Source organism: Mugil cephalus, chromosome 15 (genome assembly GCF_022458985.1).
Source record: "Mugil cephalus isolate CIBA_MC_2020 chromosome 15, CIBA_Mcephalus_1.1, whole genome shotgun sequence".
Lineage (NCBI taxonomy): Eukaryota > Metazoa > Chordata > Actinopteri > Mugiliformes > Mugilidae > Mugil > Mugil cephalus.
The window spans coordinates 14,272,781-14,378,748 of NC_061784.1; the positions used below are offsets into that span (position 1 = coordinate 14,272,781).

General features: G+C 41.9%; 14 protein-coding genes and 1 non-coding gene across 19 annotated transcripts; 5 read left to right on the top strand and 10 right to left on the bottom strand.

The window, feature by feature from the left end:
- Positions 1–3,901: 3,901 nt before the first annotated feature.
- On the bottom strand, positions 3,902–12,007 carry LOC125021720 (prenylcysteine oxidase-like). Its single transcript, XM_047607874.1, has 7 exons — positions 11,713–12,007; positions 9,714–9,920; positions 9,339–9,513; positions 8,476–8,687; positions 8,008–8,148; positions 6,184–6,595; positions 3,902–6,076 (listed from the first exon to the last, which is right to left on the bottom strand). The coding sequence occupies exons 1-7, from the start codon at positions 11,819–11,821 to the stop codon at positions 5,827–5,829; spliced, it is 1,506 nt and encodes a 501-aa protein (XP_047463830.1). The 5' UTR covers positions 11,822–12,007; the 3' UTR covers positions 3,902–5,826.
- Positions 12,008–13,537: 1,530 nt separating this feature from the next.
- tcerg1b (transcription elongation regulator 1b (CA150)) lies at positions 13,538–27,778 on the bottom strand. Of its 4 annotated transcripts, XM_047606464.1 has the most exons (22): positions 27,646–27,778; positions 26,298–26,541; positions 25,281–25,433; positions 24,849–25,131; positions 24,646–24,747; positions 24,505–24,615; positions 23,419–23,478; positions 22,227–22,427; positions 20,171–20,277; positions 19,990–20,075; positions 19,739–19,899; positions 19,547–19,628; positions 19,314–19,449; positions 17,832–17,921; positions 17,596–17,714; positions 17,321–17,471; positions 16,201–16,365; positions 15,528–15,710; positions 15,217–15,396; positions 15,036–15,119; positions 14,589–14,689; positions 13,538–14,328 (listed from the first exon to the last, which is right to left on the bottom strand). In XM_047606464.1, the coding sequence occupies exons 1-22, from the start codon at positions 27,690–27,692 to the stop codon at positions 14,127–14,129; spliced, it is 3,048 nt and encodes a 1,015-aa protein (XP_047462420.1). In that variant the 5' UTR covers positions 27,693–27,778; the 3' UTR covers positions 13,538–14,126. The 4 variants fall into 4 exon arrangements, with proteins under 4 accessions (XP_047462420.1, XP_047462422.1, XP_047462419.1 ...); XM_047606466.1 differs by lacking the exon at positions 23,419–23,478; XM_047606463.1 differs by having other exon boundaries at positions 24,505–24,747.
- A 456-nt stretch (positions 27,779–28,234) lies between these two features.
- On the bottom strand, positions 28,235–31,827 carry LOC125020881 (transcription factor Sox-14-like). Of its 2 annotated transcripts, none has more exons than XM_047606468.1 (5): positions 31,524–31,827; positions 31,237–31,344; positions 30,088–30,327; positions 28,931–29,192; positions 28,235–28,641 (listed from the first exon to the last, which is right to left on the bottom strand). In XM_047606468.1, the coding sequence occupies exons 1-5, from the start codon at positions 31,705–31,707 to the stop codon at positions 28,371–28,373; spliced, it is 1,065 nt and encodes a 354-aa protein (XP_047462424.1). In that variant the 5' UTR covers positions 31,708–31,827; the 3' UTR covers positions 28,235–28,370. The 2 variants fall into 2 exon arrangements, with proteins under 2 accessions (XP_047462424.1, XP_047462425.1); XM_047606469.1 differs by having other exon boundaries at positions 28,278–28,655.
- A 423-nt stretch (positions 31,828–32,250) lies between these two features.
- LOC125020880 (clathrin interactor 1-like) lies at positions 32,251–41,936 on the bottom strand. The gene is made up of 12 exons (XM_047606467.1): positions 41,772–41,936; positions 37,839–37,943; positions 37,598–37,694; positions 37,137–37,245; positions 36,781–36,957; positions 36,151–36,319; positions 35,720–35,936; positions 35,558–35,639; positions 35,388–35,465; positions 34,711–35,033; positions 34,389–34,566; positions 32,251–34,120 (listed from the first exon to the last, which is right to left on the bottom strand). Exons 1-12 carry the CDS (start codon positions 41,810–41,812, stop codon positions 33,720–33,722), a joined length of 1,977 nt encoding a protein of 658 aa, XP_047462423.1. The 5' UTR covers positions 41,813–41,936; the 3' UTR covers positions 32,251–33,719.
- Positions 41,937–43,071: 1,135 nt separating this feature from the next.
- On the top strand, positions 43,072–45,640 carry LOC125021346 (vicilin-like seed storage protein At2g18540). Its single transcript, XM_047607372.1, has 3 exons — positions 43,072–43,397; positions 44,411–45,250; positions 45,364–45,640. Exons 1-3 carry the CDS (start codon positions 43,371–43,373, stop codon positions 45,502–45,504), a joined length of 1,008 nt encoding a protein of 335 aa, XP_047463328.1. The 5' UTR covers positions 43,072–43,370; the 3' UTR covers positions 45,505–45,640.
- A 386-nt stretch (positions 45,641–46,026) lies between these two features.
- On the top strand, positions 46,027–51,253 carry LOC125021398 (pinopsin-like). The gene is made up of 5 exons (XM_047607459.1): positions 46,027–47,133; positions 47,865–48,033; positions 48,941–49,112; positions 49,207–49,440; positions 50,605–51,253. The coding sequence occupies exons 1-5, from the start codon at positions 46,635–46,637 to the stop codon at positions 50,806–50,808; spliced, it is 1,278 nt and encodes a 425-aa protein (XP_047463415.1). The 5' UTR covers positions 46,027–46,634; the 3' UTR covers positions 50,809–51,253.
- An 870-nt stretch (positions 51,254–52,123) lies between these two features.
- On the bottom strand, positions 52,124–61,829 carry LOC125021397 (protein-tyrosine sulfotransferase 1-like). Its single transcript, XM_047607458.1, has 6 exons — positions 61,607–61,829; positions 58,375–59,039; positions 57,138–57,296; positions 56,792–57,045; positions 54,119–54,320; positions 52,124–52,717 (listed from the first exon to the last, which is right to left on the bottom strand). Exons 2-6 carry the CDS (start codon positions 58,780–58,782, stop codon positions 52,682–52,684), a joined length of 1,059 nt encoding a protein of 352 aa, XP_047463414.1. The 5' UTR covers positions 58,783–59,039; positions 61,607–61,829; the 3' UTR covers positions 52,124–52,681.
- Positions 61,830–64,774: 2,945 nt separating this feature from the next.
- LOC125020716 (calcitonin gene-related peptide-receptor component protein) lies at positions 64,775–68,144 on the bottom strand. Its single transcript, XM_047606177.1, has 6 exons — positions 68,071–68,144; positions 67,422–67,458; positions 67,232–67,330; positions 67,040–67,134; positions 66,377–66,434; positions 64,775–66,000 (listed from the first exon to the last, which is right to left on the bottom strand). Exons 1-6 carry the CDS (start codon positions 68,076–68,078, stop codon positions 65,854–65,856), a joined length of 444 nt encoding a protein of 147 aa, XP_047462133.1. The 5' UTR covers positions 68,079–68,144; the 3' UTR covers positions 64,775–65,853.
- A 517-nt stretch (positions 68,145–68,661) lies between these two features.
- On the bottom strand, positions 68,662–73,049 carry LOC125021437 (serine protease FAM111A-like). Its single transcript, XM_047607509.1, is given in 5 exon segments — positions 68,662–69,548; positions 69,551–71,249; positions 71,431–71,493; positions 71,727–71,804; positions 72,798–73,049. Coding segments are annotated over 4 exon segments (1,947 nt in total). The 5' UTR covers positions 71,772–71,804; positions 72,798–73,049; the 3' UTR covers positions 68,662–69,408.
- A 651-nt stretch (positions 73,050–73,700) lies between these two features.
- On the top strand, positions 73,701–78,955 carry asl (argininosuccinate lyase). Its single transcript, XM_047607510.1, has 16 exons — positions 73,701–73,861; positions 74,047–74,241; positions 75,160–75,243; positions 75,439–75,495; positions 75,599–75,696; positions 75,772–75,849; positions 75,925–76,002; positions 76,081–76,133; positions 76,229–76,291; positions 76,396–76,510; positions 76,740–76,824; positions 77,379–77,438; positions 77,546–77,629; positions 77,878–77,958; positions 78,272–78,378; positions 78,515–78,955. Exons 1-16 carry the CDS (start codon positions 73,847–73,849, stop codon positions 78,657–78,659), a joined length of 1,398 nt encoding a protein of 465 aa, XP_047463466.1. The 5' UTR covers positions 73,701–73,846; the 3' UTR covers positions 78,660–78,955.
- A 305-nt stretch (positions 78,956–79,260) lies between these two features.
- ca4c (carbonic anhydrase IV c) lies at positions 79,261–85,718 on the bottom strand. The gene is made up of 8 exons (XM_047607512.1): positions 85,597–85,718; positions 83,921–83,968; positions 82,573–82,737; positions 82,295–82,440; positions 81,978–82,070; positions 81,811–81,877; positions 81,538–81,701; positions 79,261–80,813 (listed from the first exon to the last, which is right to left on the bottom strand). Exons 1-8 carry the CDS (start codon positions 85,649–85,651, stop codon positions 80,625–80,627), a joined length of 927 nt encoding a protein of 308 aa, XP_047463468.1. The 5' UTR covers positions 85,652–85,718; the 3' UTR covers positions 79,261–80,624.
- A 967-nt stretch (positions 85,719–86,685) lies between these two features.
- Positions 86,686–95,051, bottom strand: LOC125021607 (aldehyde dehydrogenase family 3 member A2-like). The gene is made up of 11 exons (XM_047607727.1): positions 94,885–95,051; positions 93,479–93,648; positions 93,018–93,249; positions 91,439–91,524; positions 89,203–89,411; positions 88,979–89,096; positions 88,708–88,849; positions 88,447–88,613; positions 88,262–88,361; positions 87,730–87,968; positions 86,686–87,354 (listed from the first exon to the last, which is right to left on the bottom strand). The coding sequence occupies exons 2-11, from the start codon at positions 93,638–93,640 to the stop codon at positions 87,322–87,324; spliced, it is 1,488 nt and encodes a 495-aa protein (XP_047463683.1). The 5' UTR covers positions 93,641–93,648; positions 94,885–95,051; the 3' UTR covers positions 86,686–87,321.
- Positions 95,052–99,499: 4,448 nt separating this feature from the next.
- On the top strand, positions 99,500–100,983 carry LOC125021428 (homeobox protein OTX2-like). The gene is made up of 3 exons (XM_047607499.1): positions 99,500–99,753; positions 100,019–100,197; positions 100,293–100,983. Exons 1-3 carry the CDS (start codon positions 99,624–99,626, stop codon positions 100,911–100,913), a joined length of 930 nt encoding a protein of 309 aa, XP_047463455.1. The 5' UTR covers positions 99,500–99,623; the 3' UTR covers positions 100,914–100,983.
- Positions 100,984–101,108: 125 nt separating this feature from the next.
- On the top strand, positions 101,109–101,182 carry trnat-agu. The gene has a single exon. It is a non-coding gene; the product is annotated as a tRNA-Thr (tRNA).
- Positions 101,183–101,617: 435 nt separating this feature from the next.
- On the bottom strand, positions 101,618–105,484 carry vtnb (vitronectin b). Its single transcript, XM_047607880.1, has 8 exons — positions 105,305–105,484; positions 104,522–104,638; positions 104,196–104,432; positions 103,737–103,876; positions 103,449–103,605; positions 102,668–102,826; positions 102,242–102,577; positions 101,618–102,135 (listed from the first exon to the last, which is right to left on the bottom strand). Exons 1-8 carry the CDS (start codon positions 105,366–105,368, stop codon positions 101,996–101,998), a joined length of 1,350 nt encoding a protein of 449 aa, XP_047463836.1. The 5' UTR covers positions 105,369–105,484; the 3' UTR covers positions 101,618–101,995.
- Positions 105,485–105,968: the final 484 nt, after the last annotated feature.

Consider the following 105,968-nt stretch of genomic DNA (forward strand, 5'->3'; position numbering starts at 1 on the left):
ATTTTGAATAGTGATGAAGATCACCACTGGCTGATGGATGATCACCAGCTGTAGTGTGTACACAGATGTTCCTAAGGAGACCATCACTGACATACATCACTGGGGTTAACTTAAATCACACACACACACAGGGGCTTAGTACTGGCCTCATGGAAGCCTGTGAAAAGAAGCTAAAAGCAGTGACTAACATAATGAAGGTCTCCATTGAGCTTTGTCCAAAAAGAAATTCTGTAGGGAGGCGTAGAACCAGTTGTTCCGGGCAGCCCCCGCCCCCTTTTCACTGGAAATAGAAACTGACTCCAGGACAACTATTAGAGACAAAGCCTAAATACAAGTACCTAAACAAAACTTAATTAACAATGTATTTGATAAAGAAGGAGAAACTCGAATGAAACCAGATAAAAATCGTCTTTATCTGTGACGTATATATATGTGTATATGTGCAAACACAAGGAATCTGTTTATATTTAGAGCAGTGGGCAAACACGCAGGCCACCAAGGGAGCAATTAAGGGCTTCCTTAGATACTTGCTCAAGTCTCTTCAGCCATGGACATGAAAGAGACTGTGCCAGTGACCTCATGGCCACAAAAGCTGCCTGTCTATCCCGAAATTTCTTTCACTTTCAGTATTACTGAGGAGAAACACATGAATGTTATCACAGCAATGTGTTTGAAGCCTGCTGAGGAACAGATCACACACATCAGACAGCTGACCAGCGCTGGAGAGGAAGGGTGAGAATCAGATGAAATATGGAGTGTGTGTGTGTTCGCGCGGTGAGATTTCTGTGCGACTTGTGGGTTTCTGCTGAAAGGGGACGTTGCAGGAATTCACTGGAACCCCGAGGCTTTTCCATTCAGCAGTGCTGTCTTCAATTAAAGGTCTTTTGTTGTGACTTTCACGCGCACATTTCTCACTTGGAAAAAAACTACTCCAAATTGGGCCGTAAATTTTTTTTCCGTGACAATCATTCAAAAATATCATGGTCGTGTGGCTTTTTTATAAAAACAATGAAACGGTAACAGAGTGGATTAGATGCTACATTGGTTTTCAACTTGATTCATGTCTTTTTTCTTTTCTTTCTGCAGATTTTGCTGTAAGTCTTCTATTGAAGATGAGCAGTTTGCTTGAAGTAATTTCAGATATCACGTTTAAGCTCCACATTGGCACTTTCTCTTGTTTTCATTTTAATAGAGCTGTTTTAGTTAATTACAGATGCTCAGAGCTCTCGCTGATGACTAGACAGACTATAGATTTAGCTTAGCTTGCATCTCAAGATGGGAATATAATGACATCTGAAAAGGGGAATTCCAGTGATTTAGTCCTGGTTTTCTATAAAGGAGGAGGTTTAGTATTATCATCTTTACCAGAGCGTGCAGATTATAGTTTGGAATCGTCAAGTCTGAGGAAATAGTTTCAAAGTTCAAAGATCTTCTTCGACAGACAGTGAGATATGTCTGAAAGCTCTAAAAAGCTTTGATGTTCTTCCTCTTTATAATCAGCGTCATTTTCTCAGGGACCTTTTTCTCCGCCGCCACACGGACGACTTTCACGCTGAGATTCTTTTGTGGGAGAAAACATAAATGTGAGGAGAACCACTTTAAAATGCTTCTCAGGTTCCTTCAGATCTCACTAATGGGAGTCTGAAACATATGAAGACAGAAGGTGTTTTTCCGTCCTGAAGAACTAGCTAGACTGAATTTTCCCAAAGTCAGACATTTTATGAAACACGCTATAGATCTCTGTGGTCTTACAGAGTCTTAGAAATACATCACGTAGCACCTTGTGTATGATTTATTGAAAGAAGAGTCCCATGTTTGAGGATCAGGGGACTGGTAGACGTTCTCTTTCCAGCTTTGATTGTTTTCCTGCTGCTAAGAACCCGGCGGAGGAGAAGATACAAGGCCCATTGTACATTACATTGTTGTAGGAATGCAGTGGGTTTGAGTTATTTGATTGTTAATAGAGTGCACTCAATCAGTCATCACAATAATCCTGGAGCGTAATTACAGGAGATCACCTGAGAAAGACAGAATACATTTCACAAACAAACAAAAAGAACTTTCTCCATAGTGTGATGCTGACTTTTTTTTTTGTTTGTTTGTTATAAATCATAGAAAGTGGACGTTCACAGATGACATAGCTTGCGATCCAGAGATGTATTAAAGTATAGGTCTTCAACAGGGAGACGGCGGAGGCTCTGTGAGAGGGGCGGAAAACCTTTGGTTGATTAGACATTTTTTATATATATATATATTTTAATTTCTTTAAATATACATTAACATGAATGCAAAATATTTTCGTAAAGGGTTAACGTATAGCGTTATATTAAATGCAAAATGATGACAATAATAATGTGTCTTTATAAATAGCACTAGGCTGAGTTTAATATAGAAGGTGGGGGGTCCCTACTTAATCTCTCCATCAGTTTGGGGTCCTTGGCCTGAAAAAGGTTGAAAAGCCCCGTAGTAAAGAATCGCAAGTGATATTGGTTATATTGTTTGGTTGTGACAGAAAAAAAAATAATAATTCAGTGTATTCTGTTGTAACAGAGATGGGCTACGTTGATAAAAAGGAAAAGGTGTGGTGCTGTTAAACTGTTCTGAATAAACATCTGTGTGTTTCTAAAGTGAGGTTGTCAAAAAAAACAGAAGCGTGTCACAAATCGCAGCCTTAAAGATGAAAGCACAGCTGAATCCTCGGTTGATCTCTGTTGTTTCAAACATGATAAACTCCACGAAGCCGAGACTCAGCGCAGGACTGTAGTGTACCTAATGAACTGGCAAATGAGTTTAAGTATTCACTGTCAAGGAGATTAAGATGACGCACAGAAACAAAACTCGGTACAATACAATCATTTTATTTTATCACCACTCAGGATATTTCTGCCTCATCATTATTATTATTGTTATTATGGGCATCAGGCAGATTAAATACATTACGCTGGTACGTGCCGTCATTAGCAGAAATCTGTATTTACGAGAGAGGCGCATAGTTCATGACTTGAAATGTCCATCAGGACACAGAGATAGATGTCATGGAAACCTCTGGTAAAGCTGTATTTGTCAAGCTACTATTTCTAAGGTCAGTCTAATAATAGCATCATTGGTGGGGTTGAAGTAGCATAACAGAGCATTATGGATTACTGCTGCGTGCCACTTCACACGCCTACTTTTCAGGGCCTCATATGACATCTAGAAATATTTTACGTGACAATTGTTCAAAATTCATCCAATTTCCAAAGATTAATCCAGACTGTTCCCAAAAAAAGAGAGAAAAAACTAAGTTATAGTTCAGCTTTCTTGTTGTTACACAGAAGTCCGACTTGTTTTACACGGCAACACACTAAAATCTTTCACGCGTTTTTGTTTAAATAACTGTTTGAGATAAAAAAAAAAAAGACACAATTTTCTAGAATAAAATGAAAAGTTTTCATTCATTTTCCTCTCAAGACCCCTGAGATTTGTCTCATGACCCTGAAGAGGGCCCTGACCCAAAGGTTGGGAATAATTTTTTTCAGATGCAACAACAAAATCAAGACACGTAAATTTACTTGTATTAAGGCGTACAGTAAAAAGACAAGAACAGTTCAGTACATTTTTGCTGAACGCTTTTTAGGATTTTAAAAGCAGGGCATCTTCTCGCACCTCATCCACCGCTAATCAAAAAACACGAAGGAACGTTTATTTTTGTGTTTGTCCTGTGCTTGTGGTCACTATGTAAAAACAACCCAAAGATGAAGTGAAGGCTCATTATGATCTTGGACGTAGTATTTTGATTAAATAGTCCCAAGTCAAGTTTATTTGTGCAGGATTCCTGTGTTACTTACGGCTCTTTTTAGGAACTTTAAACCCGTTTTTAGAGCTTTTAATACAATAAAGTGAGTTTAAAGACACTCAAAAGTCAGCAAGCTGGCATTTATTTGGGAATCTTCATGTGCGTTTGAACGGTGCATTGTTTTTTTAACAGGTTTTTAATCACACAGGCCCGACCTTTTCACATATTTACACCAAACAGAAGCTTCTGTCGACCAAAAAGGCCTTGAATTACAAAAGAAGGCGGCCGTTCAGAACTCGATGAGTCTTCATTTCAGCCATTTTCCATCATCTTTTTCTGACGCCACAGCGCCGTTTTAAAGCTGTGTTATCAGATTAAAGGGATGTGGCGTTGCCCGTCACAGGACACAATCACATTATTATAACCGAAGCCTTTTGAAGACGTTTCAGTTCGAGAGCTTGCGAATCCAGACGTCCCGTGGCCTCGGCCTGAGCTTCGCTGATATAAATTAGAAATAACAATAAAAAAAAAAGTCTTATGAGAATAATAAACTGCTGGTAGTTTATTATTCGTCACACCATGTTTTTAGTTGGCTTTTGTAGGAGCTTCTCATGTGTTGCTACAAGATTACAGTCCTTATGGGACAGAAACAGGATCTCTACAATGCTTTAAGGCTCTAGAGAAAAGGAAAAAATGTCATCACCACCAGCAGCAGCAGCAGCAGCGGCGGCAGCAGCAGATCTGCCCTCTGCTTTTATTCAGTCCAGTGTGAAAGCTGGTTGGCTCCGATCCTAAAAAAAATTCTTTCCGCTGGATTACGCAACAAAAGCAGCAGGAAGGCGGAGATAATGAAATAGTCTGATGAAAGGGGCAGTGGAGCATAGCACCAGCGGCCGCCGCCATGAGACACTGAATGATTATTAATTTACACACACACAAAAAAAAAAAACACAAATCCTGCGGAGATTACTTCAACGAGATCTCACTGGTGCCAACAGCAAGTGCATTAGCATTCCTTACATTTACGGACAGTGACAGCCGCGCCGCAGCTCTGGTTAGATGCAACTTAAGTAGAAGCCGAACACATTTCTGTCACATCTTAAAAATGCATTTCCGTGTCCACCCACGCGGTTGTCTCCTCGTCTCTAGGTCAAGATGTGTCGGGATCATCTTAAAGGAATTTCCTTCATATTTGCAGCTGAGCGCAAACATCCCTCTGGACTCGAGGATGACGTGATCGGATTTCGGTGTTCAAATGTCAAGATCACCGTGACCTCACAGAGAGAGCGGTTCGGCCCCGTCGCTCTATTTCCACATCTCTCCTGCCTTCCCTCGCTTGAAATAACACATTACTTCTCAATATTTACATCACCACTCTTGTCGAATCCTTCTCCAATCAAGTCCTTTGTCACTCTGCCTTCAACCCTCCTCCCCCAGGTGGTCTCTCCTCCATCCACATGCTACTTATCTATGTTGTCCAACCAGTGCCCGGACTCCTGGGGGGTCCTGTCCCTATCTCTCTTTATCGTCTGGGATTCAGCTCTACAATATGCCGTCATTCCTTTTGGATTTATTTACACAGAGCAGTATCTGTGACCTAAGATCAGCGCCGACATTATACAAGCAACTCATAAAAAAAATTAAAAAAACACGTCATACCGAGATGCACCGTATATCAGCTGGTGTTTTCTTGGCAAAGAAAACCTCAATGCAGATTAACTTTTGGATGAAAACCACCAACTGGCACCGGCTGTAAATCCCCCAGACAAAAACTGCGGCATTTCTCGCTTTTAGAAAGAATGAAACAATCTGCAAAGTCAAAAAGGCGTCTTTAAAGGCGTATTCTCATTCTTCTTTAACTCACATTCTAAGACGAACGTCGCAAAAGCAGCTCGAATTTTAACAAAACACGATCATTGGTCGAACTTCTCTCCAGCTTCGGATTTTTTGCAAAATACCCACGACTCAACAGAAAACCCTTTCTCTGACTCCACCCGCTTTCATTTTGTATCTTTGTGCGACGGTGCCATGGCCTTTGGGCGAGGACGAGGTCATAGCTCCGTCTTGATCCGGTGCATCAGGTCCTTCTGGTCCACCATGTCCGTCTGCCTGTTCCAGCGGTGGTAGGCCAGCAGGGCGATGTTCTTGGCGGCCACGGCGCTCATCTCCATGGCGCTGCCGGCCCACTCGATGCCGTTGAGGTAGTAGAGGTTGGGATGGAGCTCCACAGGTGGGAGGCCCTGGCTGCTGCCGTAGCGAGGGTAGGCCTGCCACTCCGTCACCTGCACCGAGTAGTACGACCTACAGTAAAGGAAGGAGAACCTGCTTTACGAAAGATACCCAACGTTCATTGGTTCTAGCTTTCTGAATGTGAATGTGTTGTGGTAAACCTAATAATAGCGGCTGACCTGAACAGTGTTTTGAGTTGGGACTTGTCCAGAGGCTGCGGTGAGAACACTTTGTAGACTCCAGCCTCCTGCGGCTGCTTACGCCGGAAACCCGCCGAGATGTTGACGGGGCACACGCTAGCCACGCTGTTGAAGAACAGGTCCGGGGTCTCGGTGGTCAAGACGCTGGCGAACGGGAACAGGCGCGGGTCCGGGAAACCGAAGAAAGTGGTGTTGAGGTAGCCGTGGACGATGGTCGCTACGGTGCTGTGGTAGCGGCCGGGCAGCTGGTCGAAAGGAGGCGTGAAACCCTGGAACTGGACCTCGGACTTGACACTGGCCTGGAGCGGCGTCGCCAACACCACGATGTCATACAGCTCCGAACCCGACCCCGCTGCTGTGGTGTAGCTCAGCTGATACTGGAGCGACTCCCCTGTAGTAGAAACACACAAAGACAGTGTCAACATTATGCATCACAGTCCACTGCAGGAGTTCATCTGGAAGCATCTGCTATAGAAAATATTCCCTAATGATAAGAGAGGATCCATTTTATTTATAAGGGCCTTTCAATTACATATGTGAAGCTTCGGTTCACCAATGCAAATTCCATATTTTATTCAAATTTATTTCGGTTCTTAAATTAAGCCTTTAGGACCTAAACTGGCTGAACACTGGGAAGTTGCGCTTTCTGGGAGGAAAAAAAAAAAAAGCTGCCGTTACGGTAATTATGATGCAATGCTGCTGTTGGCTGCAGGTTGTGGGGTGATGCAAGACCGGTGAGACCCAGGAAGAGAGAGTCGTTTGGAGGAATTCGCTGGTGAAAGCGAGGTCGGTTATACCCTTCAGACGTCACAAAGGTCTTCCAGACACGAGCGCAGCTTCCCAGTGTTCAGCCACACTTTGAATTTTGTCACTGGCACAAACTACAGAGTTACGGTAATTCTAAGGTTCTAGAGGGTTAATTTAATTATTGTGACGTTTATGCAGAAACCCACTGCTGCAGATATTATTGCATTCCTGAAAACTCTCTGTAAGAATGAAGTTGCCAGGAAACGTTGGTGTGATTGTCCAACTGCAACTATTGTTTGGGGTTTGTCATTCCACATGAAACTGCAGTGACAGCTTTGACTTTGCTGGAATCAGCCTGAGCTATTTTAAGATGACAGTGATTAAATAATCAAGTTATCTGTGCAGCGCGACTGGCACATATATAGGCTAGATACAGATGACAGCTTTAAGTTATAATTTTAAACATAGCTAAATGTAGTAGGGACAGTGGATCACCATTAAGGCCTCGGATGGAAGCGAGCTGCACTGTTGGCTTCTCTTCTGCTAATATCGCAGCGTGCTCTGGGATTTCACCTGGGGACTGACTAGGCTCTCGGCCAATTGCGTACAGGAGGCTTAGACTGACAGGTTTTGGCTGGGCAGCTCCTGTATCGCTGAGTGAGGGAAGTGTTGACTGAAAGATAACGTCATCTGCCTCCATTTATACCTTTACTGAAATACGTTGGATTCATGTTAATGTGTATTTAAATGTGTGTGGGGAGATTTTTGAGAAATTGAAAGCAAACATATAAAAAAAATATCTAATCAACCAAAGATTTTAGCACCTCCCCCCTGCAGTATCTCTGCTGATCCCCTAGGGGTCCCGGACCCCCTGTTGCAGACCTATGCTCCTATGCTGGTTTTAATAACACGTAACAGGTAATTTTGTCGTGCTGCTCTCTGTCCCCTTGTTTCATGCGGTGCAGAAGGGCAAACATTCATCTCAGGAGCGGCCTAAATCCTAATGAAGCTGAACGGATCGGCAGCAACAGTCAGGAAACATCAGGGTGGGGGTACCTGAGTGGACGGGGGAGATGGAGGTGACTTGCGCCTGTAGCAGGTTAGCATTGGCCATCTTCAGCAGGCCAGAACACACCAGCTTGTTGCCTCCTTCCACCGCCCACAGGTTGTTCTGGGCACCAGCTAAAGACACAGCGCCTAAAACACACACACACACACACACACACACAAACACACAGTCATATGAGACCGTGCCAAGTGCTATAAACCAATTATCAGCTGCCTACATGCCTTCCTGTCTTCTCGCTCCCACAGGCCACCCTCTCCTCTCACCTTGCTTTCCTTTCTTCTATTCTCGACTCCCCTCTCCTCCCGTACCTCCCTTAATCTTTTCCTTCCTCAGCCTTTCCTCCCTCCTGACCTACATCAGCAGGGAACGGACGCCCTCAACCACGTAACTAGTCCTAAATTCGCTTCCCTTCTCGCCGGGCCCCTCACTCCTCGTTTCCTTTCCTCTCAGCTGACCTACAAAAGCGGGGATGCTGACGTTCTGTCCGTAGTTGATCCTCATGACGGGCGCGATGACCTCGTCGATGAAGCGCTGCGACACACCCAGCTCCAGCAGCGAGTCTGAGAGCGGCCTGCGGGTCATGTTGATGAAGCCGCTGCCCCCGAGGGAGTCCAGCAGCTCCTCCACGGAGCTGAAGGCGTAGCCGTGGGCCTGGTACTTGTAGATCCTTTGGCGTACATGCACACACAAAAAACAAAAGTTTTTACCGCTAAATATATTAAGTAGATGGATTTCTTTAAAAAATAAAAAAAATAAAAAAAGAAATGAATAATTTGCTAAGGGAGGAAACAGACGTCAGCGAGTGACGACAGAGGAGGAGGAATAACGCTGAGGAAATTGAATTATGGAAGCAAGTGATTTGATATGTTCTGGCAGTTTTTGTCTAATATTCGAAATGACTGCATTTGTTAGGATTTTTTGCCACATCATTTGCGCAAACTTCAGGCTCGGAAAGTCACACGATGTTTCAAAGTTTTGCAGCGATTACGGCTGCAGAGGCCTCAGGCATGGGAGAGAGCAGACAGCTCAAAATAGGGTCCAGACGCTGACTAACGACACTAGAAGGCAGTGTTGTGCGTTCATCCTCTGCCTTGGGTGATTGTTTTTACAAAGCTTCTCTTCGTGTTACCTTCACTATCAAATAATGTCACCGACACCAGAAACAGGCAGGAATCAACTCTAGCAGAGCGCACCACAGACAGATGACACGGGGGGCATCAAGCAGGCTTTAGTTCAGCCATGTCAGCTATTACCCAGAATGCCAAGCAACAGCTGCAGAGACTAAGCAACAATCGGGGCATTAATATCTCCGGCTTACCTCATGAATTTCTCCATAATCTCCTCCACCCACATCTGCAGGCGAATGAAGCTGATGCCGTAGCGCCACCAGAGCCGGAACAGGTCCAACAGGTACCAGTCCGTCTCCTCCAGAATCATCTCGTCTCCGTTAAAAACCGCCGTCTTCCCCGCCACATTGCGACGGTACTTCAAACCTTGAGGGGTGAGCACGGGGCGACAGAAGGACAAGATACACACAGTTGTGTTGTGTTAATTTGAGTAATTAAACATTCTTGATTTAACTTGCTTTTTACCATTCACTGTTAAACAAACTGCAATGTCCTATAAATAGAACCAAAAAAAGGACCCCTTGGTCTTTATTCCTTGTGCGTTACAGGACTGTGTGTCCACTCACCCAGCTGCTTGACGAACTCCTGCATGTGGAGGTTCAGCGAATGAATGATGGATCCTCCAGACTCGTAGTCATTGTGATTGACGGTCACGGTGGCGAGACGGCCTCCGACCTCTGACCTCTCAAAAACGTCCACCTGAACCTCGGGCCCGAAGTGCTGCCGCAGGAAATGGGCGGTGGAGCTGCCTCCTATTCCCGCTCCGACCACCGCTGGAGATGCACAGATGATCAGAGAGGAAGTGTGAAATGAGAGTATGATCAATCATACAGAATTGATTGAAATAACTGTTTCTTATTATTCCACAGTTTAGTGATCAGCCATATCTACAGTACATCTACTACTTCTACAGATAGCTGAGGATGTGTTGCCTTCAACATTTATTGGGACAAGGCCCCCCAAACTATGGGGGTACTATGTGTCTGTTCTATAGCTATCAAATTTTTTTTTTTTTCAAACATGTAACAGTATTATACACATACATATGAAATTAAAAGATGAAGTTGGGAGTGAGCTACACTGTTAGCTTCTTTTCTGCTAACATTGCAGAGTGCTTCTGGATTTATCCCTTTAATAAAATATATCAGATTTATGTTAATATGTATTTAAAGAAATTTTAATGTGTAGGAAAATTATATAAAAAAATATATATAAAAAATGTCTAATCAACCAAGGATTTTGTGACCCCCCTGCAGTACATCCATGGACTCCCCAGGGGTCGCAGACCCCCTGCTGAAGACTTTCAGGATAGTGGGAACTGTAGTGTTTATATGATTCAGGTCTGATCATGGGAGCCTCTTTCATTACGCTAACTTTACTAACTCCTTTATTACGCTAACTTCTTGCAGTGCCTGCGTTTAGGTTGTGACCACTGTTTTGATCACCATTATGGTACCAACTAGATTTTTATTTTATTTTTTTTTTCATCATCTTTCATTGATACTATTGGTTTTGCAGTGCTGGTTGGAGACCCTATTGCATAATCTGTCTTAAATACTATTAACATGTTTGATTTGTAACCCTGCTATTCAAAATACTGTTAATACCACCATATCCATTTTAGGCAGATTTGACGGTGAGCATCAGTGTGAACACCCTGACTGTCTGAAGCTACACAGCCCCACACAAAACAATGTGTGAGGCTCATATTTCTATCAGAAAAAGCATCAACATCTTCTGCAACTTGAGTTACAGCAGCTCGAATGTCAGCGATCCTGTCATTGTCGGTTCATTTCTTTTCCTTCCTTGGTGATCTGTAGATAGGTACCAATCACAGAGGACTAGAGACAACCCTAAAAGAGCTGCAGTTTAGGACATACTCTGATTCAGAGACATATCCATCACAACCTGGCCCTTGTCAAAGCCCCTAAAATCTGTCCACTTGAATATTCTTCCCAGACAGGTCTACTTTTACAACTAATTGTTTATTTACTGCCTAAAATACTCCACCCAGTACAGGAGCCAGTGATCAGACATATTCATTTATTGTTATGACAGCATATTGGCCTCTTTAGGACGTGACTTTGAGTTCCTACACCAATGATCTTGTGGTTTTGCCAACATGATTGTTCACTTAAAGAAATGTTTTGGGTTGTTGCAATAAATGTTAATTATAAGTCATGTGACACTGTGACATGGGGATATGTGTGTCTGTGATGGGGGCCACATCACAGAGTCCACCTGAACCCTGACCCACGTGATTTTATTCTCATCATTGTAGACTTACATCTACTTCGGGCAAATGACCTGGGGAGACACAGCTAGCATCACAACAATGGAGGCTACCTACAGTGGCCTACCTGAGGAAGTGTTTATACCAGCTCACATCAAAACATGTAGGCCTACAATTAATATACATGTATATATAATTCATTCATATAAATAATATAAATATACGTATATGAATGCATCTCTAGAAGTGGTTAATTAACTCTAAACATGAAGAGTAGCTGACAGCAGGCTAACAGACACAGCTAGGCTACGTTAGCACGCTGCTTTCCTTGCCTATTTTTGAAGGTGGAGCTCCGTCCACATGAGCGGGTCCCTCCGGGTCTCCCACAGCCGAGCAGGCTGCCAGCATCACGGCGAACAGCTGGAGCAGAGAGCCGTCCATAGCGGACAACAGCGAGCGACCTTTATAAAACACAACGAGTCGACTCCTCTGGCTCTACGGTGCGCTCAGGATAATTATATATTCACATGCTATATTATCTAAACGAAGCAGTTTAAAGTGTGGATGGGTTCAGGATTCTGCACAAAGGATGTCCTGACAATGGTGATGGTGCAGATCAATCCACTAATGAACAACCGGTCACTAGTGATGTGTTGTGAGCAAAAGAGCCGATTCTTGGTAGTGACTCAGAAGAGCCGGTTCTTCGTACTGAATCAGAAGAGCCGATTCCCATCGAGTGAGAGCCGGTTCTCCACTGTTTAGTAAATGGTCCCTTTTTCTATATATAGCGCTTTTCTACCTATTGGTACTTTACAGTCACAGACACAAGCGAGGTCTGTTTTGATGGCCACGCCATGTGGTCGGTCACATGTGAGGACCATTATGTGAGGACCATTACCCCTAGAAATCTTGGTGCCGTAACCTACACACTTAGACTACACAACTGCAAACAATTTATACTTGGGCCTCATCAATCTGACTTGTTCTGTAAAACGCCATCCCCAACGCTAGTCATCGTTACTAGATTTGTTTTGTTTGTTTGTTTCTACTTCCCGCTTCGCTTTCAACAATAGTGTTGAGTCATATAGATGTTTTTATCTGATCCGAATCTCCTCAGTTAATCTCTCCCTGATGTGTTCCAACTTTATTCATCCAAAACAGTTAAGAAAACAAAGACAAAAAAGCATGTTACTATTAAGTGGACCAACCGACTCTTGTGGTCTGCGTTGCTGTAGGAAGTAGGTCCAGACAGTCAATGAGAAAAGAAATCACATCAGCCCATCAAAACTGAGGCATCTGATTTCTTTTTTTCTCGATGCCAATATGCACTGTTTGTTTACTGAGTTTGGTTGGGATTTGATTGCAGTATTTTGCTCATTTGTTTGTTCAATTTAAGTTTTATTGAAATATTGAACAAAAGTTATAATGCTTTTGTGACATAATAACTGCAATCATCAGGCTTCTCATAAAAATATTGAAAGCCAAAGGGCTTATGAACAATCAAACCGTATGTATTTGATGTATTGGGCTAAATTATCAGGGCTATAAACAATACTAAATGAAGAGCATTTGAAAAGAGACGATTCTCAGGAAAGAGCCGAACTTCCCATCGCTACAACCGGTCACGTGGTCACACCCGCGTTCGATGACCCGCCCCCCGGAAATGGCACCGTGGACGCGCGTTCATTCACAGCAAAGCTCGTCCACGTGGGAGACGACAGAGAGCGTGGATAATGCTACTTTAAAAAGGCTTTTCTTTCTTTAGTCTGAAGTTATTACATAATTATTGTTCATTTGACATTCATGTTATTAAAATGCAATTAAAATGAAGTGTAGCAAAATGTATTTACAAACCATATTCAGTTGAAGTGCAGGAGTTAACTGTTATTGGCCTTTTATGACTCCATAGATCATTTACTTTAGTGTGGTTGTTGGCTGCAGTCTGCAACAGTAACAGTGACCTCAATCTGGACCCAGGTGCGATGGTAGTAAAACTATTGTCCTTAACGAACGTCCCACTCAAGCCATTATGATACGTTTCTACTATTTGTGCTATTGTGCAACAAACAAGGACCATGTCTGGGTTATTTTACCGTTGAGCTTCCTCCAGTAAAAAGTACATTAAATGGTTCAAACACACAACCACACGGCGCAGCATTTTGAAAAACAGTGGAAGTTGCCTTTATTTCATTTAACAGAGAAACTGCTGCAACATCGGAGTAAACCACTGAGCAGAAACTAACATTCACACTGAGCCGCTGAAACAATGACTGGCACAGTGGAGCAGTAAGGCTGAAGGACGCCTCAAACACATGCACACATACTCACATATGCACACACACACGCACGCACACACACACACTCAGACACTCATCTTCATTTACATCGGCTATCTTACACCTGTGTGGCTGCTCAGGCAGCAGCCTCCTCATCACTATCCCTCTCCCTCTAATGTGGTCAGTCAGAGGTGAGAGGTCAAGGGTCACCTCGAGATCAGGTAACCTCTGTTCCCTGCTGTCGCCTTAAATACAGGACTATTTCAGGGTTAAGAGGCGACATAACACAGAGACCTTAACCGTTCATCTCTATGGTACATCTCTAAGTGACGTGACCCCCAGCATTAACACTGCAAGGCCGGCCGCGGGCCTGGAAGGCGGGGTTCAGGGGACGCTGAGGGGAGGTCATGCTCTGGCCAAAGGGAGGGCAAAGAGGAGTAGGACGCTGGCCGAGGTGGAGACGAGATTGGTCACTTGGTGGAGCGTCGGGTGGGCTCAGATGCGGTGGGGGGAGGCGGCGGGCCGCGGCGGTCCAGGTCTTCGATGTAGTACATGATGAGCTTCCTGCGCTCCTCGGGGACACACTCCAGGACGAGGTACCGCTTGTCGTTCTGAAGAATCTTCTCCACGTCCTTAAAATGCTGCTCTGACTCCTGGATCAGCTTTCTGGACCTGGGGGAGGAGAGACGGGCAGAAGGCGCTCAGAAACAGGAGGACGATACTATAAACAGCAGCTTCCCTGTGAATTAAACGTCTGCTACTCAGAGTTTGGTTCACATTTCTTCTTTAAACACCACATTCACTATATTTCAAATATTCTAACTCCCCAAGGGTTAAAGGACATTTGAGACATCTCAGGTTATGTGCATTGCTGTGTAACTACTTGGTACAAAGGTGTTTTGATTATTGCATATGTATGTGAATGTACACACCTGTATGTGATGAACTTGGTCTCCTTTAGCAGAGTTCTGAAGTCAGCCTTGGCTGTGATGTACTTGTCTTTGATGTAGTCTTCAAACTCCCGCTGTCTCTTCTAAAAAAAAAGACACATGAACACATCAGACATTAAAAACTCACTATAATATTTAAGGGACACAACAATATCAGTGAAATCCTCTTCAGGCTGAAGTTGTTTTATTGGAGTAACATGATGAGCTGCTCCCTAAGATGATGGAACTGAGTACAGATGTTTTTAAAGTGAAACAAGGAATTAAAAGAGAACAGGGACTGTACTGAGCTTAAAATTAATTTGAACAGAACAAGGAAATGTTGAGGACTGACGTCGATTTGACAAACCTGTTTCAAATCACAGAACTAACTGACAACTTGAGACACCAGGTAGACAAACCAGGGTTTTTGTCACCAAACAAAATACTCACTCTGTCACTGGAGGAGAATTTAATACAGCGAGGATCCTCCTTGATGACCTTCTTCACCTCCTTCCATGTCGTTGTCAGTGTGATCTACAGATAATGACAAAAAAAATTACATGCAACCTCCGTATAACCAGCTATTTTCTCTTGACACCTGTAATTTTAGCTTCACTTTGTTATGTCTCACCATGCTGGTCTCATCCAGCAGCTGCCTGAAATGTTCCTTCTTCTTCTTGGCCAGAGCTTCTACGTGTTCATTAAACAGCTTCTCCTTCTCCTCCCTCTCCAGGAGCGACGCCGACTCCCAGCGATGGTCCTTCCGCAGGTTGCGACGTGTGTCTGACCACGTTGCATCCGAAGAACGTACCTGAGCAGCGACGAATAAAAGAAAGACGTGTAAATATAATTTAATGCTAAACAACCACAAAAGTAAAATCCATCAAATATTCAGCATGATAACGTTTCATCACATTACAGCTCGTCTAAAAAGCCCCTCACCATATCGGACATGAGAGCTTTGAAATGCTGGATGGCCTCCTCCCTCTTGTGCTGCTCCCTCTCTCGGTCGATCTCTTTGGTCTGCTCAGACCGGGCCTTCTGCACCTCCCGCTCCCGCTCTCTGAGACTGGCCTCGATACGAGCCTGCCGCTCCATCTCTCGCTCCTTTTCGATGTCCACGTTCTGCAGGAGATCACGGACACGGTGAGTTTAAACTGCTACGTGATTTCAGGCGACACTTTTCATTCATAAAGAATATCAGGTGTTATTACAACATCTTTTATTGGGGCCAGTGCTGCATTTCTGAATGTGTCGTTGTTGTTATAGGAACAGATTTACTGAATAAAACGATCAAGCAGAGAGAAAAAGATTCACCGGGCAGACGCCAAATTCATTTAAAACTAACGTATCAATGTTTAGATCAACTCTGAACAATGACTCTACAGCTGATTGTAGGCAGGTCAGAGAGGACGAGCACATAAACCAATCAGCCACAACATTATGTGTCTAAATAACATCCACATGAATCAATGCCAGGTCCAAAAGATTCCCAGCAGAACCGTGAATTGTCAGAAGATGATTTAAATGTTATTTACTTCTCCCGTCAGTGGCTGATCGGTGTAAAATCTGAAGCTTATACTTAATCTTCTTCCGTCCAAACAGCTGCTCCTACCTTGGCTTGTTTTTCCATGAACTGTTTGTAAAGTTCTTCTCGGAGTGCGGAGCTGTCCACGGCCTTGTACCGCGGATCCGTCTCTAGCCTCTCCTTCACTTTACTCCACCGCTGACCTCCCTCGATGTGCTGGTCACTCAGGAGGTCGAAAAAGTCTTGCTTCACCTGGGAGCAAACACACATCAAACATAATTCAAAAATCTACCCACGAACGTAGTCGGCAGCAGAGCGGCAAACCTGCAGGTGGAAGTAACCTGGAAGTAGAGGTGGGAGATATGACGATATTAAATCGTGAACGATTACAACGTGAAGACGATCTGTCAAACTGTAGAGATCGTGGGATCGTCGAGGGCACATTCTATAAATTTATAAAACAGTTCTATGCTGATGCACCGACGCACCAGACGTATTACGTCGTCAACCCGACCAACCAATCATAGCGAATTAGGGGCTGTGATGCGCTTTCTTACCTGCCTCCTTGTTTATGTGTGTAGCGGTAGCCACATGGAGTCATGGCTGAAAGCCAAACGGAGTTGGTCACTAAAAAAATTTCACATCCATTGTATGGAATTGGTTTGGATTTTCCTCAACCGATGAAGTGCAGGCAAATGTTCTGTGCACAGAACAGGTTCGCACGTCGAACCTGTTCGATCATTTGAAGAGGAAGCATCCCAAACAATACACAGGCCCGGCGGCACCGGCACCGCAGGCGGAGGCAGCAGCTATCTTAAGACCAAAACAGTCAACATTAACACAGGCGTTTAACAAGTATGACAAGTCACGTAAGTGATGGAAAGAGGTAAAAGAAGCAGTTACCTACTTTTGCAAGAGTGCACTTTATCAGAATGTTGTTGCTGTTGTTTACCTTAAACTTGATTGTTTGCACATGCAGGCAAAACTGCGACTACTTAAAATAAAATCTATTAAGAAAGGTTCTTTGGACTAAATTGTCTGTTTTTCATTTTTCAATTTAAGATCGTGATAAAATCGAAATCGTGATTTTATTTTTTAAAAATCGTGATATGATATTTTTGCCATATCGCTCACCCCTAGATGGTAGTAAAAGCTACAGTTTTCCAGGAACAGAGCACATTGTTATTGAAGTGTGTGTGAGTGGTACCTTCTCTCCTCTGGATTTGGAGTCCTCTTTCTCCCTCTTCCTCATGGCAGTGATGAATTCGATGAAAATAGCCTCCCTGTCCTTCATCTTCTCGATCGTCTTAAACCGCGGATCTCGGCCGTGCTTCACGGCAAATTCACTAAATGTTGTTCTGCAGAGATTAAAACAAAACAACCACAATTAAAGCTTTTACAATTTACAGTATTAATACAACATGTATTAATAACAACCATCATCATGAAACTAACAGTAGAAAATGTGGCGTGTCCCTTTACCTGGGCGTGAGCTTCGCCTCCTCCATCATCCTCCTGAACTCGTCTTTGGCCTGCATCAGCTTGTTCTTCTTCTCCTTCCTTTCCTCCTCCGCTCGCGTCTTCACATACTGATCAAACACCTGAAGAGGACATGAACACGTGACTAACGCCGAATGATTTAAAATAAATGCATCAATAAATAAATGCGGCAACACAGTGAGGGAGAGTAAGACCGAGGAGAATGAGAGACACTGGACCTGTTTCCGTTCTTTTGGGTTGAGGAGAAGGTAACGTGGGTCAAACACAATCTTATGAAGCTCCTTGTCCCACGTTGAGAACGCAGACACCTGTAAGTAGGACAGACACACCGTTAACATATATCATAAAGTATTATCTGGTTTATTCTGACCTGGCAAAACATCAAATCAAACAACTCAATATGAGAAGTAGCAGGCGATCAGACAGCGTCCTCTGACAAGGCGAGACATTACAGGTGAACAGGGTAAAATCTTTCACTAGATATCTAAATATCACTGTGAAACTTCTCCAGTTGATTACTTACATAAATACAATATTGTTTTGTATTTACAATTTTTTTGTGAATTCATGTTTAAAATGCAAATGAGGAGTTTTCTACTTAAATATGCGCTAATTTGCACGTATGTGTCCAGAACGGTTCAAAATTTAATTAAAGTTTAATTTTGTTAACATATTAGATTTCCAGGTATTTACAGAGAGGATTTTATTTATCATATCTCTTTTTAAAAACAATCCATAAATCACAAATTACTGTCAACAGTCAAAATTTTTTTGTCATGTTTTTAGGAGTAAAATGTTCTATAAATCAGGCTCTGAATGATTATATAAAAATTCCCTCAGTAAATACCTGCAGAATGTAGAAAGGAATAAATCTGGAAAGTTTGCTGTGTGTAAGTGCTACTGAAGCGGAGATTTGTAGTTCAGAGTAAACAACCTTTACCTTTTTTTTTATCATGTATAATTTTACTGAAAAACATTATGTACCAAAACAAAATTGCTTAAAAACATACCATATAGTCATTTCAACATATATAATATCAAAATATCAGATTACATTTTCAATAAGTTCATTCATACAAGAATGATGAATGAATGATGAACCATTACTGATCATCTCCACCTTTGTCTCCTTTTACCAGATGAGTCTGACTTCCCTCTCTTCTCCTTCACGTGTCTTTTCTTTGACTTTTCTTGCTAATTTGAGCTGTAACTCTCTTCTTGAAAAAGACAGCATTTTTAAATGTCTCTGACAGACCGGCAGAATATTGACCATCACATGACACGTTGTCACAAATTGACACAAATCAATGAAAGTTCAAGTTTAGCTGCAGATTGACCTTTGTACTTTCATGACCGTTTGCCTGTACGAAGGATGTGACCATATTTGGACCTGACAGACTTCTGCAGGAGAAAAAGAGCTTCACAACTGTACCTCATACGCCGGAGTACAGACGAGACTCACAGAGCTACGAGCATGTTTATAAAGCTGACTTTTAGTGAATTTAGGAGTGAACTAGAGGCGCAACACTAGTAAAATAATCACCTAAATGTGCATTTTGACTGTTTTTTAAAACTAGTTTGGTAGAAGACATGTTAATGAAGCACAAAATCTCAAACTTGATCAGTGGGTGAAAAACCTGACGTGTCTCCTGTTAAAGAAACAGTATTAAAATAATGTAACAGTGTATATTTTGTGTTACCCCTCTCTCCAGCAGCATTTCTCTGAACTGCGTCATCCTGGCCTCCAGAGGCACTATCGCTCTTTCTCTGGCAGCTCTGAGCTCTGCCTCCATCGCTGCCTCCTTCTCCGTGTCGGCCTCTTTGATTTCCTCCTTCCTGTGAGGGCGAGAAAATGATGAAGACCAAGAGGAGGTGAGAGGAATTACAAATAAACCAGACAACAAGAAAAAGACGAGAGGAAGGGGAGACTTACTTCCTCTTTTTGGCTTTGCTTGGCTCCTCGTCCAGACTCTCTTCAGTAGCGATTGATAGTTCTGGCTCCTCCTTATTGATGCCTGAACGCAACAAAACAACATTACAATCACTGAAGAACAGAACAGCTGATGATTACACTTCCCAGCTTAAACCTCACGATTCAGAGCAATCAAAATCAATCTGTCCACACCTGTCTTCTTGCCGTCCTCCAGACCTCTCTTGTGCGGCGGCTCCTGAATGTGCTTGTCGACGTCAGATCGACCGACCAGCTCCTCGGGCCGGTCCCACATGGAAAGCCGCGTCGTTGGGTTGTAGAAGAACACGCGATCGTCACCCGTCCAAACCACACACCTAAAAGCAATTAGAAGAATTAGAAGAGGACATAGAAGACGTCCAGGGCGACACAGAGTGAGTGAGTGTGTGGTGATGTGAGGTGCGTACCATGGTGTGCCGGGGATGGGGTTTGTGGCTATGGGCCGGGCTTTCTGAGCTGCCTTTTCCTCCTCCGTCATCTCTTCTTCCTTAGTCTCCTCGACAAAGAGAGTTCTCACCATTACTACCATAAAGCCCAATGTTTAATTCAGTTTTCAGGATTTGTACACATCTAATATTTTCATCGCACCTCCTTGTCGTTATTAGCGGCTTCTGCTTTGTTTTCTTCATCCTCCATCTCCATCGCCTCAGCTTCGGCCTGGGCGAGGCGCTCCTTGGCCTTTTCTGCTTCTTTTTCTGTAGGGAGGAAATGGACGCACACAAACAAACCGTGAGGCAATTAAAAAGTACTCCATGTAATCACTAATGGGAACGTCCTCTGAACCTTTTGGTCTCCCTAATGTGAAGTGTGTGTAGTCCTGACTAGCGCCACTCACAATCTGATTTAAACTTTCCTCCCAAACAGATATGACATCATTCACAGTCAGTCGATTACTCATGATTACATCAACTAACTAAGTAAGCTTTGCTTTTCTCTCTGAACTACTTCTGTACCTGTTGCCTTGTACAGGATTGTGCTTTGTACATTGTTCTGTGTGTCGAGGACAGAAAGACTGAAAAGGAATGTGCAAAGCACAATCTTCAAGGCAGAACTCGTCTTTCATGGCAGCACGACGCTGATGCACAATCGCTAATTAGCTGCTAACATTAATGACAACCTATAGCTGTAAATTAGCTTAAGGCTAATCATGATGATTTCACTGGCCTTAGTACATATAAGTTGTACACGTAAGTGTTTGATGTAATGTTACAGTGAGGTCATGGCTTCATTTTAATTTAAATATATCAGAAATGCTGGTACAAGCAGCAAAGTTAATTAAACATTGCATGCACCATCACCTTAATTGTTTCTATTTTTAGTTTGCACACACCTTAAACCATTGTTCTAAGGTGTTACAGAGAAGCCAACAGTGCAGCTCACTCTCATCAGTCTAACTACCGAGGCCAAAATGGTTTGATGATCCCTCCTACATTTAAAGTTAAAACTTAAACCTGTTAATTATTTTCTTATCTGTCAATTATATATCACCTATATATGCACCAGTTAGGTGTGTTTATGCCACACTATGCTGCACATGTTTGAAACATAAAAAACAAACATTTAACCTGAGTATTATCTGAAAAGCTTAATATTGAATTAAATGATAATAATAATGTATATTTATAATTATACCATGGTCCGGGTGAATCCTCGATTCTGATTGGCTGTGGGGTGCACATTAAAAAGGGGTAATGGACAACCATAAAGATTATTTATTACCTGATGACAGTTCTCAATCAATGCGCTGGCTAAAACGCTTTGGTAACCGTGGCAACAGAAACACAGACGCTGTCCAGTCGACCAAGGAAGGAGGAGAATGCAGTTTTGCTAGTTTTAGGAGTCTGAGAGCCGGCGTTAATCGACACTTAAGAGACGTAAACATCATTAGCGACACGGTATTCAAGACAAGTAACGCTGTTTTCAAGGCGACGCCGAAGCGCTACAGGAAGAGTGGGACAGACACCAGCTTCCATCACCCTCGTATCCCTGAATAGGGAACTTCATCTTCCTTGCAAATAAAACGATTTAGGAAACGATCTGTGGACTCTATCCCATGACCCTCTGGACACACACGCGGTAATAAGCCTTCAGAAATGATAGTTTGTATCACGTAATGTAACGTTAAATGGTCTGCTCAGCTGCTTTTTGTGAAAACTTATGATTTAAACGGTTAAAAACAACATTAACGTATTAATAATTGACCTAATATTTATTTATTTCGGAAGTGACCACGGCATAAGTGGGTTAATGCCCTTCGAGGTGTCCATTATCTGAAATTTATTTATGCTTCGCGGAAGCAACCGTCCTCCGCTTCGCGTCAGATGGTTCACGCCTCTGTGTCGTCCATTAACTTCACATAATGGACCATTAACCCTGACATAGCACTGGGCTGAGTTTAATATACGACACCTACGGTAGGTAGGGGGTCCCTACTTAATCTCTCCATCAGTTTGGGGTCCTTGACCTGAAAAACTTGTGCCTTAAACACTTGATGGTTATATAAGAGCAGCTGCACGCTGGTGAGATAAGCTACAATTTACGTTTGATCCGATTAGTCGACTAATCAGAAAAATAATCGGTGACTAGACGATTATCACAATAATGTTGTTTGTTGGTTGTGTTAGCCCCAGTCAGCCGCGCATACCTTTCTCCAGAACAGCCTGCGGTTTCTCCCAGGTGGACTCCAGCGTCCGGTTGTTGTAGTAGTACGTTTTCCCATCGGCTGTTTTGTACTCGGACCACTCGGGGAGCTGCAGAGATCCAGCCATGGAGGCAGGAGCTGCAGACAGCGCCAGCTGAGGGTGCATCATGGAAACTAAAGGCGGGCCCATACCAGGAAGCATGCCTGTCGTTACAAAGCAAAGAGACACAACACGGTCAGAAGAGTGTGGTCTTTTCCACCCAACATCAGCATTCACCAGAATACACCGGCGTTAATTTATACAGCAGTGTATGTGATGTCATTTCCCAGGTACGACACTTAAAACGTGAATTAACAAAATCAAAAAGGTGAGGGAGAGAATAAAAGTGATTCGCTGCAACTTAAAAAAAAAGATTCTCGCTATTCACCGGGTCGTCAAGTAAAACAGATTATTAAATGTGACTAATGCTGAGGATGAAACTGTTCACACTATCTCAACTGTCTGACGACAAACACAGGCCACATACACAAACAAAGCAGTGACTACACACACACACACACACACACACACAACCATGCCACAAAGAAAGACAACTACATGATCACAACATGTAGCCCTAACAGCTACACTACGCAAGCACACTAGACAACAGCAGCTAGCGTTAATGGCTCCTAAAAAGAGACATTTTTTCCTGTCAACTTGTCGACAAACGAGTTAGAAATAACTGATCCTGACAACCAACGTGAGTCTAATCTGAAGTAAAATAATGAGTCTGACTGTTCCTGGGGACAACGCGCAAACAAAGTGCATTTATCATTTAGTGAAAGCTAAATAATGATCGATCCAAGAATAACTTTTGTTGTTTGTGTGATTCAAACAGGGGAAATTGTGGGAAAACGTCTCCAGTAAAACATCTGGAAAGTGTTTAAGACGTTAATGAAGAACTTATGTCCGGAGTGAATAAAGCAAATATTAAATATCTGTCGGTAAAACCACACTCAAAACTGAATGTTGAGCGTCTGTCTGTCGTGAAGGAGGAAGTTTCGCCACTTTACACTGAATGGATCATATTCACAGCATTCGATACCATGCCACTGTCTGAGGGTCTCCATATACACCATGTGACGCATGTAGACATCATTCACTACCATGCCATCTACTGTGGGTCTGAGAGGCGAGCGGCTGGGTGTTTACCGTTGGCGCTGGGGCCTGCCTTTACACAGGGTGCACCTACTATCTGCATCATTGCTACACCTGCAAGAACAACGGACAAGCAAGCATCTGGTTGAACACAGCAGGACACTAGACATCAGCTACCATGGTGTGTCGGAGTTGGTGTGCGTGGCCCCCACTCAGACAAACAACACCCAGATGTTGGATTGTGCGTGATTGTTTTTATCGCAGCGGTTACTCTGTTTCTGTACCTGTGAGGTTGTTTGAAGATGTAGAGAATATGCACAGTGTATGCTCCAATTTACTAGATTTATTCTAGGAAGAAAAGGGTTCTGAGTGAATGCATAACAACACCATGGATCTCAGTCACCATGACTTCCAGCCTGGAAAATACATTTGCACTAATCAAGACAACCTGTGTGAGCCTCTTAAAATGACATCAAAATGGAGGGGAATTGATTTTCTGATTCAAACGAGTCTATATTTGATGAATCTGATCGCGTATCGATTCATAAATCACTTTTTCTTTCTTCGCTGCGGTCTTCCAAGACTGGTTTCACAAGACTAGTCTAGCAAGACCGTGCAACAAGATTAGTGCAAACCATGACAGAAGCTCCGACTCTGAGAGCAACGTCGGGCCTGAAAGCTGAGAGCGTTTAGGATTAAAAAAGTGTGATGACAGAGAAGAGCTGTTAAAGAGCAAAGCCTTAAGCGAGATGTGACAGCCAGAGATGAAATATTGTGGTAAAACTACACATCTCAGACACCAAAGACTATCCGTATAATTTGTTGTTAGCAAAAAAAAAAAGGACAATAATAAAACTTCTCCACAGAGATTATAAACTGTCACAAAATGTTAATTTTAAGCAGCAAATGCGACAAAACTCTGCTGCTGTTGCTCTTTGCAAACCTGAACAGAATTGAGTTTCACTATAACTAGTACACGAGAAATACAGAACGAAATACACAACAGTAGACTGTTGCAAAAGCGAGCTACACAGCAAGACTAGCAAGCTGAAATTAGCCAACCAATAGCTCTACAATGTCACTTACTGCAGTATTTATTGTAGAACAGGACTAAAACTCATGTTATTGTGTTATTCTTACCTGGTAGAGGGATGTGCATGCCTGGCAAAGGCACCCTGAAAGGTGGCACCATGACAGGGGGGAAGGCAGGTATGGCTGCGGTCGGCTGGGCCACACTGTGAGGCAGGGCTGCCGGCAACAGTGGCACGGTCTGCACTGCTGTGACAGGCGATGGCACCGTGGAAACAGTCACCACGGTGACCGGGGACACAGGAACAGTTGAGGTCACTGTGGCAACAGGGGTGAGGTCTGCTACAACTGTGGCTTTTTTTTTTTTTATAGAACAAATAACATAACATTAGTTCTGTTTCTGCGTATGTGTGTGTGAATGTGTGTAAACGTTTTTGATTTGAGAGTGCGCTTACCTGCCATGGTCACATTCTGGGATGGGGAGTGGGTTGTTATGGAGTCTGCACTGGAGGCGAGTGTACTGGAGGGGGTAGTGGACGGGGCCTGAGTGGGCGAGGCTGCTGTGCTGGCTGTAGTGTTGACGCTGCTTGAGCTGGCAGCTACAGTCACCCCAGCACTAGCACCCGAACCTCCACCGCCCCCTACAAGAAGAGGGTTGAGCTCAGACTGCTGGATGATCTTCACACCATCTGGTTTACTCCATGAGGACTCTCTGGTCCTGGCGTTGTAGTAATATGCCTGCAGAGAGGAGACAAGAGAAGGTGATCAAGCCAAGCAACAATTAAACATCTACATCTGATGTCAAAACACAGAATATTGTAAATATTGTGACAGTTGTTGGTGCCTCAAGGAGCCTGCTGTTTGCTTTCAAAGGACGTCCGCTCTACCTTTCCCTCCGACGTCTTGTTCTCCACCCAGATCTCTTCTGTAGGGTTGAGTGCTGGGTTTCCAGATGCAGGAACGGGAGGCATTCCAGGAGGAAACAGCATCCCCGGAGGAGGCGGCATGTTACCAATGGGAGGAGGAAGGAACGGAGGTCTCTGCAGAAAAAAAACAGATATGCCCAGCATTAGGCTCTCATGCTGTAGTGTAAGGAGAATGGATGTGGCTCTAAATGACCCCATTAGAGCGCTGCGTCCTCCGAGCAAATGTGAATATGTATGTGTGTGGTGCAGAAAGTGCCTAGTCAGATATGCAGTGCACTGTTTGGCAAACCGCTGATGTTTATTGGACCCTCTGAATTCAAATTAGGAGGTCTGTGCATCAATAATGTATCATTCAAAAGAGAATGACTCTGCATCAAAGAATCAATTACGGCGGAGGCCAAAGAGAACATCAACCCCAGAGACCTGTGTCTCTTTCGAAGGGCCGATATTGATTTATGCAGTAACACCGGAAAGAACTAAAGCTTTGTTTTTGGTCAGTTTCTTTGTAAACTTTGCATCGCTGATTAATAAGAAGTAGCTGTGTCACACAGGACATGCATGAATGACACTTCTCTCCAACACATATGTTGGCCACAATCAAAACAAGATGAGATCCAAGTGTTAAATACGCCCATATACTCAGGGATACCCAAGGGATAGCTATTGTAGGAGTAAAGCTCAAGACAAATCACATGTCCAGCTCCTCATGCATAAACAGAAACACAATGAATAGTTACTGCTACAACCCTCTGACAGGTTTAAACCAGGTTAGTAGTGCATCTCCTTTGAACACTGAAATTCCATGTCATATAATAATAAAAATAGCTTCCTCCATTTTAATTGTTGTGTATTTTCTTTGAGACTCAGCAAAAGAAAAATGTCCATAACAAAGAGCTTTAGACAACTCATTGTGCCTTAGTCACACGGAGAACACCATCCATACTGCATGTAAAAGGGAAACAAAACGGAAACTGTCACCTGTAGGTGAGGAGGTCCCATCGGCGGTGGCATGCCTCCGGGTGGTGGCATGGGCGGCATGTTGTGGTCGAAGGGTGGACGTGCAAACGGGGGACGTGGCGGGGGGCCCCTCATCATCCCAAAAGGAGGCGGCGGTGGCCTAAGGAGTGGCGGCGGGCCACGCAACACTGGGGTCTGGGTGGGTGCGGGTGCTGGCGCAGGCGCAGGAGCAGGACCGCGGAACCGCACTGCCTGCTGCGCCATTCTGGTACAACGAAACACAACAAGAGTGTTCAGTGGCATTGAGATGCTTTCCCAAAAACTTGGTGACATTATAGCTTCGCGTTAGTAATCAGGGACAATATCAAACCGTCTTGAAGCTTAAACCTTAAAAGTGAGGATTTGTACATCATAATGATATTCACTATGGTCAAGCTGTCAAGTCATAACATCACCCGGTGATGGTGCTTTCAGTTGTTTTTGTCCAGCTATTTGTGAATCATAATGGGATAAATGTAGCCCAATTATTGATTTTACATGAACAGTTACAAAAGTAAAATTGTGCTCATGCCACAAAAAACAAAACAAAACAAACCCACTAAAGGAAAGCAGGGCCATCTTTAAACTGGAGGTGATACAAAGTAGTTCTCAATGCTCATCCTAAGACTATTTAAGACAATTTATACTGAAGGCAAGGTTTATAATTGAGGAAGTTGTAATATAAACTATGTATGACTTTACAGTTGTGTGTACGACATCCTTTGGCATGTGTAATGTAAATAAGAAGCCTACCCTAAAAATGCAATCACACTGGCAATAATGCTGTTTCCTAGGGAGTGAGTGTATGTTATGTAGCTTTGCGGGTTTTTTTTATTTTGTTCTATCGCACATGATGAACTCTTTATGGTTTATTCTCAGAAAATGAACCTCGTTCATTCAAAACACCCGACGGTCAGTTCTGTGGCGCTGCGTGCCAATGACTGTAGCATAGCTCAGCAAGCTTGCTAAGAAACGTTAAGATATGCGCAAAATGTGGACACATTATCCTTGCGGCTGCAGCGGTCTGACTCATTGCGTCTCGTAAGTTGAATAGTCCGATAAGAAAATAAAATATCTGTCTGTGTTTAACCTAACTGCCCGTGTTTACCGCGTGCCACGAGCTAATATCACAGGCGAGCCGCTTGGTAACACAGGCTAGTTAGCTACAAGCTAGTTAGCTGGCGTGGCTACATTCACAAGTAAATCCACTGTCTACCACAACCCCTCGGCTAAAAAAAATCGCCCAACAACTGCATATGAACTATCCACGAGTGCTTAATATTACACTCTTCTCGTATTCATTGAAAGTCTTTATTTGTTGTTATCTGACCTGTTGTCGCTGAACCCGATAGACTCGCTCTCCGCCTGGTCCGCCATTACAGGAAAATGTAACTGCTCTCTTCCTGGAAACGCCTCTACGTGGTTTCTCGCTTTCCTATTGGCTACGCATTGACGTCGATCAGACCGCAGTCAGCGCTGTGTGACCTCTGATTGGATGATGGTTTTCTCGCGAGTGTTCAGCCGAGCGTTAATTGGTCAGTTTGGGTCGCATTTATTTATGATGTCTTTGTTCAATCTCTGTGCAGCAGGGTGTTGCTGGTGATAAGGTGATAGAAGTTTGACTGAAATCATGACCAGTCTCTTGACCACACTTGTGTTTATTATAGTGGGGAAAGGTATTTTATAACCTGTGAGTATTTTGTGTGCCAAGCTGCTTTGGAGAGGGAGCTGAAGTCATCAAGTAGTTGTGTATCACAATGGTAAACTACTTTTAATTAGCTAATAAATCGTTTTTTTGCTTTTTTTTTTCCAGCTAAACATATTATATTGATCATGTGAACCACTTTCTACTGAATGTATGTGTTTGTGTGTATTCTTAATTACATCTGCAAAGAAAACACAATACTATGAAGTAGAATAGTATGAATACAACTTTTATTTTCTCTGTAATGTCATCAAAATTGAAAGGATATGCATGGTAACATGAAACCATGTACAGGTATAAGAGGGAAATTGACCCCAAATACCTGCCTGTTTTGCTTCGCTTGTGTTCTGCTAGAACAGACCAACAACATCAATATCATCCTCACATTTACACACCACCTCACTGTTCAGAGGCAGCGGTTGTGTGGTGTCAGTATCAGGCTGTTCAAGTTGCTGCAAATCTGTAGCAGAGCCAGTAACGACTTCTCGACTAACGCTGGCTGGATGTTGCACATGCTGCATGGTTTCCAGGTTGAGCGCAGCCAGAGCGATTGAGTCCGTCTGCATGTGAGCGTAGTTATGACTCCAGCATTCTTCCATGGAGCTGCTGACATTTGAGTATCTGTGGGAAAAGGCCTGATGAAAGTTAGAAATCTAATGTGAAATATCTGTAAATCCAAACCCTATTAAAGGATCACATAACAGCAAGTGTATATATAAAAGAAACGTAAGAAGCTACTTGAACTGACAACACTTGTATCCTAAACCCAGATCATTCTCTGCGTCCTGCTGCTGAGAGGAACTGGATGTGACTGTAATTTATCAGGGTTCACAATCATTGCATTAAGTGTAATATGGAAACGGGATCACAGAAAGTAAACTGCTGAAACTTTTCCCTGACAATGCCTAACCTTGAGTGATGCTGTAGAGCATAGTAGAGGCCCACCGGCTGATACAGGTAAAAAGATGGGTAGGGATAGTAGCCGACTGTGTAGGGCATCATGGTGGGACATGCATACATGCAAGGATCAAGCAGTGCGGACTGAGCTGAAGGCCTGGCTTCTGAGTGACAAAAGGAAACGGCATAATCCTGGTACTGCCCTGCTTTCTGTCCACTTTGCTGTCTTGAGAAATATTTTCCGCATTTCTTCTTCTTGGGGCGATAAACGTAATCTAGCACAATATAACAAAGAACAGGTTAAAAGTGATGCGAATATGTCTGCAGTACACAGTGCAGCTTAAACGTATTTGCGGCCCACTGAATTTTTCAGGTTTCTGTACAGAAAAATAATCAAAACATCAACGTAAGTCCTAAAAGTAGACAGAGAGAACCCAATCAGACAGATGACACAGAAATATAAGTTACCTTTTGGTCCTTCAATGGGGCAATCTTTTGTGCAGCATATAGTACAAATCACACACAATCGCACACATAGTAAAGATGTTGCCTACATTGCAGACATGGTAAAAAACAATTACAGTAAACAGAGGGGTGGTGCATTTATTTATTCAAGATAATTAATAATTCGTACACATCTGTGAGTTGTAAAAGTTTGTGAACTATTGTTTTCAGCATCTGATGTGACAGACGTCCTGACCTTGTCTTACAGAATTTGCTGGTGTAATTCAAAATTCATCGGCCCATGCTGACCAGAACAACAACTCTTATTCTGTTATCAGAAAGCTCCTTTGTTCTGCCATCGTACACTTCCACAAACGCGCTGGGAAGATCAGACTGTGATTGCGCCCTGATTTTTTAAAACAAAACTGGGCACTTAACAACTTCAGAGTCTCATAACATTGATTAGAAACACTTATGAACAGACAAACTCTAATTTGGCCTTGAAATGAACTTGTAATCCTAAAGGCAAATTTACTTCTGCGACTCAGACATGTAATTTTGTCTCATTTTTCTGAATAATTAAACAGACAAGTACAATATTTCCTTTTCATTTGTCTGATTGGGTTCTCTTTTTTCTCTCTGTCCTCTGATGAACAGTAGGTTTGACGTAAATGTTCATTAACCTCTAGTCACAGCTGCTGCCATTTAACTGTATAACATTCTCACCAGGGAACTGACGCTCATGCATTGCTTTCAGTTTCTGAGCCACTTCATAGTACGGCCTCTTCTGTTCATCAGTGAGCTTAGACCACTCAAAGCCCAGCTGAGCACTGATGTCTATTTTGCTGACTGTGGGGCAGGCTTTCTGCAGGGCATCTCGGTGGATGCGAGCCCAGATCAGAAAGGCATTCATGGGCCGTTTAATGCGTCCATCCTTGTGTTGCACAGTCTGTATTTGCTTCAGATCTGAGGGAGATATTTGGACATTTGGAAACATTCATACAGGAGGACATGCTGACCTACAGAAGGACTGTCTTTTTACAACAATACTAATACAATATATCATACAGAATCTTTCTGCTGCTTTTTACCGTCTTTTGAATGTTTACAAACTCTACCTCAAACAGAAAAACCCTTTGTGAACTCTATTTTCTATTGTGATTCTATTTGCAAATGTCTTCATCTGCTGTGCACTTTAGTCACCGTTTACTTTAGTGTTAGGATAATGTCTGTCTTTATCTATTGTGCCTGTGCACTTTACTTCTTCAACGGGGGATAGTAAGAAATGTTTTTTTTCATGTTCTTTGTATGTCTAGTTCATGTGAAGAAATTGATAATAAACCTGACTTTGACTTTGACATTGCAGATATCTGGAAATAATTTTTTATCAGTAAAAAACTATAAGACAAAGACAGAATAAAATCAGGCTCGTAAATTTGATTTAAACTAATCTTTGTATTATATGCAAATAAATTATATTGTTATGTAAAAAAAAAATTTAAAAAAAGAAACTTTTTATCTTTATATAAAAGGACTATTTATGTTTTTATTTTCTTTGTATTAAGGGGCGATTTATCCATGTGTTATCTGTTTCACTCACAGTAATATGTTTTACTACTTTTACACACAAGACAATACAGGACGTGCACTTTGCTCTATTTTTTTGTGATATTATTAGTTATGTTAATTTCATGTTTTTTATAACAATGTGAGATCTCAACATTATGAAGGTAGTAGCTTCAAAAGGGCCCATTTAGGGGTTCTGCCTCACTTTACACTAAATACTATGGTTTTATCTTTGCCTTTTGTTATCTTTAAATACTGCAAAATAAAAGGAATCTCATCCGCACACATCCTCCACACACGGGAGGATACCTTGGTCTGTTGGCGGGATGGTGAAACAGATAATTGGACGCCGATCTCCCAGTCTGGGTGAGGTCTGTGTCTGTGTGAGGGCTTGTCCACCTCCTGCTTCCTGTTGACCTGGAACCGGACATGTTTGTTTCACCTTTCTGACCAGACTGCTGTTACTATGGATACAGCCAATGGTCACTATGAGCGCTGGTGTCCACTGTCACACTTCGTAACGTTTTGTTTTTTTTGTTTATAAAGTTGTACATATATGACATGGTGTCAGCCCTTCTATGAAACGATTATCTTACTTGCTCTAAATGAGTAGTTTTTCTTATCCCACGTCTTGAACTCATTTCCAGTCCCGTCCCGTCGCAGTTGAACCTGGCCTCCATCTCCGGCCTGAGTGATCCGAGCCAAGGCCTTCGCTGGATCCTCCTGACCCGGTTCTACCCGAACCGTTCCTCGTCTCGTATTTTGGAGTGGTGTCTTCATTGGGGTTGTGGTTAGTTTTTTTTGTTAATTTCCCCGTTATAATGATGTTTAATCTGGACTGTGTGTGCGAAACAAGAACCGTTAGTTTCCCCGACAACGCAAGTCTTCGTACCACGTGATCTGAGCTTTGCAGCGGTTTACGTGAAACAGGGTTTCCCGCCAGAAAAGAAGGGTTTCAAAACTTTATAAAACATAAGCATTGAAATGTTTATATTCACCCAGTTTTCTGTCATTAATCCCAAAATCTACATTTATAGAAAATGAAAAACTGTGAGATTTCTTTCCTCTTTTATTCAAATTTCAATTAAAATTTGCTACACAGAAAAAAAGCAGAATGGGTCCCATCTCCATAACATTACCAAACACTAAACATTTTATTTTTAAAATACCAATAAGGATAATTTCTGTCTTAAACTTCCCATGTACTGACATGAATCTAACGCAGAGAGAGAGGATGTTTGTTACAATAAAAATGGATTCAGTTTTATTTCCAAAAATTGTATAATTAAATGTAATGAAACTATAAGAAAGACATACTGAGCATTTAATGTTATAATTTAATTTAATGTCGAATGAAGTACAGAAAATATAGAGTACAATCAAATCAAATGATCTGTACTCGGAAATAAAACAAAACAACAAAACTAAAATCCTGATTCAAGTCAACTAAATTACGTTAGCAGTAGCTCTCCCGTATGAACGTAACCTTACGAGTAAACTAATAAAATATTTAACTAAACTATGGAATTATCCTTCTGAGAGTAACAAAATAAAGATTTGGTCATTTGTCGTGCAGTGCCCCAGAAAATGACAAGAGGCTCTGCTTAGCTGTGTTTGCACATCAAACAGAGAAAACTATACATAAAGTCACGCATTCACTCACGCATTTCTCACACCAACTTCACTCAAATCCACCCAAAACCCTCTGAACTGGTCTCAGCTAGCCATAGCACTCGTGTGCGAAATGATTCAGCTAATGAAATGCATCCACGGGGAGGTTATTTTCTAAAACATGGTACATGCGGTGCAGGTATGCAAGTCTTGTACCTAATCGCTGCCAAGTGAGCTACAGGGTGAAAAATGTTTGCTGGCAAAAATACATATTATTAACGAGACACTGCTAGGTTGTGCTAAAAATTCTGCTTTGTCGCTGCTGTAAACATGTACCTAATTTACCAGAGTGTGTTTGCAAGAGTTAGGCCTGGGTGGGTGGGTCAGCAGTCAGAAAACATCAATGAACAAACAGTTCTCTGGATAATACACTGACTGACCCTTTAATCAGACTGGCAAAGGCATCTAACACGTAGAGTAGTGAGCATGTATAACTTTTAGGTGCATTTATTCACATTGCCTTTTACACATGGACAAAATAATGTACTGTCCATCTGTTGTGAACTACTGCAAGCCTGATACAATGCAGAGAAGCCAAACTCAGAAGAAAAAGAAAATCAGTAGTCCACTCTTATATGGCTCAGGAATAAGAAGACAAGCCAGTGTTGTCTCAACACGTATGCTCATTCTGCCCTCTAGTGGAGGACTATAGTATGGAGAAAGTAATAGTCACTGGCAATGGTGGAATGGCTATTTTATTTGAGACCACTATACTGTTGAATTATCTGTAGTGATTGTATAATGAAGGGCAATATACTGTAGTTCATATATAAAACATGTAAAGATGAGGGATTTTCCCCATATGGAAGTAATGACTAGAGGCTGTGTGTTGACACCCTCCCTGCCCCTCAGGTGTCCTCAGTGTGGTACACTTTCACACATACAACTACCGTTGGAGAAGGGGCATCAGTGAGCACGTTCGCCCACCTCCGAGATCCTGTCATTAGATTACGAAGGTGAACGATCACCGGTGCTACCTCACCAACGAGAGCAGATGCAGAGAGAGAAACATGCAAGGTTGTCTTCAAGTACACCAGTTCTTCTGTGGGTCATACTCCCATAATATCAGACATGCACTCGCGCTCTCTAGCACACAAACGCACACAGACATCGTCAAACCTTCATTTCCCAAAGTTGCCAAAGTTAGCGAAGGCATCTTGTTTGGGTGGGACCGCGGTTGGGGTGATGGAGTGCGCTAGGCCCATCCCTACTCCTGGAACGCCCATGCCAGCCATACCGCCCATCATCACTGGAGCAGCCATGCCCATATTCATGCTCATGTTCATTCCCATCATGCCTTGGTTCACAGGAACTCCACCCTGTAAACCCGTGGTCATTGAAGGCGGCATACCCGCTGCCAGCGAAGAAGTCATGCCGGTTGCCATTGATGCTGGCATGCCCATCGTCATGGCATTGCCTGCCATCATGGGATTGGCCGGGGGTCTTATCGGTGTTACATGGGGCGGAGAGCTGAGGGTCAGTCCTCCAAAATTCTGGGCCAACAGATTGACGGGAGGCACTCCTGTACAGACACATATGAACCACGACTAAATGGACTTTGTTTTTACCACTTGAAATGTTTGTTTTAGAAAATTACACTGACTAGTCAAACCATTTATGGTGACAAAATGATTCTGAAGCATGACAGCAACCATAAACAAAACCACTGTAATGTGAGACTACACTTGGTAGATCCTAAAATGGTGAATTCGTTTTGTGTATTAACTAAAACGTTGAACCACATTAATCACATCAACACAGAACGAGTCTTCCAGGAAGGAGTATGGTACCTTGCTGCTGGATAATATTGTTGAGAGTGGGCGGTGTCTTAGTGGGGTTGAGACCCGCGGAGAGGAAGTCCAGGCTGATGTTGACAGAGGGGTCAGACCAGGTCGACCCTAGTGACCCCTGACCTCCGACCTTCTGCTGCTGCCCTATGGGCTGCTGAGATGCCATGCCTCCCAGACTCTGAAACAAATCACGATTATTACAAAGTATAGCGTAATATCACTGCACTAAAAAAATAAAAGCAACGTATTGCAGAAAAAAACATGCTTTTAAGAAGCATGTCATTCTTTTAAACTACCGTCCTGTGAAGCATACAATACTTACCTGCTGGGAGCGAGAAAGGGTCATGGTGGGCATAGCAGCAGGTGCTCCTGGGGTCACCCCTCCAAGAGAGAAAGTCATGCTCTGAGACGCACTGAGCGTTGTATGAGGATTGTTTAGTTGATGGTTAACTCCGCCCATCAGGTCAAAGAGCTCCGCGGAAGGTGGGACCGTGGCGGCATTAGAAGCTGAGGCTGTGGGCGACTGGACGCTGCCAAACAGGTCTGTGACCGGCTGGGAAGGAGCAGAACTGGACGAAGCGGGAGGATTAGCTGAGAAGGCGTTCCAGTCCCCGAATTCTCCATTACCGCTGGGTGACGCAGCAGCTGGCCAAGAGACAGTAGAGGTTTAGTATAATAGGGTTTTAGTGGCGATTGCAACATTTTGACGGCAACAACACCATCGCTGTATTTTAAAAAAAAAAAGAAATTCCTCCAACTACAGGTGAGTTTCTGGCTGTTAACAGACACTAGTGATATAATAAACCTAATAAAAAAACCTTAACTCGCCACCAGTCAGTGGATGGTCTTCACGAAAAAAAAGTCAACAAGCCCAAAGCTTTTGTTTTAGCTTTGATTTTAAATATATCCAAATCATGTTCTGACAGAGTATGTTGTTGAATAAGAAACCAGCACTGAGGTTTACCACAGGAGGAGCTGAGAGAAGGAAGAGGATCTTACCAGTGGAGGTGGGGAGGCTGGCAGAGGCTGCAGGAGAGGAGAAGTCAGCAAAGCCACCAATGAGGTCTGAGCTGCCACCTGAATAGACACAAATGCACAATTATACAAAAAAAAAAAATGTGCAAAATTTCCTGCCTAATAAAAAGTTTAAAAAAGGAGCTTTTAGTTACCCGTTGTCGAGGTCTGATTGGATGAAGGGTCAATCACTAGAAGGTCAGCTAAACCGCCACTGGAAGACTGCCTGACCGACGACTGGAGGGAGGAGAGAGACCCACTGATTAAACCTGTACTCACAAAATGGATAAAATTAGGAAAAGACCGAGCTCAAGTACCTTCTCCTCTGGGCTCCTGTCTCCTGTGTAGTGGGCTGCAGCGCCCAGGTCCAGAGTCTTGTTGCTCGTCCCTCCGCTGCGTTTCCGTGTGGTGGTGGTGGTGGTTTCTGTTGCTTGCGTGATCTGGATGCTCTTCGTGGTGACGGTTTCCTCCTCATCTTTGAACTCCAGGGTGTCCTGCCTGCCGTTTCTTGATGCTCGGTCCTCCTCGTTGTCACTATGGAAACCACACGAAAGGACTCAGGACGTTCTGCTTTGCTATAATTATTGTGATTTCTGTATGTTATTGTCTGGTTATGTAATAGATAATCCAGGACAGAGCAGTTTAAACATTTCGTATGAGAGTGGGTGGCAGATTGGTTTATTTCATTTTTTGATACACTGTGAAAACAAGAGTCATACAGACACAGTAAACACGTAGAAATGTTTACCTGATTCTGTCTGGTGAGTCGTCTCGTTCCTTCTTTCTGAACTTGTTGAGCGTGTCGTCGATGGTGCTGCCTATCTTATCACTGATCTCTCCGAGCTTCTCGCTGAAGGGGAAAGCTCCTTTGCTCTTGTCCCAGTCTTCATCCCATTTACTCCGATCCAACTCATTAGCTGGAAGGAAGACGACGAGAGAGAAGACAATGAGGTTCCAGTTTCACATGAATCGACAATGAACAAAAGAAAAAAGCATATGAAGTATTTGGTAAAGGCAGAACACTTCAGACATGAATGACATACACTATAAAGACTCAATCCAATATCATTAACTTGTCATTAAATTACTTTAATTACTTTTAATTAGTATTGGAAAAAATCACTTTTGAGTCTTTTATAAATTAATGTATTGATTAGATTCTCCAATGTGAAGATGATTGTCTGCATTTAATATCTTTGAAAGGCACCAAACATCTTTGTATGTATTCACCGACTTAAAGAGTTTATCAGTTAATCAATAACTCTGAAATGTTAATGCAGACAACACAGCGTAAGGTCTTTGTATTACTCTCCTTGATATCCTTGGACAAGTTTTAAATCTACTTGAGCTATCAAAGGAAACACTGTGAATTACTTACAGCTCTTAAAGCTCCCGCCTCCTCCGCCCATACTGTCAGATGAGACTCCAATGTATTTATCTTTGTTCTTCTTGGCTTTCTTCCTCTCCTCTCTCAGCCTGTCATCGTCCTGGATGAACTCCACCATCTCCTTCACCTTCTGACGCACATTGATGCCCTGGTCCTTACCATTCTCATCTGGACACAGACGCAAGTGACAGAAATTGCTATTACAATTAACGTGGATGGTATCTTGGTGACACCCTGTCCTTACGTCCAGTTTCAATCACCTTTGTCAAAGCAACTAATTTCACCCATAGAACAGAAAAAAGTTTAAACCAATACAGAGGCTTATCATTTGACATTTAGAGACTCACCGATGAAGTGGTAGTTTTCTAGAGATCGCAGGTCGTAGATGTGTTCTCTGGCACTGGTGACGACTCTTTCAGAGCCGTTCCTGATCAGATAGGCCAGGAGCAGTAATGCCTGGGAGAGGAAGACAGAAATGAAAATATAATAGTCGTCAGCAAATAGTGAAATAACAAGTGAGCTACACGTAGAAGATGCAGTCAGGATTGCTCAGTCATCAATGAATATTTTTAGTGACATTAATTAATTAATTCCTCCTTGAGTCTTGCACAATTTATGGTAATGATGAGGTATTGTTGATTTAACTTTATGTAAATAATAAGACAGTTGCGTAAACACTGAAGCTCATGTGGACGTCTGTCTGCTGACCCAGAAAAGCACAGAGACACTGAAATAATAAATAACCAGACCAGCACAATACAAGAGCCCCTGAAGACCAACCAACAAATCAACCACAGCGCGACCATACCTTGTAGACACGTCTCCAGTTCTTCTTGTTGTCTTTCAACATTCTGGTCCACAGCATGTTCATCACCTCCGGGAACTGCTCATACATAAAGGTGGATCTGGACACACCAAAACATACAATTAAAAGCGCTAAAGAAAATGCACTTGTCCGTCTTAATTGCTTCTAAACACAGGACTTGGAGTGACTAGTAATATTTGTGTGAGTGTGTGTGTGTGTGTGTGTGTGTGTGTGTGATACCTACTTGGCTATCTCTCCCATCAGCTGTCCAGAGGGTCCCCAGGGGTCGTCATTTGTGGCCTCTCTCACCTTGGACTCAATCTCCGAGTAGTTCATTACCACATTGGTGCTGTTGACACAAACGCACGTGTTCTTCATCAATTATACTAATAAAATACAGTATTATCTCCAGTGTTTGTGTGAGGCGATGAGCTTTCCCATCTCGTATTTCTGCCCATTTGTTCTGACCCAACTCGTAATCAACCTTGCTGCAAATGCTATCAATGTATTCACACTCCACTCCACAGAGAACAGCCTGATCCAAAGGCAGACAGTTACAAAGATACACGGACGTATTGACACAGCAAAGCGAGACAAATATCGAATGGCTATTTGGGGAGGCTACCAGGGCGTTATTATCATATCCAACGCACACAATGCACATCCCCATGGAAACGGCAAGAAGGTGTTCCTTTCATCCTGATGTCCTGATGTTCTTTCCCAAATAAGAGACGGACATGCACCTGGTCATCCATGTGGGGATTCGTGCCACCAGGTGTGGGCTGCAGTGGACAGAGGTCACCATGGCTGGTCTATGGGGCTAGAATGGCCCAATCAAAAGAAACTGCAGAGTGTGGTCAGACGCCGTTCTATCAGAACAGGCATTATCTTTTTGAACAATGTTCAGCCACAGTAGGTGTTGTATTGGAACACAGCAGCCTGTGCCGACCATGGCCCCGCTGCTGGTTCGTCCCTTTTGACAGGTTTGGAGATGCTCTGACCCAGTCGCCATCACATTTTGGCCTTTGTCAGAGTCACTCAAATCCCTCCACTTATCCATTTTCTCCTGCCTCCTACACATTAACTTTGAAGACAAAATTGTTCACTTGCCGCCAAATATATCCCACCCACTGACAGGTTCCGTGACAACGACATAATCAGTGTTAGTTATAATGTTATGGCTGATGTGCACGCACCAATTAACTGTGAAAAACAGGGTAATCACAGCATATTCATGCCTGTGTGTTAAACAACAATACATCTGAGTAAATACTGAAAGAAATTATATGTTTTGGGCAGGAGGATCTCAGCTCAATGAATAATGAATGTCCTCTCTAAAAGCCTGCGTGCTGGCCGTGTTCTTCAGAACACAACACACACACACACACAAACGTTTGGGCACACAAACAAAAGATGTTTAGGAGACAAAGAGGAAATGAGACAATGTGTACCTGAAAATGAGGTGAGCGCATATCTCTCTGGGTGCATGAGGAGAAACAGGCAGCCAATATAGACAAACCTCCCCACAAGCAATGTCAGCTTCCTGCCCTCTTTGTTTTTGTGGCTCACCTGCTGATGTGTTTGTGCTTTTATGTGTGTGTGTGTCTTTTTCATCTCCTGATGGGCTTGGCTTCCTCCACAGGCAGCTTGAAACACCACTCTTTCTGTCTCTGCCATAGTTGCTCGTCTTATCCACTGATCTGTATCAGCAGATTTTTCTCACCCCAATCGCTAATGGAAAATAACCACCCTTCTGTACCTTATAGAAGCTGCCTTTGACTGTCTTGTTATCGGTGCATATGAGCTATACTACATACTACATCTCAGTGTGAGTCTTAATCTGCAGGAAAAGAAAGGCTGCCCCTGACAGCTCTATAGAGGCAGATCAATAATAGAGTGTATTCATCATGCCCAGCCAGGCACAACCAACAGCTGATAAGAGCTGTTGTCAGTTACTCCCTATCTATGCTACTTTCTTCATGCTTCATCTTCTTAACTTCTTTCTTCACTTATGTGTCCTTGAGGTTGCTTTCCCATCGACGTGACAAATAAAATATCTACCTATCTACAAGGTAACTGGTCCTCTAAAGAGTGTTTCTTCTCCATGTACACCCAGTTAGTAGTTTATTAGATACACCTAGCTGAAACGAATACAGCCTTGGACAACAAGATTACAATAACAGCTGCCTTCATGAAAAATATTTGGAGCCATTTTGTGTCTGTGGTGCTGTTGAACTGCATTGAAATTACATAGACATGTCTCACCAGGAAGTAAATCAAACGGCCGCATCACTCCAAACCGAATTAAGACCTCAGAACATTTAAGAAGTAGGACTGAGAGTAAAAAATAAATGAGGGATAGCTGCCTACAATTCATCACAGTGATCTACATTTAAAATATATACATCCAGGGCTGTGGAAATCAATCAAGATTTGTGTTGTTCAGGGGCAATAAGGACAATGCAAACACTATACAGCATTCTGGTAATATGTACCAACAGTAGCATTGACCTTGATAACAGGACAAGCTAACAACTCACAGGGAGCTGAAGTTGTAAAATCCTTCCTCAAGTACAACAAAACAATGTAAAGTGATAAAGACAGCTGCGAGATAGAAAAATGAAAAAGAACACGAAATAAGAAGTCGGCAGACGAGTGGGGTTTGTGTTAAAGGGCACACATAACCACCACCTGTTTCCAAATATATGGTCTCTGCATAATAAGGTAACGTGGTTCATCACTTTATCGATTTGTACTACTTCTACAATCACTGGGAGCATTTTAGAGAGTATACATTGTGTATTATTAATCTGAATACGTTATTAGCTCTCTGTTGTGAGGATAATAATATAAGACAAGTGAAAGCACCGATATATATACTCTACGTGACCCCAGACGCACCACTGACATACCATGAGACAGTAATTTGCAGTTTTCATGGGTTTGTATGAGCAGATTCAATATGAGCCAAAATACACACTAAAATGTTCTGATTCAATGACGCTACAAACTACCACCTACGAAACAAAGGGTGAAGTCCATAACCTTCATGAGGCTAAGATTTAGTGCAGGACTGTTACATTATTGCCCATGTATTTTCACCAGTGTATGTAATGAACTGAAGAGCTGATGTGTAGAGGAAGTTCATACAATTCTCTTAACTTCGGATGAGAACTCTCTTGATGACTACTCTGAGATGAATCTTTGCTACTGATTTCAGATTTCACTTGTGTGGTTCTGTATGCCTTCATTGTTTAAGTTACTTAAAAATGTATTTAATCTTTGCTGAGCAAGAAACTAGTCTTTCGGATACAGACATCTACTCATCAAAAGTTATTTCTTGAACAGGATGCATCAAAGCATCTTGCACATTTGCAGGAAGACGCAGGAGAGGAAGCTGCTGTTCTTCCTCCCCTTGCTGAGATACATTACATTACAATGGCTATATAGAGTATGCAGAGCATTGCACATGCATCATCATATTTCAAAGACGCTCATCACAAAGAAGCATATCCAATATTCAAACAACTCCGTGTAGTGGCTTGTGGTGCTGCAGCACTAGGACCACAACCCAGCAGGGTGGTTCTGTTGTTCGGGTCCATGGGCCTTGTTACACCGGTGTAGCAACTGTGAGATGGTTGGTGGCTAATTAGTGGGAAATTCGTTGCTCACATATAATTATTTATCCACTTGTCTTCCCGTTATTAATGCTTAGATTCCCGGTTGCGATTTAATGTTAGAAGATAAATTCATAGCGGAGGTGGCTAGCATCACCAGGGCGGGACCAGGCGTGATTCTGCAGCAGCCACTCAGAAACAGACATAACAACCTGGGCTTAGCAGTGCTAGCGGAATTAGCTAACTGGATAGCATCCCTTCTGCAAAATGAGCAATTAAATTCATAGTTTACAATATAGCATTTCCCCGGTTTGGGTTATGTAAAATAGCATTTAACGGGGATGCCACTGCAAAACATTTTTTTTTTTGTAATTTAAGGTACCAGTTTGAGGATTGGCAGCTAGCCAGCCAGCTAGTCAACGCTAACAGCTGAGGGCTACCGACGTGACGTCACGGCCCGTAACCCCTCCACTGTCGGCGGTGAAAGCTGCTGATGCTGCCCGGTAGAAACCGCCTGCTAACCGCGTAGTTTACAAGGCCCGACGGCTCTCGGTACTCACGCTTTGTCCACTAGCTCTCTGACTTTCCACATATTTAGCATCTCCGCACGGAACTGCGGACTCGCCGCCTCAATACTGCTTCGTCCCCGTGTCTCTGCGTCCCACAAGCCAGAGATGGTATCCGGTTACAGACGACAATCCCCCCCCCACCACCACCCACTAACTCCTCGGTGAGCTCCGGTAGTACATCAGCGGCTGCGGTTAACGGTCCGGCCCCGGTTGCTGTGGAAACGTCGTTCTCCGTCTACGTCACTGGGGCGTCGTGATGCACACTCGCTCGTGTGTTTACGGCAAAGCGTAAATGAAAATGACACAGAACAACAAACAACAGTGTTTATTTTTATTTATTTACTTATTTTACCAGATAATACTTACATTTTATATTTATTTTAATTGTATTGTATCTTTATTTTTACCAGTGATTTTAGAGTCACTGGTTAATCTGCTCTCCATCATTTCATCCCATCCACTACACAGCAGACTGATCCAGCTCCAGAACTTCTTTTATACCTTATACTTTATCAAGCTGTGCAACTGCTGACCTTTTTTTGTGACGACTAAGCAACTGTTACCAAGCAATTTCCCTTTTGGATCATTAAAGTCCATCATGTGGTGATGGGCGTCTGTGTGGGAGACATTGTCATGACTCTGGAGACTTGATGTAAAAATATATTCTATATTTAGCGCAAAGATATCTATTTATATTCATTCAGTCTGCCACATTTAGGCATTTTTAACATTCATAATAACAAGACAGATCACGCATTTAAGGGAATGTGTTTTTTCTTTTTTATTAATGTTCTGTGAATATTTTCCTAAAAAAAAAGAAAAGAAATATAAAACAGATCAAATAAAATTCATAGACAGTTTTGTTTAAACTAGTGACCTCCAATTCTTGCGATGTACATCCCTAAAGTGGAATGTTAGATTTGTTTTCTTCATAAATGTGTTCAGTGGACATAAATTGTTTATTCTATTCTATTTTGTTTATCTTATTATTTTTATTTTATTATTTATCTTTTACATTCTTTATTCTTGTTATTTTTCTGCCTCTATGCGTGCTGTTGCAAACTGCAATTTCACCATTGTGGGACAAACAAAGGTTTTTCTAATTCTAAATTATGCAAGAATCAGTGTGATGTAACACAAACGGGTGCACGAAATATACTTTAATCCACATATTTATTGATAGAATGAAACTTTTAAAAAGGGAACAGGGAACACAAAATAAATCTGACACAAATGGGGGCGTGGCCTAGTGCGACGAAGCTTCGGCGGATTCTTCCGATACTGCAGTTACCTTGATCAACTTTTCAACAATATTAATTTTGGAGGTAAATTAAAATGTGCTTTCTCAACATCTAAAAATTTAATTTGAGGGGTCAGGTATTTATTTGAGGAGGCGTTGCCCCGTTGCCCCCTCTTGCCCCTGCTTGAAGGACCTTGTTTACATAGTAATGGTTGCTAGGATGTGTGATTGGACAATGACCGTTTGGGGGCGGGGCTTTGCGGAAGGTTAGAAAACTCAACACAACTAACGTTAGAAGCACTGTTAGCAATTTGCATCCCGTACGTCTACACAACCTGGGTTCAACCAAAATGAAGAAAAGTCTAGACTCAGAGGAGGTAAGATTTTCTAAGCAGGGTTAGGGTTATTTAAAACTGTATTGTTCTCTTTGGTTTTTCCCCCCTTTTACCTCGTCGTTTAAGTTTTAACAAAAACATTAGCTTTCCAAAGATTAAATTAATTTGAATTAATGTCACCACATTTGTAGCCCGGTGTTCATTTACGTTGCTGTAGTTTACCCAGCAAGAGATGTTGTTAATATTTCACAACTGGCTGTTGAAGATAATTCACTTCACTGTTGAGTGTTTGTATTTAAATGCACTGAAACTAAATGTTAAAACGATTAAACTGGTGTTCAGGCGGACAAACAGCATTTTGCATGTCAAGTTAAGTACTCGACTCTAAACAATAAGCATCTGGTGATTACACTCAATCACATTTCAGCTGTTGTGACAATAGCAGAAAAATAAACCAATGGATGAAATGTTATCTTAAGACGCCCACACAAAGACAAATTCTGCCTAAATTAGCCTGTTAGCATAATAGCATGATTGCTTTTTTTTTTTTTTACCAAACACATTAGTATTTATTCATATTTATTCATACTGTAACAAAAAGTGATGATTTGGGGATGATTTACTGAGCGTGACCTGTTTATTTACAGTTAAATATCAGTAACCATGGCAACATCGATGAACTAGTGGGTTTACAGTGTCCTACCTCCTAGCTAAGTACGGTTTGGTGAAAAAACAACCAAACTTTAGGTATTGGAGTTAAGTGAAACAACAGGATTGAAGTGGTGGAGGTTGAATTTACATGGACATTCACATGAACAATAAAAGACTCCAATAGTACTGCTCTTCAAAGCAAATACTGCATCAAAATAATGTAAGAGTAAGAGAAATACCTGAACATCTTGAGAATTACACAGAATGATAAACGAGTACATTTCCTCAGATGCAGACAGATGTGTTGTCAGGAGTATGTCTGTGTCCTTTCGTTGTGGAACTGGAGTGATTTCGGAGTTAGGATGGGACATTTTTACCTGTTTTATTTATTTCTGTGTTTGCAGCCTGAAGCTGCAGCGTGGCCAAACGACGGCATGCTGCACGGACTGCGACAGGCCCTCCAGGGGTTCAAAAAGAAAAACCAGGAGCTGCTCGCAGAAAATGTTGCTCTGAAGAAGGGTCTCGCCAACACTGAGCCCTGCTGGGAGCGAGAGAAGAAGAAGCTGCTGGATGAGAGGGACAGTTTAGTTTCCACTCTTTCCATGGCCAGAAACGACTTGGGCAGCTTGGCAGAGGAGCTTAAGTCTGTGAGAGCTGAGCACCAGAAATGTGAGACAGAGCGCGACGAGTTGGACAACAGACTGCAGGAAAGGGAGACTGAAGTGCTATCCTTGAGAAAAAGTCTGCATCTCCAGAAGAACGAGACGAAGATTGTCAAAAGACTCTGGAAGGCGGAACGAGACGAGGCCAGCAACGTGATGCTCTCCATTGAAAAGTCGCTCCTTGAGAGCAACGCACAGTGGAAGCAGTGGTGGTTTGTAAGGCAGGAAGAGGTGGCCACTGAGCTTCACACACTGCAGGCGCACTACGAGAAAAAGGTGAGCGACCTCACCAAGGAGAAATTCGACGCGGTCACCGGCGTCTTAACTCAAGCGCTGGCGCTGCTACAAGACAGCATGACCAGATTTGCGAGCATCAAGACAGAGATCCAGCAGAGAGAGGCCGAATGGGAAAACAAAAACAGAACTCTGGAGGATCGCCTCAGGTATGAGCTGCTGGCGAAAGAAAACATCTTCCGGCAAATAGAGGAGCTGCAGAAACAGAGCAAAGAGCACGAGGCCAAGCTCACCGAGGAGTGGATGAACAAGGAGAGAGAGATGAAGGAGGAGATGAGGCTGCTTCAGGTTGGTCTCACCAGCTCATCGTTTGATGTCGATAATGACTTGATAAACAGTAACAGCTTGTGTCAAACTGGCTCTTCTGGGGAGAAAATACTGAAATGTCTCTGTGTTTTCAGGAGCTCGCCTTAAAAACCGACAAAGAAAAGGCAAAAATGAGAGAGCAGGAAAAGAAAGAGAAGAAGGAGACGGAAAAGAGGATGAAGAGGGAGGGAGGGAGGAAAGAGATGAGGGGACTGGCCAGCTTTCTCTTCTCCTAAAACGATCTCACCATTTACCCTCAGCCCCTCTCATTATCATCCTTCCTCTCCCTCAACACACAGACCATCCCCAATCCCCAATCACAACCTAATTAAATTACCCTCACGCCCGCAAACCGCCACCTTCTTACCCTCCCTCCCCTCAATACTGTAAATATTTTAAATAAACAGTAAAATTCAAAATAACTCAGTTTCTGAAGCAGTGTCGTGAGAACCAAACAGCAAAACCTCTTTTCTTGTTTTGATTTTCTTTTAACTAAACATGAGCCGTTTCGTTTACAGCAGGAACTACCACCCCCTACTGACAAAAGTCTGCCACTGCACACAAATTAGAGTCAGATTTGGACTGAAACATGAAACAAAACCAGAACAAGCTAATTTAAATTTTTTATTAAAAAGGGAAAATATATCCTCATATCCTTGGTTTTAGCTGTATTAATCAGAAAGTGGTTCTCTCTGCACCATGAGACGAAGCTGTTCACCAGATCCTTGTACTCTTACGGCTCCTGTTCATCCCTGATAAACCACACTCCTGCTCCAGTAAACACTTCAATTAAGTAAGTTTCATCTTTATTCAATTCACACCCCCTCTCTCATTTACAAATCCAGAGTAATTAATATGCTAATAGTTTTCATTTCACATCAAATGTGTATGTTTCTTATTTGAGCAATCGTATTCAAATATAATCATAATTCATATTCATAATAAAAGTAGATAAAGTAAGAGTAGTTAATAAGGGTTATAACTGCAGTTTGGTGAGAAACCAACCGAAGCGAAATAAATAGAGTCAAGTGGAAAGAAGGGTTGAAGTGGTGGAGGCTGAATTAACTTATGGACATTTATGATTATCATGAATTACACTGATAAATTACACAAACAGAAAAGTCGTGTGATTGGTCGTCGGTTTTGCGCCCTCAGTATCTCGTCCTCTGAGTCAGCCGGAGCTTGTATTATTGAAAAGTTGGCTCCGTTATTTGGGTCTGCAATCTGGTGTTGAATAAAGTATTAGGCCAGGATGAAGACATGCTGTTGACTTCTATCTGCATGATTGTTTTCTGTTTTTATTATGATTTTATTCAAAAATCAGACATTAGATTGATTACGTTCTCCATTTGAAGAATACTTCCAGATGTTAAAGGAAAAACTTTTATTATACATGACGAAGATATATTTTCTGTTAGAACTCATGTTTTGTGGGAGGAAGCTACCCCTCCCTCCCTCCTCATCCTCTTCTCTTCATCATTATCGTGCATTTCTACTGACCCTCCACTTCACTCACGCTGCCATGGTGACGCACCTGCAGCATAGCAACAACCTCAGCACCGGACACTTGCCCGCGTCGGACGCTGCCTCAGGCACACTGAGCCGGGCAGGCCACACCGCGGCGGCCGTCGTCCTCGGGTTCATCCTGGTCCTGGGCTTCCTCGGTAACTTCCTGGTGCTGCTGGTGTTCTCTCGCTGTCCTCTGCTACGGACTCCGGTCAACCTGCTTCTCATCAACATCAGCGTCAGCGACATGCTCGTGTGCCTCTTCGGGACTCCCCTCAGCTTCGCCGCCAGCGTGCGAGGCAGGTGGCTGACCGGATCGTACGGGTGCCAGTGGTACGGTTTCTCTAACGCGCTTTTCGGTGAGGACAAAAAAAAAAAAAAAAACAGATGCAGAGAAAAAAATATATATATGTGTTTGTAAAAAGGAGAAAATAAAGACATTAAAATGACTTAATAAGAAAAGAAATAATAATTTACAACCACATTCAGACATTTTTTAGCCTGCATCTATCCACACTTCATGAAAAAGACCCAAACTCATCAGTGATAGTAAAGAGACCATCAATCTCTTATTGTAACTGCAACTCTACCAGCGTTATCAATGAATCCTGACTAAATACAAAGTAGATTCAATCTCTACGCATTTAAAAATCATTATTTGTAAATGTTTCAACATTTTAGTAAAAAAAACTAAAAACTTAAACATCTTAATATAATCAGCAAACATAAATTTTATGTGTGTTAAATATATTATTAAGCCTAGTACATGGATAGTATTACTGTACTTGAATGATCACCACAATTATTGATATCATTTATCTATATGCAACTTTTTTTCTGGTGCGTCTAGTTGCACCCGGAGAGGAACGGCCAACAAAGATACAAATAAATGAACAAGTAAAGTAAACGTAAGCAGCATTTAATGCTACGGCTGGTTGATACTTATACATAAAAAACAATCTCATTTAATAGTTCAATCTTTGGATAAAATAAAGTAACAGCTTCTTCTGAAATGTTATAATCACTCTGCATTCAGTGCAGTCAATGTTTTATTTGACGTTTCTTTACTCTGTTATGATGTCTTTGTCAGGTATAGTGTCTCTGGTGTCTCTGTCTCTGCTGTCCTTTGAGCGGTACACTGCGCTGCTCTGCAGAAACCACTCAGACTGGTCTCAGTACCGCAGGGCCTGGCTCGCTATAGTGGCCTCCTGGCTCTACTCACTGGCCTGGACCCTGCCTCCACTGCTGGGCTGGAGCAGGTCTGTACTGCTGCAGTATTAACCCATCGCTTTATTCGTTACATTATTCACGCCTTTACTTATTTATTACGTCTGCTTTGAGCTAATAAATATGTATTTATTTGAGAGTGAAAGCTTATGTATTTTAATTTAATATAACAGTCCTGCACTACATCGTATCTTCATGAAGGTTATGATATTCAGAATTAGTTTAAAACAACTGTCTCAACTGTGTTTTCATTTCGGAGGTCGTGGTTTGTTGTATTATTGAATTATATTGTGTTGTATAAACACATGTTTCTATTATTTTGACAATCCCATTTTAGTCAGTGGGTCAAATAACAGAAACTACGGTGGCCCTGAAGGTCAACATGCAACAACATTTCAGAAAAACACAAACACAACAACATTTTAGAAAACACTACAACAATTTAACAAAACACAAAGACATTTCACAAAACACATTTCAGAAAACACAACGACATTTCACAAAAGACAATGACATTTCACAAAACACAGTGACATTAAAGAAATGTCGTTGTGTTTTGACCTTCAGGGCCACTGTAATTAAACAGCTGGTGTATAAACATGGATTAATAAATTCATAAAACTGTCATAATGCTCTCTCAAATATTTAAAACTGGTAAAACTCAATTTTTTTTTATATAATTTCATATAAATGTGCCAAAATCTACTTAACTACTTAACAAACATTTTATTGCTTTCACCAAACTTATTTTTAACATTATAACAGTCATGAAGGGGAATTGAGAGCAATGAGTGTAATTTGCAGAAGTTTGATAAACATGCACCGAGAACTAAGGTGTGAACCGGGAGAAAAGCTTTTTGCTCATAGCTAGAACTTATTGGTACTAAATAAAAAGCTATGAAAGTGAAAACATACCACACATCCTGTGTTGTGGAGCAGCTACGGGTTGGAGGGTCCTGGCACCACCTGCTCCGTCCAGTGGCACCAGCGCACGGCCACAGCTCGCTCCTACATCGGCTGTTTGTTTGTCTTCTGCCTCCTGCTGCCGCTGCTGTCGATGTTCCTCTGCTACGGGAGGATCCTGCTGGCGGTGCGAGAGGTGACGCGACATGTGAGGCCGCAGCTTGACCTCTGACCTCTGTGTGACACCTTCCTGCCGTTCACCGCGCACTCACCGCCGTGTCTCAAACGTTGCGTGTCTCCAGGTCGCCGAGACGGACCGGTCCTCGGCTGAGTGGAGGGAAGGCCGCGTCCTGCTGATGGTCGTCGCCATGGTGACCGGCTACCTGCTGTGCTGGATGCCGTACGGTGTCGTGGCGATGCTGGCCTCTTTTGGGCGGCCAGGTGTGGTGGCGCCTGCTGCCAGTTTAATCCCCTCCTTGCTGGCGAAGATCAGCACCGTCCTCAACCCCATAATTTACCTTCTGCTCAACCACCAGGTGAAAGCAGCCGCTGAAAATACACCTCACCTAGTACAACTTGTGAATACAATGCATTACTGAGCCAATACTGACGCCCAAGAGACAGTATGGCGCTCAGGTGTGTCATTAGCTTTGCCACCCAGTGTTGCCAGATGGCAAAGAAGCTAAAAATTATTATATTTTGAGGAAAATTTGAAGTTGCTCAGGACAATCTGTTACTGTAAAACATTACTTAGACGATATAGTATAGCTTGTAATTTAAATAAACTAACAGCACTGTTTGTGTTGGCTAATAGCCATGTATTGAACGGGTCAAATTATTGTACATTATGGGATTTTTGGAATTACTGATCATACAAAGGGTGATATTATCGCACAAGTACGATAATTATCACACATCTAGCAACGCTGTTACCACTGCCCATCGTCTTCCAGATGTGTTCAGTTGTTGTCCTTTTGCCTAGCAACAACTATGCAACAAAAATGTTATTTTAACCCATATGTGCTCACTTCCTGTTTAGATATGTTTTCATTGGTCCATCATTTTTGATTACACTGCTCATTTTATCTAATTTTTCTCATCTTATTTTATTTATCTTTCTTGTGGTTTTACGAGTGTTTACTTTTATTTGCAATGAAGCTATGGTGACAAAGTAATTTCCCTCGTGAATCATTAGTCTGTCTAAGTCTAAGTCTATATTACAACCATCCATCCACTACTTTTAGCATTTTAATTGAGCTATCTGTCTCTACTGACTAGTTAGTTAGCTATCACTTTACAGTGCTATCCTTTTATATAGCCAACAGCATAACCATTTAATTTATTCAATTGTTTTAGCTAATCTTAAAAATCGTGTTTTGCACTCTCTCTCTCTGTTGACCAGTTATAGTTTTAAACCAATACATTTTTTATACCTCTAACTACTTTGCTATTTTGCATTTGCTAAATATGTCTACAGAAACAACGAACCGAAATACGAAACAAGACACGAAACTATCAGATAACGGTGCACTGACAAGTTACAGGTCAATTAACTAAAGAAGAAAAACTTACTACCTGAACGTATTTCCTGTAAAAATGGAAATTAAAACAGTAAAAACACGCATTAAAACGTTATCTGGTAAAATTGGTGTTTTTATCGCAGTTATTATGCTGCTAATGCTCCACGTCTTCTCTTTCAGTTCTCCAGATGTTTCCTGCACATGATCAGGTGTAGCTCAGAGGCCCCGCCCACCCGTGTCCTCTCTACAGTGGCCAGTAGTGAGGGGGCGTGGCGTCACGCTCCCAACCCGGAAAGGACGTCCACGCCGCCACCAGAGGATCCAAGCCACACAGCTCATGAAATGTTCACACCCACAGAGCCTGCGACTCAACGGGATGTTTAAACCTTTAAAGAGCACCCACTGAACTTCTAAATTCTAAATGTAAACCCTAGAGTGTTGTTGCAAGTCATGAGGAGACTTTGTTTTCTTGAAGAAAATTAAGATTAATGAATTTACCATATAAATTACTACTACAACTAGTAATTTAGTGTTCATGCAGACACAATTTAAAATGTGTGCTGGTGCTGTAGTGACCAGATATGCTTCCTTATCCCTTAAAGAGTTAAAGAACATGAGACATTTTAAAGCACTAAAGTAAAACAAGAAGTATGAAAAATATGTTTAATGTACTACAGTCATTAAGGACAAAAATGTCCACTTCCAAAAAACTGCTATAAAAACTTAACAGATTAATATTTTTGTCTACATAGGTCTCTTAAATCACTTCAGCTCGTTGTAAAACTACCAAGAATGCAATTTTAACCCTTTAAATTCAACTTTGATTAATTAAAGCAGCTGAGTACATGAATCATTTTTCCATAAAACTATTGTTGGGAGGCTGGGGCATTTTTTATTTTTTTTTTATTTTTCCAAATCAGATATTATCTTGGATATGACCAAGATTATCTAAAATATTGACTTGATTGCATTATTAGTTTTTGTGTAACATCAGATTTAAAATTTACGACCGTGTTAGAAGAAGAAATGTCCCATTGACTCCCATTATAACCACATTCTCTCAGCCATGACGCAATAAAATCATTCATTCTGCAATATTAGAGTTTCATTTTGGAGGTTAATTGTTAAACGTATTTCTTTTTAGTGTACAACACTAAAATCAGTCATTTCCCCATTACAGGACCAATGCATAAAATGTCTGTTATTTCATTAGTTATTGAGCTTCGCAGTATATTTTAAGGTGTGTGTGTGTGTATACACACAGGCAGATATGCAGTCATTCAAGAAAATTAAAACATATATTGATTCAAATGATTCACGCAGAAAGAAATATTAATAAGTTAGGGTTTTATAACAGTTTTTGGAAGTGTACATTTTGTCATTAATGACTTGAGGGTAGTAAAAACATTTCAGTTTTCTGTTGATTTCTTTTCTTTTTAATTTCAAACTTTGTGTAGTTACTTTGTTCCTAAAAAAAAAAAAAAAAATGTGCCGCATGCACTAACACAGCTAAAATGATGGCACATTATAACTTAATTTGACCTGACATTTATTCTAGTGTAGCAGGTCGTCCAGGTAGAAGTCAGTATTTTGTCTGGTGTTGTGTTGTTCTTTTTAACCACTGGGTGGCGCTGTGGCTCAGCTGACTGCCAAACAAGCAATAAACTGTTGAACACAACATGTACACTTAATTAAAAGGTGACATTTAGGTTTTTTTTTATTATTAATATCCGACAATATACAATTAAACAATTAAATCCTCTCAGCTTTCAAAGTGAATGAATGGTCAACACCAGAATAATTTATTACGAAAATAAACATACGTCTTCAAAAATATACAGTCGTTATGCTTCATGAATACTGACTGATCACGCGGTAATCGAAAGGACTCGCCTGAAGACACATTCACATTGTGATGAGGTCGGAACAACTCACAGACACGTTGAAATACTTTCAGGTACGGAGGCGGGTAAGTTTCCAAACGCAGCGTTTTCACTGCTGGTTCACTGCGGAGGAAAGGACGGAGCGCGAGACGGAGTGAGCTTCCCCGAGCGGGCCGCGAACTCCAAACCACTCAACGAGTCCCGTATTTTAAACACTCCACCAGCGCACAGACATGAACACCGCACAAAAAAGTCTCAAGGACAATTCAAAAATACACATTTAACAATAAAAAGTTTCCCGTGAGGTGCAGGTACTGCTGAGCTGGAAGTCCGTGGTTGAGGCGCGTCCGTGTCGTGGAACGGCACAGCCAGGTTTAACTGGGGTGAGGAGTTTCTGCTGCTTTCAAGTTCTGGGGAAAGAAAAGAGAAAAACACCGGTTAGTCATGAACGTATTATACCAAGCGTGAGGGAGAAGTTAGGATTGTGATGTTGAGTGACTGAAGCTTTTCGTCTCTTAAACCTTTAACACTGAGCTGAGTCGTATACGGGACACAGCAATGTTCAATGTCGTTGGAAAACTAATTTCTTCTGATTTCATTGATTAAAGCCAATATAGGTGTGGTGGAAATTGTCTGAAAGATATAGCATAAATAATAATAATAATAAATAATCACAGAAATAAGAAAAGGTCCCCTCTTATGACAAATGTCTCCTCTTCGTGTCTAAGACACTTGTGTCCAGTAAATCATCAAGAATGGGATAATAATAACCTGAACACAAACACCATCTTTGCAGTTGAAAATAACACAGTAAGAAGAACAAAATGCAAACTACTTTTTCTTTAGTAACTTCACTTCGCCATATGATTCAACCGACACAGCTGACACACAAAAAAATATATAAAAAATTCAAGCGAACCCAGCAACTTCTTGTTTCTTTAACTGTGTGCCAAAGTTGATGACTCAAGTACAATACAACTTTTGTGACAGAAACTTCTGAGTTTTTCAAAAGAGACCAAGATGGTGCATGAGCTTCAAAATGTCGATCAACACCATTCATTTTACTTTGGGTTTGTCCTAAATAGGTGTTTTTTTTTTTGTTGTTGTTGTTTTTTGCAAAAAGGCCGGAATGATAAGAGGACAAGTTTCTCAGTCACCCTGGTCATGGTAAATAAGTGAAACTTGAATGTTCATTTTAAAGAAAAACTCAGATTAGAAAGTAATAGAAGAGGCTGATTTGATCTTCACTTTTGTTGTGGCAGATAGTGTGCGTTTTCACTTCCTTGATTAAGTGATAATCTGCACTGCCGAAGCAAATATTGAATTTACTGATTATTTAAGAAGCAGTTTGATCAAAAATATATACGTGTCAACATGTGCGTGTACATATTTACATAGAGACGACAGGAAGTAATTATTAATAAATGATTTAAGGAAGGGTGTAGGAGTTAATAAGTTGTTTTTTTCCACTTCCACCCACTCTTTTTCCGAGTATGTAAATTAAATTACAAATAGAGTATTTAGTTTGTATTTTCCTTATTATTTGCTACAACTGTGTTTGCTTGTATATATAGTCTTATTTAATAAAAAAAAATTCATTAGTCGTTTATGCTCATCTTTTGAGTCATCAACCAAGTAAAGAAAGCAGAACACTGTTTTAAACTCAAATGTATCTGGCAACTTTTCATGTGTTAAATTTAAAATACTGGGAATTTTTTTTTTTTTTTTCGCAAAGAAAAACAAGCATTTCGATTTTTTCAAGCATCAAACAACTGAGAAAAACCCGGCGCTCCTCAGCTTGCTGGCCTCACCTGTGAGTAGTTCAGCGGCGACAGCATGGGCTCGGACTTTGCGTAGTCGGGGGGGTTGGCGTGAGGGTCGTAGCCCAGACGAGCCAGCATGGGGGCGATTTCCGCCATGTCGCTGATCACGTCGGGGGGAATGTGCCCCACCCACTTGGAGAGGGCTTCAGTGTTCACTGGCTTCATCACCTGGTCTGTCGAACGCTCAACTCTGCACACAAAAACAAACAAACACGAGCTCAGTTTGTGAGTGTGTGTGTTTGTGTTGTAACCAGAAAAAAAAAATGAACACTTAAGTAGCTGGTCTCTAAATTTATTTCAGATAGTTGTAGAAATTAGATTAAGTAAAAAAAAAAAAAGTATTAACGTTTTCTGTAAGAATTTAGGTGTAAAAATAAGAACCAAGACGAGTTAATTAATTGAGCTGTTTAAGACAAAAAGCTCTTTTTTAAGTTGAATTTAATTATGACACAATATAAATAATATAAGACTTTTCAAAATAAAGTTACAGTAAAAAAAAAGACTAAATCACTACAATAACAACAAACCAATGAGACAAATAAAAATAGTAATGTACTAGAAACGGTACGAGATAAAATCAGAGAAGGCTCAATAATAAACCGAAGTACACATATATTTTAGCTCGTTTCACATTTCAGAACCACACGTCGTCACATTTTGCGATAAGTTACATTTCCGAAGTGGTTATAAAACACTGTGACTAATATAGCACCGACCCTTGCATAACTAATCAGAGTAATGGTGCTAATTCTCTCCCAACGTGGCCTAATTCCTCCAAACACGCGCCAGGTTTGGGTTTAGCAGCGTGCAGGGGCAGATTCCCACCAAATCCAAAGCCCAGCGAAAAGAGACGTTCTGTTCAAATCACCACAAATGAAGTGGAGCAAATTAAAAAAAAAAAAAAAAAAAAAAATCCACTGGGGAAAGCTCCTAAGCTTTACTTGTCCTTGAAAGGTTTGGCTGCCTCAGATGAAAAACCGGTGGCTTAGCGCGCTCAAGTACGTGACGAGTGCTGTGTTCAAATCCGCCTCGAAAACCTGCGCGGCATTTTAATTCGGAGAGGAAAAACACGACCAACAAATAGAAGAGCTCTCAGACCAAATATCAGATGTCTGTTTTGACTTCTACCCGTTCACTGTTCAGTCTTTTCTGTGTGTTGTCTACGTTCACTGTCTAAGGTAGGTCTTTAAAATGAGGTACTGCAGGGAGGGGGCACAAAATCTTTGGTTGATTAGACATTTTTTTATATATTTTTTAACTTTTCGACCCACAAATTTAACTTTCTTTAAATACACATTAACACGAATCCAACATATTTTAGGAAAGGGATAAATGGAGGCACAGGGCTGCAGCTACCTTCATTTCTATGATCATTTAACTGCTTTAACCATCAATCCCAGGGTCTCTCTGTGCTCTGACCTCTCCTGTGCACAGGTCGGGTAAAAATAGACCATCTTTTAGATGGATCAATATGGTTTTAAATTTCCTGTGTCGACTCGTTTCACCCACATGCAGCGCTGTTATGTAACAGAAAAGAATAATACCAGCAAAAGATAAAAACACTGCCGACGTGCGCGCTTTAACAATACGTCGCGTACATTCGTACGGTCGCCGAGAAACTGCGAGTAGGCAACTTGTTATTCTGAGCTCACGGCGAGCGTGCGAGCTGAGAGAATCGTAACGGCCTTGTCGCAAGCCTGAGAAAGATAACACCTCTCGTCCTGAAATATAGCCGCTTCTCACGGCCACCGGGGCCGGACTTCACATGAGGGATGATCAGACGGACTCGGGCTCAGCAACGTGTACTGAACCCCCCCGATGAGCAGGAGCTGTCACAGCAGGACGCTTCAGAGGATGTTCTGCTATTTAAAACGATTTGTATCTGCTCTTTCATAATAAAGTCGATTCCAGAAAGCGGAAGCAGGTTCAAAATCAGAACGTTACCAGAGCTGTGAAGCAACTAGTTTTTATAAAGAAGCCGACAGTGAGTGGTGGAATAGACTGTGTTGACCATTTGCTGTAACCTTGAACATGGAGAAGAGAGTGTACTTGCCCTTCTCTCTTTTTTTTTATTGGTTGCTATTATATTTCTTATGTGTACAACACAGAATGTGCTCTGATTTTAAACAATAATATGTGTCTACACCCTCTCAGTGACTGGCGACTTCCCATTTGGCTCTTGGGAACGACTATAAATACATTTAGTTTCAACTCTGGTCGGACAAAACGTCTTTACCGTGGGGGTGTCCGCCGGCATCCCACATTTCTGATAATCATTTTCACAATTTATTTAAATTCACACTTTAAAGATATCATCAGAGTTGCGTTGCAGGTGAATGTTTCGCTTCCATGACGCACAGAGAGCATGAGGCCTATGTTTAAGGCCTTGTGGGTATCTCGTCAAACAGATAGTTTCAGTTCGGTGAGCTGAGGTTTTGAGATATCTACTCTGAAATCTCCAACGCTACCACAACAGAACCAAGTCGTCTTGTGTTTCTGAACACGAACATTTGAGAAAAGGAATTAATCCACCTTTGCAGAGAGCAGATTTGAAAGGCTTCATTGGTTAGAAACGATGGTGGAGATAAAACTGTCTGCGTGGTTAGCGGCTAGAGCTACAGAGCAACGTGCGCTCGCTATGCTCACTTTTCAAGCACTCACTTGGACAGAGAGACGCCGCCAGCCTTTCCAATCAGCTCCTCGTGGTGCAGCACAGACGGGTCCCACTGCAGCTCTAGGAAGTGAAGCAACTTCCTCATTTCCTCCTCCGGGGAGAGAACGAGCTGCTCGTAGCGGACCGGCAGACATCTGGCTTCCCCGGCCGCCTGGCACTGGGTGAACATGGTCTCCACTGCGCTGCTCCACTTGGTCAGACAGTCCCTGTAGCTGGTCAGGTCGAACCCAGAGATGGTCACCTGCGAAACGAAGCAAACGTGAGACGTGGAGAGGTCGTTTAGGTCGCGAGAAACCTGCGAGGGAGTTTGTCTGACGTGAAAACCGCACCCACCTTGCGTGAAATCATGGAGTGGACGGTGGCCCGTCCGTCTCGTAGCATGAGCACGAATTTGGCTTTAGGGAAGAGACGCGCCAGATAAGACAGGGACTTTAATGCGAACGGATCCTTGTTGCAGAGTCGAGGCGCAGGCTCCCCGTGGCCGACTATCACCTGAATCGCAGACAACAACAACAACAAAAAAGACCAATGTTTCAACGTGGAGCGATTAAACACAAACACCTTCCCTGCCAGAGACATTAATCTGCATTTTAACCAAAACGGAATAATTATTACAGGTCATTTCTGGGGATAAACAACATCCTGACAAACATCCTAAGGTAAACCCAGACTTTAACGTACTGGGTGTCTATTTGTAGAGAAAATAGAATAGAATAGATGGAATAGAAAAACAAATAACCGAAAAAAAAGTTTCCCAAGTTTCTGTAAATAACTGCATAAATCCGCTGTAAATGGAGGGTCTGGATAGAGAGATTTCTTTGAGTTGGTTGTATTAGCAGCTACATTTCCAAATAAGCATGTGTAGATGTAGATGTAGAAATAATTAATGTCCCAAACATGATTAGCAATTGTGTTTAAATTCTGCACCTCTGCTCAGGATCAGAACTAGTGGTAAAGATTCCAGCAGCTGGAAGAGTGTGATGTGACTTCTGCAAAGTAGTCATGAGACATCTAATGCTTTCCATTGGGATTTTAGCTTCCCTTTCCCATTTCTGGAAACTAAATGCTGACTTTTTTGAGATCTGGTACATTTAATTATCTTTGGACAAGTCCTGCCTAACGGTTTTCAGTCTAATCCGACCAAAGAATCTTCCCGCTGCACCTCCATGTACATATATCAGATCTGGATCCAACTATCAGTGCAATTTACAAATAAACATACTTTCTAAAATGTTAAAATATTCAATTAATAATCATTTTTGTGTCATCTCTGTGTTTTCCACAGGCAATTGCATTTTTTTGTTGAAATTTGTGTGTAAACGATCCTTTATATTCTCTAATAATTAAGGATGTCTAATAAAATTATTAGTTATTAGTCATAGAGATCAGCTGATTCATTTAGAAAATTCATTTATTGTTTGAGCAGTTTTTCAAGCAATGTAAATACTTGCTTGTAAATAATCCGGCTTCTCAAATCCATTTGGCAACCCAAATGTTAGTTTAGGGTTTTAAGACTGGTCCATAGTCGTGTATGCAAACACACCTCCCTAAAGACTGCACGACAACCCACCTCCAACAGGAACGCTCGCACAGCCGAGTCCAACACCTGGTCAGTGACGCCGGCCTCGTCCAGCCGTATCCTCTCCTTAACGGAGCGGCTCCAGGTGGCCCTCATGGCCAGGAGGCGGGGGATGACTCGAGTCTCTTCGCCGCAGCGCACAGAGTTATGGGCGTCCAGCATGACGCGCATCAGCGTGGTGCCGCTCCTGGGGAAGCCCCCGATGAAGATGATGGGAGTGTCCTCGGGGAAGTGTTCAGTCAGTGACAGGCTCTGGTTGCCCGAACCCAGGTTGAGCTCCATCCACCGGTAGCGGTGGCTTTTCGGAGGGCAGTCCACCCCGCTCATGCCCAAGTAGAGGAGGGAGGCGGAACAGAGGAGCACGCAGCCCATCAGTAGGGTTGATCTGTTGCTCCTCATGGTTGTTAGGTATATTTGGGATTTAGGAGGAAAGAAAATAATCACATCTGGAATCCGACGTGTAATTTTCGGTAAAGGTCAATTCGCCTGAGGATGAGCACAAGACGGATGACTGGAAGTGGTTCTGAGGTCGATATTCAGGTGTGAGCTGGGACGACTCCTCACTCCGTTGCAGCTCCTAAACCTTGTTGTCGGCGAGCAGGATCCGGGCCTGCAGCGCTCCATAGCCAACCGCACGTTTCAACCATGGTTCCTACCTAAAACACAAGAAGGACATGAGCTTAGACACCTCAGCAAGAGCTGCACTGGGATCAGTTTGTCAGGAATCCACATCTTCCTTTTAAATTTCCAATAAAAAACACTGATACAGCAAGCACGGTGTGATTGCGACCGTTGTTTTGCCAAGAACACTTTCACACACTTCCAAAGGGGCTGAAATGCATCCAGTTTGTGTTCACAAAGCGTCCACTTTGCATTTTTTTTTCCTCTGTGGAGCCGCTGAGTGTTAAACCATATCAAAGTTCACTGCGGCACGCATCTCAGACGCTCTCTCGGGCAGTGTATCCGAAGCCACTAATTACTGCTCCCTCGTGTGTTTTTATTTGCACCGACGGTTCCTGCCACAATGAAATGTAAAACTATTTATTATAGCTCAGATTACTATTGACCAAGTGACACATCTTGCAACTTCCCCATTTACTTTGCACACGAGCAGTTGCGCCAACATAATCCTGGTCTAATTCCTCTTCTTAGCACACAAAATGCATATGCTTGTAAAAAAAAAAAAAATCTGATTCAGTACTGATTATGCTGCAGTATTTATTTTGAAAGCCACACTGAAGCCCTGAAATTGGAGCTTAACTTCTTGCAAAAGCAAATTTGAAAGAGACCTCCCTTTCTCAGATTCTGTGGTCTGTCTTGTTCAGACTGGATGGGGAGGGAAACCAACATCTGGATGCCACGTTGGGAACGCTACCCTCCCTGGACTGGAGAAACCTCCCTGAATACTCTCTCCGACGATCAGTCAAAAGGAAAAACAGCTGGAAGCAAGGATGTCAGGGTCTGGCACGGACCCTTGGGTCCTGCCTTAAGCCAAGTTAAGTTCATAAGCTTTACATGGGACGCTAATGCATTTTCATGCAGAGATTAAGCCACTTGGAGAGTGGCAAGAATTAGGGCAGCACAAGATGAGCCTTGGCGCTTTTTTCTTAACTGATCTATGGAGTTGGATCAACCAAATTATATAAATGCATATTTTCTCACTTAGGGCTGCAACTAGCTTTACTTCTATGATTATTTTACTTATTCACTATCAATCAATACAGTCTTCAAATCTCTTGTTTGTCTGACCAACAGCATAAAACCAAAAATCTGGAGGTCACGTCCCACAAGGAAAAGAAAAGTTGCAAATTCTGCAACTTAAAGATGGAAACAATGGATATTTGGCATTTTATTGTTGGCTAAATCGATTAAATTACAGATTACGGGTAGGTATTGGTAAGGACTTCACGATACGATACGTATCACGATACTTCTGTCATGATACGATACATTATTATGATATTGCGATATTCTACATAGTTCACTAATAAATTTTTAAATGCAGCTTAAAATACAAATTGTATATATGTACATGAGATGACAGTGATAAATCATTGGACAAAGTGAGTCAAAAAACAATATTAGTCCAATTTAACTTGTGAAAATAGATCAAAGATTAGCTGTGGGTACGTTCTCTGGAAAAAAACAAACATGTCTATAATGAGCGGAAATCATAGTCTGTCTATGGGTGATAGTTGAGGTGGCTGGTAAGACAGAGAGCAGCACTTTGACGTTTGTGAGCCAAAGGTTGTCGGGAAACCAGTGTCACCTCCTTCTTACTATTCTCAGGAGAAAATACCAACTTCCTGCCAAAGGTAGTCTGACAGGATGAACACCTCCTACACTTTCCCTGAAGGCAGGCAGCTACCAGTGAAAACGAATGTCTTCTAACACAGCAGCCCTGAACTAAACCTTAGCTTCATGGAGGTTTGCAGAAATAGTGTGGAGACAGCCTCAGAAAGAGGCTGTGGTTTGTAGCACCGCTGTGTTGCACCGACATATTTTTTTTTTCTCTATATTACTTTAACAATCCAATTCTCCAAACCAAACCACATCCTATTAAAAAATGATCATATATTGAAAAACAACCTTTCTGACGCTGCTTCAACGTGGGCTGAACATGTGAACAATCATGAAAAGGGATCTAGTGCAGGACTGTGTATGAGGAACGCTTCATTTCCACCAATCTAGTGCGTTTTTTTTTTCTTCTTCTTTCCTGGGCGCTCCACACTGAACCTCTTTGTGTGTGTACATTTAAATTGTGTGCATTTTTTTATACGAGCCACGGGCTAGCCTCACTCCGTGGATTTCTGCACCGTAATCATTTCTTCCCCCCGTGTAATACCTCTTTTTTTTTTCTTCTTGTCACGCGCGTAACTGTGAGATATGCTGCAACGTTTCCACTCACACGGGTGAAAATCGTGCACAAATTACACGGTCCCGTATTAACAACCAGGTCAAGCTTCCCACCGGTGTGTGTGTGTAAATGTGATTATACTGCACGAGCCCGGGAGTCACGAACATCTGGACTGGTAATCGTCTGCAAATAAATAAACAATAAACACAAAATTGCGCCAGGTGAATGACCTGGTAGCGGCGATACACCACAGCCACCCACCCAGCTCACTGCGCTATCTGCCCGGCTCTACCCTGACACAAACAGGCTCTTTTTTTATCTGCAGGTAGGTAGCCAGCGTTTTTCTTAAAAATGGAGTTCACTCACCAGGGTCCGTGAAACTGACGAAAACCGAAGAGCACACACACACACACGTGAAACCTCGGTCCGAACACGCGCGCACGTAGCTGGTTTTTATTTTTATTCTCTCGTCTCCGTGCGGCTCATTGAGTCGCGTCCACAGCCCATCCGCCACATTTAGTATTTTTTAAGAGCACGCAATTACACAACGTATCTCCGCCGTAACTTCTCACCGTGAAGCGAGAGAGAGAGAGAGAGAGCGCGAGACAGAGAGACGCTGGCCGCTGATTGGTCGACAGCCGCTCTGAATTCTAGAACGCGTCTGTTTCGGCGATTCCTATTGGTTGTTTTCTTAAAGGGCAATTCCGCCGCAGTGGCAACATTTTTTTTTTTTTTTTCCACTGAAGGCTAAAATGACTTTATCTCATCGATTGGTCTGCTCCGAGTAAAAGCCCCACAGGGGAAATTTAATCACACTGAAGTGCGGAGGTTGAGGCCGCCTCATTTAATTTACCCATCTTTTCATTAGTAACAGCTTTTGGTTGCTCTTCCAGGGTTACATGGATCTTCGTGATAGTTTGAGGCCTACGCGGATGAATAAATGTGACTACGTTTAGCTTCAGGTTACTTTATTTGTACCCGTAGGTAGGTTTGTTTTTGCACTCAGGTGATGACATCCTTTTACACTGACACAAAAAAACGTGTGTGTACATGTGTTGAAAGTACACAGGCTGCAACAATACGTAGATTGAAAAAAAAAAAAAAGGTTAACAAAATACATAATAAAATAAATGATAAAAGAACAGTGGTGGTAAAAGAGGTTTAAACCCCAACCTATACCTCCATAAAAAACTTAATGAGTTTATTTTAGAATATAAATAGATAAAAATGCGCAATATACTTCTACAGCTTGTTCAACTGTGTGACAGCAACAAGGACAAAGCTGTTTTACACCCTAAAGGCCTCTGTCCTCCAAATTTGATGGCTAGTTGGATAGTTAGTCGTCATTCACGTATGGTCCAAGACGTGAAATGGTGACATTGTCGTCGGCTGCCAAGGCTCACCGATGCGGGTGGGGTGTGGAGGTCGGCGTGGGTCGATGCCACAGACGAGTTGCTGTAGCTCAAATTACTGAAAAAGTTTATGGTAGTTGTGATGGAGAGGTGTCAGGGCTACGTAGGCCCAGACCAGTCGGAGGTGGCCCCTGTCAACCACTGGAAGCTCCTACAGTGAACAGATGAGCACAGAGCAAAGGACGAAGGTGGAGTAGTCTGACAGCTAGGGAACATATGTCCCTACTGTAGGATGATGATGATGATGATTATTATTATTATTATTATTATTATTATTATTATTATTATTAATAGTAATAATAATAATAATAATAACCTAATTATTCATTAATTATTATCAATATTATGCAACAACCGTCATGTGGTTGTATGTATCAAAATAACATCCACATACACTCACTGGCCACTTTATTACACCTTCCTACTAAAAGGTTGGACCCCCTTTTGCCTTCAGAATCGCTTTAATTCTTCTTTTCATACTTTCAACAAGGTGTTTGAAACATTCCTCAGAGATTTTTGTCCGTATTGACATGATGGCATCACACAGTTGCTGCAGATTTGTCGGCTGCACATCTATGATGCCAATCTCCCGTTCCACCACATCCAAAAGGTGATGTGTCTGGTGACTGTGGAGGCCATTGGAGAACAGTGAACTCACTGTCATGTTTAAGAAACCAGTTTGAGATGATATGAGCTTTGTGACATGGTGCATTATCCTGCTGGAAGTAGCTGTCAGAAGATGGTACACTGTGGTCATAAAGGGATGGACATGGTCAGCAACAATACTCAGGTAGACTGTAGTATTTAAACCATGCTCAGTTTGTCCTAAGAGCCCAAAGTGTGCCAAGAAAATATCCCCTACACCATCACACCAGCACCAGCCTGAACCGTTGATACAAGGCATGATGGATCCATGCTTTCATGTTTTTTATGCCAAATTCAGACCCTGACATCTAAATGTCGCAGCTGAAATCAAGACTTTTCAGACAAGGCAATGTTTTTCCAATCGTCCAGTGTTGGTGAGTCTGTGTGAACTGTAGTGTCGGTTTCCTTTTCTTAGCTGACAGGAGTGGCACCCGGTGTGGTCTCCTGCTGCTGTAGCCCATCTTCTTCAAGGTTAGAGGTGTTGTGCGTTCAGAGACGGTATTCTGCATTCCTTGGTTGTAACCAGTGGTTATTTGAGTTACTGTTGCCTTTCTATCATCTCCAACCAGTCTGCCCATTCTCCTCTGACCTCTCACATCAACAAGGCATTGTTGTCTACACAACTGCCACTCACTGGATATTTTCTCTTTCGGACCATTCTCTGTAAACCCTAGAGATGGTTGTGTGTGAAAGTCCCAATAGATCATCAGTTTCTGAAATACTCAGACCAGCCTGTCTGGCACCAACAATCATACCACGTTCCAAGTCACTTAAATCCCCTTTCTTCCCTACTGTGATGCTCAATTTGAACTTCAGCAAGTTGTCTTGATCACCTCTACATGACTTAATGCATTGAATTGCAGCCATGTGACTGGCTGATTAGCCATTGCAAGCAATTGAACAGGTGTACCTAATAAAGTGGCAAGTGAGTGTAAATGTCAGGACCAAGGATTCCCAGAAGAAAATTATATTTCGTCAATATCATCAACTTCTCCAGTTGTATTTGTAATAGAGGATTTTACAAAGCACTCCCAATAACAATAGATTCTGACACTGAGAGGCTTGTAGCTCAGAGTCTGCCTGAGACTGTTGAGAGCCATCTTGGTTTCAGTGTAATCAGTAACCAGCCACAACGAACTGAATCTGGAGGCAAATGTGCTTCACCCGAGTCTCCTCCCCTCTGGTGCCAGAGAGGCATTCGTTTTAAAAATGTGCTTACTCAATGGCACCTCGAGCTAAATGAAGACAAGTAGGAAGACATTTCATAATAACAAGGCGTATAGCACACTGCAGGATTACAAAACTATAGTGTTTCACTATGTTGTGTCACAGCTCCACATCTCCTTTCTTCCCTTCCCTTTCCCTCTCAAAGGTTATTGCAGTAACACTGATAACAGTATATAACTATACAACATGTTTGAAGGTTATTAAGCGGCCTGGTGCATGTCTATGTGGCAGATAGACAGACATTCTTCTGTACAGTAAAATGTTTTATAATCTCTGCAATCAGATTGGACTCCAAGTATTCAAAAACACATCACAGACGTATTCACGAAGTACTAATCATGACTGTGTCCACATTCGCTTTGCTTCCCGTCTTGGCAAAGCATTCAGTAAGCACAGGAAACCGACGTGATACATAAACAGGAAACTTTAAACTGAAAGGTAGATGACACTAACCAGCATATCCTTCCTCTGTTATGACTCAATGGAACAGAGACATGATCCATAGCCTGGGTTTATGTCCTGTGTAAAATCTAAGAAGTAATATTTACAATTGATTGTCGTTTACAGTAAATACAGTAAACAGTGTGTGTTGGTCACTAGAGAGGCTTTCCTACTTTAAAGATGCATTCACTGACCAACTGTGAAGTTTTACATATCTAATTTATGATCTGTGCTTCACAGTTGGTCACACATGTGAAGTCTGACGATATATTTTATGGTTCCTGTGTAGCACATATACATTCAGAGAACAGCCTTGAGGCTGTTTCTGAAAGCAGATGTTGTGGCGCTCACTTCCCTACCGGCTAACCACTTAATTCAAAATAAGTGACAGAAAGCTGCACACACAGTTCATATGTTGCTTTGTTTCTCCTTACACAGCCTTTCAGCCTGTAAATTCATTAAGAATCGGTGCTCACCTCTTGCTCCCTACCGTGGCCATACACAGCCACTCTAAGGATAATCCACGACCTTCAGTCTGTTCAGCACCAAGGCCAGTTTAATTACATGAACTATGGAAGTTATAAAGCAGTAAACATCCTCATTTCTAGAGAAACCGATAATAACATTAACTCAGAAACCGAAACTATTAATAGGAGATGTGTCTCCCTAAACGTCAGACGTAAAAACAAATTCACCCGTGACTTCCTGTCCAACACCCTCCATTTACGAGCTACTTGTGCAGACATCAGCGGAAGTGAATCCTTTCATTTCAAAGTCATATCGTTGGTGTGTTCAAACTGTGACGCAGGTAAAAGTAGCCGGTGCAGTTCTGCTATAGTTTTATGTCCAGTTATCCGCGTGTGGGTCGGTTCTTTCCCGGTCACCGTGTCATGACTGTTCACCGACTTCCTCCATCTCTGCATCTGCTGGGGCCGCGTTTTCTTGCTCCGGGTCACCGGGAAGGATGTCTGCGACGGTCTGGATGAGCTCCTCAATCTGCTCCTCTGATAATCGCTCTTCGCTCTCTTCGACCATCTGAACACCGAAAAGAGAAGAAGGCTCCGTGTATTAATAGTGCAACACAATCCTAATCCTGGAAGTATTTAAATGTTTCAACACAAATCTGATGTGCTGTAAATCTGCTGCAGATACACGTGGCTCTATAATATACTTCTCATCTCCTCTTGAGTGCAGTGGACATTAGGTAACAAATATCAGGCTCTGACAGCATTGAGAATGAATGTAAGAAGGATACGTCTGTCAGACTTTTTGATGGTAAAACAACAATATGAAATCAGGCAACTTATCATTGAAGTGAGTCATGGTACATAGAACCATCAGGGAAATGTACAGTGTGACTAAATAAAAAATATAATAAAAGCAAGTGATTAACACAATAAAAAAGACTCACGAGCTGCATTTCCACTGCAGTCTGTGGCCGGTGGTTCAGGAGCTGAAGTTTTTCTGCCCTGTGTAGGGGGAAAGTGATTAATTAAATTAATTAAAAGATGCTTTGCACCCAGTGCTCTATATGCACGGATCAGGCATAACATTATGACCACATTCCTAATATTGTGTAGCTCCAAAACAGTTGTGACTCATCAGAGAATGGACATGGGTCTTCTGAGCGTGTCTTGTGGTGTCTGGTAACAGGATGCTGTTAGTGGGGGCATTTGAGGGGAGGGTCTTCCGTGCGTCATCCCGCAGATATTTGATCAGTTTGGCATCTAGTGAATTTGAAGGCTTTGTGTTGTTTTCCATGTTTTTTTTTTAGTTGTTCCTAAACCATGTGTGTGTCTGTGTCAGGCTGCATCCTGCCGGGCATGGCTGCTGCCATCAAGGAGTGTCATTGCTATGAGGTGGGGGGGCCTGGTCTGGTCTAGGTGGGGGCTACATGTCTAAGTAACATCCTTCACGAAGGCCAGGTCTAAAAGTTTCCAAGCAGAACGTTGGATTGTGAGAAGATGGGTCAATGTGATTTAATTCACCCATCAGTAGTTTTAATGTTGTGGCTGATCGGTGCAAATTCAAAATGATAACATGAAGCATAAAGTCTGTGGCGGATCTTACTGACTTTGTGAGTTTGTGAGGCATCATGGTGGTGAGGAACTCTTTGACGATCTCTGGACTCTGCCTGCTGCACGGCATCTTCGACAGGTACTTCAGCGTCTGCACGTAAACGCAGATGAAACGATAAACGCGACACAGCAGACAAGTGGTTTAGGACGTTAAAGTCTGAGAGGAGAGGGAGAGGACGTGTGCCGACCTCGTACATGATGGTGTTGAGGTTCTGCTGCCCTGCGCTGTGTTTGCTCTTCCCGCTGTCCTTCCTCTGTTCCTTCAGGTCGGTCAGGAGTTTGAATACCTGAGAAATACACGGATAAACAAATCCGTCAATCGTCTGATAAAGTCGGCAATTTTTAAAAAATATGCAACTTTAAATAGTGATAGCTTACCTCATAGTTACTAAGCATAGCAGCATTGGCATTTTTTCTGAGAAGAAGAGAAGTGTTTGTTAGTTTCCTCCAATGCAGATGTGGTAAAAAGTCGTACAGGATGGATCGTGCACTTTTAAGTCAGCAAGAGTTTATGATGACAACCAAATTTAATAAGTAGTTATTATGTAGATGAGTTCACAGGGTCAAAAAATAAAAAAAGACTGGTCGCACAGAAAATGTTTGTGTATATATTTAGAAGAGAAAATTTTTCGATTTATTTAACACAATTAAGTGTTGTTTTCTTTTTAACATTTTTATTTGTGTCAATTACTAACACAAAGACACGAACACACATTGGCTCGGTGTTGTATGACCAGATATCGATTAAACGAACAGAGAAACGTATCCAGAGCTTTGTTGTTACTGTCATGTTGTTTTCTAAACACTGCTGTGTAGTTTTTCTATTAGAAAGACATTAAAATGTGCCGATAACCACTCGTGTCATTACACTGTCTAATTAACGAATTAACCGGAAATTAAACAATGTGAGCGTTTGATATTCATTCAAAATCTTTGGTTACAGATTAAAACCAATACATTGCTACCGATTAACAACCTCGTTGTTTAAAATCTGAATTAATAAACAAAAACTATTTAAAATGCTTACACTTCCATGGTGCCAGGCAAGCTGGTCCGTTGTAAAATTGGTCCGTGTAGAAATTGTACATCGGATAAAACGTTCCGCCGACAATACTAAATGGATAGATATTACGTTCAGGTTAGGTAGGAATAAATAGCTGGGTTATGGTCAGACCCTATGAATTAGTGCTGATTACGTTTATGGATAAGGTTAAAGTAAAAGGGAACCGCATATAAGTAGAAACAGACATCACTTCACCTTTTAAGCATTTAACACCAACTATTAGGCTGGATTCAGTGTGACAAAGTTTGGTTTGTGATGCCCTCTCCTGTTCAGGCTGCCAATAAGTTTCAAAAATGTTATCGGAGACTTGAAGTAGCCACCAGTGAAGACAAGAGAACAACACTGTGGGATATAATTAAAAAATTAATTAAAGCACAAAATGACTTAATTTGATGTTAAATCTGACCGAGCGAAGAAAAAGACAAATCTCTTCCACAAGATTGTGGGTGAGGGTGGGACTAAAACATTAAATGTAAATTAAAATGGGTAGATTAATCTATTATACACCAGCAATCATACAGAAATCATAATAATAACAATGAACAATTCCTCACATCAGTGGTTCCAGTGATCCATTTATTTCAAGATATCCAAGGCCTTGGGGGAAATGCATAGTAATTTTGCTTTCTAAGAAAACATTTTGTCCCTACATTGCACTGGGTCATACAAATAACCAAAAATGCTTCATTTAATTAAGGTATATAAGTATTCATGAAGTACAGTAGAGAAAATAAACATCACAACATAAGAAATATTTAGTTATACATTTAAATTTTGAACAATGAAGTTTATGAATAACAAACAATTATCAATAAAAAATCAACTGAAAAATATTTTTATGATTGATTGATTTTATCATTGATTTAACATTATGAACCGTTTGACAATCTATACATTGCAATGTATAACCAGAGATGATGATGTTATGAAAATTAACCATGAGAAATATTTAGTTATATGTTTCAATTTTGACAGTTTGAACAATAAAGAATATGAATAACAAACAATTATCAATCAAAAATCAATAGGAAATATTTTTATGATTTTACATTCAATGTTATGAATATTTTGAAAGTCTATACATGGCAATGTATAATCAGATATAATTATTTATATGAAAAGTAACTAGATATGATGCAAAACATGCAAAATACATTGTGTGCTCTCACATCTGTGTCTAGACAAACAAGCATTAAAATGAAATAAAGAAAATGTTTCAGTTTAGCATCATAGTTCCTCAGAAAGATTATGATACCAAACTATCTTTTGACACAAATCAGCGTTGTTATTATCTGTGTGCGCTCAGTCAATGTCCATTGGAACAGGTTCTTCTTTCTGAGTGAAGAGTTGAATGAATGTCCTCAAACTCTGGTCACCTGTGCTCACTGCATTCTTTAAATTTGTGAGCGTTTCCCTGTCTAACAGTTTCCGCAAGTGGTCACAATGTTTGTTGGTTGAGCAAAGGGGCAATTGACAAATTCCTCCAGCACATCAAACCTCTTTCTCTCAAACATCTGGACAATGAAGCGTGCGACAATGATAACCAAAGGATGACCAAACTCTATGACACTCTGGGTTGCACCAGTTCCGCTTTTGTAGGAATAGCCCCCAGAATGCATTGCAATGACATTGCAGTACTTGTCAAACACAGGAGAACCAGAGGAACCAAAATAAAAACAAGACTCGTACATTACAGTCTGCTGGAGTCGTTGAACAGATTCCGCCACGTCCTCAAAGAAGCGATTAGTAATCAACTGAATGTGCTCCTGATTTTCCCCGTTATGCCTCTTAACAACCTCATTGCGGTTCTCAGGTGGAATGATGAAACATGGATCTATTTTTTTCACCCCACCATCTGGATGCCCAATGATGCAAATTCCACCAGTTTGGGGAACAGGTCCAGCTCGTGTTAATAAACCAACGGGCAACTTCTGATCAGCACAGAGCTTTAACAGAGCCCAGTCACGCCCTGGCTCATCAACGCAAAATTCAAAGCCGACAACTTCTTCCACTTCTGCCTGACCTCCCGCCGTCTGCTCCAGACTTTCATAAGAGAAATGGACGGTTAGCTTTTCATATAACTGCCTCTTATGGTCATCACAAATGTTTTTGATAACGTGTCCATTAGTGAGGACATAATTGCCAAAGAGGAGAAATCCACTTCCGGCTGAACTCCCATTTATTCTCACATGACAAACAGAGCTACTAAGTTCCATGAGCTTCTTCATTGTTTGCACTTCGTTGCATATCTGAGCATTTTGTCCAAACTCCACGCGGAAGAGGTTCTGGCTACGAGAAAGCTTTGCAGCGGCAGCCTTGTTTTTCAACAGACGATTAACGTGTGAAGATAAATGAGTCTGCAACTTTCCTGAAGAAGGTATTTCATGTGCTGGTGCCACTTCACCAGGAAGCATTGGTTTCCCTTTCAGTGTGACACCATTCTCTGACTTGATTGTGGCAGACTGCTCTGAGGAGTCCTGGTTTCCACCATAATCAGATCTCTCAGGTTCACTTTTCAACACATACTCCTCTTCAAGGCTGCTGGGCGGACTCTCTAGTACAATTGACCTATTGAGGAGTATGATCTTGAAAGTTTTATCATGAAGATCATCAACCAGATTGGACATCTCTGTGTTTACCTCAGTACTCAGGTTAGACAGCCCACAGTTTTTATTAAATATGATATTCAGAAAGCGACCATCTCTCTTAAGAGCTTGCTTTACTTTTTCCCCTTTGAATGCATAAACAGTGACTTCTTGAATTATTGTTCTTAGTGCTGGATTTCTTATGATCCTCACTACATTTTTATCTCCCCTTGCCAACACATGAAACATCACAAGCTCAGAAGCCGGTCCTGTCCTGGGGGAGCTATGAGCCGGTTTTGCAGACTTGCCGTCAGCTTTCACATACTTGACAGTCAGACGTTTATCTTTAATTAAACTGCAAGGAAAGTGTGAACTTATAGCTCTCCCATCCCTGACTACAACAAGCTCTTTAGTTTTGTTTTTCTCTGCCAGGCCTCTAAACTGTGAACTTTGCTTCAGCAAGTCCCCAACAGTTTGTGCTTTATTGCAGGTGATAGTCGTTGGTTTCTTGTCGTTCCCGCACCATTGGACGGTGTGGGTTGGATGAGGCGTTGGTTTCTAGAAACACAGAAAAACAGATCAAGTACCATTGAATTAAATGTTATACAAATACCTTGTTTAAACTGTCCAATATGCATCACTAAATATATTGGTACCACAAAAAGGCGTAACAGAAAACAGCATCAGCTCTGACTTATAAATGTTATTACCACAAAAAAAAACAACAACTACAACAAACCTTGGCAGCAGGCTGTGAATTTGGGCTTGAATTCCTTCCCTCGGTCAGATTTTCTGCTGTGTTCTTGAGGTAACAGACACAAATGTTATTAACAGCAACGTACTACATCTGGACTTCAGACGTATATTTATTGTTTTCTATTCTTGCCTTAATAAATAACAGGGAGCTTGGTGAAATTCTCTAAGCATATATAATACAATAGTAGTCTCATAAATAAGGATGTTGTGGCACAAATATTTGTTTGAAAAAGCCTGTATTAACCTGTACATTTTATTACAGGAGAAAATTACCTGTACCTCGGCATTTGCGTTGTCAGCCGGTCCATCGTTGCTGGCCACCATGTTGCTGTTGTTTCCAGACGAATTTTAAAAATGCTAAAAATTTAAAAGGGAAATAAAAAAAGGCACAAGAAATGTTGTGTTATCATATATGCACAGGGATTATTGCTATTCATTTTGCAGCAACGTGACCACCACCCTAAGACGTTCATCACAGATGATTCAGTTCATGTAAATATGAGTGGCCTTTGTTTTACAATAGCTTGGACAGTTTTAGAAACGTAGCAAATGAAAAATGTTTTGTTACACATAAGATAACACCTGGGGAAACCCGTCTTCTTATGCAATATTTCAATATTAAAAAAAAAACATTCCACTCTGATTTTAAACAGTGTAGACTCTTATTATCGTTATCTGTACTGTTTCTATATTTATCACGCTTGTTTTAACAGTTACCAGAACTTTCCTTTAACAACACGATGTTGTTGTGCATGAGAAAAAACTGATCAGAACAGATGTTTGTCACATGTCTAAATGATTTTAACACGTTTTAAAATAAATGATAATTGCCATGATTCTCTATCAGATATCTATAACTCAGTCATCCAATGCAGTCACAGCTCAAATCAGATAAATAACATTACGTCATAATAATAAAAAGTCCCTGTCACGTGACAGAAACAAGCGTTAAACCGGACAAAACCGGTTCACCAGAGGGTCTAATCTGCAGCATGAATTTTCAAAATGGAATAATTACATAGGAGACTGCAATTCTTTAGAGAAAGTAATTCAGTGTTAAAGGGTAGTTTATTGCATGCAAACATTCTCCTAATTCGCTTGTTCTTCTTTGCACTAAAGCAACTGGACACAATCTTGAGTTGTCATTATCTACAGACTTTTATGCAACAAGTCGTATGTGGCCAACAAGCCAACAAGTGTGGTAAACTCTCTTCTTGTACATTGGATCGATGTTTAAAAAAAAAAAAAAAAAGAACAAAGGAACAAACTGTTTTCTGTTACACGGATGTTAGTCATAGTGTTTCAACTTCTGTCTATATATTATAAAGTATTTTTTAAGGTCAAACCTACCAGAAGGTTGTATCTGTGTGAGTCTCTTGTGATCGTGGACTGTGTTGTCTTCGAAGACTTCTAATTTTGCATTTAGCGCCAAAAGAAGGTGTCCGCCTTTTCTGGTTTCAGGTTTCATTGGCAAACTGCACCATTATCAAATGTCGCCACCTACTGCACTGGGGTTTGTGACGTGATGAGTTATGAGTTTTATTCTCTAATCGATTAATAAAATAAATAAAAACATTCGGAAGATAATTGATTATTTTTTTTCTATATTTCCAAGAATCAGTTTTTATTTGGGCTATTTATTCGTTCATTTCTTTCTCTCTGTTTAAAAAAAAATATGTATGTCTATTCCACATTCTATTTCAGTTTAAGTATATGATAATATATACATGTACACAATAATTTTGTTTCCGGACACATTCCTCTCTTTATTCCTCGAAATATAAATCCCATTGTCACAATCATTTCATGAGAAGTGAAAATATTTCTTCTTCTTCCATTATTATTTATTCCAACATTATGAACAACAATGCCTATACAAATACAATAATAATTAAGACGTATTCAAAAAAAAAAAAAAAAAAAAAAAAGGAAAAATCAAGTTTTAGTTTCATGTAAATCATTGCTACCGTAATGACTGTAGTCTGCACGCAGCATGCTCACTAGCGCTTCCCATCCGGCTACCGTAACAGCTGTTGTTGTAGTCTCATTCATAAAACGCTAAAACCGGGGACATTTTCAGGGACATTTAACCGGGGACAGGTCATCCAAAACGGGGACTGTCCCCAGAACACTCACAACACAGCACAATTGACCGTATACTGCACTCCCAGCAACCATTGACTGTATAGGTAGCAACCTGGTAGCAACATACCCTGCGTTACGTAGCAACCCCCGCCCCCACCGTTACGTAGCAACAGAAGACGTCTCCGCTGACGTATTTTAAAGCGACAGCAACAAGTAGCAGCTGCCTCGTTTTCTCTATGAATCTGGACTGATTGTTGGCTTTCAGCGTCCCCTCAGCACAGTCTCCCACCACTGAAACACTACAGAGGACTAACATGGCCAATGCAGAGGTAAGGTTGATGTCTGAACTGCAAGTAACTACAACCAGTGGCCTCGGACGTGTTGTTTTCACACTCAGCTGGCTGCTAACAAAACAAGCTGTCAAACTCAGACCCACTAACACATGCACATTAGCTAACTCGCTAAAGCCGTGATGTGTGTTATTCATTAGCTAAGTGTTATTCATGTCCATCAGGGCAGTAAACTGTGGGGAGGTCGTTTCGTGGGAGACACTGATCCTATCATGGAGAAGTTCAATGCATCCATCGCTTATGACCAGAGGATGTGGGATGCTGACATCCGAGGGAGCAAGGCTTATGTTAAAGCTCTGGAAAAGGCAAAGTTGGTCAGCACGGAGGAGATGGAGCAAATCTTACATGGGATGGATCAGGTGATGACACACACACACACACACACACACACAAAGACGTTCACCACAGGATACAATCCTACTTGTTGCATGCATGTTTTTGTTGTAACTGTCTGCCCTTTAGTGTAAGATTCAGGTTGATAGATGGCAGCTGAAAATGTGCCATGGTGCAGGATTCCTGTGTGTTTTGCTGAACAATAGTATCACCATGTGACAGGTGTCGACTGCTTCAGTTATGCTTTCAATCGGGTCTGCTTTTCAGGGTGCAAGGGTACACACGTAGGGTAAACAACACAATACACAGATCAGCTGTAACATTATGGTCAAGGGAATAACATAGATTGCAGCAGGTGGGACATATTAGGCAGGAAGTGATCATTTTGTCCTCAAGGTTGATGTTTTAAAAGCAGGAGAAAAAAAAAACAAACAAGTGAAAAAGTTTGAGTGAGTTTCTACAGTGACATACTGATTTTACTGGATCGGGACAACTCCAAAAACTGCTGCTAGTGCTGCTGCTAATGTTGTCGGGGTGCTCCTGGACTTCAGTTGTGTGGTCCAAGGAAAGAGGAGTGATGAACTGGCAACAAGATCAAGGGGAGCCATGGGGATAGAAGGCCAGCAAGTGTGATGTGATCGAACGTGTAGCTCAGTTTGTTTCATTTGAGACTACGTAGCTGCAGACCGGTCAGGTTGTCCGTGCTGACCCCTGTCTGGGAACGTGAGCCTCAGAACTGGACCACAGTGGAAGAAGGTGACCTGCTCTGATGCATCACATGGGTGGCAGGGTGCATATGAATTGTTAATCTGGCGAGCGTGCGGCTCCAGGAGGAAAGGAAATAGCCCCTTGTTGTTGCAATGAATATAATCAATATTATTCACTTCACAGGTTGGTGGTTTTAAGTGACGTTTTAGTGAAATAACTCTCATTTTATTCTCCAGATTTCTGATGAGTGGTCCAAAGGGGTTTTTGTCATCAGGCCCGGGGATGAAGACATTCATACTGCCAATGAGCGCAGGCTAAAGGTGATCCCGCTAAGAAGTCACTACCATTATCATTCCTCTCTGAAACTGAAAAAGCAAATGACTTATGTATTTCAGAGCACATAAAGGAGCCACAAAGTTTACGCCAGGATTCTTTCTGTTATAAACTAGAAACACTATTCGTCTCTAGCTGTAAACACAGCCGTGTCATAGACGTTTTCCTGCCTGTTTCCTCAGGAACTGATTGGTGCACCTGCAGGGAAGCTCCACACTGGCAGAAGCAGAAACGATCAGGTTTGATTCAGTTACCACCTGGAGTTGTAGCCTGTGTTACATTTACTGGAAATGACTGTATTGTGTGTGTGTGTGTGTGTGTGTGTGTGTTTTGCTTGACCAGGTGGTGACTGACATGAGGCTGTGGCTGCGAGATGCCATCACGACGCTGACAGACAACGCCCTGCAGCTGATATCCTCCATGGTGGAGCGGGCGGCGGCGTAAGTCCAGCAGATCAAAACGTGCGTTTCTGTTTGTGACTGCGCTTTTTAAAACGACTTCCCTCTGCACCTCAGGGAGATCGACGTCCTCTTTCCGGGTTACACCCACATGCAGAGGGCTCAGCCGATCAGGTGGAGCCACTGGATTCTAAGGTGAAATCTGCGGTGCACGTCTCCCACCTCGTGAATGAGACGACGGGCTCTTCATCTCATGCTTCTCTTTCCCAGTCACGCCGTTGCTCTGTGCAGAGACGTGGACCGACTTCTGGAGATGAAGAGAAGAGTGAACGTCCTGCCTCTTGGCAGGTACGCCGTGAACACACTGACACTGATTTTGAAAACGAGAAAAAAAGAATGATTCCTGTTGTTTTGTTTTTTTTTCAGTGGTGCCATCGCTGGGACACCTCTTGATATTGACAGGGAGCTTCTGCGGCAAGGTCGGGGCCATTTGACTCTTTAGCCACTTTTGTTTTAGTCGGTTTGTGTTTTTAAAAACTAAATCTGAAAAGTTTCTTCTCCTCTGAATCTGTAGAGTTGGCTTTTGACAGCATCAGTCTGAACAGCATGGACGCCACAGGCCAAAGAGACTTTGTTGGTGGGTGAGCATATCAAAACATTGTTACATAAAAATTGTTGAAGTTGTTTTCTTTGTTCTCAAACTGTCTTTTCATATCGGTGCATTTGTTTGTGTGTCTTTAGTGGAGTTCTTGTTCTGGGCCTCGTTGTGTTTGACTCACCTGAGTAAGATGGCTGAGGACCTGATGCTGTACAGCACAAAAGAGTTCTCCTTCATCACGCTCTCTGACGCCTACAGGTCAGCCTTTATTTTAATAACTAACTTATCTTGTGACGTCTAATCTCTCACACGTAGAGTCTTACATGTCCTCAGATTGAAGAATAAGCTCTTTGACATTATTGTCACTAGTCTTGACTATCCTAGCTCTCTGTTCATTTTGAATCCTGCTGTCAGTTCTACTGATTTACTTTCCAGGTGCGTCCCTCTCACTTTTGCCGTCTTCTCATTTGTATATTTGCGCGTGCAGCACAGGCAGCAGTCTGATGCCCCAGAAGAAGAATGCCGACAGTCTGGAGCTGATCAGGAGCAAAGCAGGTCGTGTCTTTGGCAGAGTAAGACTTCAACTACAGATACAATTTATAGAAAATCAGCTGCGTTTAGAAGCTCAAACCGAATGAAAATGCTCCATATAAACACCTAAATCAGAATAGACAGGCCCTAATTTAATTTGGTTTCACAAGGGCAGAATATTCCTTTTCCCAAACCGATCCAAAGTCATGTAAACGGTGAATCGGAACAACTCTGAATGAACTAGACATTATCGAACGCTTAGACGGCAGAATAAAAACAGACGTATTGAACTATTTAAAAGGATAGACCGAAGCGTGGAACAAATTCAGAACCGCTGGAAAACCTTGAAGACCGACTACTATAAGGCTAAACAACACAATAGGAAAAGTGGATATAACTTTGCGAATCAAGCTGTTGCTTTAATTATAAAAGTTTTAAAAAAAAAATAGCAACTATGTGACACTGTATAGCTTTTTAAGTTTTGTGAATGGACTCGTTTACCTTTTAGGGGAGCACATTCAGTCTTGCTATGAACACTGTACTGCTTTCTTTTGTTTTGCTTTTTTCTCTAACTATGTATTTTTCTGTATTTCAGTGTGCAGGGTTCATGATGACAATGAAGGGTTTGCCAAGCACCTACAACAAAGACCTGCAGGTATCAAAGTGCTTCTTTGTGTGCTGTCACCTCGTGGGAAGGACCGCTTGAGATGTTTCTGTCCTCTCACTTCCTGCCGTCTTTGTTCTTGTCCCCGTTCTTTTCAGGAGGATAAGGAGGCCATGTTTGACTGCTACGACACTGTCCAGGCTGTTCTGCAGGTTACTACTGGTGTCATGTCAACTCTCAAGGTCAGACACTTTGAAGCCCGGTTGCTCTCGTACACAATTATTAAAACTTTAATCTGTTTTTCTATAACCAGAGAAATGTCCTCTCATTCAGTTATTAAAAGGAATCTAAGAAGGCCGTGGTTTTACAAAGTTGTGTAGAACATTTATAATTGTATGTATTAATTGGTGGAGAGAAGTTATAACAGACCAAATTTTTCCCCATGTTGTTTTTTTTTTTTCTTTTATTAATTTATTTATTTGTGTTTCAGATCGACCAGACTGTGATGGAAGCTGCCCTCAGTCCCGACATGTTGGCTACTGATCTGGCCTATTACCTTGTCAGAAAGGGAGTAAGTACATGTATTCTCATGTAGTTGTGGATTAAAAGTCTGTAATTAAAAGAAAATCAGTTCAAAAGATAATAGTACAGTGATGATGAAGATACTGCAGGTTTATTAGTCTCAGAGGCTCAAATTAGATGCCTTTCTTTCAGGTAAATCACTCAGTAGTTGTATGTATTTATTGTGGCAGTATTTATCTGAACGTTTTGTCTGTGTTTTTATTTCCTCATGACTTTACTAATTAACTTTACATGGGGCATAGCTACGTTCTCCGTGGTTGTGTGTTACCGTGTGAACGTGTTTTTTTTATCCTGCGCTGTAGATGCCGTTCAGAGAGGCCCACGGTGTTTCTGGTAAAGCTGTGTTTACAGCTGAATCCAAAAATATCGCACTGAATCAACTCACTGTGGAGGACCTGAGCGCTGTCAGGTGGATTTCCATCCATTTCTCGTTCTCACACACACACTCATCTTAAAATCCTAAAGCCGTGCAAGCGTAGTTATTTCTTTGAGTCTTATGTCTTGTTTTAAATCCCCTCTATCTTTGTTTCTATTCTGTACTTTAGCCCCCTGTTTGGAAGTGACATATCCTCAGTGTGGGACTACAGGAGCAGTGTGGAGCAGTATAGCGCCCCTGGTGGCACAGCTAAGAGTAGCGTCGCTGCGCAGGTGGAACACCTGAGGAACTGGCTGAAGAAACAGGCACAGTGACGTCCATCCGGTTACACCTTGAAGCAGGTTTACTGCCAACTTTGAGTTTAGCGTGAACCGTCAGACAGAGGTCAAAGTGAATCATTTACAACTTAAAAGCCAAATTGCCTTTCAAACGTTCTACTCCCGTGTCCTTAAGTACATTTGATACACGAGTCGGATGGTATATAGGCCGACCTACGATGTTTCGATCATGTACAAGTGTTGGAAATGGCTAAATATAGCAGACCCAAAAAATTAATAAACAGTATTGTTGCAGCCTAATTTGTTAAGGCTGACTGATTTCCACCACAAAAGCACCCGAGTCAGTTTATTTTCATGTCCAGACCCACACATCCTCAAGATAGTGCTGCTGAACGGCTGTAACAGTGTTTTACTTCAGTAATAAGAAATGTATTTAATGGAATTCACCTCAGCTCAGAACGGTGCATTTAACCAGGTAAGAAAGATTAGACAGAAAGTTTCTACAAAATCAGTCGACAATCACTTTCATATTTATTGGCATTAACAATTTTAATAAAAAGCTCATTAAAAATCAGCGCTGAAAGTAATGTTCAGATAAATCCTGAAAAAGTGGTTTATCAATGTATATTTTTTTTACAACTAGATCTGGCATCACATTTATCCCATTTTAATTTTATAAAGGCTGATTGTAGACAAAGCAACGCTTTAAGCACTTGCAGATATTTATATCAGAATCAGGGACAGAGAACAAGCTGTTACACTGGCAGAGGGCTGCAGAGGTTAATGTACATGTATGACTCATTTGTATTTCACACAAATAAACAAACGCACAGCACACGGAGGAAGTGCCTTAATTACCTGATACTTCCTTCATTCATCTGAACAACAGAGCAATATACACAAGTAAAGAAGTAGTGGAATAGTAGTTCATTTAAAAGCACAGTCCCTCAGCTCGTAAGGAAGGAAGGAAGAAAACACGATTATAAACCCCTAACTCTACAATGATATTGATCACACGTCCGTTTTGCAGAAAAGCAGATTAAAGTTAATATGAAGCCATAGTGTGCGACTATAAAATATCGTCCTCATCATCGTTAAAGGGTTGACGTAAAGGCCTGCTGAGGTAAAGATCCCTACTCTTTAAGTGCTCACTCACAGAGACCTGATTGCTACATAAGAAATGACGACTACAGAGTTGATGTTCCTATTAGAAGATATGAGTCAACGTCCATGCTAGCAGCTAGCAGCTAGCCTACGGCACCTTTAGCTAAGAACAAAGTTCACCATTGTAGCGTGTTAGCATGCTAACCGCCTGTGGCTCGCACTGAACGCAAAATAAATCCGAGTCTGATTAGAAAGTCATTAGATCTGATGATGGTGCATTAAGTGAAATAAAGGGATCAACTAAGTCTTTACAGTTCTTCAGTTCAATATGAATGTCTGTTACAAATTTCATGCCAAATCATGTGAAACTTTATGAGATATTTTACTCAGAATCATAGCTTTGAACCTAATGGTGTCAGCGCAGCGTCGCCATGACTGGAGCTGTGCTGCTAACATGGTCAGAAAGTACCATTTTAATGTTCCTCTATGGTAATTTGCACAATATGAGTGAACATTTAGTATGAGTCATGTACCAATAACAAAACCTAATAACTGTACGGAGCTCTCGTGGATAACAGATTTTATTTTGCGTTACCTCTGATCCACAGAGGATGGATAAGCTTTATATATGGTATTTTATAGCAGGCAGGAGATGTGTGATGATGGTTTGATGTGATGATGGTTGAGAAACATTACTTTTAACCCGTGTAGCACTACGTTAATATAGAAGGTGTGTGTGTGTGAGATGCACTGTTGTGGTCAGAAGTCATTCAGAAAATAATTCTAACTCGTTTCCCATTGAGGCGCCTCAACAAAGACGTGTCGAGGTTTTACCAGAGAGTACAAACTTGTCGAGTAGCTTTTGTCAGTTAAATCAGAAGCTTTTTAGGAACCTAGTCAGTGAATCAGACCTGTTGTCCCAAGTACAGCTGAGAAAATACCAGCCCACCAGTGGCTCACGCTCGTCAGAGACGTACTCGCCCTGGAGCAGTACACGACTCTGCCGTCCAGAGGCTGTGTCGGTCTGAAGATGTCAATCATGGGCTGTCCTGTCCAGAATCGGCACTGCTTCACTATCGCATCCAGCTGGAGAGGGAAAACGGAAACATCAGTTTTATAAAGAGATGTTTGCTTTTACAATCGCTGATTCAGAGCTTCAGCGTTTCCCCTGTTCTTTTGTCATCACAACAGAAGAATAGTTTTATCTTGCACTGGGATTTAACTGGAATCAAATATGTTTGTTGTTTAACGGTTCTTTGGTTGATTAGACATTTGTTATATATATTTTTTTTTAATTTTCACCACAAATTTAAATTTCTTTAAATACACATTAACATGAATCCAACATGTTTGAGTAAAGGGATAAATGGAAGCTGAAGACGTTATCTTTCAGTCACTTCTTCACTCATTCAGTGATAATACAGGAGCTGTCTCAACAGCGCACCACACTAGACCTGTCAATCTAAACCTCCTGTACACAGTAGGCCCCGCCCCTATCGCCGCTGAGCCAATCACAAGGCTGCATATTACACGGTGACTCTGTCAGGTTCCCCGCAATTGGCCGTGATTCCTATTCAGGTGTGTGTCAGGTATGTACGGCAGTTGCACGGCCACTTTACTGTTACCGTTACATGTTTGAACCTTTATATTATTTGAATCACTTAATATTGAATGCAAAATGATAATAATAATAATGTATATCTATAAATAGCACTATAGGCCGAGGAAAATATAGAACACATATAGTAGGTAGGGGGTCTCTACTTAATCTCTCCATCACTATTACGTCAAAGTTTCAGAAGTTGCTCACCTGTCGACTACTGATCGACAGAGTCTTGTGAAACACGGTCCAGGCGACGGCCTGCTCACATCCCGGAGTCGTCATGGAGCCCACGTAGCGGTAGTAATTGTGAAGGTCCTTGGATGCTGGGATAATGTCACTGAGGCGAATGTTCGGGATCACGGTGATGTTGCCTTAATCCAACAAAAAAAGGTAGACTGAAAATAGGATCTAACTCAAGCGCTGGACGTACATTTGGTCGAATGTTTATGCCTTTTGCGTTTAATTAAGAAAATCCATTACCGTTGTTTTGCACTCGGCCCAAAGCGGCTATTATTGAGTCCAAATGAGGATGATCCTCGGTTGTTTCCTGCGAGAAGGATGTCGTCAACGTAATGACACGAGCCTTAATGGTCATTTGTTCATATTTCATTAGGGGTGGATTTATGAAACACAGCACTGTGCGTTACCTCAAACAGGAAGGCAAGCAGCGCTATACCCGCCATGTCATGCTCAGCCTCGGCCAGAGATCCGTATGGTTCCTTGATGTGCACAATGTGCATCTGTATGGAGAGAGCATGCTGGAGTACACTTGATGTTACTGTGCAACATGTAACCTGTGTTAAACCTCCCCTCTGGTTATAGTTTGTCATAATTAATAATACTAAATATGTCAGTTCATCAGCACTTTTTTGGGCATTATTAGTTATAAAGATGGATTTAGATCTATAATAGCATTGAACTGTTCATTTACATAAGATAAAACATGTCAGACTGAGTCTTGTACCTCCATGGGGAACCTCTCTCCGTCGATGGTGTGCTCTGACCCCGGTCTCCCGTTCCCTCCCCAGTGGAAGTGAAACTGTGCAGCTCTGTAGTGGCCCGGCAGAGCTCCACCGGTCAGTCGGACGGACTGAGGCAGAACAAAGTGAGCTACAGGAAGAAGAGACACGGGTTTCAATGTCACAGCACTTTTAAGTAAACAGTGTTTCCATGTCTAAATATGTCTGGAGGGGATGAGAGCGGCTTTGCGTCTCAGGTTGGATGAGGTGCTGTCTCCTTCACCCGAGTGGCCTTTGTTTTCCACGGTGATGTTGATGATGTTGGTGTGGCCGATGAAGTCGAAGGGCGGCAGGGCCGTGTTCATGTGCACTTTGCTGGTGACGATGTTAATGGGTGACTGGCGTAATCCTCCACAGCTGGGGAACTGAGCTGCCCAGTGGCTCGGGTCTAAACAACACAACCGGCAAGAGCATTTAAAAAAATAACTTGGGACTTTATTAGTTCTCTTACACACTTTATTGTTTTGGTGTTTTAAAGTAGATTTGAGTCAAGTGGCTCCTGTATTTGTAAGAGAGTAAACAGCATTTGCTTGCAGTTTGTTTGCTCTTCTTTTGACAAATGAAACAGCTAAAGTTTAAATTGTAATTTTGTGTTACCAAATTCACTCTTTTAGTGTTGAGCCGCTTTAGCTTTAGCTTGTCCCTGACTGCTCATTTCTTTGGGCCACAATAAGCCAATAATTAAAATATGTGAGTGAGAATAGGGTTAGATAGGGTTTGGATCTCAGGTTAATATTTGGATTCTTCATTGTTTCATTCCTTCATGACAACCACTCCCTGCTTAAATGTCTGTGAAAACATTAGTCACAATTACTGGCAGCACAGGAATATATCAATACACAAAACAATCCTTCTCTCCTTTCTGTTCCGTAGTTATCACTGTTACTTAAATAAAAAGACCCTGCAGGTGACTTAATAGAAACTTTTACACATGCTGAGGTGTCTGTAACCAGATATTTCACACAGGAGTCCTGCATGTATTTAGATTTCTAATGAAAGACACTGTGTTGAGACATTGCAATAAAGTAGCAGAAAGTGCATTTATTTGTCTTATATTTAATATTCTGCTACACTGACGACTGCTTTTTTAAAAATGTGAACTATAATGTAGTGCAATAATAATAATAATAATGTCCCTTTAAATTTAATCCAGGATACATCTGAAGTATATTTTCCACCACTTGGAGGCAGTAGAAACAAACCAGGACAGCAGTTTATGACACAGTAATCGAGCTGATTAGTTAAATGGCTAATTTAAATGGCTAACAGCTGGTATTTTTTTTTAGAGTTGAGTTTCTGTCCACAACATAAACTCACTTATAGAACTGTTTTAGGGACATATCAGTCTTTTTTTAGCTACTAAATACACTACTGCTCACTATCTAGTGTTTAACTTTGTTATTTGGTCCTAGTCAATTAGCATCCATCTTTTTTTTTTTTTTTAATCCTTATTACTGATAAATGTTCACTAGAGTTGGTGAGAGTGAAAAACGGTGAAGTTGGAGGCCAATGAAGATCTTTTTCTTTTAACATCAGGCTTTTCTCTTCCTATTCTTTCAGTCTGACCTTACCTCTGCATGTGTCATCGCAGGAGTACTGGTTCTGGTAGCACCACTGAGCTGGAGAAAACGTACACAAACACAAACGCAGTGCATTCAGTTCAGAATATTCTGGGACAGTTATGCCAAACAAGCTGTCTTTCTACAGCTAATGAATATTAATCCATTAACCGCTGCGTTTTGTTGCGTTGCCTCTAAGTCAGCGACTTCTGCAGCTGAACGTTGAGACGTCACACACACATACACACACATACATACATCAGCCGACCTTGTCTTGTCATTAACGTTTGTCAGAAAATCCAGTCTCACAGTCTGACCCACACAGGACGTTTGTATTTGAAAATGTCCTCTCTGGAAAAAGGTTAGGAAATGATCATTTAACCACTATCTTGTCTATGACGGTGGATTTAAGAGCCTGGTTTTAATCTGTCAGTCAGGTCACGGGTTGTTATTACACTGATTGCGTTGGGTGTGAAGTGGATGTCGGCCTTTATCCAGCTCCTTAAATGCCTCCACACATTAAACGCGCCCGTCCACCAGGTGCTGATGAAGTCATTTAGTGTTGCGCTGCCGCTGCGTATTGTGTTGCTGATGTGAATGAAACTCCAGTGTTTGACTCTGCGGTGGGAATGAAGGCTGCTATAGAGAACCATTTAGCTAATATAGGAACACAGATTAACCCCGCTGCCTCCCACAATGCCGTCCTTTGAAAGGGGACAGCAGTTCTCACCAGGTGAGAACAATGCACAGGTTGAGGTTGGCTTGACTCCACCTGGCTCATTCACCTGTGTCAGACTGAGCAGCACGGAAGACGATCCAGTCTTTTCCCACTTCTTTTAATTCCTTCCTTTGAACATGCATTTTACTAGCGCCCACGAAGAATTCAACACTTCCATGAACAACGGTTTTTAGTCTTTTAAAGTGAACTTTGACATTTCACAGGGCCGAAGTTTTCCGGCCGAAGCGTTTGGCGGTGATGTTTGCTGCCTTCATGACTCTTTTCGTGTGACTCTTACGAACTGTGACCAAAATCACTGCTTTTCAACAAACGTTACAGTCTTACTTTAACACAAATAAACTGAAAAAACCTGAGGTGCAACAGTTAAATTAATAAGTACATTAACTAAGCAGTTAATGGCCATAAAAAAAATGGATTTATTCTGATAATCAATCATTTTTAAGAAAACATTTAACGGTTTCAGCTTCTCAGATGAGAGGATTACTATTTCAGGGTTTAGTTTGACGAAGTAAGACGTCACCTTGAGCTATTATTTTACCGGCATCCTCAGTTTTATGACGCTATATCCTCCAAACATTGAATCGGTTGTTGAAAATGACGGTATATTATTAACCAATAGTGGAAATTAGTGGTGGTGACAGTTTAATTAAACAACTTTAACCACCTCATTAAAGTATTTTATTTTTGTGCAAATGAAGTAAAATTTGCCAGTATTTTACAAGAATAAAGCGAGTATTAGAGAAAGGTTGGTGATCCCTTAATTCGATTAGTCTGAAGTCACTGTCATTCAAGTATCGCTGCATTATATAAAAAGACGCAGAAATCCAACAATATTAACACAGTGTATGTCAATGTGTAGACAGATTTAACCGATCTTTTTTCTTGATTTGAATCTTTTCCACCCTGATGTTTGTGTCTGTATGTGTGTGTGTGTGTGTGTGTGTCCTACCTGTGGACTGAGAGAGGAGAAAAATCATTGTCAGGAGGTAGAGAGGAAAACCCATGATCAGGACGAGCGCGGAGACGACACAAGATCCTCATAGACTAAATTTATTGCTGTCTTCACGCACCGGCTCAGAGTGGCATTTGAGGGTGGGAGGGAGACGGTCATGAGTGTGACAAAAGGTGTGTGTGTGTGTGTGTGTGTGCGCATTGGTCCAAGAAAGAGGAGAAAGAAGGTGTCAGGTGTGGTGGTAAACTCTGATTCGCTGTAGACTTCTGTTCCTCTTTGTTCTGAGCTGTCACTGTCCCAGCAATGACCAGTTTGAAGGTGCAATCATACAAATTCAAAATAGAGGACGATAGTTTTTTTTTTTTTATTATTCCAATGCAGAAACTGTGACTCTCATAGCAGGAAGTGCCTGTGTATATGCAATAGATTTAATGATTTCTTCGGCTCCCTGGCTCATTAGTCTAAATGTCTGTTGAGGTAAATGTTTTCTGATTATAACACAACACTTTTATTTATTTATTTATTATTTTTTTTTAGGTCATACTTTCTTTCTAGCACTGAGGCACCATTGTACAATTTAATTTGTAATTTAAATTTTATTTATGTAGCCTTACGATGTAAATTGTCTCAAGAAGTTATACAGAGCCAGAAAACCCCAGAGAGCAACAAACAGACAAAAAAAAAAGACAAAACAAAAAACAGCTCATATAGAAGGATCTAGTTGAGGTTGGATGGGTAGAGATAGAAAAAGATGTAGTAGGAGGAGGGATGATATAAACATAAATTTGGTGCATGTGACATGAGATTTAAATATAATAAGGATATATATTTAATAATATAATATATAATAGTGATTGCATATAAGAGTTAATTATGCATTCTCGTAGGAGTAGACTGCAGGTTGATAGACCAGGACCACAGATGAATCACATACAGCTCTGTAGATCAGAAACACAAAACTCCAGGCCAAAAAAAGGGAAGATGAGGAAGGAGAGGAGAGGAGGGAATGTGAGCTGGAGCTTATAGCAGCTATAGAAACCCATACAATAAATAATGTATGTAATAACACATGACAAAACAAGAAAGTATGTTCCAAATTCTATATTTATTTGAATATATATGCAAAATATATTCATATGGATTCAATTACCAATTACAAACTTTAATGGGGGGGTTTAAATTATTAAATCACAGTCAAATTAAAAAATAATGAGTGCATTCTGTTCGAGTCTCGTGAGCTAAAATGAACTGAAAGCCTGAAACGCTTGGACCAAACACTGAAGTCTCAGAGGCACGGGGAACATTTTCATCGTAACAGTTAAACGGCCGAAATGTTCAAATACGTCAAGTTAATGAGGGTAAAAAACCAGATTCACCATTATAGGGGGGTTAACTTCAACTTTCTGGTGCTTCACATTAATGTTTGTTGCTCCTTTCATGTCGGCAAAGTGGACATGCATTTAACTTAATTAAAACAGCTCACAATAAAGTTTAGCATTTCATACAATGTTATAAAATAGAATGTAGTGATGCTGAGTACAAATAAAAAAGCAACACGTTTTCCTTCATGAAAACAGTCGCTGCCCACAGAGAGCTCCTTCACACCGTTTAAATTAAGTGGCCTGTATCACTGCCAATTGGATTTGTGTTGTATTTTAAGGGATGTCTTTCTGTTCTCTGGTCTGTTGCGGTTCTGTATGGGAAGCAGCACCATGTCTTCACTCACTCATAGGTGAATCCAGCTACATCCGACATCTGCAAAAAAAAAACAAACATGTTTTTATAAAAACGCAGCATCTCCCTTACAACATACTGTTATGCCCAACCAACTTTCTGGTTTTGCTCCAAACATATTGAGACTTCTAAGTCTTTGTTTTTTTTCCCTTGGGAAAGGCGGACCTCTGAACGTTTGGCCTCCAAGATGCGCATCTATCCGCTACCCGACTTGTGTCGCTGTGTGATATCACACGTGAGTTGTCGCATGTGTGACGTCACTTTCCCGAGACGCAAGTAGTGCACAGTAACTTGGATAAGTAGCTTATGACGACTGCCACAACCCGCAACACCGAACTTCAAAACCACTCACTGAACATTCGTCCACGTCTATACAAAAACATATCCACAACTCACCTGCAGAACAACAGCCGTCACCATAGCCAGCAGAGCCAAGAGCATGACAGGCTTCATCCAGCCCATGCCTGTAGCCTTCAGGACGAAGAAGCGCACCCAGTCCAGTTTCTTGGGGGTGTGAGGTGGGTAGCGCATGCTGTTCATGGCCTCATTATTCAGCTTTTTGATGAGACAACCGCGCAGGTGGCTCAGCTGGTCAAAGCTGAACTTGCCGTGGTAGGCGCCCATACCGCTGTTTCCTAGAACATAGATTTAACAAATATGTTGTGTGTGTTTGAGTGTAAGCTGTCAAAACTAGCACTGGATGCACTGAAATCCCAGCAAACCAGATCTCAAAAAAGGACTGGAATCATTACAAGCTTCTCAGAGATGTAAAACAGTAAACCAGTCCAATGAACATGTCAACATGGAAGAAAAAATGCCATTTAACCGTATATTTTTGCAACAAAACCTTTGCTCAAGGGAAAGATTACTAAGTGACAACTATAAGGGAGCTAGTTTTCATTAGCATGTATATCCTCTTTATTCTCACCCACGCCTCCAAATGGCAGACTGCTTATAGCAAAATGTTGCAGGCAGTCGTTGGCCACCAGTCCTCCACTGGAGGTCTGATCTCTCATTTTCTTAATCATCTAGAGAGGGAGAAGAGAAAAATGTAGTCAGAATGTAGTGGGATGTGAAAGAATCCGCATGCATGCAAGGTCTGTTGTTAGATACCTTGTCATCTTGTGCGAAGATGTAGAGTGCCAGAGGTTTCTCTCTCTTGTTTATAAAAGTGATGGCCTCATCCAGGCCGCTGACCAGCACGATGGGAAGAAGAGGTCCGAATATCTCGTCCTGCATCACCTTTGCCTCCGGCTTGACGTCACGCAGAACTGTGGGAGCTAGAAATGACATGGGAACACCCTGAATGAATACGTACGTACGACACATTTTCAAATTTTCATTTGAGAAGTCGGTAGCTGTCTGAACGGTCACCTATGTAGCAGTCTGACTCGTCATTGTCTCCTCCCACAGCGATTTTGCTGCCTTCCATCATGTTCATGATCCTCTTGAAGTGGCGCTGGTTGATGATGCGCGCGTAGTCAGGGCAGGTCTTTGGGTTGTCTGTGTAGAACTCCTACAAAATATATATCCATTGAGACAGATTGGATAGATCTCAGGACTTTCAGACATCTCAGTTTGCTGTTATTAGTCATGCTCTCCGCTTTAAGAGCTCTGAATCTGCATTGGGAGCCGTGTTTAGTACCTTAATGGACTTCTTGACCTCTTCGATGACCCGGTCCTGGATGCTGGGCTCACAGAGGATGTAGTCTGGGGCGATGCAGGTCTGTCCACAGTTACTGTACTTCCCCCAGGTGATTCTCCTACAGCACGCAGCAACAGACGAGTAGACAACAATGTCAGGAATGAGAGTATAATGGAAACTGGGTTTAAAGCCACAAGTCAAATAAAGGAAGCCAGTTCTCTGACCTGCAGGCCATGCTTATGTCACAGTTCTTGTCGATGTAGCAGGGGCTCTTGCCGCCCAGCTCCAGCGTGACAGGTGTCAGGTGTTTGGCAGCAGCCTCCATGATGATTTTGCCCACCGTGGAGTTTCCAGTGTAGAAGATATGATCGTACTTCTGGCGCAGCAGCTCCTGCGTCTCTGGCACTCCTCCGGTTACTACAGGATAAAGCTCCTGACAAACGGAGGTAAACAGAAGTTAGGTAACACACACACACACACACACATTACAGGACTACTGGGGAAGTGTACATAATAAAATCTATGCAAACGCTTTAAAACACAAATATTTCGCCTCTTAAGATGTTACGTTCACAGCTGTCTCTGAGAGGTTTACAGTGGTGTGAAAAAGCGTTGCAAGTTTTCATTATTAAGGGGGAAAAAATCCAGATCCACATGGCCCCCCCTAAACCCAATAATGGTTAGGCCGCCCTTAGCAGCAACAACTACAAGCAAGCATTTGCAATAACTTGCAGTGAGTCGTCTACAGCGCTGTGGAAGGAGGAATTTTGGAAAATCGTTGCAATTCAGCCACATTTGAGCGTTTTCCAGCATGAACCACCTTTTTAAAGTCATGCCACAGCAGCTCAGTAGGATTCAGGTCCTAACTAGGCCAGTCCAAAGCCTTCATTTAGTTTGCCTTCAGGCATTCAGAGGTGGTCAGACTTGCTGGTGTGTTTTGCATCACTCAGTGCATTTACATGCAGAGCTTAATCAAGCTATGCTCAAATTTCGACTTTCTCACTACAGTCCTTGTCCCAGTTTACATGCAGCGCAAGAAAATCGAATAACTCTTCTCCTCTTCCACACTAGGTGGCGATACGTGTCTTTTCAGTGGGATAATACCACGTTAATACGGCCCGATTTCCAGTTGACCTAATACGTGATATAATAAACAAGAGTCGTTAATTTTTTAATCTTGTACGTAATGTTTGCGCTACTTCTGGTGCAGGTAAGATCCGCACTGTCCCTCAGATGGTTCTTCTAGCGGCTCCGTTCCTCTTCTTCTTCTACGATCGGCTTTCTTGTACGTTTTTGTACGCCAGCGCAGCGGTTGTGGAGCATGCGCACACACATTATCTGATTGAGAACTCAGATTCCAATCACATTATCTGGGTGTCTCAATCAGTGCGTTTACATGGACGTGAAAAAAACAAATTATTGCCTTAAACGGATTATAACTTAAGTACATGTAAACACGTTACTCCAATTAAAATCAGAGTTCTCATAATCCGTCTGAGACACCCAGGTAATGCGATTGGAATCGGTTAAGCTTGATTAAGCTTTGCATGTAAACGCACTGAATCGGATAACGAGAACTCTGATTTTAATCAAAGGAACGTGTTTACATGTACTTAAGTTATAATCCGTTTAAGGCAATAATTTGTTTTTTTCACGTGCATGTAAACGCACTGACTGTCCTGCAGCAGAACCCAAGTTCACTTCAGCTTGAGGTCACCAGCAGATGGCCAGACGTTCTCCTTCTCCCTGTTTCGGTAGAATTCAGCAGAATTCATGGTTCCATTTATCACAGCAAGTCTTCCAGGTACTTCCAGGCCTTTTTGTAATGGGACACAAACCCTCCAAAAAGTTCAGCTTTTGTCTCGTCAATCCTGGAGTATTTTCCCCAAATTCTTGGGGATCATCAAGATGTTTTCTGGCCAAAGTGAGATGAGCCTTTATGCTCTTTTTGCTTGGCAGTGGTTTTCATGTTTGAACTCTACCATCTCTACTCTACTCTACCTTAACTGAGGCAAGTGAGGCCTGCAGTTCTTTGGATGTGGTTGTTGGGCCTTTTGTGACCTCCCGGATGAGTCGTTGTTATGCTCTTGGAATAATCAATCAATCAATGTCTAAATAGGTTGTGATATGTCAAGTGATTGATTTGTGTTTTTAGTTTCACTAAAAGCAAGGATGAAGTCGTACCAGCTGAGCTCAATGCTGTGTTTATTGATGCCTAGAGCTGTCTTAACAGGACTTTAACAGACTTATGTTTTAACGGGAGTTTAACAGAATTATGTTTTAACAGGAGTTTAACAGAGTTATGTTTAAACAGGAGTTTAACAGAGTTATGTTTAAACAGGAGTTTAACAGAATTATGTTTTAACTGGAGTTTAACAGAGTTATGTTTTAACAGGAGGGCCAAACACTTTTTCACATCACTGTAAATAGAAAATTGAACGGTACGTGACTGGTGCTTACTTTGTCGAGGTAAACTGGCAGCAGCTCCTCCATGACTTTAGCGGTGTGAACACAGACCTCAGAGGGCTTCACCACAGCTGCATTACCTGCACAGGCAAATGAGAACGGACAAGCTAGAGAGACATGCACCACAAAAATATTATATTACCAGTTATGTTCAGTGCTGTCCGTCCAGCCTGCTTATAATCAGTATTTACAGGTCACTAGCTGCCCTCATGCTAAGTTTAGGTGTGTCCTCTAATTCCAGCTTGAAATGCACATTTATCTGATAACTCACCAGGTGGTGTCACATACACCAGGGTTGTTTTTGAACATGAACATTTTTGGCACATGCGTTACCTAATTATCATACAGGCCGTATCTGTGGTTTACGGTTCTGTGCGTTTGCTGCAGTCTGTCAGAGTCTTATTCGCCATTACTTTATCACAACACAGGACACCTGAAAATGTGTTCCTTCGGTCTCAGCTTTTACTTCATTATCTGCATCTGCTGGCTAACAGACGACTTCTGACACACAGGAGGATATAAGCCCTTATGCAAGATCTGATATTGTAGGAGCAAATAACAAAGTTCAGCCAGTGTAAATACCGCATGTGGTGCCGGGCTCAGTCTTCTAAGTCGCCTACCTGGGGTTGCTGTTGTGGCACTGATATGAATGACCGGAGCATGTGTGTGTTAAAGAGCCACTAGAATCTCAGAGCGTCTATATAAATACGAATATGAATCATTTATGTGTTCACTCATTACTGGAGCTGAAGGATTCACTTTGACTTTTAACCTTGGCTGATAAGAAAAAATGTTCACACGGGAAAACACACAGACACTAAGATAAAAGTATCTGATCCTTGTTACATGTTGTATGGTCGAGTCACGGACACAGAGTAACACAGAGTCTTGAACTTGATCTTTGATCATGTGTGAACCCATATTCTGAAACCACAATTGTCTCTGAAGTGTGAAAAAATTAAGTATGTCGAAAGTGACTATAACTATGTGTGTGGCTTCAACTGTTCTTTAGTCTGTCGCAATAAACTGAATTCACAACTCTCCGGGTCTGTGACTTTCTTCGACAGCGACAGATTCGGATTCACTTGTTTTCTCGCAATCTTGAATCTAATGCTAATCTTAAAAGCTCCGCACTCATGACTGCATGTATAGAGTTCATGGAGTGACCTTTGAACCATTAATCACATGCTGGAAGGAGGTTGGGCAATGCCTGGATACAAAGGGAACCGGAGCAGCTATGACCACAGGATTGGGGAACTCGACAGGCCTGAAAAAAATGAAAGAACACGCCCTGTCCAGCACAACGGAGCTGTTTTGATCTAAAGACAGCTCCATGGGTGTCACTTGACCACCTAACGCCGAGAAATCAGATCACGCTAAATTCTTAAATTGACCTGTACGGTCAACGTCTCCTTGTGCTACTCGTTTAATTGAACACGGGGACACGTTTAGGGAATAACTGATCCCTTCTCGAAGCTCAAACCTTATTACATCACACACACACACACCCTTTCACCTTCCACCTGCTGCACACACACACACACAGACAAACACATTCAACATGCTACACTACCGGCAGCGATGGCTCCAATTAGCGGCTGGATGGTGACAGCCCAGGGGTAGTTCCAGGCCCCGATGATCAGCACCACGCCCAGCGGCTCCGGCTGGATGTAGACGGTGTCCGCGAGGGTGACCAAGGTCTTCGACGCCGGCCGAGCGGATGCCCACTCCTTCAGATTCTTGAGCATTAGGTTGATCTCAGCCTCCACGGTCACAAGCTCAAAGAGCTGGCTGGACTCGTCGCTCTGCGGACAAAGATGATCATGTTGAACCTGCTCATAGCTTATGTTATATTTACTGTAAGTTTCCTCCTTTAGATACATCACACTTTTATCAACTTATATTTAAATAATTCAGTCATATTGTTATTCGGTTCTTATTATTTATGAAGAATGAAGCGACAGCAGCTGGCTTTGTTTTAACTTTTAGCCCGGCCGTCTCTTTGGAGGTCGTTGTTTCGGAGCCCCTACTCACCCTCTTGAGGTCTTTCTTGAGAGCATCTACAATCTCTTTCCTTCTCTCGTTTAACAGCCTCTGTAGGTTCTTGAGCTGGTGAATCCGGTACTCTAAAGGTCTGGAGCGGCCGGTTTCGAAGGCCTTCCTGGCACGGACCACTGCTTGCTGCTGCCGGGACATCCTGCAAACTGGATGGGAAGGGGGGAAAAAAAGTCTGTATTTATTTACGTGAGCATCGTTGTTGTGCTTTTAGCTATGCTTTAAGCCCTGTGTTGGAAGCATTTGCTGAGAAGGCAGACTGTCCAAATGATGTTGTGCACCTACGAACAAATCAGTCACCATTGCGGGATTCTCGTTGTGTTTGCTTGACTTGAGGTCCAACGTCTTTTTTTATCAGTGCAGAAAACACGGGTGAGCCATGATCGTGAAGACATTTACAAAACCAGTCTGATATTACAGTAAATTATGAGGTTTTCAAATGCAAGAAGGTTGTGTTTTCGCAGGATGCCACATTGGATGGATGGATAGATAGATAGATAGATAGATAGATAGATAGATAGATAGATAGATAGATAGATAGATAGATAGATGAGGTCATTGCAGAGTGGTGTGTTGGATATTGTTTATAACATTTTATGACATTTTGTAATTTCGCTCATTTTTACTACATATTAAATAAGTACAGAAATGTCACAACTTGCAATATATATCCTGATTTAATAGCTGCAGTGGTGGAGATAATTAACAATATCTTTACGATTTAACTAAACGTTCAGTAGCTATATAAGTCAAGGCTGCTTGTACGTAAAGACTCGGTGTCTTTCTCTGCTTTATGTAAAGAATATTTTTGAGTCTCGTTCTAATACAATAAGCTTAACATTGATTAACAAATTCAAATGAAAACTGACCCATCTAAGGGCTGACATATGACATATCAGTTACTTCTTAACATCTCTCTGAATGTTATAGATGGCAGAGAGACAATAAGATGATGTAAATTAATAAAACGTGGTTAAACATTGTTGTTTTTATGCAAATTTATGCAGACTAATAAAAGTGCAAACCAGGACTGAGCTGTTTTTAGATGCATGAGAGCAGAAGTGTAAAGGAGCAAAATACATACACATTATCTATGGAAATGTTAAATGTTGACTTAAAATGCAACACACTAGCTGAACTACATGCAGCAGTAAAGTAAACCACTGTCCTCCCTATTGCTGCTGCTACTTTGACGCAATGTAAAGGACTCTCCAACCAAACTGTGGACAGCTGCGCGTTGCTTTTAACAAACGCTGACCACAAAACTCCGTGAGAACATCCGGATCCTGTTTGACAGCGAAAAACGGTTATTTAACAACTACTTAAAAGTTAGTCACATAAACTACACGGGAAAAGCCTCGCGTCGTGAGGCACTGTCTTCCTACCTTTTCTTATTTCAGAAGTTGCGGTTGAATTCTTCAGGGCTTTCTTGGTCTTGACGTCCGGTAGCAGGACAGCAGAGCAATGACAACCTCGGAGGAACCAGACCTCGTCCTTGTCCGTTAAATGGGGGGGAGGACCTCGGAGGGTCCCGGGGAAACCTCCTGATTATCTCGAGTCTTGATCTCCAGCGCCACCGTCAGGTCAAAGTTTGTCCGACACTTATCTCTATTATCTATAAACCTACTGCAATAAAGTCCCACACATTTCTACGAGGAAATCCCCTGATCCTACATTGTAAAAAACAAAAAAAGAAAAACAAAAAAAAACCTATTGAAACTGTTAAGTAAAACTATATATAACCTGGAAAAAGTACTATTTACTCATTTTTTATTTAGCTATATGTGATCATTTTAAATATATAGATGTAGAATCTCCTGATTATTTTCCTGATCATTTGCTGTTAATGTTCTTTCTCCCGAGACCCTGCGTCCTCATATGGGGACTTTAACTTTTAGATTAATTTGTCCTCTTGGGTAGATACTAGCTGGCGTAAAAACATGCCAGTGAAGTCATTCTGCAGCTGATCACTTAACAAAAGTGGACAAGGTACAAAACATCATCAAAGTTTACCGTATAAACATGTTCATTTACGCTTATTAACTTTTCTAGTTTAATATGACGCAGATTCTATCAATAGAAGGAAGCGATAACTTCGCTAATAAGCAAGTACTCGATTGAGGACATTGGGACTTCATTCTTTGCAATTCTGCTTGCTGCTACACAACAATGTTCAGACATGAAAATTAACAGTTTTATATTTTGTTACATATGGGTGTTTTTTTTTTATATAATATTGAGTAAAATAATCCCTGTGTCCGCACATGAGGACACTCTGAAACTGCTTCCAACTCAAAGACAATTAGACAATTAAACAGAAATGGAGAAATTAAAAAAAAAAAAAAAAAAAAAAAATGCATATTACATAAAAACTCATGTCTCGAGAGATTAAATATAGTTACTCACTCATTACCCAGAGTGGGACATTCACAGTGCCCATTTGATCCCAACAGCAAAATTATAAGAAAATTGTTTAAATCATTTGAAGCAGTTCACTTATGTAAATGTAAATTCACTTATGTAATACCTACATAAAAAAGAGCGTTCATGTTTAAATTAAATAAACTGCACATATCAAATAAAAAGATTTGGGGGTAAAAATAAAGATGCAGCTGTGACCTGCAGTCACAAGCAGTTTTCGCTGAACCTGAAACAAACCTTAACCAACCCCTCACTCACTTACTTAACCAAAAAAGTCACTGAGACATTTGAAGCATGTGCTTAAGGACTGTGTTTCAACTGTGTGTGTCTGCAGATGTAATCCATCTTTAATCAGATACCTGCAGTTTTAAATCTCAAAACTGTGTGATTCCGTGTCATTCAGTGACACATGCTAGTTTTCATGAAATCTTGCAAATATTTTTGTTCAAAAACGATGTCCAGTGACACAGAGAGCTTTATTTATTCTTTAATAATGACAAATTCTGGACATAGTGACCATTACCACACCACAGCATGTTTATCCTAGCATGTATCTCATAGTGGATCATTATACGAACACACAAATACACACAGCTTTTTTTTTTTTTTTTTTTAAATTGCCCAAGTAAAGTAATTTGAGTTAAATTTAGGTTATGTTGTAAACCCAAAACTTGACAATAAGAATAAGAATAATTTGTTTTTTATTTTATGAGAATTGGTGAACTTTTAAAGTAAATGTTCCTGCAACAACAGCAAAAGTGTTAATTTTTTCCTCAAATTAAAGCATTTTCAACTTTTTCTTTGAGTTTTACTTTGCTGGCAAAGAATACAAGACATTCTTAGGATGTCACCTTCTGCTCGGGGCTATTAAACATATTTACTTTTGAATGTTACAGCGTTTGCTTGAGTAATGACAGGTTAAACTTGTACAGAGTACATTATAAACTCTACATTTCACAAGTTTTTTTTTTTGTTTTTTTGTTTGTTTGACTTCAGGTGAAATTTTGTGCAGTCAAAACCACAGTTATCTTCTTTGTGGACTTTCTGCCACACATTCCTGCTCTCATCACTTTCATCCAAAGTCAAGCTGAAGTCACACTGACCTGCTGGATTGCTGCGCCGTTAGCAGCAGTGGTAAGAATATTTCACTTCCCTTTCCGTCTGAGCTGGAATACCTGTTTATTTTGTAACTATACCTGCACCAAATCATGTCCCCTGCTTCCCCTGCTGTTCTTTTATCCAGTGCCAAGGTGGACTCACACACTGCTGCTACTTCTCAGGTCCAGGAAAGCTGTTGGAGCACTGGACGCAGGCGAGGGGTAACCCTCCCCACCTCAGCCATGCTTCACATGGATTAGGCCCGAAAATCTCTCAGGGCTGACAGGAAATGGGAAATGTGAGTTCCCACATCAAACGGGGCGCTGTTTGTGTATTGTGGACGGAGGAGCGAGGATGTAGGTGAGTGAGAGCGTCATTCACACCCGAGTGTGAATCCTGAAGCGTGTGGACACAGTAGACCTGCTCTGTGTGCACACCTGAGTTTGTGAGGGATAAACCGGCGCGTTCACACACACACACGCAGAGGAAAGAGGACAGTTTGCGTATTGTGTGCTTTTCATGGAGAGGGCAAGAACCACAGACTGGAGTCACATGAGGTGACGAGCCAGAAACACGTGTGACGAAAAGTCTTTAAAAGTCAAATAATGTGTTTGGTAAAGAGATGCATGAAAAAGATTTTCCTCTAGCACATATATGAGTGGCAAACTTTAGGAAAGACAGATGGAACTGAGATGGTTGTCCACGAACCAGAAGGTTAGCAGTTTGATCCCTGAACACGTGCTGAAGTGTCCTTTAGCAAGACATTTCAAGCTCACAGCGTGTGCTTTTGCGATTATTATGCACATTAAATAACATGCCTATACATAGCAGAGAAATCGTATTTTTTCACTGACTGAGTTTGTACAAATTGATATATGAATAAAGAAAGTAACGTCCAGTCCAGAGTGTACAGGGTGGTGGGAGTCATCCATGGAAATAAGGAAGAAATGTACAGTAAGGAGGTTAAACATCTCGAGGGCTGGTGCAGAGACAAGGAGACGACTGTTGAGTTCAGAAAGTCTAAACTTGAGCACACATCCCTCCTGCATGAGCGGCTCGCTGCCTCCTGCTCAAGAACTCTTTCAGAGCCGACGCGCAAACAGAGCACGGTAGGATATCGTCCGAGACTCCTTCTCAATAAACTCTTTGAACTGCTGCCATCAGGCAAACTGCACCAGGACGTCAGGAGCAGGACTAGATTAAGATAAATGGTTATAAAACATTGTTAAATGTCTAATGCTGCCACCTAGTGGAGTCTTTCCAGACAGGGTTTTATACACTTATATAAAAAACAAACAAACAAACAAAACAAACTAGGTCAAATAAAATGCACCAATATGTCCAAAAATAATGCACCACACGCTGTAAACATGACAGAATCACTTCTGCTATAAAAATATTTTCTCCGTGTTTGTGTTTGGATGTCGTGGGTCAGAGGGGTCGCGGGGTTCTGGTAGTTGTGACCATGTGACACGGTTTCGACTGCCCATCCACAGGCCACAGTATCGATACTGTCACAATGTAAGTCATGTGACGGCCAGCGGGAGTTTGAGTTAAGACCTTCAGGCTCATTGTTCGCGGAGTCAATGCGCAATACTTCACCGCTACTTTGAGGCAATCATTCAACATCAGCGTCTTCACTTTCTGCATCATGTGACTCTGACGGAGCATTGATGTTGCAGACAAAATGTATGAGACGGATGATGTTCATCTGTAATAACATATAACAGCAAAATGTAATATAATACACGTTTAGATCTAGTTTTAATGGCGCCATAACGGTTGAGTCTGGCACTAGCCTGGGAAGTGCTTGTGCATTGGACCCGTGTTTTGATGTCTCGATCTGTGGAAACGCGAGCGACCAGGAAGAAGAGAAAGTAGCCAGATTTGTCACCTCCGCACATTACAGATGACTGAAGCCTCACACTCCGCCGGTACCTGCAATACACTGTCACTGTTTTTCTTTTTTCCTTCGCGCACCAGGAGGCAGCGGGCTGCAGAGGAGAGGATGTGTTGCAGACTGAAGTGCCAAAAAACCTAATGGTTGCTTTACCCGCCTTGTTACTCACCTCAATACAGATGTGATCATTTCCTTTGAGTATTTTGAGCGCTATAAATGAATAAAAGTCTCAGCAACAAGTAGAAATTTGCAGACAATCCTCCTCCAGCAGGCAAATAGAGACCTTTAGATTGAAAAATTTACGTTTTCACGGTAACAATTTCCAACAAATCATGAATTACTTTTAAAATAAATAATTTTACAATAAATAATTTTAGATTCTGCTACCAGAGGACATGTTTAGAGCAAGTCCAGGCTAATGGGCGCGTTAATGGCTCATCTGGGATCAAACAGACACCTATTAGCCGGACAGCCATTAATAGGTGTGCACTACATCAAAGGCACGCGTTTGTAAGGCCTGACAATATCCACGGAGGTGTGCAAGCGGGAGGGGCGCATGGGGGGTCGTTTTTTTATTGTGTCTGTCAAGCAAAGTATAAAAAACCTGTGGTGCCCTGCATGGTCACAGTGTCACTGAGACTCACCTGGGACACACTCAAGGAAGGATACTGTCGTTGGATTTGTGTTTGAGCTCTGAAGCAAAGGATGGCACACGGGTTGGATTTTACTGGCGGCAGTGTTCCCGATATGATCTCATTTTACTCCGGACATTACTGGCCCGCTACGTGCATGGATATGAACAACAACGACGATTACGCACAGGACTCCAGCAGAGGTGAGTGGATGCACGATATTACTATGTGTGTATACGTGTATAAGAGGCATCAGATATTGTTATACTGGCTGCTTAAAATCCTCGGTATAAAGTTAAGTTTGCATAATTTAGTCAAGGATAACTTCATTTTAGGCGGCGCCAGGTGTGAATCAACTCATATTGAAGTAGTTTCCGTACTCAGTTTGGTTGAACTCTATTTTAGAGCCAAAAAATACTTTAATTATACAATGTATTTAATTCTAAAACATTTGTCCTCTCCGTGCAGTGCACCCCGATGCACCTCAAAGGACCCGCTCGGAGACCCAACGGCGCCGGAAGCGCACGACCTTCACCAAAGCGCAGCTGAGCCAGCTGGAGAGGGCCTTCTCTGTCACCCAGTACCCGGACATTAAAATGAAAGAAGCTCTTGCATCCCTAACTGCACTACCAGAGTCCAAAATTCAGGTATGTGGGGTGTTTCTTATGCGTAACTTTGATAGCAAGTCATCAATGTTTTTGCTGAACAATATGGGCTAATCCTTGTTATTTATTCCCAACAGGTTTGGTTTCAAAATCGACGCGCTCGCTTCTTCAAGAGCAAGAAACCAGGCAGAGAAGCTCCCAAAACCTCCCCAGACCTCCACCATGAGTTCACCTCCCCGGCACCATCAAGCCCTCCACTGAGCTTTCACTTGGCTCCTTCTTTTACTCCCACTCCCATACCATCTCCGCCGGGCTACCCGGCTCCAAGTTTGCCTCAGTCCACCAGGCTCTCGTCCATCCTGGACAGCCAGGCTGTACCTTCATCCCCTGACCCCTATACGTCCTGCTCCCCGCATGGGCATGCAGAAGTCCCCGGCGATCTTTACTACCAAGCCCCGGACTTTGCCGATTACTGCCAAGACGTTTTTCCACGACTCGGTGAGTGGGATCTAACAGAGGACTTTGAAGCTTTCCTCGGAGATGGACAGGAATCCGAGCCAGTGGGCAGCCGCTGTGGATCTGCGGGACATGTTGAGTCAAAGGAGAGTGTCCAGAGTCAGCTGGACCACCAGGGCTTCTCCAGCACCGACGAGTCCATGGATGATCTGTCTGACATGTGCTTTCAGGAGCTGATGGGCGACTTCAATCTGTCGAACTTAGAAATTTCTCCGGCTATGATTGATTATATTTTGAGCTGACTAAAAGGACTGGAGTAGTAAAGTTAGACAACATATTTAAAGTCACATTGTAACTAGCCACAGAATAGTATTGTATAGAGCTATTATGAAATGTATAGAACTACTGTAGAGTATATCGTCAAATAAAAGAAATATTATTTCAGACCTCAGGTCTTTGTTTCATTCATAAAGTCTTCTGTCGAATCGTCATCATCCGGCGCCGTGGCTTAGTTGGTTAAAGCGCCTGTCTAGTAAACAGGAGATCCTGGGTTCGAATCCCAGCGGTGCCTTTTGTATTTTTTTTCGTTTTGTTTTGTTGATATAACGTTTAGCATTCAATATGGTTTTCTAAGATTATAGTTTTAATTTCTTGTACACATTCTACAACTTTTTAGGATATTTCCTAAAAATCATAAAACGTTTTAAAGTCTAAAAATCTAAAACACAGAAAAATACAGTCAAAACTACTGAAAGTTCAAACAGGCAAAAAAGAAAAAGAGAAATAGAAAAAAGTAAAAGACTGAACTAAAACATAAAATAGGAATTTTACCCAAATATACCCAAACTAATTTTATTAGTTTGGGTATATTTTCTGTGTGCGGTGTCTCTTACTTCAGCAGAGGGCGCCCTTGGACAGACTGACACAACAACTGTGTTCAGTCTTACTTGAACTCAGTTGTACTGTACGTGAAAGTTTACTTACCTCCCTCTAAAGTGAAAACAAATTTGAGCTTAATAGATGTTTATTTATTTATTTTGAGAGGACACATTGACTCGTTTTAATGGACTTCAGGTCAGAACTTGGTTTAAGTCAAGGGTCAGTGGTTAATGTTACTATATATGCAAAAAGCTACTATATGCATTACTTGTACGTGTGTATATATTTGGACAGCGAACCAAAAAACAAACGAGACTAAAATCTAAAGTTCATTAAACCATGCACAGTTTCGATATATTCAGCTAAGGAAGCAGTGGAAAAGCATTGTTCGTGTACTAAATGCTGCAACAACAAAAGTAACATGTGCTCTCGTTAGTAAGCTCATACTGTATTGTTTAAAACATACAGGTGCATTTCTCCGTCTCCAGACTGCGGGTCAGCTGGCTTATTTCTTCTTCTCTGCCCTTGATGCATCAGGCATCTCTTCCTGCTCACAGCCCAGCCAGTATTTGGCAATGGATCGCGGGTAAGGAGGGAAGGCAGCGTCCACACGTTTTGTCTTCAGAGACACTCTGTAGTATTTATCTGCCACCGCAAAGAGAAACAAATGGTGTTCAAAATGTATATTTTGTATTCTCGTGATTGTTTTTGCTTAAATTTCTGTTTTCTGAGCATTTGTATGTTTTCATACCTTTCTTGAAGAAATACACATTTTGATCCGGGACGCTCTGGTACTGCGGTGTGATGGGCTCCTCTAGGGTGTAGCTGTAGTCGGTGAAGTCAAACAAGTCATCGTACAAGTCGTCAAGGAACAAGTAATCCCACACAGAGCGGCTGTGCCTCCTTCGCTGTCCTCTCTTCTTGCTGGGCCTCTTCCTTCGACGTCTGCGCTTCGTAGTCAGCGTAGGAGAGGTTGGCGTGGGCGGGGGACTGAGGTGGACTCGTCCCACCATGGCGGCATCCACCGGAGGCCTGATGCCCTGCCAGTCCCTGGTGATGAGATGGGGACCCGTGTGGGGACTGCTGCCTGGAAGAGGGGAGAGGACAAAGTTTAATGCAGATAGAAAATAAGTTCTAAGAGGCGATTAGAAGCAAGGTCTTGTAAGCTGGGTCGTACGGGGGCCTCCAAAGAGATCTGCGAAGAGGTCCTCCCATGTCTGCTCGCAGTAGACGCCCGTGTACCGAGTGAAGAGCAAGGACGGCGAGGACTCGCTTATCTGGACACACGCCTCGTGGGAAGGTTGGTGCTTGAACTCATACTGATAATATTTGTCTCCTGGATAAAGACACAAACACACACTCTGTGATTCTCAGAAGATATTTTTTTTAAACAATAAAGCTGTTCCTGCCTGTTGATTGTTGATAGCTATGCTTTTCCTTCTGTTCAACTCTTTTCTCCCTCTCTCTCTCTCCTCATAGATACGTTTCCTTTGGATGAAGAAGGTTCAATGACCAGACCAACAAATACCCTGTCAGACCATTTAAAAATTTACATAAATAAAGGTGTATGAATATAGGCATGAAAATAATTAAGTGTCCTAATTATGCAAGATGCATAATGACTTAAGACTTTAAATTTGATGTAGTTCTGGGTGGTTTAATGCCTTAGAGTGCATCACAGAGGAGTGAAAAGTACAGTATTTCCTTCAGAACTGGACTAGGATAGAAATATAATTTATAAAAGAAGTAAAATATGCACATCAAAATAATGTGCTTGGCTAAAGTTACTATACTATCAATGCAACTATATGGTACAACCTGCTTATTGTGCACCTCACTTACTGTGAAAAACATCATTAGATGAACTCCTAGAAATTCACATGCAAAAATATTAGAAACCTATTGTCACGTGGGACAGTAAATTGTATTTAAATTATACCCAATATCTGGACAAACACCTTTGAAGAAGTAGGCTTTCTCTTTGCCACGGTGACTTGGCGCCGGCACGGCAAACGCGGCGTCGATGTCCTCTGGTATGCCTTCAAAGCCGACTGAAATGTCCCGTGGATAGTCCTCATCCAGGACATCGCCGTCAAACCTCCAGTACTTGTTACCCTGAAGAAGAACAGACGGAGTTCATTAAATAAATTTTAGGAACATTTATCGTCAAATGTTTTGACGTCGTTGGATTTCGGCATAAAGAGCTGGTGAAAATGCCCCGACTGTAGAAAGACTGGAGCCGCTACCTTGAAGATGTAGGATTTTCCCTGGCAGTTGATGCGTGTGAACGCAGCGCTGATGGGCCCAGAGATTCCCCACACATCCTGGATGAGTTTGGGGTAACCAGGAAGTACGGACTTGTCATCCAGCTCGAAAAAATAGTCCCCTAGGAGATTTAAAAAACAAAAGTGTTGGTGTCAGGATTCACTACAAGAGGAAAATTTCAAATTAAAGCTAAACAGACTTGTTCAGATTGAGATTCGCCTTTGAATTCAACTTTACTTTCCTCTTTACTGGATGCAAAACCAAATGAGGAACGTTTGAGAGCATTTGAGTGTGATGATGCGGAGAATGCATGTTAACCTTTTCAAACATTAGTAGAGGAACTGAAATCCATGATCAAAATATGATCAAATTCCTTTGTATAATATGAAAAGTGGACCAACAGCAGAGGACAGCAGGAGGCAGAGTGCGTCCCGTTTTACCTCTGAACGCGTACACCGACCCGTTCTTCAGCTGCAGAAAGGCATCAAAAGCTTGACCGCTGCAGGGCGCCGCGTCAGGCTCTATGGCCTCCGTGTCGTCTTTGTTGGGGACAAACGGGGGAGAGGAGGGCTTGGCTGGTGCAACTGTGTTTGAAGTTGGCATGAGAGTCGTGTAGTAGGTCGGAGTCGTCGCTCCCGTCACGGTATCCGCGTCCGCGAAGGTGTCACCTCGAGTGACTGAGGGGCAGAAACAGGGAGAAAGGTTTGTCACATAACCACATTTCAACAGCAACGGAACGGTCCCTCCGGTGAAATGCTCCACTGACTCTTTCTGGGGCAGGTCGTGAAGTAGTCGCCGCAGCAGCTTGCGTAGTACACGCACATGGAGTCGCACTGACATTTGCTCTGGGAGCTGAAGGAGCCACAGCGGCCCTGGCACGACTCTGTGGAAACACAGTGGGTTTGGTTAGAGAATGGTGAAAGGAGAAGGTAACAGTCCTTTTAAAGTTACAAAAAAAATAATATGAGTACTCCGATAGTTCCCAGCTTGAAGGTCCAGTCACTCCAGTTTGAAATGAGATAAATATGAGCGTATTGTATTTCTTTTGAACATTTTTTTTTTCTTTTTTTGGAGGAGGGGGTGAAATATTAGATGTTTTTTCCCAAGTTTGAAATGTCTCCAAGACATAGACGTCTGTTTTTTTAAGTCACAATCAGAAAAGAGTTATATTTTTCTTTGAGCTGATGTCACAACTGTAGCAGTCAAACAATGCACAACAGTGAAATGCACGATAAGTAAAAGAAACGATCTCAGAGTAACAAAACTTCAGTAAATATACAGAATATATTTGAACTTTCCACCACTATAAGTAAACCATATTTATTGACCATGTGCACACAGAAGCAGAACTTGTTCTCTGCATTCGACGCATGCATGTGTACGAACCAAGAGCAGTGAGCCCGCACGAGGCCCCCAAGGAGCAGGTGGAGCAGCAGGTGCTGCTCAATGGACCTCAGTCATAGTAGTAGTAGACACACAATAGATTTAAAGTGACCTAATTCTCCACTATTCCAAAACTCCACAAAATGAGAGAACCTGTACGTTTTACCTTCTGCAGCAAAGGTGGTGTCCAACAGGAGGCCGAGGCCGAGCAGAACCACGGCTGCCTTCATGTTCTTCTGGTTTCAAATCAAAAGATGCAGCAATTTTTTTTATTTATCCGCCTGTTTGCAACGACAAGCTACCACTTTGAGCTGACTTCCCCAGATGGGGTGCACCACTGAGTCCAGACGATCGATACATATTTTAGGGCAGCTGCTAGAACCCCCCCCCCCCCCCCCCCCCCCCCCAAGGCGCCCGCTCTCCTGATTGGTCAACAGAGATCTGTGACAATCATTAAACTGTGAGGGCTGATCTCTGTCCTCTGTCCCCGAAACATCCCCCTGGAACAGAATGAACAGCATCAACACGGAGCACAGAAACTCCTCTGTTACCGGGCAAACTGAACTCTCACAACATCATTTTAGAATAACTTAAAATAAATCTCTTAAATAACCCTTGTTTATTGGCGTGTGTCTTAATTAGGAAAGTGCCCGAAATGCGAAATTTACAAACCAGACAAGAAGCTGCAGAAGTGAGAGTAAAAACAAAAAAAAAAAAAAAAAAGGAGAAGTGTGTCTGTGTCTCTTGAGCAATATATTTGTATCATCTGGTCAAATGACTTGGAAAATGAGGAATGTGCGTCTGAGCTCAGACATTGTGTAACTGGGTCG

What these genes read in the sequence shown, in the direction of transcription:
- LOC125021720 (XM_047607874.1), bottom strand. Translation starts at nt 11,821, where the DNA reads ATGGACGGCTCTCTGCTCCAGCTGTTCGCCGTGATGCTGGCAGCCTGC. An exon ending in ATTATGGAGAAATTCATGAG is followed by an intron (nt 8,688 to 9,338) that starts GTAAGCCGGAGA and finishes TGTACGCCAAAG; the next exon opens with GATCTACAAGTACCAGGCCC. An exon ending in CATCTCCCCCGTCCACTCAG is followed by an intron (nt 6,596 to 8,007) that starts GTACCCCCACCC and finishes TTTCTACTACAG; the next exon opens with GGGAGTCGCTCCAGTATCAG.
- tcerg1b (XM_047606463.1), bottom strand. Translation starts at nt 27,692, where the DNA reads ATGGCGGACCAGGCGGAGAGCGAGTCTATCGGGTTCAGCGACAACAG. An exon ending in ACAAGACGTCGGAGGGAAAG is followed by an intron (nt 25,132 to 25,280) that starts GTAGAGCGGACG and finishes TCCTCTCTGCAG; the next exon opens with GCATATTACTACAACGCCAG. An exon ending in CCGCTAATAACGACAAGGAG is followed by an intron (nt 20,076 to 20,170) that starts GTGCGATGAAAA and finishes TTTGTCGAGGAG; the next exon opens with ACTAAGGAAGAAGAGATGAC.
- ca4c (XM_047607512.1), bottom strand. Translation starts at nt 85,651, where the DNA reads ATGGGTTTTCCTCTCTACCTCCTGACAATGATTTTTCTCCTCTCTCAG. An exon ending in GAGAGAGGTTCCCCATGGAG is followed by an intron (nt 82,071 to 82,294) that starts GTACAAGACTCA and finishes CTCTCCATACAG; the next exon opens with ATGCACATTGTGCACATCAA. An exon ending in TGCTTGCCTTCCTGTTTGAG is followed by an intron (nt 81,878 to 81,977) that starts GTAACGCACAGT and finishes TCCTTCTCGCAG; the next exon opens with GAAACAACCGAGGATCATCC.
- LOC125021346 (XM_047607372.1), top strand. Translation starts at nt 43,371, where the DNA reads ATGAAGAAAAGTCTAGACTCAGAGGAG. An exon ending in AAAGTCTAGACTCAGAGGAG is followed by an intron (nt 43,398 to 44,410) that starts GTAAGATTTTCT and finishes CTGTGTTTGCAG; the next exon opens with CCTGAAGCTGCAGCGTGGCC. An exon ending in AGGAGATGAGGCTGCTTCAG is followed by an intron (nt 45,251 to 45,363) that starts GTTGGTCTCACC and finishes CTGTGTTTTCAG; the next exon opens with GAGCTCGCCTTAAAAACCGA.
- LOC125021607 (XM_047607727.1), bottom strand. Translation starts at nt 93,640, where the DNA reads ATGTCCCGGCAGCAGCAAGCAGTGGTCCGTGCCAGGAAGGCCTTCGAA. An exon ending in TGCCAGTTTACCTCGACAAA is followed by an intron (nt 89,412 to 91,438) that starts GTAAGCACCAGT and finishes TCCGTTTGTCAG; the next exon opens with GAGCTTTATCCTGTAGTAAC. An exon ending in TGACGGCTGTTGTTCTGCAG is followed by an intron (nt 87,355 to 87,729) that starts GTGAGTTGTGGA and finishes TTTTTTTTGCAG; the next exon opens with ATGTCGGATGTAGCTGGATT.
- LOC125020880 (XM_047606467.1), bottom strand. Translation starts at nt 41,812, where the DNA reads ATGCTAAATATGTGGAAAGTCAGAGAGCTAGTGGACAAAGC. An exon ending in AGAAAACTACCACTTCATCG is followed by an intron (nt 36,958 to 37,136) that starts GTGAGTCTCTAA and finishes GTCTGTGTCCAG; the next exon opens with ATGAGAATGGTAAGGACCAG. An exon ending in CAATATTATCCAGCAGCAAG is followed by an intron (nt 34,121 to 34,388) that starts GTACCATACTCC and finishes GTGTCTGTACAG; the next exon opens with GAGTGCCTCCCGTCAATCTG.
- asl (XM_047607510.1), top strand. An exon ending in GCAGAAGCAGAAACGATCAG is followed by an intron (nt 75,496 to 75,598) that starts GTTTGATTCAGT and finishes TTGCTTGACCAG; the next exon opens with GTGGTGACTGACATGAGGCT. An exon ending in AACGTCCTGCCTCTTGGCAG is followed by an intron (nt 76,003 to 76,080) that starts GTACGCCGTGAA and finishes TTTTTTTTTCAG; the next exon opens with TGGTGCCATCGCTGGGACAC.
- LOC125020881 (XM_047606468.1), bottom strand. Translation starts at nt 31,707, where the DNA reads ATGAAGACACCACTCCAAAATACGAGACGAGGAACGGTTCGGGTAGAA. An exon ending in CATCCCGCCAACAGACCAAG is followed by an intron (nt 30,328 to 31,236) that starts GTATCCTCCCGT and finishes TATCTCCCTCAG; the next exon opens with ATCTGAAGCAAATACAGACT. An exon ending in GCATGAGCGTCAGTTCCCTG is followed by an intron (nt 29,193 to 30,087) that starts GTGAGAATGTTA and finishes ATATTGTGCTAG; the next exon opens with ATTACGTTTATCGCCCCAAG.
- LOC125021397 (XM_047607458.1), bottom strand. Translation starts at nt 58,782, where the DNA reads ATGAGGAGCAACAGATCAACCCTACTGATGGGCTGCGTGCTCCTCTGT. An exon ending in ACTCCATGATTTCACGCAAG is followed by an intron (nt 57,046 to 57,137) that starts GTGGGTGCGGTT and finishes TTCGTTTCGCAG; the next exon opens with GTGACCATCTCTGGGTTCGA. An exon ending in CGCCGCTGAACTACTCACAG is followed by an intron (nt 52,718 to 54,118) that starts GTGAGGCCAGCA and finishes TTCTTTCCCCAG; the next exon opens with AACTTGAAAGCAGCAGAAAC.
- LOC125020716 (XM_047606177.1), bottom strand. An exon ending in TCAACACCATCATGTACGAG is followed by an intron (nt 67,135 to 67,231) that starts GTCGGCACACGT and finishes GTTTACGTGCAG; the next exon opens with ACGCTGAAGTACCTGTCGAA. An exon ending in CTGCAGTGGAAATGCAGCTC is followed by an intron (nt 66,001 to 66,376) that starts GTGAGTCTTTTT and finishes TTCGGTGTTCAG; the next exon opens with ATGGTCGAAGAGAGCGAAGA.
- LOC125021398 (XM_047607459.1), top strand. Translation starts at nt 46,635, where the DNA reads ATGTTAAAGGAAAAACTTTTATTATACATGACGAAGATATATTTTCTG. An exon ending in CCACTGCTGGGCTGGAGCAG is followed by an intron (nt 48,034 to 48,940) that starts GTCTGTACTGCT and finishes GTTGTGGAGCAG; the next exon opens with CTACGGGTTGGAGGGTCCTG. An exon ending in TGCGAGAGGTGACGCGACAT is followed by an intron (nt 49,113 to 49,206) that starts GTGAGGCCGCAG and finishes GCGTGTCTCCAG; the next exon opens with GTCGCCGAGACGGACCGGTC.
- vtnb (XM_047607880.1), bottom strand. Translation starts at nt 105,368, where the DNA reads ATGAAGGCAGCCGTGGTTCTGCTCGGCCTCGGCCTCCTGTTGGACACC. An exon ending in GTCGGTGTACGCGTTCAGAG is followed by an intron (nt 103,877 to 104,195) that starts GTAAAACGGGAC and finishes TAAATCTCCTAG; the next exon opens with GGGACTATTTTTTCGAGCTG. An exon ending in GAAAGCCTACTTCTTCAAAG is followed by an intron (nt 102,827 to 103,448) that starts GTGTTTGTCCAG and finishes GTCTTTATCCAG; the next exon opens with GAGACAAATATTATCAGTAT.
- LOC125021428 (XM_047607499.1), top strand. Translation starts at nt 99,624, where the DNA reads ATGGCACACGGGTTGGATTTTACTGGCGGCAGTGTTCCCGATATGATC. An exon ending in CGCACAGGACTCCAGCAGAG is followed by an intron (nt 99,754 to 100,018) that starts GTGAGTGGATGC and finishes CTCTCCGTGCAG; the next exon opens with TGCACCCCGATGCACCTCAA. An exon ending in TACCAGAGTCCAAAATTCAG is followed by an intron (nt 100,198 to 100,292) that starts GTATGTGGGGTG and finishes TATTCCCAACAG; the next exon opens with GTTTGGTTTCAAAATCGACG.